A 103,660-nucleotide genomic window follows, 5' to 3' on the forward strand; every position below is an offset into this window, starting at 1 on the left:
ATGCCTAGACAGGAGCAGTGGGGTGAGATAGGAAGGAGAAGAGCCCTGGGAAGCAGCAGCTCAGTGCCTCCTCCCCCGGGCAGGTCCCTGACCTCCCGTTTGCCTGTCAAGAGCTCGCTCCGCCACCGAAACACTCCCTCCCCCCCCCTCCTCCAACCCCCCCCTTCCACCTCCCCTTGTCAAATTAGCGAGTCACAAGACGTAAGAGAGACCACCGCTGCTAATTTGTACATTAACTGGTTCTGACAGAAATATTTCACAAGTGAAAAACCAGAAAATGTGCCTCAAGACAATGTGCAAGTCGCGTTCCAGCAAACTTGTGCTTCACCGGGAGCTGCCCGAGGAGGGGGCAGCCCCCGCCCCGGCGGGAGCACAGCGCTGGCTGCAGCCCCAGGAGCTGCTCCTGGAGCCGCTGGATCAAGCCCAGAGCTGAGGGAGCACGGGCAGGCAGCCGTGGCCTTGCTCAAATTGGGGGGGATAGTGAGGGGTAGGAGATGGGTTGTCCCCTTATCCGCGGGGAAAAGGGGCTGTGGGGTGGAAGGGGTTAAGTGGCAGCCCCCTCCTCAGCCCAGGGATGGGCACCCCGCAGCACCCACCCTGCTTGTGGCAGCTCCCCGAGCTGGGGGCTGCTTCTTCTTGCCCTCCCTCGGCTCTGTGCTCAGCCACGCGTGGGACGAGCCACGGGCTGCAGCCACCCTGCTGGGAATCACCCGGCTCCCAGCCCCACCGCGCCCCGAAGGGATGCTCCGACGTGCCGGATCCTCCCCAGCACCCGCGGGAACGCCCCGGTGGCTCAGCACCATCCTGCTGCCCAGCCCGTGGCAATCACGGTGGCGGCCAAACCCTTTTGCTGAGCCGCTGAGCAACGAGAGCCCGTGTGAGACGCGGCCGGAGCGAAGGGCTGAGGGATGGGGATGCCGTGTGGTGCCTCTCCACGGGCTCCCAGCCGGCCTGGCCTCCCCTGCGCGGCCGGAGCTGAGCCGGGTCCTCGGGCCAGCAGCATCCAGCACATGATCTGTTGTGGCAGCTTCCCTGCAGCCTGGAGCCAGCCCCGAGCGAGCGCTGCTGATGGCTTTAATTGCTTTCAGATTCGATAGCCCAGCGCAGTGACAGCCCGGGCGCTGTGGCCAGCGCAGCCCCAGCCGTGCCAGCCCCGGACCCCGGCTGCCGCCGGCTGGAGAGCCCGGGCAGCAGCAGCAGCAGCAGCAGGAGGAAGGAGAGGAGCTGCCCTGGCTCGGGGTTTTCCTTTTCCAAGTCTTCCCCATGGCCATGGTCCAGGTGCCTGTGTCGCCCCCGGCAGCGCAGAGCCCGGCTGTGGGGCCATGTGCCACCGGGACCCCCCCAGGTGTGGACCCGCAGCAGCTCCCCTCATCTCTCAGAGTCCGTGGGTACCCCCATTTGGGTCGAGGGGAGATGCTGGAGGGCTCTGATCCCCCATCAGAGCTGGGGGCACATGGGGAGTCCATGATGCAGCCCAGGCTGGCCTGTTCTGGTGTCTGCATACCCCCTGTCCCCCCATCCCCCCAGTGCCTGCATGGCTATGCTGGGGGCTTGGGGGTTGTCCCCAGGGCAGTAGAAGATGCCCAGGACTGACCCAGACTTCTTGGGGGGGGTTTCTCCCCCATCTGAATGTCCCACTACCCCCAAGCATCAGGCCCTCACCTTGCTCTCTGGGGGTCCCTGTGGTGGGGGGGTTCCTGACCCACTCGTGCCTGCACCTACATTCTCCAACCTCCCCCTGTGCCCCACTGCCGGGCTCCGAGCTGCCCCAGCACAGGCAGGGTGGGCACAGACAGGGTGGGCACAGGCAGGATGGGCACAGGCAGGGTGGGGACAGGCAGGGTGGGCACAGGCCATCGAGCACACAGATGCCCAGAGATGCCTCCCCCCAGCACCCGCTGCCCTCGGAGGGCCCAGCCGGGCAGGGGGTTTCCCCACAGGCAGCCCCCTGGTCCCCAGCACCCCAAACCCCATCCCAGTGTGTGCCGCGGGTGAGGCTGAAGGCTCCTCCGGCAGCTCCATCGCACTCAGCCGAGGCTGAGGAGGGGGCTGGGGGGTCGCGGGCAGTGCCGCCGGGCGGTCCGGGGCACGGCTGCATTATTGACGAGGAGGAGGAGGAGGAGGGGGGAAGAAGGCAGAGCCCGGCAGAGGCAGGATGCGGGCAGGGACCCCCCCCCCCCGCAAGTCAGCCCCGGGCAAAGCCGCACAGCAGCGGGTCTGGCCCCGGGCAGCGGCTCCGCAGCCGCCGCTCCCTCTGCCCGGGATGCTCGGGGCACCCATCAGCACGCCCTGGCTGTGGAGGGCGCTGGGGGTGGCAGCGATGCCGTTACAAGCGCATCCCGGCGCGGCTGCTGCGGCTCTGCCCCCGTTCCCCCCCTCCACCACCCCCGTTCCAGCCCGGCGCAGCGTTGGTGCTGCGCTTTTTTAAGCTTCCCTCTGTCTCCAGGCGGAGATTTGTGGCGTAAAATGCACAATATGTTCTATCTGCCCTGTGGGAGCCATAAAATATTCACCAGCAGCTCCCATTATAGTCAGAGTGAATCACGGAGAGCGCTCGAGCCCCTGCTCCCCCCTGCCCGGGCAGCCCGGCACAGCCGGTGCCAGGCTCTGACGAGCAGCCAGCGCCCGGCTCCCACAGCAAAAGCCACGTTCCCACCCCTCCAGCGCTGGGAGATGCCCCCGGGATGAAGGGTGGTGACCAAGCTGATGCCTTCGCCTGCCCCAGCATCCTCACCCAGTGACCACCCAGGGAGGAGCAGCATCAACCCTTCGTGGGCTCCTGTGCCCACCACTCTGCCCTGCTCGATCCGGTGTCCCCGGGGCGACTTGTGCCATCGTTTGGCTTGTTTTTTGGTAGCCACAGCCTCCTGACTGGGGCACAGCCTCTCTTGTGAGCCCTTGCTCCAGCCTCTGTGCTGTTCACTCAGTGCATCACCTGCCCCCATCCCGCCGTCGGTCCTTCCATCCGTGCTGCGCTGCCCAGCTCCCAGCTCCCATCCCCACCTCCCCCTTCACACCTCTGCCTTCAGACGTGACAGACTCAGGGGATGACAAACCCACCGCCGAGGCAGCGGGCTGATGTGGCAAAGACACATTTAGCTTCTGGCACGCAAATGGATGGCACGATAAAGCTGTTAATGCCGCCCGGCCCCGGTGAATCACACACCACCCCCCTCCAGCCCCTTAGAAGCATGGAATCGTTTTGGTTGCAAAGCCCTTGGAGCTGCTGCAGTCCCAGCTCTCCCCTCACCCTGCCCAGCACAGCCCTCAGCACCTCAGCTCCACGCTTTTGGGATCCCTCCAGGGCTGGGCACTGCCCCAGCTCCCTGGGCAGCCTGGCACAGGGGCTCACACCCCTCTCAGGGAAACGGTTCGTGGACTGCAGGAGCTTTGAAGCTCTTCTACCAGCCGTAACCATTCTGTGACTGGAAGGAGGGGTGAGGGGCTGCGGGGCCGGGAGGGCTGAAGCCTCCCTCTGTTCCTCTCCTCGAACAGACTGAGGGGAGCTCGGCTGGCCCCTCCCCACCCAAATTACCTCTCCATCTGTTCGTCCCCGGCTGAGGCTGATGCCTTGTGACAGGGTCTCCTGAATGCGAACGTGTTTCGCCTGGAAAATTACAAGTTGCTGTAAGAAAGGACCCAAATCGTCACCTTCTGTCTCTGCCGACTGGTCTGACGGTGCCCACCCGGGGCGAGAGCGGGCTGGCACGCAGCCCCCACCTCAGCTCAGCCGGAGAGCTCTGCCCCGGCCCCGGGATGCTCCTTCCCCTCCCCGCCCCCTGGAGCCGGGTACCGCTGCGGGGGATGCCCGGCACTGCCGCAGCCTGTGCGGGGTGGTGCAGGTGGGGAAACTGAGGCAGGAGAGGTCCCTGCTGAGGTGGAGCCTCGCACCCGGCCGAGCTGCGGATGCCACCGGGGAGCCGGAGCCGAGCAGCGGGTGCCCTCTCCCGGCCACGCTCAGCGCCTGGGAAGCGGCTGCTGCTCGCTCACAGCAGCACAAGGGCTGGAGGGGAGCTGCAAAGCTCAGCCAGTGCAGCCCCCTGCCAGAGCAGCAGCACCTAGAGCAGGGCACACAGGGACTCATCCAGCTGGGTTGGAATGTCTCCAGAGAAGGAGCCTCCACAGCCCATCTGGGCAGCCCCTGCCAGTGCTCCCTCACCTCAACAGGGAACAACTTTGTCCTTGTGTTGCTTTGGAACCTCTTCTGTTGCAGCTTGTTGCCCCTTGTCCTGTCATTGTCCATCCCTGAGCACAGCCTGGCTCCAGCCTCCTCACACCCACCCTTGATGGATCTGGAACATGACTGAGCTCACCCCTCAGGCTCCTCCAAGCTGCCCAGCTCCTTCCCAGCTCCCTCAGCCTTCCATCACAAGGGGGATTCTCCACTCCAGCATCTCTGTGGCCCTGCACTGAACTCTCTCCAGCAGCTCCCTGTCCTCCTGCAGCTGAGGGGACACAACATTCCATTCATCACTTTGCTTTCTTTTCACCTCTTTCCACTTCCCCACGATGCTCAAGAAACCCAAAACTCCCATTCACCCTGCTTTGGGGTCTGTCCCTCCACACAAATGGCTTCAAGGCTCATTGCTTAGAGCCTCAAAAAGTGGCAGGCAGCCCCTGCCTTTGGCCTTTCCCTCCCACCAGGCAAAACCAGGCAGCTTCAGTAAAAAACAAAACTTTATTTGGTCCATCAGAACCTGAGTTTGAAAACCACCCATGGGATAATTCATATCATACAGGGAGTACTCAGGGGATTTACAGTTGATAAAATATCCTATGTTTCTGAAGAGCTGGGCAGTATTTACAGGGTTAAAAATATTCACAGCTCAGAAGGACAGAAAGAAGGGGAAGGATGGGGTGGGGGGAAGTGAAGGATATCACCCCGAGGAGGAGGAAGGAGAGGGGAAGGGAGAAAACAGATCAACAAACAGAAGTAGGGACAGAGCTTGGCTCAGCAGCCCTGGCTGGGGTTTGGGGGGTGGAAGGAGGTACCCCAGGGGTACAGAGCCCACTGGGTGCCAGCACAGGGTTTGGGGCACAGGCTGCTCCCCAGCACAGAGCTCAGCATCTCCCCCTCATCTCCCACCCCGAGCTGCAGCTCCACACAGCTTGGGCTGGTGAGGGTGACACTAGGGGATCCCCCCAAAGCACACACACAGAGACACAGACACACACACACACACACCTGCACCAGTGCCCTGAAAGTGGGGGCAGGGGGGTGTGAGCCCCCACCACAGGGCATCCCCGGGGCCAGCAGCACCCCGAGGCTCTTCAAACCTTCACCTTGTGCTCGTTGCCTTCCTGGGAGGCCTCAGGAGGTTTGGGCTCTCTGCACCCCCACACCCCTAAATCCCAACCCCCCCCAGCACATGAGACTGCTCCCCAAAGCCCAGCTCCATACCCACTGCCCTCAGCCCTGGCTGGGCACAGGGAGGGGGAGTGCCCAGGGGTGCTGAGCCCAGCTGGGGCTCATGGCTTCTCTCCAGGCTCTGCTTTCAGCGGCCGCCTTTGCATAGTAACACTTTGTGTGACGGGGGGCTGGGGGGGTTCCCCACTGCTGCAGCCCCTCCAGCATCCCCAGCCCCAATCCCCACCTCAGAGCAGCAGCACAGGAGGGCACCACCTCTGCCTTCCACCCCGGGGCTCAGGGGAAACCTCCCCCAGCAGCAGCTTCTACACCAAGCCAGCGCCCACCTCCCAAGCCCTGGCACGGTGGTGAGGGGGACAAGGGGCACACAGGGGACCCTCACCACGAGCAGGGTCACCCTGGCACCCCCTCAAGCAGGCTCCAGCACGATGGGGTGAAGGAGAGGACGGGCAGTGCCCGGGGACACACGGAGGGTCACACAGACGGACAGATGTCAGAGGTATTTTCTTCTTGTGGGAGCCGAGTCCTGAGTGTGGGGCCCGACAGCAACCTCCAGCCCCCTCCCCTCCTCTCCAGCAGCCCCCCACGGGCACGGGGCGGGATCCTGAGACAGCCCCGTGCCCCCTGAGAGCTCAGCCCGTCCCCAGGGCGCCGGGCACAGTGCTGGGGGCGGGGAGGGACAGGCGCTTCGTCATAGCGGCCGGGGGCCGTGCAGGCCGGCCACCTCGGGCGTGAGCAGCGGGTTGTGGGTGCCCTTGGTGGCCATCCAGTCGTTGAGGAAGGCCTGGGTGGCTTTGCGGTGTGCCAGGCGGTGTGTGATGGAGAAACCGGCGTTACCCTCCAGCTGGGACAGGATCACCAAGACCTGCCTGTGAATACACACACACAGACACACACAGTGGTGAGGGCTGGGAGGGCCCTGCAGAGCTGCTCCAGCCCCAGCCCCTGCTCCAGCAGCTTCCCCTGGCTCAGGGGCACAGGAACGTGTCCAGCTGGGGTTGGAAACCTCCTGAGAAGGAGCCTCCACACCCTCCCTGGGCAGCCTGGGCCAGGGCTCCCTCACCTCAGCACCAAACCAGTTTCTCCTTGGTGTTTCAGTGCAACTGTTTGTGTCCCAGCTGATGTCCATCACCCCTTGTCCTGTCCCTGGACACCATAGAACAAAGTGTCCCCCATCCTGCTGACACCCACCCTTTAGGTACTTGTCAGTGCTGCTGAGGTGCCCCTGAGCTCAGGCTTCTCCTCTCCAGGCTGAACAGCCCCAGGGCTGCAGCCTTTCCTCCTCACACACATGTTCCATCCCCTCAGCACCTTGGTGTCCCTGCACTGGCCTCTCTGCAACAGTTCCCTGTCTCTCTGCAGCTGGGGAGCCCAGAGCTGGCCACAGGACTCCAGCTGAGGCCTCAGCAGGGCAGAGCAGAGGGGCAGCAGAACCTCCCTCCCCCTGCTGCCCACACTCTTCTTCACACAGCCCAGATGCCATTGGCTTCTTGCCCACGAGGGCACGTTGCTGGCTCATGGTCAGTTTGTTCTCACCCAGCACTCCCAGATCCCTCTCCTGGAGCTGCTCTCCAGCAGCTCACCCCCAGCCTGTCCTGGGGCAGGGGGTTGTTCCTCCCCAGCTGCAGGACTCTGTCTTTGCACTCACTGAACCTCAGGAAGCTCCTCTCTGTCCAGCTCTGAAGCTGGTTGAGAGCAAGAGGGTCTCAGGACCAGGCACCCCCAGCCGCCCCAGCCCACCCCTCCCTGCCATCCCCACGCTCTGCCTGTCTCCAGGGCAGGACAGAGCCCCCAGCCCAGCCCTGCCTACCCCAGACCTGTGCAGGGGAGGGACGCTGTCCTGTGTCTTGAGGCTGCCCCGTGTGGAGACCACGTTGAAGCTGTCGGTGCAGTCGCACTGGACGTGCAGGTAGGATTTGGGGTGCCTGTTCTCCACCACCACGATGAGCCCTGCCCAGCCATGTGTCAAGTAGTAGCAGGTCATTCCCTCCCGGCCCTGGGGCGAAGAGCAAGGTCAGAGGGGTGAAGCCTGCACTCCCTCTTAATCTCAACCCTGGACCAGCATCTTCCACCTCTATCCAAGGGATGCCCAGCATGGCATCCATGGGGCTCAGTGACAGAGACGTGGCAGAGGCAGGGTCGAGGCTCCCTCTGGCAGCATCAGCCCCCTCCCACCGTGGAGGGCAGCCCCTGCCCCGTGCCCCTGGCACCCACCTCATGGCGCTCGCCCTTGTTCTCGGTCAGCAGGATGATGGCATCTGCCAGCGTGGTGGGCTGGGCCTCAACCTGCTCCACCATCACCAGGCGGGAGCTGTAGATGGCCAGGATATAGCTGGAATAGTCGGTGGCTGGTCGGCTGCTGGTGGGGCTGGAGGCTGGGGAGACACAGAGGAAGGAGGATCAGAGCTGGGGAAGGGGCTGGAGCACAAGGGGGCTGGGGAGGGGCTGAGGGAATGGGGGTGTTGAGGCTGGAGAAGAGGAGGCTGAGGGCAGCCAGCAGCACTCTCTGACACTCCCTGCCAGGAGGCTGCAGGGAGCTGGGGGTTGGGCTCTGCTCCCCAGGCAGCAATGACAGGACAAGAGGCAATGGGCTGCAGCTTCCCCAGGGGAGGCTGAGGCTGGAGCTGAGGCACAACTGTTTCCCTGAGAGGGGTGTCAGCCCCTGTGCCAGGCTGCCCAGGGAGCTGGGGCAGTGCCCAGCCCTGGAGGGATCCCAAAGTTGTGGGGCTGAGGGCTGTGGGTCAGTGCTGGGCAGGGTGAGGGGAGGGCTGGCACTGCAGCAGCTCCAAGGGCTTTGCCAACCAAAATGATTCCATGATTCTAGGCTCAACTCTCACCAAGCCCCCAGGAGCACGAGGCTGCTGTGGTGCTGCACACACAGGCAGTCTCCACCCCAAGCAAGTTCCCTGTACTGAAGATAAAAGGGTTTTGCCACTCCTGCTTCCCTCAGGGCCCTGGGCAGCACTTCCCTCACTCACCCTGGGCAGCAGGGCCCGTGGCAGCAGTGCCCCAGTGGTTGAAGGCGCAGCACACCACGGCGTACTCGCCCGGCTCCAGCATCACGTCGCAGTTGACGAACTTCTTGACGGCCCGTTTGCTGTGAGCCATCAGGCGGCCCAGGCTCAGCTTGTTGCCACTGCTGAAGGTGGCTCGGAACACCATGATGCACAGGTCCAGCAGGTGGCTGTCCACTGTGTCTGACCGCCTGTGGCCACACAGGGACAAAGGTCACCCCAGCATCACCACTGCAGCATCACCGCTGCAGCATGATCACCCCAGCATCAGCCCAGCATCATCATCCCAGCATCATCACTCCAGCACCATCATCCCAGCACCATCCCAGCATCATCACTCCAGTATCATCACCCCAGCATCACTCCAGCACCATCACCATCACTCCAGCACCATCAGCCCAGCATCATCATCCCAGCACCACCTCCCCAACACTACCACTCCAGTATCATCTCAGCACCATCACCTCAGCACCATCATCCCAGCATCACCTCAGCACCATCACCCCAGTATCACCACTCCAGCATCATCGGCCCAGCATCACCACCCCAGCACCACCTCCCCACCACCACCCCAGCATCATCACCCCAGCACCATCATCCCAACACCATCACTCCAGTATCATCACCCCAGCACCATCACCATCACTCCAGCACCATCAGCCCAGCATCATTGTCCCAGCACCACCTCCCCAACACTACCACCCCAGCATCATCTCAGCACCATCACCCCAACACCATCTCAGCACCATCACCCCAGTATCACCACCCCAGCATCATCAGCCCAGCATCACCTCAGCACCACCTCCCCACCATCACCCCAGCACCATCACTCCAGCACCATCAGCCCAGCATCATCATCCCAGCACCACCTCCCCAACACTACCACCCCAGCACCATCACCCCAGTATCACCACCCCAGCATCATCAGCCCAGCATCACCTCAGCACCACCACTCCAGCACCATCACTCTAGCATCACCCCAGCATCACCCCACAGAGCCATGAGCAGGATGGTGGGTCTGGAGGCTGAGTCCTCCCCCGATCCCAAGCAGGATTATCCCAGCATCACCCCCAGCCCCACGAGCAGGGGTTTGGTTAGAACACGAGCAGACGCTGAGAATTGGAGATACGGTGACAATGACCCATCCCTGAGCTCTGTGCCCCTGTGGGATGGCATGGGGTGAGAGGGTGATGTGTTTGGGGTTTCTCCTGGGTCCATGTCCTGCCCAGCTCACCTGCTGCCCTCCTGGAAGAGGGCAAACTCCAGGGCTGCACGTTCCAGCACCGTCAGCGAGGTCACTGTCAGCGGCCCGTTGGCCTTGTTGGGGAACATGCCCTGCACACGCACCTCGTGCCAGTCTGAATGCAGCTTGCAGATATCCACAGAGTCAAAATACCTGTGGGGAAGCTCAGCTCAGCCCTGGCAGGCTCCTCTGCCCCCATGGCCCTGGGGATGCCCCATCCTGCATGCCTCATCTTGAGCCCCACATCACCCCATTGGATCAGCGCTGGGGTGGCAGCAGGAGCAGGGCAGGGGTTGTGCCCCTGTGCTGGGCAGCTGGGGAGGCTGCAGCTCCAGGGCTGTGCTCAGTGCTGGGCCCCTCACTCACTGCCACAGGGACACTGAGGGGCTGCAGCTGGGGAAGGGGCTGGAGCACAAGGGGCTGGGGAGGGGCTGAGGGAATGGGGGTGCTGAGCCTGGAGAAGAGGAGGCTGAGGGCAGCCAGCAGCACTCTCTGACTCTCCCTGACAGGAGGCTGCAGGGAGCTGGGGGTCGGGCTCTGCTCCCCAGGCAGCAATGACAGGACAAGAGGCAATGGGCTGCAGCTGCCCCAGGGGAGGCTGAGCTTGGAGCTGTGGCAGAGCTGTTTCCCTGAGAGGGGTGTCAGCCCCTGTGCCAGGCTGCCCAGGGAGCTGGGGGAGTGCCCAGCCCTGGAGGGATCCCAAAGGCGTGGGGCTGAGGTGCTGAGGGCTGTGGGTCAGTGCTGGGCTGGGCAGGGTGAGAGGAGGGCTGGGACTGCAGCAGCTCCAAGTGCTTTCCCAACCCAAATGACTCCATGAAGCCAGGTCCTGCCCCTGCCCTCCCCCAGCCTGTGCCCCCAGGCAGGGCTGTACTTGATGAAGTCGCTGTACTCCATCCAGAAGACGCCCTCACTGCTGCCGTGGGGCATCAGCTCGTGCCGCAGGGGAGGGGGCCAGTGCGGCCACTCGTCAGACCAGCTGCCGTTCCAGGAGAAGCGGCCCCAGGGGTTCCTGAGCCGAAGCAACCTGGGGGAGGAGCAAAAAACACCATCAGAGGCCCAGGAGGAAGGAGAGAGCAAGGAAGATCTCCTCTGAGATGCTCTGCAGGGCAGAGACCATCACATCACTTGTGCCTCTGCTTTTCAAAGCCCTCCCAGCATGCTGGACCTGATTTGCCTCATTCATGTTGTGGCCTCAGACACCTTCGTCCTGCAGCTCTGGACTTGCTGCCCTCTGTCCTTCCCTGGCAAAAGGCCACCAGCCCAGCACTGTGGGGAAGGGGCTCAGAGGGGAAGAGGTTGCTGAGCTGAAAAAGGGGCTTCACACAGCACCCAGGCTGTTGGAGGCAGCACCCATCTCCTTTCCCCCACCTGCAAAGGTGAGGAGGGTGCCCTCATTGCCTCACTGGGTTGAAAGAGCTCAACTCAACCCTGTGTGTCTTGTGAGACAGTGTGATTGGAGATTAGGAAGAAGCTTTTCACCAAGAAGGTTGTTAAAGCACTGCAATGGGCTGCCCAGGGAGCTGAGGGAGTGCCCAGCCCTGGAGGGATCCCAAAGGCTGAGGTGCTGAGGGCCGTGGGGTGGGCTGGGCAGGGTGAGGGCAGGGCTGGGACTGCAGCAGCTCCAAGAGCTTTTCCACCCCAAATGATTCTATGGAGCCAGTGCCAGCCAAGAACAGCTTGTACAACAGCATGTATGTGAAACAGCCCTTGCAGGCCATGAGGATGGGACACCACAGAGTCCCTGAGGTGTCCACCCCAAACTGACCTGAAGCCTTGGACATCCCTCACGTCCAGGATGGAGTAGGCGTGCCGGGGCCGCAGCCCCATGCTCTCGTAGGCCACATCATCCACTTTCATGTTGCCTCCACCACAGGATGCTCCCATGAGGAACCTGCACAGGGCACAGCAAAAGCTGCAGTGGCTGGCCAGGCCTGGGATGGGATGGGATGGGAGGAGATGAGGGGTGGCTTGTCCACACAGCTCGACACACAGGACATATGTTCAGCCAGGAGGCTCCTGGATATCCCCTCTCTCCACACCACACCAGTGCCCCAGTCCCAGTGAGCCCCAGTAAGCTCCCTCCACCCATGCTTGAGGGTCTGTGGTTGGCTTCCCTGAGCAGTGCCCTCACCTGCAGGGCTCAGAGCTCTGCACACACACGGTGGAGCTTTGCCCACACCTCATCCTGGGGTTCCTGCCTGTCTGTGCACACAGGAAGGCAAGTGGTGTGTCTGCCTCCAGGTCTCAGGCAGCTGGTCCTGTTCTGTCAGGGTGAGGACAGGCCCTTTGAGGGGGGAGATCTGCACCAGCCATGCTTGTGGGGGGACACACACCATGTGCTGGGACCTATCAGCCTCCCATAGCAGCCTGCCAGGAGCAACCCTGTCTTTGGCCAACCAACCAAACCCCTCTCCCAGTGGAGTGACGAGCAACAGGTCCTTGCTTTTGCTTTTGGCTGGGAGACACATGCAGGGTCAAGCACTTCACCATCCCCAAAATCCTCCAAGCAAAGCAAGCAGGCTCAATGCCAGCCACCTCCAAACTGCTCCAAGACAGCAGGAAACGTGCACAGGGAACCTCCCTGGGATTTTAACCCCAGATGAAAATGAAACAAAGGAGAAACAGCTTCTTAGAGCTTAGAGGGGGAGCTCCAAGCGTGGTGGACTCTCCCCTGAGGCAATGCACTAGCCCTTCTCCTCCCAGCCTCTACAAATGAGAGTGGCACCCCTCCTTGCCTCCCTCTTTGATGCCCATGCTGCTGCCACGCTGCCCTCCTGCCTGGTCTTACCCAGCCTCCTTAGAACTCAGCATTTTGGCCCAGATGAGGTCGGTGTCAATGGGCTCCTCACGAGGGTTAGTGGAGCTGACCTGCAGCATCAGGCTCTCGCAGGGGGCACCCGTTAGTGTAGCCAGGCCTTCGATAGCACGCCCTGCCTGGAGGGCAAAGTACGAACCATGAAGCTTGGCCAGAGCCTTCTCAATGAGGGCAACCCACAGCTGCTTCCTCTGGGCCTGTGGAAAGAGGGAGAAACGTGTCAGGAGCTGCCCTGGGTAGCAGTACACAAGAGGCAAAGCCCCTCTGATCACCCCTGCCAGCCCTCCCTGCTGCTGGGGGATGGGGAGGCAGGAGCACGGAGGACAAGCCACCAGCAGCTTGAACACAGGAGGCCAAGGGTGGTCCTGTTGGCCTCCTGCTCAGTGGGTGCTTTGCAGAGTCCTGGAGTGAATGTGCAAGAGGCTTGGATGCTGACAGAGCTGCACTCCAGGCAGTCAGGCTGGCAGAGAGTGGGTGGCAACCTGGCAAGCTAACAGTCCCTCCCTTCTGCTTCCACCTGGTTTAATCATGGAAGAGGATATTGAGCACATCTGGATCTGCTGCCTGGCACTCACACACCACTGCAAACCAAAAGCAATGCACCTTTGGTGGAGGAGACCAAAGAGCACACACAGCTGTGGGGCTGACCAGAGTTCACCCCTGCAACAGAGATGCTGTTTCAAGGACAAGCCCCAAGAGCTCCCAGGCATACAGACCAAGCCCTTTACTCCAGCACAGAGACAGGGGCAAGATGTAACTACAAGGTGCAAGTTCTGCAGGGAGGAAACTTTCCTCTGGAACCACTGGAAAGCTGTGCTGCCATTCACTGAGTGCTGCACAGGCTGAGAGCTGGACAGAGGAACCTCCTGAGGTTCACCAAGGGCAAGGGCAGAGTCCTGCAGCTGGGAAGGAACAACCCCCTGCACCAGCACAGGCTGGGGGTGAGCTGCTGGAGAGCAGCTGCAGGAGAGACCTGGGAGTGCTGGGGGAGAACAAACCAACCATGAGCCAGCACCGTGCCCTCGTGGGCAAGAAGCCAATGGCATCTGGGTGTGTGAAGAAGAGTGTGGGCAGCAGGGGGAGGGAGGTTGTGCTGCCCCTCTGCTCTGCCCTGCTGAGGCCTCAGCTGGAGTCCTGTGGCCAGTTCTGGGCTCCCCAGCTGCAGAGAGACAGGGAACTGCTGCAGAGAGGCCAGTGCAGGGACACCAAGGTGCTGAGGGGATGCAACATGTGTGTGAGGAGGAAAGGCTGCAGCCCTGGGGCTGTTCAGCCTGGAGAAGAGAAGCCTGAGCTCAGGGGCACCTCAGCAGCACTGACAAGTACCTAAAGGGTGGGTGTCAGCAGGATGGGGGGACACTTTGTTCTGTGGTGCCCAGGGACAGGACAAGGGGTGATGGACATCAGCTGGGACAGAAACAGTTCCCCTGGCACAGGAGGAGAAACTGGTTTGGTGCTGAGGTGAGGGAGCCCTGGCCCAGGCTGCCCAGGGAGTGTCACGAGGCACATGAGGACAAGGAGACAATTGCTGGCCCCTGCATCCCCAGCAAATGGGGTTCAGCAGCGCTGTGCTGGGAGGGCAGCAGAGGAAAAGCACTGCTACACCGTGGCTGTGTGACTCACAGGTGGCAGCAGAGAGCTGGCAGAGGAAAGGAGGCCAGAGGAGATTCCTTTCAGATGGATGAAGAAAGCTTACAAGTGCTTTTCACTGGGTTTTGAGTCCTTCACTCAACAAAATCCACGTTGTTTCTTTCCTGCCTGAGCTGCAGCCAGGGAGCTCAGCAAAGAGCCTCATTTTCTTCTATTTTTATAAAGCCCTGGGTTTCCTTTTTTTAGCTCCCCCATCCAGCTCCGACAGCTAAATGCTCAGCAGCAAAACCTCCTCACCACTCAGATGACCCTGGAAGCAAAGGCCAGGCAAGCCCAGCCCACGGGAACAGCTTCTGTTCCTCCTTAATGGCCCTGGCTCCTCCTGGCACTGGCACTTTGATTTGTTTGGCAGATTTTGCCTCCTGAGTTTCAATAAAGACCTTCTCAGTCTCCTTCATGGATGTGATCCCAGAAAGTGCCCCTGGGCCTGGCACTCAGGGCAGGGCAGAACACACAGTGAGTGCCTGAAAGGGGCTGAGGGAGCTTCGTTGCTCCTGGCAGATGCCACTCGAGTGTGCTCAGAGCAACTGGGCACTGGCTTGAAACAGGCTGAGCTGTCACACGCTGCTCTGCTCCTCCACAGTCCCTCCCTGGCAAAGCCAAACTGCCAGAGCTCCCTGCAGAGGACAGACACAGCCCCTCACGCTGCAAAACACTCATGTTGGAACCTTTTCCTGCTGCTGTGAAGGATAAGGGTGGCTTCCCCTGCCAGTGAGGTGGCTGTGGAGCAGGAGGAGTGAGGGAAAAGCAACTGCAAGTGAAACTTCTCTAATGTAGCCTAGAAAATGCCAAAAGGGGCCTAAATAGTTGTATTATGGAGTCAATTGGGTTGGGAAAGCACTTGGAGCTGCTGCAGTCCCAGCCCTCCTCTCACCCAGCCCAGCACTGACCCACAGCCCTCAGCACCTCAGCCCCACGCCTTTGGGATCCCTCCAGGGCTGGGCACTCCCCCAGCTCCCTGGGCAGCCTGGCACAGGGGCTCACACCCCTCTCAGGGAAACAGTTCTGCCTCAGCTCCAGCCTCAGCCTCCCCTGGGGCAGCTGCAGCCCATTGCCTCTTGTCCTGTCATTGCTGCCTGGGGAGCAGAGCCCGACCCCAAGCTCCCTGCAGCCTCCTGGCAGGGAGTGTCAGAGAGTGCTGCTGGCTGCCCTCAGCCTCCTCTTCTCCAGCCTCAACACCCCCATTCCCTCAGCCCTTCCCCAGCACCCTTGTGCTCCAGCCCCTTCCCCAGCCTCATTATATTGCAGCCTCAGAGTCCAGCTGCCTTTAGCAAGGCTCCAAGCTGCCAACACCCCACATAGCACACAGCAGGGGCCTCACAAGAAGCACAGCAGTACCTCATCCCATTATCTCCCACCAACCCTCTCCTTGGAGAGCCAGGGCTCAGCCTCCCCCTACCCCCAGAGCACTTCCCACCCCCTCCCAGCCCCTGCTGACCTGTGAGAAGAGGAGGTACCCGCACTCATCACAGGGCAGCATGTCATCCACCAGCACTGTGGTCCACGTGCCATCCTTGCACAGCCGGACCTGGTAGGCACCCTCGGGGCACAGGCTCCTGGTGATCATCACCCTCTCCACCAGCTCTGGCCGCTCAGCCAGCACAGCAAGGGCACTCAGGAACCTGAGTGGGACAGGACAGGGTGGGATGTGAGTAGGGTTGATGGCTCTGAGCTGGATGAAGCAAAGTGTCCTGCTTTGGGCTGGGACAGAGTGAATGGCATCTGCCAGGGCTCTGTGTTGGGTTGAGGCTGAGCAGAACGTTGGTCCCAGCAGGACATTTGGGTGCTGCTGAGCACGGCTGCACAGCACTGAGGCCCTTTCTGCCTCTCAGCCTGTCCCCACTGGGGCTGGGGGGAGGCTGAGTGTGCACAGGGCTGGGACTGGGGAGAGGCTGAGTGTGCACAGGGCTGGGGCTTGGGGAGAGGCTGAGTGTGCACAGGGCTGGGGGGAGGCTGAGTGTGCACAGGGCTGGGGCTGGGGGGAGGCTGAGTGTGCACAGGGCTGGGGAGAGGCTGAGTGTGCACAGGGCTGGGGCTGGGGGGAGGCTGAGTGTGCACAGGGCTGGGGAGAGGCTGAGTGTGCACAGGGCTGGGGCTGGGGGGAGGCTGAGTGTGCACAGGGCTGGGGAGAGGCTGAGTGTGCACAGGGCTGGGGCTGGGGGGAGGCTGAGTGTGCACAGGGCTGGGGAGAGGCTGAGTGTGCACAGGGCTGGGGCTGGGGGGAGGCTGAGTGTGCACAGGGCTGGGGAGAGGCTGAGTGTGCACAGGGCTGGGGCTGGGGGGAGGCTGAGTGTGCACAGGGCTGGGGAGAGGCTGAGTGTGCACAGGGCTGGGGCTGGGGGGAGGCTGAGTGTGCACAGGGCTGGGGAGAGGCTGAGTGTGCACAGGGCTGGGGCTTGGGGAGAGGCTGAGTGTGCACAGGGCTGGGGGGAGGCTGAGTGTGCACAGGGCTGGGGCTGGGGAGAGGCTGAGTGTGCACAGGGCTGGGAGGAGGCTGAGTGTGCACAAGGCCATGACCAGCACAGCTGAGCCCAGCCAGCCCCAGGGCTGGGCCATGCCCTGGGCTGTCCTGCCCAGTGTAGGCACTGGGGGGGTTGGCTGGGAGGGGGGTGGCTGCTGGGTCAGGGGATGGGGAGCAGCTGCACTGGGCAGCACTTGGCTTCTCTTGGGGCTTGTTTCTCTTCATTCCTGCTATTATATTTTATTTCATATAGTTATTATACTTGTTCTTATCTTAACCCATGAGCCTTGATTGTCCTTTCTGCTTCCCCTCCCCACCCCACAGTGTGTGGAGGGCGTGAGTGGCTGTGTGGGGCTGTGTTGCTGCCTCAGCTGGAGCCACGACAAAGGGAAAGGAGGCAGAGGCACGAGGGTGTCAGCCCAGCTTGCTGCCCCTTACCAGCAGTTCCCCAGCAGCCCCTGCAGGATATCTGAGGGTCTGGGTGTCCGAAACACCGACCACTTCACCGTTCTGTCCTTGAAGATGCTGCAGTTGATCTCGTGGGGTCGCAGCCACTGCTTCACCCTCTGCTGCACGCTGTCGCCTTCCGGGAACCCCACTGACTTCGGCCCAGGGTGGAAACTGTCATCCACAAAATTGACTTTGTTCTGCGAGAGCAAAAGGCAAGGAGAGCATCAGTGTGCAGCTGAGTGGCACTCAGCTCCCCAGGGCCCCTCCTGGCATGGGGCTGGCCTGGAAAGCCTCCCAAAGCAGCCCCAGGAGTGAAAGCAGAGCCCTCGACCCTCCCGCCTGGCTCAAGCAGCTCCTTCTGTCAGTGAGCAGGTCTGGGTCTGCTGGTGATGGTACAGATGCATTTTGTGCATCAAGTCCTGTCCTGCCACGAGGCAACTCACCTCCCTGGGCCTCAGGTTCCTGTCTGCAGCTCAAATCTGCCTCTTTCTGTTTCACAGGAACCTTCCCCGGGCAGGGGCCGTCTCACACTTTGTACTGGTGCTAAAAGCTGGACCGTGGGGGGCCTTGGCTGCCTCTCTAAGTGCCAAAGCATGCCAGCAGCAAGCCTGTGAAGAGCCACCTGGCAGGCAAAAGCTCCTCAACCTGAGCCTTTAGCAAAGGGCTGAGCTGCCCCTGCTCCAGAGGGAACACGCTGGGCTTGGCAGACCCATGGCACAGCCGTGGAAGGTGGCAGGGGCACCTCTCCCAATTGGATTCAGCCCAAGCACTAAGAGGGAAGCAATTCCAGGGTGCAAGATATCCCATTTCTTAGCCCACCTGCAATAGCTGCTCACATTAAACAAAAGCAGAATGGGCTGAAGGGCAGATAACCCTGCAGGGACTGGCAGGATGGAAGCACAGAACTTCACCGTGGGGAGCAGAGCAGCTTTCTGTTTGCCAGGGGTGAAACAAGAACCAGGATTTCTTTGTTACTGTTAATGTAATGAAATTCCTTCAGCAAAAGCCACCTCTGCTTTGCATCAGCTTCTTCTGCACACCCAACAAGCAGCTGCCCTCCCTCTTTCGTTGCAATCCTGCCCGAGAGCTTTGAGTGGTGCCTCAATTAGCACTTCCAGCTTCTCCTGTGCTGAAGGGTATTTGTCAGCTAATAGATGGCACAGCTCAAATAGCAACACAGGCCAAAAAAAGGCCAAGTCCCAAGGCTTGCTGGCTTTCTCAAGAGAAGCATCTGCTCTGTGCAGCTGAGGAGCAGCCACCTCTGCTGTATCAACCAGCAAACTCATCTTGCCACTTCCTCAGGATGGTTAATTAAGTGTGAGACTGAAGGATGAGGAAGAGAGGGGACAGTAGAAGACAGGCAGGTAGTGGGAGAAGTCAGCTCTGCTCTTCTTCCAGGTGGCAGAGGAAGGGTAAAGCTAAAAGTGGGGGCAATGCACTGAGAAGTGTTGGAAAAGGCACCCCTGGGGTAGCAGATGAGGGAGTGTCCATGGCAGGAGCTGGAGCAGAAAGACCTGGGGACAGCAGGGGGAGGAGAACCTGGCCTGACACGCTGCTTCATGGAAGAGTCTGTGAAACACCGTGGGCAGAAGGAAGCTCAGAGGCTGCTTGAGCTGCCAGCCCACACAGGAGCAGTGGTGGGCACACTGAGAGCAGAGGATGGAAGCAGCACTGACCCACCAGTGCTGCCAGTCCCTCCCTCAGACCTGCTGAGCCCTTGACTTGCCACAACACAGCAGTGACTCAGTGTTAGGGGGCTTTTCAGATGGCCCATGTTGATCTAACAGCCCACTCCTGCTGGCTTAGTGAGCTGAAGGGGCTCTGACTGAGGGCTATGCTGGATGGGCTGAGGCACACTCCCCTCCTTGGCAGCAGCAAGCTGCTAATTCAACTTGGCCATGTCTCATAACTCATCCTTCAGGCCTGATACCACTGCATGTAACAGATGCTCCCAACAAAAGAGGCTACTCACTTGTCTGAAGGAGGGGATAAGCTGAATCAGGGTCTCTGACACCCAAGTCTGTTAGGATGGACACTGAGCAATGACAAAAACCTCAAAAGGGGGTTATTCTCAACAGCTTCCCTCCTGTGTAGTCTGCACAGAGGAGGCACCACAAGCCCTGTCTGTGCATCAGAACAGGACTGCAACTCCCTTCCCTTCTGGCCCAGAAGAGCTGGAAGCTTTCCCCTCAGGAGGGCAGAGAAAGAGCAGCATTCACAGGAGCATCTTATGCCACTCACGGGGGGAAATAAACCAGGGTCATCACAGTGCTGTTATGGCATTGAAACCCAGCTGATGGAACCAGATAACCCACAGTGAGAGGGGAGGGTGGCAGCACACGCTCCCATGAGCCTCACCTGGAGGGAAAGGTAGAGCTAACCTCAGCTGTGTGCCCACAAACACCAAACCCAAGAATGCCAAGGCCCAGCTCGCAGCTCTTGAGCACCTGCTGGCAGTGGCTGGAGCTGCTCTGCCTGCAGCCCTGCCTGTGCTCTGAGCCTCTGCCTGCTGCATCCCCACGCTCCCCACAGCAAACCTGGGCACGCTCTTCCCCAACCTCCCCCATCCTCACGCAGGGGACGAGCTGTCCCGATCCCTGAGAACATCCCCTGCAGCCCAAGAGCTGTTCTGTCTGCAGCCCTGCCCGTGCTCTGAGCCTCTGCCTGCTGCATCCCCACGCTCCCCACAGCAAACCTGGGCACGCTCTTCCCCAACCTTCCCCATCCTCACACAGAGGATGAGCTGTCCTGATCCCTGAGAACATCCCCTGCAGCCCAGATGCTCGCTCTCTCTCATCCATTTCAAGTATCACCAGGGTTCAGAGTTAACACTCAGGCTTCCACACCCTCACAGCAGGAGCGAGCTGCGACCTTCCCCCTTTGCACTGGCCTCAAACAGGATGAAGACAGCGACCCTCCAGCACCCCAAACCCACAGCAGGCAGCTTCCCACAGGGGAGGATGGGGGAAGCCCCTCCAAGCAAAGCCAGGAGCAAGCACTCACCTCCCTGCAGAAAGTCACGATGTTTTCCCACAGGGCTTTGGCCTCTCCCTCGTCCGTCTGCCGCCTCTTCTCCACGTGCATGCTCTCCCTCCTCTTGAGGGGCTTGAGGCCCTTGCGCTGGGCCACGTACTGCTGCGGGGTATGGCAGGCCACGCAGTGCTTGGCCTTGAGCTCGTTGAGCAAGGTGCAAGCGGGACATGCCCACTGCGCCGGCCTGTCCTGGGGCAGCGGGGACGGGAAGAGACGGGCCACCTTCCGTGCCGAGGGAGCCCTGGGGCCGCAGGGACAGGAGGCGCGGTCGCAGGCGCCGCAGTCGGGGCAGCGCGGGGCCTGCTCGCCCTGGGCGCCGTGCTCCTGGAAGCCGTGCAGCTTGGAGCAACCGCAGGCTTTGCATTTTTGGGCTAAAGTAGGGTTCTTGAGGGTACATTTGGAACAGGACCAGGTGGTGAAATCCGGGCTGGAAGGGCTGCAAGGGGTGAACCTCACCGAGTCCCCCACCAGGTCGATGGTGTCGCTGCCTTTCTGAGAGCCGCACGCTTCGCATTTGCCGGCCCCGGAGGAGTTGAGCAGGGAGCAGGAGCTGCACTTCCAGTGAGAGGGACCGACCTCCATCTCCTCCTCCAGCACGCTCAGGCGCTTGGGACACAGCAGCTCCTGGAAGCGCGCGGCCGGGGCGGCCCTGGCCTGGCCCTGGGGAGAGCCCTTCTGCCCCGCCGCGGGCTGCGAGGCGTCGGCGCCCGGCACCTGCAGCTGAGGAGGCACCTCCCGGCGGCTCCGGGGCACGGGGTTGTTCTGGAGCCCCGGGGAGAAGGGACTGAAGGCCGGCATCTTCTGGCCTTCTTGTTCCATAGCCGCCGGGCCCTGGGCGGCCACGGCGTCGCCGTCGGAGAGCTCAGCGGAGCCCGAGGGCTGCGGGGCCGAGGGGGCCACGTGGAAGCCGGCGGGGGTGACGACCTCAGGGACGACCAGCGCCTCCGGCGGGATCTTGGGCAGGGACAGCTTGCGCGGGCCGCCGCAGGCCGAGCAGGAGTTGGCCACCGGCGTGTTGTGCAGGGTACAGCGCTGGCAAGCCCAGCCGCTCTCCAGCTCCGCTTCCTCGGGGCTCTTCCCCTCCGAGTCCTCGCTGCCGCTTTCAGCCTTGGCAGCCTCCTCCTTGGACGCGCCCTTGGGCTCCACCAGCACGGCGGCTTTAGGTAAGACGCCGTTGATGACGGGCAGGGGGGAGCCGCTGGGCCCCGGCTCTGGGGTGAAGCCACACACCTCGCAGGTTTCCTTGCCCAGAAAGTTCCTGAAGGTGCAGCGGGCACAAGCCCATTTCTGTTCCTCCACGCTGAGCCTCAGGATGTGGTTGAGGTCGGGTTTCTGGCGGGGGGCTTCACAGATGGAGCACTGCCGCTGCCCCACGGGGTTCAGGAAGGTGCAGCGGGTGCAGGACCACTCGCGGACGGCAGCCATGGAGCCGGGGGAGTGGGAGTGGCTGCAAGAAAGCAGAAGGCAGCGTGAGGCCAGGGCTGCCTGGCACATTGGAGGGGATGCCACGTGTTTCCTGGGCTGGCACGGGCAGGACTTGGCTTCCAGGAAGAGAACAAGCAGCAATCCCGTCGTTGCTCTCCGGGAGCTCGTTCCTCTGGCACTGACATGCGACCAGAGCGACACGCTGGCTTGCACTCAGGGCACGAGGAACAGCCCTGCAGCCCCACTGACCCCGCTCTCGTGGCAGGGATGTGCCCTGGTGAGCGAGCACATGGCCTCCATGCCCAACCCTGAGGGTTTTATGTGCCTGCAGCTGGCTTGTGACTCCCTGCAGGTCACACCCTGCTCTGCCAGCCTGCTGTTCTCACCTTCAGCTCCTTCCTCCTTTGCCATCGCTCCACAGCATCACACAATCCCAGCATGGTGGGGGCTGGAAGGGCCCTGCAGAGCTGCTGCAGCCCCAGCCCCTGCTCCAGCAGCTTCCCCTGGCTCAGGGGGCACAGGAACGTGTCCAGCTGGGGTTGGAAACCTCCTGAGAAGGAGCCTCCACACCCTCCCTGGGCAGCCTGGGCCAGGGCTCCCTCCCCTCAGCACCAAACCAGTTTCTCCTTGTGTTCTAGTGGAACTTTTTGTGTCGCAGCTGATGTCCATCACCCCTTGTCCTGTCAATTAAGAGGAAAAAGTGCTGCCCCATCCTCTTGACAACCACCTTTTAAATGCCTGTAAGCGTTGCTGAGATCCCCCCTCAGCCTTCTCTTCTCCAGCCCACCTCTGTTTCAGTTTCTGTTCCCATCTCTCTCCTCTTGGCCCAAACAAACCACTTACCCACGCTGGCAGAACTCTGTTATCCCACACCAAGCAGAGCAAAGCAAAGCACAGCAGGTTGTGGTGTACAGTGGTGCTTTTTCCCTGGCTACAGGCTTCAGGGCAGAGGCCTGTGAGCAGGAGCTCCATGGCAGAGCCAAAGCTGGCTGCAGTGCCACGGTGCCAGGACAGCTCACCAGCAGGTTCTGGGCTCAGCAGGAGAGCATCATGTCCCAGCTCCAGCTCCTACCTCACTTACCTGGGCAGCAGGGAGGTTGTAGAGCCCTGATGTCAACACCAGTCTGCAGTTTCCACCTTCAGTGTCAGCCAGGAATGCCTGAAATCCCGTGGGGGAACAGGTCCAACACACACCAGAGACACCTCATTCCAAGACAGAAAGCTGAAGTAACGTTTTCTACATAGGTTCAACTTTCCAGAAAGCAAAATGCAGCAGCAGCAGCAGCTCCACAGGTCATGGCAACCTCTGGGCTTGCAGGGAGCAGCTCTCCCTTGCTGCAGCCCTCCTGGTACTCTCAGGAAGACAATGCCCTGCCTGCAAGCCTGCTGACGAAAGGCAGAGGAATCCTGGCCCTGCACAGTGCCCTTTGTCCCTTGCTTGGGTCATTTCCTGGAGCTCTGAGCAAAGGTGGGGCTGAAACAGAGCTTTGTGCTTCCTCCTCCCTTCACATAAGGACAAAGCAGATCTCCTTCAGGTAAATGTGCAGCATGAGCCCAGAGCCCTCCCTCCCAAATCTCACAGCCAAGTCTAAAGCTCCAACCTGGAACTCAAGCTGCAGGCAAGCTGCCCCTTTCTCCAGCTGAGATATTCCCCTTCCAACCCCATCCACCCAAAACCCTGGGCAGGGCCAACTCCACAGGAGAAGCCTCTGAATGCAGCCCATGTCATCAGCTCTTCATGGCAACAGCCAATTGAGGCCACCTCAGACCAAGGAACCAGCAGCCTAAACCATGGGAGCTGCACCCCAGCTGCACTGCTGGCTCCCTCTCTAGCATCCCTTCAACAACCAAGTTCAAGCACAAGCAAATTAGGGCAAGAAGAGATTTTAGGGCATGGAGGGCAGGCACAGAAAGCTATGAGACACTGGTGCAGTCTGCAGAGGGAACAGGGTCCTGGCTGGGCTCCAGCATCCCCAGCAGCAGCACCTGCACAACCAGCTTCCCAAGGAGGCTGGGCAGACTGCATTGCAGCAGCAGGGTCTTGAGGGGACAGAGGATGCAGCAAGAACCACCCTGGGGAGGAAGAGAATGGCCCTGTGTTTGGCTGGGTACGTGACAGGCTCTCCTGGGCATACTCCAGCAGCAAGAGCAATCCAAGCCTATTGCCAGCCCATGCTCCACTTGCCATCAGAAGAGCAGCCCTCCCTCGTGGCAGCACCATGCTCACAGCCAGCTGAAAGATCATTCCTCAGAGGGAGAAAGGGAAGGAGCTGTGTGCCCCAGCTCCAGTACAGCCAGGGAAGCAAACAGGGCCACAAAGGGCCCCGTGAACCTGTCACATCCATTTGTCTTACTGGATGAGGTTCATCAAACCCCAGGCATCAGCAAAATGCAAGGAAAGGCTGTCAACAACCTGTGCCATCCCCAGCCATCCTCCTGCAGTGGCTCACACTGTTGTGCACTGTGCTGGAGAGCACTGGCTTCAAGGAAATCCACCCCTAAATGCAGGTACCACAGTGCTCACTGCAGCTCAGGAGCCTCCGGGCCACACACAGCCCTGACCTAACCATGCAACCACAGGACCATGGGAAGAAATCACCTTGTCCCTTGAGCAACAGAGAGAAGGGGAAAAACCAGGAGATGCAGAAATGGGAGAGGATATGGGACAAGCATCTTCAGCTGGCCCCACAAGCCACTGGTTGCTTGGAGCACCAGACTTCACTGAAGGGTTCAAACACCACTGAGGGCACAAGGCTGGATCTGTCCCTACATGGCTCAATCCCAATCAACATGGTAGAAGGTTTCTGTCCTGCATCAACACCTACCTCTCTCCAAAATGATCCAACTGAAGGAGAAAGCCAACTGCAGCCTGTCCAAGCTCTGTACTTCTCCCTGCAAAGCCTGGCTGGCTCCCTTCCCTGCAGGCAACAAGCCTGAGTGAGGAATTACAGTTGTCTCCAGCATGTCTATTCCCCAGGCCCATCTGCTGTAGGATAACACATGTTCTCCAGCCCCAGAAAATGCAACTGAGATAAACATCACCTGCCACCTTCCCAGGCACCTGCACAGGACAGGAGCTCCTCTCCAAACCAATCGCTGCACAGTGACCTGGCAGTGTCACCCTCCCACAGAAAGGCTCTTCCTGGCCAGGGGACACTTCACAGGTGACACAAGCTCTCAGCAGGGACCTGCCAGAGGCTCTTGTTGGGTGCATATAGCAAGGAAAGGGCAACAGAGTACAACTCCCCACCTGCAGCAGCATCAACAGGGCTGGCCCACACGACCATGCCTCCCACCACAGCACCTCTGCCCATCCAGGACAGGGTGCACATCAGCTGGCAGGAGATCCCAGCACCTTGGCAGGCCTGCACCTACCCTGGCAAGCACAGCAGGGTCATTCTAGTACTTAAAAAAGAGCAGAGAAGGTGCTCATCCAAGCAGGCAGCTTTCAGCACGCTGATCAGGTCCAGGGAACATCACTGCTCTCTCTGCCTTGAGGAGTCAGGAGTGCCAAAGACAGCCCACTGCTGAGGTGCCAGCCTCCAGAGAGGGATGCTGGCTGGGAGGCCCAGGCAGCCTTTGCAGGCAGGATCTGGCAGCAGAGCTGAAGATGTGTGGCTGCTTCCCTCTGGACACCATTTCTGAGTGCACAGAAGTGGCAGGGGAAAGCTGACATTAGGAGGGAAGGGAGAGTCACTGCAGGCACATGCTGGCCCTTGGCTCCCCCCTGACATGCAGGAACTTTCCTCTAACTGAAGTGGGGCAGAACTGTTGGCACAAGACAGGGAAGGGATTAAGAAGGCACCAGCTGATCACCTTCCAAACCCACCCTGGGATAGTGACATCCCCCTTCTAGGGCTCTGCTGAGCTTGAGTCTGTCTTGTTGCTCCAGAGCTCTGGCTATCAAAGAAGCTGAGGTCTCCACCACCTTTGGGTGGCACTAAAGGCTTTTCTGGAGCCTCACTAGAGCAGGGCAAGACAGGAAGGAACAGGACAAGGGTGTGAGATGAAGAAGGACCCAAAACCCTGCCATCTGCATCTTTCCTGGTGGTGTGCCAAGCCTGTGTGATGTGCAGCTGAGCTCCAGAGCAAGAGATTGCAACTACCACTGGACATAAGCACCTTGGACTCCCAGAGCAAGAGATGCCAGGGTTCCACTGCAGAGCTCACACTGGCAACAGCATTACAGGACCTTGTTTCAATCACACACAGCAACAGAATCAGGCTGTTTCTCTAAACAAAACTCCCCCAGAACAGCTAAAGCCTTTAAAACCTACTGCTTGGCTTCTCTCTCCTGCAGTAAGTAAGCAAAGAAGCAGAAATCAATAGTTTTAGTCAGCAATGTGCAAACCCCAAACCCAATGTAGCAAAGTCCTCTTGCTGTGAACAAACACCAGAAAATAAGTACAAGAACTTAGTGGAAGAACAAGACCCACCCCTAAAAGAAATCCTGCCTCAGCTGTCTGTCAGCTAATTGCTCCAATCCCTTCCCCTCCTCCCCAGCCAAGCTGTTAACTCCTCCTTCCAACAGCACTGACCTAAGAGGGGGCTGCTGAGCTGTCTCCCACGCAGACCCACCACATCCCCAGGAGGTCAGGAGCCAGGCAGCATCACTCTGGCTGGAGCTGGGAGAAGGGCACGTGGCTTGGGATGGTGGCCCTGGCATGAGGAGATGCTGCTGGCTGAGCTGACTCACTCTTGCAGAGCCAGGCTGGGAGGCTGGACCAAGGGAAGGCTGCAGCAGACAGACTGGCAGAGCAACACTGAAACACTATGAACTGAGACTCCCCTTCTAATGCATTTCTATAGGAGCATGAGTGGATGGAAGAACAATCTCTGATTCACACTCCTAACCCCCCCAAAAAGGCTGCAGAAGTGAGTGGCACCAGCTCTGCACCAGCATCAAACAAACAGGGCAGGTTGCAGTTCCAAATCCTGCCTCTCCCACTCTCCTACAGTGAGGCAAGAAAATGAAACAGGCTCCAAGCCCACTGACCTTCACCCAGTCTCAGAGGCAGAAGCAAAGCACCAGAAGCAACCTGTCCCTTTGCCCTCTTCTCCCACTTTGCCCCAGCACAGGCACAGCCAGCAAAGAAAAACTTCCCCACCCTCACCTACATGTTCTTGGAGGCTCAGGTCAAAGCAACCAAGCCAGGCAGTGCCAGGCCCACTGCAGTGCCACAGATGTGCCCACAAAACAGGGGCCCTTGCTGGACCTGCCCACCTGTGAGCAGCACCTCACTTCCCCAAGAGCAGGCACAGAGCATCCCAGGTCAAGAATGGGTCTCCAGTCCAAACTCCTGCTCCAGGAGACTCCACAACCACTCTGGGCAGAGAATCCTATTGATTGTCCTCAGGGCAAAAATGCTTCTCCTTCCATCCAGTCTGGTTCTCTCCTGCTTTACCCTATGCCTGCTGGTTCCTGTCCTCCCACCACACACTGCTGTGGACAGCCTGGCTCTGCCTGCTGGATGATGTCCCTGTAGGCTCTGGCAGACCTCCCCTCAAGCTGCCTCTTCTCCAACTCCTTCATCCTTTCACTGTGTCCAGCTCTGGGCTCCCCAGCTCCAGAGAGACAGGGAACTGCTGGAGAGAGGCCAGTGCAGGGCTCCTGAGATGCTGAGGGGCTGGAACACGTGTGTGAGGAGGAAAGGCTGCAGGCCCTGGGGCTGTTGAAGCTCCCAGGAACCTGCTGGCTTCATGACCAGGAGTCAACACAAACTGATTTTTCAAGAAATCCTTGCTAGAACAACTTGGCTTTATCACCAGGTCTCACACCTCATGTTGTTCCAGGCACCATCACCACCACAACCAGCTGTCCAGCCCAGGACAGAGGTTGCTCTCCCTGGTCTTTAACATCCAGGACCTGCAGCCTCCTGTATGAAACAGGGCTGGGATCTAATCATCACACTGAGGCCAGAGGAGGATAAAAGCCCAGCAGCTCCAAAAGGCACATTGGCTTCTTCATGCAACCTCTAGCTCACACCAGGCAGCTCCTCCAGCCTCGGGCTGAGCTCCCAGCTGCACTGTTCTCTTTGCTCCTTCATTCCTGGTGGAAAGCAACCACAACAGCTACAGCTACACCAATCCCTCCTTTTGTCGAGGCAGTTGATGAAATAAAGACTCCTTGACCCTGAAACATTCATTTTTGAGGGCTCCAGAGCTTTATCATATATTTATATCTGCTCTCAGTCTTCAAGAGTCAAGCCAGGACAAACTGTGAGCTGGTTCCTAGAAACACAGCTTAGTCAGGGGAAGGAAAATCAGCTGAGGGACCAGCCCATTCCACTTCCAGTCTCCTCTGGCCAGCACACCCTTTCCTTCTGGATGTTGCCTCCTCTCAGCCCCAGCACAGCACCAGTGCTCCTGAGCATTCACTGGGGCAATGACATTTATGCAGTTTCTACTGGTGGTAACTTGCAATGAAGCAGCACAACAGGATTTGTTCTGTTTAAGAAAGCAGTGGTGGGAGACAAAAATCACTCATCAAAGCAGAAAGGAGAAGAAAACAAGGGCAATTCTGCAGCAGGAGATGGTGCAAGGGTGAGCACTTGGTGAACTGGGCCATTATTGGCCCATCACCACCACATAACCCTTCCCTGGAGCTGCTGAGAGGCTCAGACAGACATGTAAGAGTTTCCCAAGCTGCTGACACACTCCAGTTCCTGGGAATTTCTTAGTCCCATTGCACCAAACCTCAAGAGGGTTTCTGGCATGTTTCTATTTAGCTTCTGCTTTTCCCACACTGGGTACAGCTCAGCCAGCTCAGATGTGCTCCACCAGCCAGGGAGAGAGGAGGCTGAGAGCTTTAATGAGAAGTTCCCAGGGGAAAACTGAACTCTGCTGATGAGAAGCCTGAGAAGGAAAACAAAAACCCCAAACCACTGGCCCCAGCTGCATGGAGTTCATTCAGCAGCCAACCAAACCACACAACATGCTCTGCAAACGCAGCTCTCACTGCAATTTACCATCATCTACCCCAAAACAGGGCTGACCTGTCCTAAGACAGACAAATGAGGGGACATCTCGTTGTGGGACAGGGAATGGGCTTCCAAGGCAATGCTCTGCAAGAACAACTCCTTGGAAAGGAGGCAAGTGGAAGAGAGACCATGCTCCTCTACCCTTTCTTGCCATGAAGAGGCACCAAGAACCTGTCAAGAGCAGAGTGGGGAATGGGAGGAGGGCAGAGACCCAGCTGGGACAGGAGCATCTCGAAAGCTCCCATAACATGCATCAAAGTCTGGCTTTGACAAAGGAAGGATGTTGGAGAGACCATCATCCCTTGGAGAATCCTCTTCATGGCTGGGATCCCTGGCTGGGTTTGGCCCAGGAAAAGGAGAGAAGGAGCAGAGTCTGAAGGGATGTGCCCATGTGAATACGTGCTCAGTGCAGTTGCAGGCTCATTGCTGCTGCTAGAATACAGAGAGACACAGGTCTGGGAGGAGCAGGCCTCCCACTAGCTATCCTCCAAGGCTAAGGATACACAGGCAGCACTATCCTGGACTGGAGACAAGAGGCTTTTATGGTTCTTCATGCAGAATCATCAAAGCAGAACCAGCATGTGGAATGTTTGCCTTGGGAGCAAAACAGGCTGGGCAACGTCAGCCTCTCAGGGACTTTAATTGCCTGGATGTTGTAAGATGCTGGAGCTCAGAAGGAAACCAGTTTGGCTGGCAGAGCACTGTGCAGTACAGGCATGCTGAGACAACACCAAAGTCTGGTTCATGGCTAATGAACAGGTTACCCAAATCTCTGACAGGGTAACAAGAAGAATGCCTAGGGATATGAAAGGAAGAGACAGAGTATTTCAAGGAGGCCAGCAAAGGCTGAGCTCCAGCTGTGCTCAAGTGTTGTGAGGTTTTGCAAGCTCTGGGTTCTGATGGGAGAGCAGGGGTCTCACCCTAAAGAAACATCTCCTGTGCCTGTCCAAGGCTACTGTGATGTGGGGCCCAAAAGAGCTGCCCAACAGCAACGAGATGGCTTCAGAACTCAGGATGAAGGTGTGGGGAATGTGCTACACTGGCACTCAGGCCCAGGGGATCATCATGGGACAGGTTTTGCTGTAGCAATGTTGGAAGGACTCACAGAATCATTTGGGTAGAAAAGTCCTGCTGCAGTCCCAGCCCTCCCCTCACCCTGCCCAGCCCAGCACTGACCCACAGCCCTCAGCACCTCAGCCCCACGCCTTTGGGATCCCTCCAGGGCTGGGCACTCCCCCAGCTCCCTGGGCAGCCTGGCACAGGGGCTGACACCCCTCTCAGGGAAACAGTTGTGCCTCAGCTCCAAGCTCAGCCTCCCCTGAGGCAGCTGCAGCCCATTGCCTCTTGTCCTGTCATTGCTGCCTGGGGAGCAGAGCCCGACCCCCAGCTCACTACACCCTCATTTCAGAGAGAACAGCCCAGGAAGGTCTCTTTGGAGCCCCAGCCCTGGGGACAGGCACCGGCACAGCCTCAGCTCCTCTCAAGCTTTGCTGTTTCTCATTAAGATAAATTCCAACCTGTTGTTATAATTAATAACCTCACCTTGCCTCCCTGCATGCAAGCCTGGGAAATCCCTGCAGCTGCAATCACAGTTCACTTCAAAGAAACCAATCTGGTGGAGCAGTGCTGCTGCCATCATTCCTGTCCTCAGCCACATCCCTCACAGCCACATCCCTCACCTCCTCTCTACCTCATTTCCCTGGTCTTTTGGGTATCTGGGGAAATTAAGAGCAAACAATATCGAGCTGCAATTGCACCCAGGTATTATACTGTGTGTCAGTAACTGAGGCCAGCACCGTACTCTGCACATGCTGAAACAGGTTCAGTAACGTCTCAAGGCATTGATCTGGCTCAAGGTGCTGATGAACTGAACAGCTTCTATCCATACCTTGCTTTACTTTGACTAAAATCCATATCCAGTGGATATATGAACCCACTTGAGAGCAAATACACAAGGGAGGTACCTGAAGTGGGGGTCACTTGGGTGTAGAATGAGCAAAGGATCTCTGCAGGCACCCTGCTTCTGCTGTAACGTTTAGGAGTGCCTCAGCATGCCTGCAGCTCCCACAGAAGCTGCTCTGTCAGGGGAAAAAGGTCCCCAGTCCTCCAGCAAATGCTACACAAGAATTCAAAGCTATTTGTTGTTGCTGCTGCTGTTAAATCCCATCAGCCCAGAGAGACCTGCAGCAACCCAGGAGGCTGAGAGACACAAGTTATGTTGTAGCTTCAGCTTCTTGCAGTCTCTGAGCAAGGGAGCACTTAGAGAACAGCAATTTTCTTCTTCACAAAGCCTGGTAAAGATTGTTTGTGCTGCCTTGTATGGTTTTTAGAGTTACACTCCATCTTTGGCCTGAGCAGTGTCCCACAAAGCTTCCTGTGTAAAACAGAGTTGTCCAGCAAACTTAACAGCACCTAAAATGAAGGTTCAGGCTCCACTGCAACCCCACAGACCAGGGTGATGCACCTGACCCATCTGCTGCTGAATAAAACCATCCTCTGTTTGCAAGGTGCCTTATCTAGAAAAGCTCAGAAGGGCCCAGGCTTTCACACCCAGCCACCACTGAGAAACTGATCCACAACCCAACCTGGGTGAGGGGCTTGCCAACATTGTGTGGATACAGGAGGATTATGAGAGCTGCCCTAACTCAGATTCATGCCCTTCAGACTCAGCTTTTAAACAAGGCCAAGGGAAAGGGTGGCAATGCCCATGAACCAAACCAACCTCCTCAACCTTCTACTGTCCAGGACCTGACATCAGCCACCAAGGAAGAAGGTTGATACCACAATCACAGCACCTCAAGGGATGGAGGGGACCTGCAGAGCTCACCCAGTGCAACCCCCCTGCCACAGCAGCAGCACCTAGAGCAGGGCACACAGGGACTCATCCAGCTGGGTTGGAATGTCTCCAGAGAAGGAGCCTCCACAGCCCATCTGGGCAGCCCCTGCCAGTGCTCCCTCACCTCAACAGAGAACAACTTTGTCCTTGTGTTGCTTTGGAACCTCTTGTGTTTATATCTATTGCCCCTTGTCCTGTCACTGGCCATCCCTGAGCACAGCCTGGCTCCAGCCTCCTCACACCCACCCTTGATGGATCTGTAACATGACTGAGCTCACCCCTCAGGCTCCTCCAAGCTGCAGAGCCCCAGCTCCCTCAGCCTTTCAGCACAAGGCAGATGCTCCACTCCAGCATTTCTGTGGCCCTGCACTGAACTCTCTCCAGCAGCTCCCTGTCCTTCTGCAACTGGACACAATATTCAGTGACAAGACTCCAAAGACCTGCAGCAGGGCTGCTCCTGGCTGTGCACATGTGCCAGCTGATGCACACCCACTGATGGAGACAACAGATTTAGTACAAATGTGCATTGCAGTTTCACTTCAACCTCCTCAGCAGGAGGGAGTTTGCAATTATCCACATGTAGAGAAGCCTGAACACTCCTGAGGGAAAGAACAACAGGTTTCAAACTGTGAGAAGGGAGGGTAAGACTTTGAAGGAAGGGCAGGGGCTCCAAAAAATGTATTTAATCTTTCCCTGACTGGCCCATAAACCCTTCCCTCTGCTTGTAAAACTTCAAAAGCCTATGAAGGGTCAGCTGTGGTAGACACCTCCCCTGGTTGGTAATATAGATGAAGTGAGAAAAACATGAATGAGGGTGAGAGGAGAAGCAATTCAACTGCCAGGCAGAGAGACAGGCTCCAGTCAAAGGCCAAACTGGTTCAGGTCTGGCAGAGGAGGAGCAATGCCTGCTGACCTGGCTGCAGTGTTCAGCCTCAAATCTCAGCCCAAAAAACTCTGTCTCTTTGAACACAGCAGAAGAGATTCTTACAGAGCAAACAGAGCCCAGGCATGTCAAGTAGCAGCACATCAAGGATTGACAGGGTAGCACTGATCTGACCACGCACCCAGCACAGACTGAATCCTCTGGGATCAGCTGTAGCACAACCCCTCCGTGCAGCAACGTCCTTCACACCCCAAGGTGTGCAAGGAAGAAGGTGGGAGACACCAGAGGCACCTAATGGCCTCCTGTGCCCACAGGAATGGAGAACAAACATACCTGGAGTGACATGAAGCCAAATCACACCCTAGAGGCAGCTGCCCCTCTTGGGGTCAGTCACGAGGGCTCCCTGTTGATCTGGTGAGCAGCTCAACACTGACCATGTGAGCAGGACACACCATCCAGGTGCCACTGCTGACAGGAACACAGATATCCTCAAGATATCCTCTGATTTCTCTACAGCAAGAATAGGGAGAGGATTTATGGCCAATGTGCTAAGAGGACTAGCAGGATGCTGGGGAGGAACAGCTGGGAAGATGATGCTCTTTACTACTGCCATGGCATCAATTCATCTGAAATGGTGGCAGGGTTTTGTTTAAAAGCCAACAGAACAGAGCACAAAAAATGGGAACAGCAATGAAGCAGGAGAAGAGCCCAGGGAGGAGCAGCACATGGCCAATGCCTCTCTGGGAGCATTAACAGTGGCATTAAACAGTACCCAGGGAGGCCACAGAATGTGCTCATCATCATGGCTTTGGCCCAGAGAGGAAGAAGGGAAAGACTTTGCTGTCTTCAACACATAGAGGAGACCTAAACAAGGCTGACATACCAAGGAGACATTTCCTTTTGTGCTCCATCAAGGATGAGTGTCACTCCCTCACATGCCATGGCTGAGAGGTCTTCCTCTGAGCTCTCTGTTAGTGCCTCTTAACTCTCCCCTGCAGAGTTGCTGGGCTGGTTCTGCCATCAACCCTTCTCAGCAAGCCCTTTCTCACCTGCTATCTACACCTGGAGACTGCCAGGGGAATGCCAGCCTGCCCAGGCACACCAGGATGGGGCAGCAGCCTAGCAATGACCATCTGTGATGCTTGGGTTGGGAAAGTGGGAGGGATGCTCAGAAGAGCTCAAGTGGAAGCATTTCAGATGAAAGGTGGGATGGGATGGGATGGGATGGGATGGGATGGGATGGGATGGGATGGGATGGGATGGGATGGGATGGGATGGATTAGAGGACATCTCTCAGAACATCTCATCTCTGGTGAGCATGGCACAGGACAGGATGGAGGAGCTGAGGGTGATGCTGTGTGAGTGAACTCCACACTCCCACCTTCCTCTCACAGCCAGTCCTACCAGCTCAGCTCCAAAACACCAGCCTGTACTTTCAGAGAGAAAATTCAATCCTTTCTTCCCAGGATGAAAAGGAAATTCAAAGCTATTTGCTGCCTGTGAGGCCTGAAAGGCAAAATGCTGCTGTTGGAGGATGCCATGTAAGTCTGGGGAGGGCTGCCTGCCCCCTCACATGGCCCTGCAGGGCTTGTGGGGCAGTGGCTGTGCAACACAGCCATGGGGAAGGAGGTGGGAGGACCCTGCTGAGCTCCTCTCTCTCCTTTTGTCTCCCCAGTTCCCAGCCCTGCCCACAACCAGCTGCACAGGGCAGGCTGCTATTGCCTTCACAAACAACCTTTTTTCCACCCCCCTTAAATTCTCCTTGAAGAAAAAAGACATGAAGGCATAGCTCCAAGGTGTGATTAAGACAAAACCAACAGCAATCAAGAACTCAGTACCACTTGGGATGGAGGGAAAGGGTTGTGTTTCCAGGAGGTCTGAGCTGAAGGAGAATGGAGCTGCAGCCTGGCAGAGGTGGGAAGCAGAGCCTCCTCCTCCTCCTCTCCTGGGGCTTTAACTTGGCCATCAGCCCAGCTCCTGGCAGTGCTGCTGGGCATTGTTCCTGAGGAAACTTCTCAGGGCCACTCTGCCAAGTTGTGCAGCAGCACTGTCCCACGCCAGAACACGAGCATCCTCCCTGCAGCTGCCAACCCCCGCGGGCAGCGCCAGCGGAGCCTCACACCTCGGGGCACTGCGGCCAGGGCCAGGGCCTGCCAGGCTCAACTCAGCATGATTAACAGGCCTTAATGAAAACCTGAGCCAGTCCTGTGCCTGGGGAGAGCAGCTCATGCTTAATGACCCAGCCAACAAGCTTTGCACTGATCTGCAGAATGGAGGAATCACAGAATCGTTTGTGCTGGCAAAGCCCTTGGAGCTGCTGCAGTCCCAGCCCTGCCCTCACCCTGCCCAGCCCAGCACTGACCCTCAGCACCTCTGCTGCAGGGCTTTGGGATCCCTCTAGGGCTGGGCACTCCCCCAGCTCCCTGGGCAGCCTGGCACAGGGGCTGACACCCCTCTCAGGGAAACAGTTGTGCCTCAGCTCCAAGCTCAGCCTCCCCTGGGGCAGCTGCAGCCCATTGCCTCTTGTCCTGTCATTGCTGCCTGGGGAGCAGAGCCCGACCCCCAGCTCCCTGCAGCCTCCTGGCAGGGAGTGTCAGAGAGTGCTGCTGGCTGCCCTCAGCCTCCTCTTCTCCAGGCTCAACACCCCCATTCCCTCAGCCCCTCCCCAGCCCCCTTGTGCTCCAGCCCTGTCTGGCCATGCTGCAGCCCCTCAGTGTAGTGACAGAAAGATTGCCAAGGGACAGAGAAAGTGAGAGGGACTCTGGCAAGTCCAAACATCCCTGGAGTCCAGCCTATGGTTGGATCAGGGCACAGCAGTAAAGCCACCACAGCTACACTACAAATGTCACCTGGCAGCAAGGGAAACGGTGAAGATGGAGGTTCCTCCCAGAGCCAATGCCACCAACTAACAAGTCCTGCTGCCTTTCAACATGCTTGAGCAGCTCCTTTCTGACAAGAGACCAGAGGGCAATTCTGCATGTTCTCTCTTCTATTCCAGGAACCACACCTGCAGCCCCTCCAAAGAACACTGATCCCAGAGGAGAAGCTCCATGCACAGAGCAGGAGCCCAGGGCACTGTCCCAGATGAACTGGGCACTGCATTTTACACACACATGCACCCACTTGCTCTTCCCACCAAGTCCTTGGCTCCTCATCCAACTTTCAAGTGCACTCACATTGAGTGCCAGGTGCTGGGAAACACATGCAGGAAGGCTTGCTGCAGCCTGCTGCACTGCAGCCACATCCCTCCACACTCTACTGACCTGGGGCTGAGGGCTTGCTCAGTCAGCCTGGGCTAGAGCAAGCAGCAGAGGCTTTAACAACAGCAAACCCCACCAACCTCTCAAAAGGCTCCCAACTTTCCAGCTCCTCTGCACCTTCTCCAGCTCCTTTCTCCTTCCCAGGTTATGGCAGGTCAAGCAGATGAATGCAAGACTGCACAAAAACTGTTGCAGCATCAGCTGTGTGTTTGGGAGCCCGTTGCAATGCTGCAGCCTGCAGGCTCTGCTCTCCTTCCAGGCTCATGCAGAGCAAGAACAAGGGAGGAGAAGCTGCCTCAGGTGCTGTTCAGGCTCAAGGCAAACAAACCAGCATCTCCTCCACGTACTAGGAGGAAGAAGCAATTTATTGTGACAAAGGGTGAAAGCCTGCAGCAGGGTTGGCCCTTTCTGTCAAAGCTGGTGTACCACACAGAGGCTTATGTGCTGGAGCAGGGAGGGGAGGCTACTGGCAGTCAAACCATATATGCATCACTCACAGAGTAGAAATGATCAGCAACTCAGAAGAACCAGGCTGCAAAAAGATACCTGCCCACCCACGTGGGATCCTGGTGGGATGTGTGGGATTGCTGCTTGCCAGGGAGCAGCAGGGCCCTAGCACAGCACTCATACAGCCTGGCACCTCTCTAACAGGGCTCATCTCTCAACCCTTCAGCCTCAAAAGGGGTTCAAGTGGCAGCTTGGCACAGGTGGGATGTTTGCATTTGCATCTTGAGGTTCTAAGTGAGGTTCTAAGTGAGGTTCTAAGTGAGGTTCTAAGTGAGGTTCTAAGTGAGGTTCAAGTTGGCTGTGGAGAGCCCACAGTTGAGGAGGTCTGGAAATAAAGGCTCTTAAGTTGTGAGAGGACCTGTACCAATAAGGATCTGGGATGCTGGGGGTCTGGCTTAGCCAAGAGAGCAGAGGCAGCAGCACAGAAATCCCTCCTTGACACAATTCCAGCATCCATTTGGTCTCCAGTGAATGCACAGATATAGCTGCACCCTCTTCCTCCTTGCAACACCTGCCTGGCTGCCAGAGTTCCTCTTCCCACAAAGCAACTGGAGAGGTTCTGGACAGAACTGGGAATGACTTTCCCACTGCTGCTAGCACCTGGAAACACCAAGCCCTGTGCCTGCACACACTTCTGTGTATGCATGTGTGCAGCCCTGGGCCTGCAGCACACAGCAGCATTTGGGAGAGTGTTGAGTTCTCCTTCCATGAGGCTCATCACCCAAACAGCAACCAAGGCACTGACACACCCCAACCACTAAACTCAAGCTGAGTCCAGAAACCAAACACAAATTTGTGAAGTCCTGGCAATGCTCTTTCACCATTCTTTAACTTGTTGCTCCTTACCAGCATAATCCTTTCCAAATCTCAGGTCAATGCAGACCTGGCTCTCTGCAAGCACTAACACCAAGCGTGGGAGCACACACTTGCCTGCATCCCAGGATGGAAAGCAGCTGGAGTTGCATCTGAGCTCTGCCAATGGGAAGATGAAAGACTTGCCAACAATCCTTTTTTCTGCTGACACTGTCTTTATGGGCTCTTCTCCCTTCTCTCCTTTCCACTACACATCCAGCTCCTTTAACTGCTCAGTTTCCACAGGTGGGGAACTTCCAGGTGTTCCTGGGAGGCTTTTCCAGCTTCATCTGCTGTGTTTAAATAACAGGGGCATGTGGTTTCTTACAGCTGTTGAAGGGTTTCTGCAAGTATGTGGGGGAAACCTGTGAGAACAAAACATACACCTGAGCCTGGGATTTAGGGAGGGGGAAGGTTGGTCTCTTCTCCCTCTTTAGTGCTTGCAGGGAGCAGGTCTGCAGGTACAAGCAACAGGACAAGAGGCAATGGGCTGCAGTTGGCCCAGGGGAGAGTGAGGCTGGAGCTGAGGCAGAACTGTTTCCCTGAGAGGGGTGTGAGCCCCTGTGCCAGGCTGCCCAGGGAGCTGGGGGAGTGCCCAGCCCTGGAGGGATCCCAAAGGCGTGGGGCTGAGGTGCTGAGGGCTGTGGGTGAATGTGGCAGAGCCCAGCACAGGGGGACAATCCCTATGTCCTGGGCCTGCTGAAGCCAGGATGCCCTTGGCTTTCTTGGCCACCTGGGCACACTGCTGGCTCCTGTTCAACCAAATCCTTTGCATGAACTAAATGGCCACAGTTTTGTCCTTCACACACCACTTGGGGCTTTTTCTTCCATTCCCCATAGCACAGCCCCAGACAGACACATTCTGCATCAGAAAGCAAAAGCTCCTGCATGGGCAGGGTAGCTGGGAAGTACAGGTCCATCAGCCCAGAGGAAGAGCACCTTCAACTACCTTTAAGAACAAGGAACCACTTCAGATGTCACACACTCCAACAGCAGCACTTGCCATTTATGCTGGCATCCCTCTCACCCTGTCTGAGGCTGTTTCACAAGCTTTTCCAAGGTGCCAAGTGGCTGGGGGAGAATTTCCCTCCTTCCCAGGACTAGAGAGATGTGGGACTAAGGTTAAACTGGAATGAGCCAGGAAAACCTGATGGGACTGTAAATCAGGCACACTCAGGGCTGCCCCAGAGCCCTACTCCCAGTGCAGCTTCTCTGTCATGAGGGGAGGCTGGAAGAGCAGATTTACTGGTGGCCATCAACTCAGACTGCTGCTCAGCTGAGATTTATGCTGCAATTTGTAATGTTGTTAAAATAAAGCTGGGAAAGTGGTGGGGGGAGAGAAAGAGAGAGGAGGGAGGGGAAATGGATCAGGAGCAAAAGCACATTTACAAGCTGTCTGCTCCCATCTCTCCCATCTCCATTGAATAAACCACCCTGCTCTGCTCCAGCCTTCAGTTGTTGCAATGCTAATACCTGGGCTCAGTTCACAGAGAGGCTCATACAAGGTAAAGAGAAACCCATCCATCTCCACAGCAGCTTAAGCATTAGGCTCAATAAACACAGCAGGCAGAGAATGGCTTGAAATGTGCTGGGGAGGAACAACCCCCTGCAGCAGGACAGGCTGGGGGTGAGCTGCTGGAGAGCAGCTCCAGGAGAGACCTGGGAGTGCTGGGGGAGAACAAACTGAGCCAGCAACATGCCCTCATGGGCAAGAAGCCAACAGCATCTGGGTGTGTGAAGAAGAGTGTGGGCAGCAGGGGAAGGGAGGTTCTGCTGCCTCTGCTCTGCCCTGCTGAGGCCTCAGCTGGAGTCCTGTGGCCAGTTCTGGGCTCCCCAGCTCCAGAGAGACAGGGAACTGCTGCAGAGAGGCCAGTGCAGGGACACCAAGGTGCTGAGGGGATGGAACATGTGTGTGAGGAGGAAAGGCTGCAGCCCTGGGGCTGTTCAGCCTGGAGAAGAGAAGCCTGAGCTCAGGGGCACCTCAGCAGCACTGACAAGTACCTAAAGGCTGGGTGTCAGCAGGATGGGGGGACACTTTGTTCTGTGGTGCCCAGGGCCAGGACAAGGGGTGATGGACATCAGCTGGGACACAAACAGTTCCATTCAAACACAAGGACACAAACTGGTTTGGTGCTGAGGTGAGGGAGCCCTGGCCCAGGCTGCCCAGGGAGGGTGTGGAGGCTCCTGCTCAGGAGGTTTCCAACCCCAGCTGGATTCACAGCAAGGAGCATTGGATGGGTTATGTGGAGCTGGAAGAGCCAGGAGCAGGCAGAACAATGCTGTGCTTGATGCAGGCTGAGCCACACAACCACCCAGCATTCCAACTTGCTCCTCCTGTTCATCCCCTGTGCTCTAGAGCTACATTGACACCTTGACTGGGCCCAAACCACATCTGGCTGACTCCTCAGGCAGTCAGGCAGGTAGTAATTGCCAGGGAAGCCCCTACAAGTTATACTGTACCCAGCAGGACTCTGTAATTCAGACCACAGCAGTGTTTACTGCCTTGTAAAGATGACACATGGTCCAGTCAGTGCTTTGAGAGCTGGAAGCCAGAGGATGCTCCTGGCTCCAGGACATGCACTTCACTCTCACATGAGCACAGAGAAGTATCCTGCCATGGCAGCAACACAGCAGAGGCCACACTGAGGCTCCTCTATCAGCTCAGCAGCCCTTCCCTGCAGCAGGACACAGCACATCCTACCAAGGTGTGCAGCTCCTGCTCTTGTTTCAAGCTCCTGAACCTCCTCGAGTCACATGGAGGCTCACAAACAGCTCTTGGGTACCCTCAGCACACTGTGCTCCTCAAGGACAGCCTGAAGGACAGCACTGCCAACCTGACAGCCACAGGACAGAGAGGAAAGCAGGAGCACACGTGCCCTGCCTGCAGCAGACAGGAATGCTGCACAAGACAGATGGGTGCTGTCAGCTGCTGTGCCCTCCCCACCCCATCAGCAGTCCCTCAACAGCCACTCACACACGTGCTGAGCGAGCCAGGGGCTGCTGCTCCACACCAGCATGCCTACAGGACACAAAGCAGCTAAATGTTTGCTGTTGGGAAAGCATAACCCACAGGATGGGCAGCTTTGCTGGGAGATCCTCCAGGGGTGGTGTGTGGAGCAATGCTGTACCCAATGCATGTCAGGACACGGGCCACAGCAGCAATGCTCAGTCCACTCTGTGTCAGGGGTTGCAACCATGCAGCTCCTGCAGAAAACCCTCTTTTCCACACTTCAGAAGCACCAAATGTTTCCACACTTGTCCCTTCCCACAGCTGGACACAGCAGCTGTGGGGTAAAGCAGCAGCAGCCTCAGCTCCTCAGCAGGGAAGGTTAAAGAGGGCTCGAATTGCTACAGCTGGTGGCAGAGATCCCATGGGAGGTCCCAGGGCTGCATGTGTCAGCAGGGCTCTGAACTAAAGGGTCTTCTCCTCGGTGTCCCAAGGAATCAGGAGGGAAGATACACAGCAAGGAAGCAGCAGGAGCAGGGCAGGGGTTGTGCCCCTGTGCTGGGCCCTGGGGAGGCTGCAGCTCCAGGGCTGTGTCAGTGCTGGGCCCCTCACTCACTGCCACAGGGACACTGAGGGGCTGCAGCTGGGGAAGGGGCTGGAGCACAAGGGTGCTGGGGAGGGGCTGAGGGAATGGGGGTGCTGAGGCTGGAGAAGAGGAGGCTGAGGGCAGCCAGCAGCACTCTCTGACACTCCCTGCCAGGAGGCTGCAGGGAGCTGGGGGTCGGGCTCTGCTCCCCAGGCAGCAATGACAGGACAAGAGGCAATGGGCTGCAGCTGCCCCAGGGGAGGCTGAGGCTGGAGCTGAGGCACAACTGTTTCCCTGAGAGGGGTGTGAGCCCCTGTGCCAGGCTGCCCAGGGAGCTGGGGCAGTGCCCAGCCCTGGAGGGATCCCAAAGGCGTGGGGCTGAGGTGCTGAGGGCTGTGGGTCAGTGCTGGGCTGGGCAGGGTGAGGGCAGGGCTGGGACTGCAGCAGCTTCAGGGGCTTTGCCAACCCAAATGACTCTGTGATTCTATGATCCAACTAGTGCTTATCTTTTCTCTCTGTGTCCCTTGAACAACTGCCCTTCTGTTGGCTGTGGCCTGGCATCAGGGGGGCTGTTTCATCCGAGGGAACAAAGGCCTGCAGAGGCTTCATTCAGCACACACTCCCCTCCATCTCCTCCATGCACCAGCAGCAGCCTCCAGCCCCCATGGGATCAAGGCAGCCTTTCAGTGCCAGGGCCTTTCAGCACTTGCAGTGGGGGATGGAGGAGGGGGGCTGCAGCTCTGTGTGTCTTCCCCTCTCCACTTCAGAACCACTGTGGCCAGAGATCCCAGCCCAGAGGCACCAGTGTCAAACCAGACTGAGTTACTGGTCAGAGAAAGCCAGCCTGTGCCTTTTGCAGCAAGCAGGACCTGATCATTGTGGAGGAAAGCAATGAATGCTGAAAGGAATCCAGGAAACACCTGGGCACTGAACAGCTCAGAGGGGAAGAGACCTCCCTGCCTGCCCCAGGGGTAGAAAGCAGGAGGCTGTTTCTACCTTCATCCCCTCTCTGACAAGCCCACAACAGCAGGAGCCTGAGGTTCATGCAGATCCACCTTCCTCCAGGACAGATGCTGCACAATGTCAGGTGCCTGGGCTTGTAGTTTCCACCCCAGCTGTGCTGTGTGACCCTAAGAACACCACACACACACTTTCCCACAGTGTCTCCTTCCTTGCAGCAGCTCAGCCAGGCTCCTGAGTTTCCTGCTGTCATCACATCCATCCATCAGCTCCTTCTGGAGGACTGAGACTGCGTCACAGCTCCAGGTGTGACACCTCTCAGAGGGGCAAGTGATTAGCCATCAAACACTAGACCAAGCTCCTGGCTCTGCAGCCAAGAAAAGGCAAAGGAGCAAAAAAAAGAGATCTCTACTCCTAAGAAACAATAAACCTCAAGCAATTCACCACCTACCAATCCCTCTCCCACCCCACCTGCACCTGGAAACATGCCTGCTCCAAACAGAGTACCAGAGGGCTCTACCAGGCCCCTCCAGCCACACACTGCTGCAGCACAGAGCTTGAGAGGCCAGCTGCCTTCACAGCAAAACTGCACCTCCAGGACCTCTTCCCAAAAAGAGATGAAGAGGAGAAGGACCACAGATCTGTGCACAGCTGGATGCCAACCTCCTCCAGGCACTGCAGCACCCCGAGAGCACCACGGCAAAAATCACCCAACACCTGCAGAAGGACTTGAACTTACTTCCCTGGAGCAGGATTGCTCAGCTGCCACAGTCAGGAGCAGCCCAAAAGAGAGGGTAAGCAGGCAGGACAGCTTTAGCTGCACTTGTGGGAAATGGAAATGGGGAAGATTGGGAGGGCAGATGGGGAGCAAAGGGAGAGTTTGTTTGGGTACCTGTTGAGAACTTGGGTCTCTGCTGTTCTGTGCTTTTCTTCATGGCTCCAGAGCTAAAAGTAACATCAAATGAAACAACTGAAAGGCTTTGGGAGTGAGTGGACTGCTGGAGCAGCCAGCATGGAAAGTGGACAGGCAGGACTGGAAGCCTGAGGCAGATGAAAGTGTCCCATGCTGCCAACTCCCTGGCACCTTCAGCAAGACACTCTTCCAGGCCCTTTGCTGAGAACTCACAAGCAGTTACAAGCCCAATGTTCCCATCAAGCAGGTTTCCACCATAACTTCATTAGATGGTCATTAGAGCATCCCCAGCCACCCAAATCCCAGCTGAACTTCCATGCCACAGCAACTTCCAGGGGGAGCACAACCCACACAGGGAGGCACCCACCTCACTGCAGCACCTGGGCAACACAAGCTTCCCTCTGCTGTCAACAGGCATGTCCTAAGTACCAGAGCTCATGGCAGCACCCTTGTGGTTTGGAACAGTGGCCTCTTTTTCCCTCCTTATCTATCCTCTGTGGAGAGGCAGAGCAGATTTTGGTTATGCCCAGCTCTTCCCCAGCCACACAGGTCTCTGTTCTTTGCATGGAGGCTTGGGAGGGGAGCTGGACCAGCTCGAGGCCCCTTCCAAACTCAATCAGCCTGTGATTCTTGCAAGGTGCAAAATCAGCTCTCTGGGAACACCCAAATCCACCCAAGATTGCTGATGAAAAGCCAGGGAACCTGTGCCTGCCCCAACCCCAGCTCTGTCAGGGTACCTGTGCTCCATGGACTCAGGCCCACTGGGGCTGTCAGACCTCCTGAGCTCCAATGACAGAAACCAGAGGCAGGGAAACCCTGTACAGTCATCTCTTGCTTTACCAGTTGCTTTTCTGCCCAGACATGCCACATTTCCCCTGGGCCTTGGTTTCTCCAACAAGAAACACATCTTCCACACACCATTACAGCACAAGGGGATGAGAAAGAGCTGCACACAACCACATTCCCCCTCCATATGGCTCCCTGCCTCTTACTGGGATGCTGGTGTCCTGTTACTAACATCTCCTCCAGCCTCAACACAGCCCAAAGTCCCTGAGACAGGGCTCTGTGGAGCTCCCCAGCAGCTCTGACTTGCTGCTCCTCATGCATTTAGAGGTGCCAGGTGCTTTGCTCTGGGCTTCTCTCCAGAGGTAAGTGGTGCTTCTGGAAGAGCAGGGAGGGTGGTACTGCAAGTGCCCTCCCACCAGCTGCCACCAACAAAGGCAGCTCTCCTCACTTCTGCCTAAATGCAGAGGGATTGATATATTTTTAGCATATATACAAAGCCAGAAGAGCCTGTTCCTCCCTCCACACTCATCGAGGCCCAGAGGTGGTTCATTCTCAAGAGGCTTTTAGAGAAAAATACCAAGCTTTTGCAGAATGCCATGGGAAACCCCAGAAAATGCCTATTCTCTGCAACAGGAAGGAGCTCTGAGAGCTTCAATGAAACCAAGTGGTGGGCAGATTAGATTCAGCAACACAGATCCTGCAACATGTTCCCTACAAAGCCTCTCCTGAGCGGGGTGAACTCCAGCAGTTCTCAGCTCTCCACAGGACCCTGTTGTCCTTCTGCACAAGTCCTGGGGAATGATGAGGAGGTGAACAGAAACACTCCCTTAAATCTCATCTGGGAGACAGTGCAGTGCCTCAGTTGCTGCTGAACACCCATGTTTAGATGTGGAAGGATGCACACTGAGAGGTGCCACTGCCACCTCCAGTAGCAGCAGGAGAAGCCACTGCAAGTCCACAGCTCACAAACCATTCACAATTCACAGCATGGTGGGGGCTGGAAGGGCCCTGCAGAGCTGCTGCAGCCCCAGCCCCTGCTCAGGCAGCTTCCCCTGGCTCAGGGGGCACAGGAACGTGTCCAGGTGGGGTTGGAAACCTCCTGAGAAGGAGCCTCCACACCCTCCCTGGGCAGCCTGGGCCAGGGCTCCCTCACCTCAGCACCAAACCAGTTTGGTACCTCGTGTGTTTAAGCAGCTGTGTCCTCCTGGCACAGCAGGGAAGGCAGAGACATGCTCCTGTTTAAAAGGTGAGACATTAGCACATAGAGAATGCAGCCTGGTTCAGAAGAGAGCAGGGACTCAAACCTGGATGTCACAAGTCTACTCCTATCGAGGCCATTCCTTTTCTCTCTCCTGACCAGTTTTCAGCAAAGAACTCCAGAACACCAGCCTCATCCAGGCAGCAGAAGACAAGGCAACCTCCTGCCAGCTTCTACAGTCTTGAGAGCCACACAGCACTGATTTCTTCCCTTATTCCCACTCCATCCTGGGGGAAGCTTTCCCCTATTCCCTCAGCAAGCACAGAGTCACTCGTGATGTGCCTGCATCCCTGCATCCCTGCCCAGGAAGGTCTGTGTTCATTCCTGACACAGGTCAGAGCAGACTTGGCCCTGTGCCTCTCTATAGCAGCCAAAGTGTTATCAGCTCCAAAGGCAGCCACATGCAGGGACACAAAGTCAGCAGGAAAAGCCAAGTCTATCCCAGAACCCTTGTCCAGCCTCAGATTGACTCCCCCAGTACTCCACATCCTTCCTGCACTGCAGGAGTCCAGGGATGAGGCCATTCAGAGGCAGGGCCACCTACCCTGACTTACTCTAGTGACTGAGTTCTCATCTGTTCCTCTCTGGAACACAATCACCTGCTGCTTCTTCAGCCTGCCTCACCCTTTTCTCCATGGGAACAGCGGTGATCTCAGCAGCTCTTTTGAACCCGCTTCCCTAATCGCGTCCTTCCCACGCCATGTGCTGCTCAGGGAGCCAGGGCCACTGGCTTCCTTGTCTCTAGGATCCCAGCAGCATTAAGCCTGGATGAGTTTTCTTCTCCCTTTAGCAAGGGGGAAGTACATAATTAGCAGGGAAAAAGCAGCACTCCTGATAGGACCCTGACTTCATCTGCACCCAGCCCGGCGGTTCCTGTCCTTGTCCCGGCATCCGCTGCAGCACCGAGGCTGGTTCTTCAGGAAACTGATTCCCAGCTGTCAAGAGTTCATTTAGTTCCTCAAACTCCTCCAAGCTACAGCCTCCAGGAGCTGGCTCACACCAAGCTGCACACACACAACCTTTCCAGCCTTGCACTGGAAGCTGCTGAGTCTCAGCACTGGCTGTGCACGGGCGTGTTCACCTGCGAGCTCTTGACACCATCCTCAACTCTTCAAGGAAAGAACCAGCAGTCCAGAAGGAATAATCCTGCAGGAAGGACCCAGCTCTGCTCAAAGGAGAGGGGACAAACCTACAGAGCACAGATGAGGGCCCAGAAGCTCAGCCCAGCCACCAAGGATGGTACACGCAGCGATAGGTGTTAGGAGCTGCTCAAAACGGCCTTTTGAGCGTTGCTGGGAGCTCATGCCCACGACTGAGCACAAAGACAACAGCTCATTAGCCCAAGACAGGGCTAGAAAGGAGCAAGGCATGATGCTGTTTGCCTCAGAGCCTCCCAGAGTCATGCACCAGACCCCCAGGACTCACAGGAGCAGAAAGGCAAGAAAACAAGGACTACACGACAGATACTACGTGACCATCACAGCAAATGCCTCCAGTGGAAAGCCACAGCTTGGGGACACTCAGAAGCAAGCAGCTATTCCTAAAGACTAGAAGCTCCAAAACAGAGACTCAAACAAGTACAAACACCCACCCAGGCTGGAATCTACACAAAGAAGGCATGAGGCAAAGGCTTGGCTATTATTAGCACAAAACACGCCAGCTTCTGTAGCCAAGGGCCCGGGCAGAGGGTTTTTAGATGGCTTTTGACATCCCTCTCAACCTGTCAGAGACTGAATGCAGAACAGCAGCCCTCCAACAGCCAAGGAAAATGCCTCACTGCAAGTGGCTGATGGGGAAGGACTCAGAGATACGTTTGAGGTGCTGATTTCATGGAGGAGGGAGAGAAAGTAAGGGTTGGAAACACTGAGCTCTCTCTTTCAGAGTTGTTTTGGTGTGTTTCTTCCCCCTGGGTCTGATATTCAAAAGCATTTCACTGCTTTTTGCATGGAAACAGCTGTTCCTGCTCTTTTGGGTTTAGAAACTCTTGTGACATACCTCCAGCTCAACCTGGAGTCACAACTGTCCAACCAACTACAGTGTAGGTGAGAGCTCAGGAAGAAGAGGAGCCACAAGAACGTGGCAAACTCGTGACAGATCCCATTCCCAGGCAGCCACCTTCAGCACTGAGGTGAGTGAGGGAGAGCTGGGATATGCCCTGGGATCTATTCAGCAGGAGACATCAGCAACCCCAAGCAAAGAATCCCAGCGTGGTGGGGGTTGGAAGGGACCTTTAGAGATCATCCAGTCCAACCCCCCTGCAGAAGCAGCTCCCACCTAGGTCCACAAAGGAATGTGTGCAGGTGGGTGTTGAATTGCTCCAAGGAAGGAGCCTCCACTGCTCCTGTGCAGCCTGAGCATCACTCAGATCCCTGCCGATTTACATCCAGCTTTGAGGAGGAACCAACCCAAGCACCCGACAGCCAAGGGGATGGCAAAGCCAGCTGGCCCTCAAATGCCCTGCCTCAGATTCAAGCTGAGAGGTAAGCAGGTAAGCAGCAGGCTCCTTCCCCTCCCCCTTACCTTCTCACCCGATGGTGTAAGTGCTGATGCTGCCTCGTTATAAGGGCACTTTCCCAAACGGGGCCACCGTGACTACTCCTATACCAGCTCACGGCTGGGTGCCCCGGGTACGGGGAGCTACTGAAGCCGTGGTCCGACTCGGTCTCTGCTGCCAGGGATGAAGCAGAGCTCCCCATGGTTCCCCCCACCAGCCCTGCCAAGCTGGGATTTAATCCTAGGTTAGCTCCAAGGCAGTGGCACGGCTGGCTCGGGCGGAACAGGCGAGGCGCTGCGGCATGGGCTGCTGCAGAGATCCCCACACGCTGCACGAGGGAAGGTCGGTTCTGATCAAGGGTTGGAAACAGAGAGAGAGAGAGAGAGAAAGGGAGAAAAAAAAAGGGAAGAGAAAGGTAAGGTTTGGTTTAAGCAACAATCCTCCACTTTCAGAAGCCTGTTAATGCATGCTCTGAGCAGGATCCTCATCCCAGACACCGGCATGACTGCTGATGCCTGGATCCGGCTGCTTCAACAGATCCACCTTTGGCTGCCTGGAGATGGGGAGTAGAGGGGCTCTAGAAGAGGCTCTCCCCAGTTAAGCAGCAGGAGGAAAGCACAGCAGAGCCCAGCAGAAAGCCCTCAGCAGTGTGGTAAAGCAGCAGCAAAGGGGGCAAGCAAGCGTCACCCAGAGCCCAAACCACAGCCCTCAGCAACCACACACAGAGGTTATTCTGATACCTCTGGGCTCTGACTTGCACATCACAGCATCTCAAGGGCTGGAAGGGAGCTGCAAAGCTCATCCAGTGCAACCCCCCTGCCAGAGCAGCACCACCTAGAGCAGGGCACACAGGGACTCATCCAGCTGGGTTGGAATGTCTCCAGAGAAGGAGACACATGAGGATTTCCTTATCAGCTATTGATGGCTTTTATGTGGAGATTTGCTTTTGCTGGGATGTAAAATAAAACACCTCAGCTTTCCTGTCCCCCACTAACACTGAGAGGCTGAAAACAGACAGGCCAGCTATCTGAACAAGTATTTTTTTCCCTCTGTTTCACACAGTGCAATGAAATTCTTTCAGCTCCAGCCACCTTGTAGCTGATCCTGAGCCTGCCCCTACCCACAGAAGCAGGTTTGGGGGGGGCTTTGCCTGTTCTTCCTTTTCTCTTTCTCCCTTTCCCACTTTGTAGAATTTATTCTTTGAGAAGCTTCACAGTTCAACTACAGGAACATTTGGAGACCTCTAGTATTCAAAGTTTGGACATGCACAAGTGTCCTTAAAGGCAAGCTGAGTGTGTGTCAGAAGGGATGGATCAAGGGAACATTTAAGAGAGCGAAAGAGAAGGAACGAGGAAGAAGAAAAACATTAGCACAGCTGAGCTTATTCAATTACCCACCAGGATTTAGAGAGATGAATCAACTACAGCAAGACCTTTTACTTTGTGCCATCAAAAGGCTGAAATGAAGACTCTTAAAATACAGTTTTGCAGTCCCAGGATTGATGGAAGTGATGAAGAAAGGCCTTGACAGATAACAGACTCTCGAACACGGCGGCTCAAGGAGCAGCTGCAGTTGAGCTACAAGCTTAATACTGTGATGTGCCTGCATCAGCCTGGACTAACAACACTTGGTGGAGGGGGGAGGAGGGAAAAAGCCCAAGAACATCATTTTCCCTGCCTCAATGGCCTTGTTTGAATTGGTGTGTGCATCAGCCAACACATGTCCACGCTTCGCTTCCCGCTACCTGCCCCACTGAAAGAGCGAAGGGGATCCCTGGTGCTTCACCCTCTCATTTCCTGCTATTCAAGCAGTTAATTGGTAACAGATCTGATTTTCTAGCTAAATGAAAATCCACCTGGTGTGAGAGGAAGAGTGTTTCCAAGTACCAGCAGCTCAAGAGACACGGGAGACGTTGGTTGTCCTGTCTGCCCTGGCAGCCATGGATGTAACTAAGAGACCTGCTTAGAAGGACAAACTCAAATCTCTCACCTCAGAGCTCAGGTTCTGCCATGATGAAGTCAATAAGTAAAGGCAGGATGGGTAGAAGCACAGCCCTGCACAGCCCACAGCAGGCTGAGCAACACAGACAGCAGGATGCTCAGCCATGGCACAGCCTCCCCCCAGCCTTGAGCGCAGCTAAACTGCCAAACGAAGCAATTCCACGTAGAGACCGCTTCCTCAGCTGGCTCTCAGGCTGGAAAAGCAGAACCTTTTGCTTCCTCCTCCTCCTCTCCCTGTGGAAATGGCAGTTTTAGCTCACCACAAGGGGTGAGAGACATGCCTGCTGCCCGCATTCCCGCTGCCTCCCGACGCGCTGCTCGTGTCCCGGCCCGTCCTCCTCCGCCTGGGCTGCGACCAGCAGCTCCACGCCAACGCTCTGCAGGGAGAGGAGAGGCTGGGAGTCCTGCTTTAAAACCCCACAGAGGGTGGAGCTGGGGAGAGGAAAGGGAGCTATAAATAGGCAGAGGATAACCTCGCTAAGTCGGAGTGATCTCCAAGAGTGTCTGCTCTAAGTGGGCTGCTGGGCTGCGAGAGCTGCGTGAAATCGGATTTCTCCAGGCAAAGCACTAAATCCTTTCCTTCAGGGTCACCCCTCAGAGCAGGTGAGGGCAGCCAATGAGCAATATTGAGGAGGGAAATGTTGGGGTAGAGGGAAAACCTGTTCAAAACCAGGAGGAGGAGCAGCTCAATGCAAAGCGTGTGCACGCTCAGCACGGCGAGCCCAGAGAATGCCTTTGGTCATCAGTGAGACAATGAAGAGCCTGCCAGAAGTAAAGGTGAGGATGAAAAGTACACTCTAGCAAAGGAAGAGGTCCATGAAAGAAGTCTACAAAGCAAGCAAGCCTCTCTGGAAACACTCAGCCTGACTTTTGAGGGTGTTCTCCCACCGTGCAGGGAGATACCCCAGGAGGAGCCCCTGCCACACGTTGCCTGTGCCAGACAGGGGAGGCTGCAGCTGCCCAAGGGGAGCAAACTGCCAAGAGCTCCTCTGCCTTGGCAGGACAGAGCAGGATTTTCCTCCTTGTTACTAAAGCACTGCTTCCACCTATCAAATCAGGAGAGGAAGAGGCAGTGTGAACAGACTGAAGTGTCTGGAGCAGGGTGGAGCTGGCTCACGGAAATGAACAGTTAAGCACCTTAGCAAGATGCTGAGTCTGTGTTCTGGGTTTTTTGCCCCTTGCAGCTGCAATAATTGCTGGGTTTCGACTCACACTACTTAACTGCTCCCAAAATACTGCTCCCAAAATAAAACCAGATTGGATTTTTCCACCTCCAAAGCGCTCACACCCACTTTTACCCCTGCTGTTGTTGCACAGGCAGACCTCTCCTCAAACTGTTCCCCTCAGCACTTTGAGCAGGAGGCACTTAGAGCTCTGAGTTCAGGATGGCACAGCTTTCCCATAGAAGTTCTTCCTGCTGCCAGGACAGCAGAGCAGCTGTCTGGATGCTTCCAGATAAATCCTGCTCCTCCCTACCAGTCAGCAGTGCTGATCCTTTGGGCCTCAGCTCTCCTGTCACACCACCCAAAGCCAAGGAGGCAGGAAGGGTGGGGATCTGGGTCTGCTCAACCCCCTTTTCCTGCCACAGAGCATGAGGATTGAAGCTGCAAGTACCAGCCCTTCTCCTCCCTCTGCTGTGTGAACTTCCCTGCCTGGGTGCTGGCTAAGATGGGCTAGGACCTGGTCTTACCCTCAAGAGCAAAGGAGGAGCTCTGCACCTGCTGCTTGCAGGGAGAAATAAGGGTTGCTGAAGAGTCCAGTCCCCACACACAGCCCTGTCAGAAGGAGCCTCCTCTCTGGGGACTGCAGGACACATCTTTAAACACAAAGTGGTTGAAGGGTAGATGAGTGCATCTGGAGAAGCTGTGGCTGACTTGGGACATCAAGCTGGAGGAGATCACTTCATACATCACAAAGACATGGCCAAACCATGGCTCTCTTCCAGTCTTGCCACCATGCACAGCACAAGACCTCCCCAGCCACCCCCGCAGGAGACACATGCTGACAGGGGCTGGGGGAACAGTGTGCAGGGCTGGGTGAGGTACACAGCATGAGACATGTCAGCCTAAGAAGGTTTAAAGTCACAGAGGAGGTCAGGCACAGGGTAACTAAAGGAGGATGCAGGGTGTCGTGCCAACCAAGCAAGGAGAAGAAGCTCAAGTGTCTGTGTGCACAGCAAGTGATAGCCAGCCAGGACCCAGCTCCACGAGGCAGGGTGGCAAAACCTGAGGATGTGCAAAGCCAGGTCCCAGCACCAAGCAGAGTGTGACCTGTATTCACCAGGCTGAGCTGACCCTGGTAAGTAGCTCCAGGGGAGGAAGGGTGAGCAATCTCTCCACAAGGGAGAGGGGAAAGAGAAGACAAGCAACAAGACATCCACCTCAGACAGACACAGGGCTGACTGAAATCCAAGGTGCTAAACCCAACGAAAGCAGCAAGAGCTCCTGTGGTCACCCTGTTGCAAAGCAGCCAAGTAAACTGGAATGCTCCTTGCTCAGCAGGTGTCCTGCACAAACCTGGTGTCTTGGTGACAGGAGACAAAGTTTTGTCACTCTTTCTTCCTGCCCTCACCTGCCAAGCTGGCAACACAAAGCAGCCTGACCGCTGCAGTCTTGGCAGGAAATTAAGGTGTCAGCAAGCTCCAGTACCTTGCAAAGCTACTGGCTGGGAGGGGTGGGAAGGTACCTCCAAGGTCAGTGTGAGGCATAGGTATGACAGGAAGGATGGGCCAGCAGTTGGCACGCTCAGCTGGGGCATGGGAGGCGTTTTCAGCCCTCACACTCTGCTGCAGAGCTTCCCTGCCTGTCTCAGGGCAGAGTCCTGTGACTCAGAAAGCACTGCCTTCCCTTCCAGGGCCAAGAAGTCTTCAGGTTCACAAGGTACTGAGATGACAGGCAGCACACAAGCACTGCAAATGGGAGGACAGGGGAAACAGAGAGAAGGGTTAAATCTTACCCACCCAAAGGTTTGTTATGGGGCAGCAGGGCTGGGAGAAGAGAGGCCAGTCAGATGTTCTGACCTTTGAGGTAATCTAAGGGGCTGGAAGCTGCAGATGAGCCATTTACCCAAACCATGGTGAGAAGCAAGATTGCTACACTACTTGCAGAGGTATTATTAGATTAAATTGGCTGCTTGGAAACAGATTTCCAGATGGGCAATTAATGAGGTAAGGAGATAATTTAACCTGGAGTCCTAGACCAGCACAGAACCAGACCTCACGCTTCATGCTACGCTTTAGCAAAGGCCAGAACAGCAGCACACCTTTCTGGCCACAGACATGAACATGCAAAGGCAAGTGTGAGCATCTTTACCTTCTTTCAGCTGCCTTGAAACTGGTTCTGGCCCAGCTTTAACACAGAAGGAACTCATACACGGCAGCTGAGTTGGGCTGAGCTGCATTTAATGCCCAGCACTGACTCTTCATAAGTATGCAGGCAGAGAAAGAGGTGTCCAAAGCCTGAAGCAAAAGATTGATAGGAAAAGTAGATTTATTGTAGAGCCAGCTTAGCCACAAAGCAACCAGCATCAAAGCCTGGAAAGAGTTTCCTCCTCTCCTTTACACGGGGGGCTCTGCAAATCAGTGACAGATTATCCAGTGAGCTACTGGAAATCTATCCCAGTCACTTGGAGAGAAAGGATTAGACACATTTAAAAGGACAATCAACATCTTAATTACAAGCAGCAGGGAGGGAGAGGAGAAAAAAAAGAGGGAGAAGCAGTGGAAAGGAAGGTTTCTTCAAGATAAGGGTTAACTTCAAACCCCATCTCCTGAAGAGGAGGAAGGTCCCTTTCTGAACGAGTGTGAAAACAGCAACGAAGCCCCTGTGGAAGCAGGCTCTGAATGTACAGAGATTTCAAAGAAAAACAAACCTCCCAGCAAGCCACAACCAAGTGTCTGAAAGCCCACTGCTCTGTGAAGTCAATTAACATCGCTTCAGTGAAGTGCAACGAGCCACTTGTGTCCTGCAGCTCGCCACTGCCAATTGTGGGTGACTCCCGAGGAAAGCGCGTGTGGGCTGGCACGGTTCAGCTCGTTAGCAACATCACAGTGATGCCACAGAAAGACACACAAGGGGAAGAAACAAAACAAGGCAAGCCACAGCATCTAATCCTGGGAAGCTTTAGCAGATCTCATTTCCAGCTCCTTTATTTCCCCTTCCCTTGTGTTTATAAGCCTCGTAGCAGGGCTGTGGCATCCCGCTCAACCCAGACTGCCACAGCAGTGACAAAACATGCCAGGCTGGTCCAAAGAAAAACCCCCCCTCACCTCACCAGAGAGCCTGCTGAGACCAGTTGCATTATAAAAACAGGAAGCTTTTACTTGTGTGCTGCCAATCTGCTGTAGATGTAATGGGAAGCAGCATAAGCAGCAATGCTTTGCAGGAAGAACACACACACACGGGACTCTTGCCAGGAAAAATGCATCTTGAGTAACACATGTGCTCTTCATTTCCTCTTTTTTTTTCTCCCCCAGAAAGGTTTAACTACACTCTGGGTTACCCAGCAGCAATAAAACATTTCAACCCCCCCCCTCCTTCCCTTTCTCACTTACAGCAGAGTGTTGATTGGTAAACAGCAGATCTTCCTGTCTGAGGCTGTGCCAGCCTGTGCAGAACAGAACTGTTGTTATTGCACATTCACAGCTAGAGATAAACATGAATAAGAGCCAGGCACTGGCTCTTCAATACATTTCTTTATCAGATTCACCTTGATTCAACTGTTTCTGACAACATCTCTCTCTCCTGAAGGGGCAAGATGGCACGAGGAGCGAGGACAAACATTACACAAAGAAGACAGAAGTGACTGTAGCTCAAAAAGCACTCTGCTGTCCTCTCTGACATTCACAAACTGTGCAGCCCACAACTCCACCTGCACTCCAAACACTCAAAAAGCACAACAGGGAAAGAAATGGGCCAGGCCAGAACAAGCTCCCCAAAAGGAGCAATGGAAAAAAAAAGAAGGTAGGTTTTAACACATCTCTTGGGATTAATGTGCATCGAGGGGCAGGGCTGGAGCAGGACACAAAGGTTACAGCAACCCAAGGAAGGGAGAAAATTTGCAAGTCATCTCTCATCTGCAAGATGACACTCTGCAATGGCACAAGGACAAGAAAGCAGCCCAGGAAAACTGGATACTGGAAGACAGAGGAGGGCTTCTAACCTTTCAAAGAGCAGATCTCTGGACCAGCCGCTCCAGAGGTGCTGGAGGAAAAAAGCACAGAGTTAGTTCTGACAGTTCCTGGACAAGTTCATGACCTGCACAAGGTGAATGCCTTCAGCAGTGAGGAGCTGGGCTTGGCAACACATGAGGTCCCTCTCAGTTACTCAGCAAGCTGAGTGAGGCCAGAGGTGGCCAGGTACGGCACAAACACGAGGTCACAGGCAGAAGGACGTCAGGGATAGTATCTGCAGATCATGCTAAGCTGACAGATAAGCAGATGAAGAGCTGGCCACTGCAGAAGGGAGGGGAACACAGTTGCAGTAAGAAGAATCTCACAGCCAGTGAAAACCCAGGGCATGGACTTGGAAAGCAAAGTCTCAGAGACAGGAGGTGGAGATGGCTCCTGAGCACACTGTCCCTAGACACTCCAGTCACAGCTTTAACTCTAACACAGATTAGACAGGTGGGATATACATGATTTGCCCAAGCCACATCCAGCTGCAGCCCTGGCTAGAGACATCTCCCAGGCTTCACCATGCTGACACAGGCTCTTTTCACAGAGGCAGCAGTGCCTTGGTATGCAACTTGGACTTGGCCACGCCACTGTTTCTGGTAGGAGGTGATACTGTAATTGAAATGACATGCCTGGAGTAACAACTGAAGTGACAGAGATATAACAGTGGCTGACACCACCACAACACTCCCCTCTCCTCACTGGAGCAGCTACAGCAGCTTACTGTGTCACAGGCAGCTCCTCTTCAGCTACACCAATGCAGCTGAAAGTGTAGGATGTGTTCACTTACACAATGCCTTCAGCAATATTTGCCCATGAGAGCAGTTACTTGAACAAATATAACAGTCACATGAGGAAAATGCTGTACTCTCTGAGAGGGCTGAAACATAATGCAGATGCTTTGAGTAAGGAGCTGCCACGGCAACACCAGCCCTAACACAGCTCCAAACCTCCTCCTCTTCACCAAGGCCAGCTGGCTGCATCCTGAGCCCACATCAGCCCAAAGAGACAGGAGGAGAGATCACATTACAGGAGTCACTCTTGAATGCCTTGCAAGACATATCCAGCTGCCTTAGGTGCGTGCTACAGACCCCCAACCTTCCCTCCACCAGGCTCTGCTTGCAGAGGCATCCCAGCACCACAAGGTCAGGTAACAGGAACAAGGGCTTTGCACACCTGCAGTTGCATTCACAAGACACTCCAAGGCTTCACCAAAACTGATCCAAAAGCAGGAACATTATTCCATCCCTCTCACAGCTTGAGAGCTAGGCATGGCCTGGATCTGACACCTGCCTGGTGACAGTCACCACTCAAAGACCAGAGTGCTCACAGGCTTAACTTCATCAGCCCCAAAGGGTAAGAGATTCCTGCAGACCTTCTGCTGAGGCTGCTCACATGGAGACCTCAGGCAGCCGTAAGCATCCAGGCAGATCAGGCTGGCCACCACACAGCAGGCTAATGCCCATTAATCCAAAGCCCTGGCCACCACAGCCTGGCTCAGTGGAATGCAGGGACAGCACCATCAGATGCTCTCCCCCAGCACACACTGTGAGTGTACCCTGGCTATACACTCTCAGACTGGCTTCCCACCAGAGCAGCCTCTGAATCAGCAGGCTGAAAGCAGCCCTTGCCACATCAGGTACAACACCATCATCTCTGCCCCACTCCTGTGGCTATTGCACACAAAGCAACACAGAGTTCCTTACATTCATTTATGTCCCTTCCCTTGCACTGCCTCAAACACACCCTGGGACAGTCAGGCAGCTGCCACAGCTTAGGGTTGTGAGGTCCTCTAAGACCCCACGTTTTCTCTTCTACTCTTACAGTTCCTTCTTCACCATGAGGAAACCAGAGGACACCAATATCCTCACCCAGAGAGCACGTGGCCTTCACACAGATGGCAAGGACAGAGCAACACTCAAGGAAGGAATCAAAACAAGGAAGAAAGACAACAATGAGAGGTGTGGGACACGAGAAGTGGGGTAACCACGCTTACAAACCAGAGGAGAAAAGGTGTTTTTCCTTCCAGCCCCACCTCCCCCCAGCCCAGCACAGAGCTGACTGCAGTCAGAAAAGCCTCTCACCCAACACAGTTTGTGCTCTGAGGGTCCAATGCCCAGCTGGTGGGCAGTCAGCCTGGCATCCCTGGAAACAAACGGCTGCTGTTGGCACCAGCGGAGTGGCCTGGGTGGAGGAGCATGCTAGATGGTCTCTGTGCAGAGCTGCCAGTAGCACTCCCAGCTTGCTAGCAAAGGTGACTGCTGCACCAAGCTGTGAAGGGAGAGGAGAGAATGGCAGGTAAGAATAAATGACTGCTGAGACTGTGAACTGATCAGCAGGACAGCAGCACACACAACCAACCTCACACTGCAGGTTGCTCAGTTGAAATCCACTGGAACTCCAGCTCAGGGAAGGCCCCGTGCTCCCCAGGGCATCTGTCTGGCAACGGGCTGCAGCTCAGTCTTGCCTGGAGAGAGGAACCACTCTGCTTTTGGGTCAGCTCAGGTCCTTCCCTCGTGGTTTCAGCACTTTTCCATGGTTCTGCTCCCACCACCAGCCTCACTCCCTCTGCCAGCTGCTTTGCATTCCGCTGAGAGCCGTGGTTGTACCAGGAAGAGCAACACCTCAGGAGCACAGCAGGATCTTAATTGATAAGGATTCTGGACAGCTCTCCACAATTAGCAACAGGGCAGGATGTCCCAGAGGGGCTGGCTGTGAAGGCAGGGATGTCTTGGAGGGGCACACTGCCTGAATGTTCAAATACAGAAACAGATGTTAATTACTGGGCCATCGTCAGCACTTCCAGCTACTGCAAACTCACAAGTACAAACCCCTGTGGCTTCTGTCAAACCTGCCCATCCCACCCCCAGAAGGCACAAGGTCTCAATACCTGCCTGGCTGAATCTCCTCCCTCCAAGGTATTTCCCCTTTCCCCTTCACATTCTCTGCTCTCCAAACAAGCTGCTCTAATGCCATTTGTACTTGGTTGAAAGCGCTGTCTCCTTTGAGATGGGCTTTTATCAAACTGGGGCAACAAGAAGCCTTGTCCAGAATGGTTTGGCTCACCAGCACACTCTGACTTCCTCAGTTTTAGATTGAGGAGAGAGCAAGAGAGCAAGTAAGGGTTCAGCCAGAACAATGTAATCATTGAACCTCTGTGGGAGTATGGCAGAAGCAGGCAAGAGCAAGAGACCCAGTTTTGCCCCCAGTGCCCTGCTTGCTCTCCCCACAGCCACACCATCAGGTGCAGCATGAGGCCCCTGGGGCAGGTGATGGTGAATTCACAAAGAGCTTTTCTCCTCCAGCACTCTGAGATGTCCAGGCAGTGGGGAAAAGTCCCCTGGTGGGCACTGGGACGTGTGCTGTGAATGGAATCCAACAGCAAATGATGGAGCAGGCAAGACACACCACTCAGGGACCAGTAAGAAGTAAATGAGGGGCTGATTAAGGTTCAAAGGACCACCTGATCCTTTTAGCCTGAGGGTCTGTACAGTGCTGCCTACATGGGGAGCTCCAGGCCCATGGCATCTCTGTGGCACTGGCAGCTGAGCCACTCGTGCTCACTGTAAGGCTTACAGGGAGGTGACCCACACAGACAGGCTGAAGAACAAGACCTTGATCACGAGTGCTGCAGCCTCTGTGGAGAGCAGAGCTGCCATGGCAGGGAGGACACAGCCCAGCACACACAGGGTCCTGCATGCTGTGTTCTCACTCCCACAGAGCAGCACAAATACAGGGGAGTCAACTTGTTACCCAGCAAAGCTGTCTGAGAGCAAGCTCCTCTGCAAACCTTTGAGCTACAGGAGCAGAGAGGACCTTCTGCTCTCAGAGGAACACAAACCAACACAAGCTGGGAAGCTGCCTGTGATATCCTCAGTCCTCAGCAAACCAAAATCATCTGGCAACAAGATGCTGAAGGGGAACCTTTGGCACCAGGGGAAGCACCACGTTAGAAACACAGCAGAGTGGTATCACCACAGAGGGACAACAGCCTTTTGTGAGAGCTCTGCATTCTACCAAAGCAAATGTGTGTTGATAATCCTGCAGCTTTGATAAGGGCCACTGATCCCAGGACTGGAGCCTCCCTGTGCAATCCTCACCCTCCTCCAAGGCTGATGCTGTCCAGCCCCACAGCGTTAGGGCTGAACTTCGGGCTGTGCTGCAGGGATGGAAGAGCTGTTGCTTGGAAATGGAATTTACAGCACTGGTAAAGCACAGAGATGTGCATTTGGAGAGGAACTGAGATACAGTTCCAATACTGGGTTTAATGTTCAAGCCCAGAGACTCAGTTTTCAGAAAGCAAACCTGATCATCTCAAGCTGGCAAAAAAATAGCCCCACGTTCCCTCAAGTTATTTCCTTTTCAACCAGGCAGGGTGCAGCACAATAGGAAAACATCAGCACTTATGTACTCAACCTCCAGAAAGCCAAAGGGCCCGTTGCAGCAACCCACAGCAGCTTTCCAATCCTCCCTCATCTATTTGCTGGAGTCAGACTCAACCTGGCGCTGCCCCCGAGCTACTCAGCAAACTCCACGGCCCACTAATTACAGCAATAGAAATGTATCCTCTTGGCTGTCAAACATGGGCTGCCTGAACAGGACCAAGCTCTGCCATGTCAATGCAGGGGAAACAATTGCTCTTTCTGCTGGTGACACATTTCTTTGGATGTCGTTTCCTTTGCAGGACTTTCGCCCCCCTCCCCCAGCCTCCTCCTTCCTCCTGCCCAGGCAGCAGGGCGGCAGCTTTTATTTAGCAGAGCAAGAGGAAATGGCACACAAAACCCTTCCTCAGCTTTTAAAGCAACTGAACACGAGCAACTTTTGGGAACAGCACCAGAATTTCCTGTTGAACCGTGCTGAGAGCTGCCAACACATGGGGAAGCTGCAAAGCCAAGAGTTAAATCTTCCCCATGAGCAGGCAACAGCCCTTCTGCCTCTCTGGCCTTCCTCAGCTGCCATTGCTCAACACAAGGCAAGTGTCAACACTCCAAACAGCACTGAGAGCAGGACACAAATCGGTGGTAGCCTGCTCCTCCCTGCCCAGCTCAGGGACAGTGGCCTGGAAAGGGCTGTATGCTCAGGCTGAGGTGCATGCAGGCAGCTCCAGGAGGCTTGCAGAGAGCAGGCAGCCAGCACATCTCACTCTGAAGAGTGATTATGATGGAAAAGGAGGAGGAAGGCACTGACTCACCTGTCCCACCTGCATAAGCAGCTTTCCCAAGGCTGCACTGCACATGACCCTTCTCAGAGCCCCAGGTTTGCAGCACACCACAAGCTGTTGACAGGTCTCCTCCTGGCACTGTGTGCCAGGACAGCAGCATCTCAGCAGAACACTGGGCTCTGACACCTCTTTCCAACTCAGCCTCCCCTCTCCCTGTCCCCATGTCCCACCTCCACCCTGTGAGCACGTGAGGCTGTCACAGCCCTTCACTCCAGCCTCTCCCTGCTTCACAAAGCCCCTTGCTTGGAGAAACACCAGGGGATCTGTTCCTTCTCAGACCCAGAAAGAGTCAGAATGAAGGCAAAAACACCAAAAGCCTGGCTTGAGGTGAAGCAGGAAGATGGGAGGGGAAAAGAAAGGTGTTTCTCCCAGTTGCATCTGACCTGAGTTCAGACAATACCCCAGCAGCAGAGAGGAGCACAGCCTGGACACTGGCTGGGGCTCTCTACATCTGGCAAGCTCCCACAAAACCTCTGGGATGGAGGAAAGCAGCCTATTTTCCACCAAATGTAGCAAATCATGCTCAGCTGGCTGAGGCAACACCAGGCCATTTCCCTTCTGCAAAGTCAGTGGTATTCAGAGCAAAGAGAAAAGAGTTCAAAGAGGTGGGGTGCCCCGTGGACAGCCCAGGAGAGCAGCGGGGTAATTAGTGCATCTCATGAGAGCATCCCAGGCCCCTCCATGGGAGTCACCCAGCCCTTCTGCTACCCTGACACAGCTCTGAGCCTGGGCAGGAGCCCTGACCTTTTTTATGTGCCACTTCAGCAGTTTTCACACAATCTCAGCATGGTGGGGGCTGGAAGGGCCCTGCAGAGCTGCTGCAGCCCCTGCTCCTGCTCCAGCAGCTTCCCCTGGCTCAGGGGGCACAGGAACGTGTCCAGCTGGGGTTGGAAACCTCCTGAGAAGGAGCCTCCACACCCTCCCTGGGCAGCCTGGGCCAGGGCTCCCTCACCTCAGCACCAAAGGAGCTTCTCCTCCTGTGCCAGGGGAACTGTTTGTGTCCCAGCTGATGTCCATCACCCCTTGTCCTGTCCCTGGGCACCACAGAACAAAGTGTCCCCCATCCTGCTGACACCCAGCCTTTAGGTACTTGTCAGTGCTGCTGAGGTGCCCCTGAGCTCAGGCTTCTCTTCTCCAGGCTGAACAGCCCCAGGGCTGCAGCCTTTCCTCCTCACACACACGTTCCATCCCCTCAGCACCTTGGTGTCCCTGCACTGGCCTCTCTGCAGCAGTTCCCTGTCTCTCTGGAGCTGGGGAGCCCAGAGCTGGCCACAGGACTCCAGCTGAGGCCTCAGCAGGGCAGAGCAGAGGGGCAGCACAACCTCCCTCCCCCTGCTGCCCACACTCTTCTTCACACACCCAGATGCCACTGGCTTCTTGCCCACAAGGGCACGGTGCTGGCTCATGGTCAGTTTGTTCTCACTCAGCACTCCCAGGTCCTTCTCCTGGAGCTGCTCTCCAGCAGCTCACCCCCAGCCTGTCCTGCTGCAGGAGGTTGATCCCTCCCAGCTGCAGGACTCTGAGGTGGGAACCTCAGGAGGTTCCTCTCTCCGTTTTGCTTTGCTTTTCAATATGGTTCAAAAGACACTTTCCCTGCCCCAGGCCTCAGGTTCCCTTACACACCGAGTCATCAGGCCTGAGCAGGCTGCTCCCCTTCCTGCCAAAGCAACGTGGCTTTAGCAAACACAGCAAGTCCCATCACACCTTCAAAGGCCTCTCTCTGCAGCCCTCCAACCCCACCCGGGGAAGAGAGAAACGTTGGGTCTTGCCTGCTGCCTTCAACTGCTAAAGCCTTGGACACAGACAGGAGCTGATGCAACTTCCCAGTAGTTAATATCCCCACGTACATAAAAACCATGGTAATTTGAATCATGCCTCTCTGACACATGGTGTGCTGCCACAGCTCATTCCTCAGGCAGCTCTCAGCCCCGCTCTGTTCACCCACAGCCCTAAGGCAGTGTGTTTGGCAGAAGGTCCCAAGAAACAGCCACCCAAACGCAGACTGGCAGCACTGCAGGAGGCTGCTGTGCCACTGGGCCACTCTCCCACCTCAGGCTGCTCCAGTTTAGGGAGCTGACACAGAGCAGAGCCCTGTAGCACGAGTCCCTGCGAGTGACAACGTGCAAAGTACAGCAAGGTCTCTGTGCTGAGACGGACACGGGCTCTGCAGCCTGTCTCCATCAGCGATCCACACCGCTCCTCAGCTCCCTCTAAAAGCACCTCCTGGTCTCCATTTCCCTCCTGACCCACCCTCAGCTCTGCACCAACACCCCAAGTCACAGGGACAAGTAAAAGCCCTTCTCAGACAACCTTCTGCCAGACCACGAGAACCCAGCCCCAAGGCCCAGGGGGAGCTGAGCACCAGCCCACACTCCCCGCTTGGAGGAAGCAACGTGACATTTCAAACACAACGTGCACATTATTCGGGATCTGCACCACACAAGCACCCCAAAGCATCCGTGTCTCGATGCCTGGGAGGGATCACGGAGGGGAGGAAGGAGCTGGCTCAGAAAATGGAGAGGCCAGCCAGCACATTGAGCCTTTTTTATCCGCTGTGACAGACTTCTGCATCCAGGATCTGGAGGCTGATGTGCTTCCAGCTGCAGCTCAGCTGCCGTGCAGGAAAATCCAGAGGTCTCGATGAGGCCTGAAGCTTTGAGAGGCTTCAAAGAGCCGAGCTAACAGCCACACAACCGATTCTAAAGGGCAAACTCGCAAACGCTTTAGAAACTCCGCACAAAGCCCCGCTCAGCACCCAGCAGACGGGTTTGTAGCCTGGAGGTTAGAGTGCAGAGCTGAAGGACAGGCATCCCTGCCGTTGAGCTCCGCCGCGGTCCAGCCCCGGCAGCGCCGTCCCTGCCAGCCGCCTGCCCGAGAGCAGAGCCAGCAGCCCGGGTCTCCCGGTGCCGAGCCCAGCGCGCCCAGCGAGGCTCGGCAGGGGCCGTTCAGGTCACGAAGCCTCCCCCGTCCCCCCACGGCTGCCGAGTTGCTTCGAACCCCGCCGGGAGCGCGGGCGGCCCGAGGCAGCGGGAGGAGGGCGGCCGCGACCCTGGGCTCGCCTCACGGCCCCCCGGGGAAGGCAGCACCCCACCGGCCGCAGAGCCCCCACCCCGAGGCGGGACTCGGCCGGCAGCGGGACCCCGAGCGCGGCCCCCCGCGGCCCCCGGCCGGGCTCGGGCCCACCGGCAACAGGTGGTGCGGGGCGGCCCGGGGGAACAGGCCGTGGCCCAGCCCCAGGCGCCGGCCGCCACGACGCCGGCCCGGCGGTGGGAAGCCGCGGCCCCGCGGCGAGAGGCCCCGGGCGCCCCGTCCCCGCCGCCCCCGCGCTCCCGGAGGCCCCGGCCGTTCCCCGCCGCCGCTTACCTGGCGATGGAGGCGGCCGCGCTGCCGCTCGCGTCCCCTCTCGGCCCCGCGCTTTCCCCCCCGCCCCGGGCGCAGCAACTTCCACCGCGTCCCTTCCCGCCGGCCCGCCGCGGCGCCCGGCAGCTCCGCCGGCGCCTTCCTCCCGCTCCGCCGCCGGCCCGGCCTGCCCCGGAGTCCCCGAGCCCGCCCTTACGCCGCCGCCGTGGCGTAGCGCCTCATCCCGGCCTCCGGCCGCTACGCCGCGCAAACGGCGCAGAGCCCGTCGTGAATAGCGGCGCAGGACTACACGCCCCGAGGGGCAGCGCGCGGGAGGGAGGAAGCGGAAGGCGGCGGCCGAGCGGGGCCGGGGGCGGGCGGGGGCCGGCGGGGCTGCGGCGGCGGCCGAGGCCGAGGCGCGGCTGGCAGCGGGGCCCTGCGGGTACAGCCGCTCGGAGGCCGCGGGGTCAGCGCGCCCTCGCCCGGCCGGGGGTCGGAACCGGCGGCGGCGCTGCCTCCGGAGGCTCCGGGGGGCCCGGCCCGGCGCGGCCTCGGCGGGCCCCGGGGTGCAGGCGCTCAGGGCCCTGAGGGCGGAAGGCGCCTCGCCAAGGGAGAGCACCCTGAGAGGCTCCGCGGGCCCCTGCGCCCGTCCCGACGCCGCGGTCCCGTCCGGGTGTGAGGAGGCTGCAGCCAGGCTGTGCTCAGGGATGGACAATGACAGGACAAGGGGCAACAAGCTGCAACACAAGAGGTTCCAAAGCAACACAAGGACAAAGTTGTTCCCTGTTGAGGTGAGGGAGCACTGGCAGGGGCTGCCCAGATGGGCTGTGGAGGCTCCTTCTCTGGAGACATCCTACCCCAGCTGGATGAGTCCCTGTGTGCCCTGCTCTAGGTGCTGCTGCTCTGGCAGGGGGTTGCACTGGCTGAGCTTTGCAGCTCCCTTCCAGCCCTTGTGACTCTGTGATCTGCTCCTCCAGGGCAGACGCTGGCGATGGATGATGCAGGGTTTACAGCCCAGGTGTTCCCGCTGCAGAGATCAGGAGCCCGAGGCTGAGCAAAGCCCAGACGCCTGGGAAGGAGCCGCTGAACCCTGGCTAATTACAGCTCTTAATGACCTGGCAGCACATGAAGCGAACCTGGAACTACTGGGGAGTTGCCTCAGGCCTCGGGGCCACGTGCAGCCACGCTGCAGCTCCAGAGCTGGCAGGAGGTGGAGGGCACAGATGCAGGAGCTTCAGTGGCCGTCCTAAAAGCCTTTGCCCCAGCCAGGCACATCCAGGTAGGGCCTGTTCTTCCATCCAGCTTCAAATCTACATCCCTCACTTGGAGTTCACAGATGTCTCAGCCCAGTCCCCTGTTTAAGCAGCACCTTCAAAGCCTCCTGCCCCATTGAGACATGGGGGCAGTTCATGCAGCACCTGCTGAGCTCCCTGCTTGGAGTCACAGGGGAAAACAACGAGAGGGATCCCAGTGGTGAGTTGGCCAAACCAGCCCAGCACACACAGATGTGAAGGAAGTGGCCATTTTTCCAGCAAAAGCAGAATCCTTCATGCCACCACACTTGGAGAGGGCACTAATGGTTGCTGAGTGAAAAGGGACAGATGCTTAATAGGGAAAAGGTTCTCTTTAGGCTGTTGGATCCTCCCCAGAGGGGATCCAAGGCTTTCTGTGTGAGAGCAGTTGTGAGAGTAACACGTTTGGGAGACCTGGCTGCCTTCTGTAATAACAACACAGGCATCAAAAGCCAAGTGGACAGTTTGCTTCAGTTCATCTGTCTCTACAATGTAACTGTCAGACATATCAATGTATTTGTCTGCAGACAGATCTTTTCCACAGGCTGCAGAAGCAGCTCTCCCTTTGGACCAGGGGATGAGGATCCCCCACTGCCCTGACTCACAGGGGGATTCCCAGACAAGGGGATTGGCAGGGCTCAGGCACAGGACACTGCAGAAACAGCCCCTGCCCTGCCCACTGTAAGGCAAAACCTGTTGGGATCCCCTAAGGAGAGGGTAAAGTTGGGCTTAGAAACTGCTGGATATACCCACTGTGGCTAATTTTGAGTAAGACCTATCAGCACCTAAACAATTGAGGCTTAGCTGCAGCATGAGCTTGGTCTCCAAGCTCCCAGGGAGCCATTTGGACACCGCTCAGGGCTTTGCACATGGCATGTGGTGGGATGTGAGGTGCCCACAATGTCCACACCAACCTGCCCCATGTCACAGGACCTTCAACCTTCACCAGGAGCACTTGGAGAGGAGGAAGCGTGTCTCAGCACGCTTCTGTGTGGGCAACTGAATTAAGCCCCTTTTGTTATGCAAAGGCTTATGAATTGAGCTGTGAGGAGTGTGACTGCACAGATCTGAGAAAGAAGGAGTGGTGGAGTCACTGCATCTTCTCTGTGGGCTTCAACACAGAACCTACACAGAGTGAAGGCAGCAGCTGCTGCCATCCAGCCCTGCTGGTGTGAGGGAGGAGGGAGTTCTGGGCTGAAATCAGCCTCTGTATTTGGAGAAGGAAGGTAAAAACACTGACATTTTGCAGTTACAAAATGACTTCAAGCAGTGGATGAACACCAGTGTGTTCTGTGAGGACGTCACACGAGCTGGGACAAACGTCACACGAGCATAAACCGAGGGGTGGAAGTTGTCCTGCCCATCACACCTTCACCTATGAGCAAGGAAGACAGATGGGAGCTGGGCTCCAGTTACTCCAGGTAAGTTCCTGTGTCTGTCATTGATTACACATCACCCCCACCACTCATCCCATGGGGTTTTTCCCGTGGGCTTGCACAGTTGAGATCCAACAGTGTGGATCCTCATGGGTTCCACCATGAGTCAGTGCAGATGCAACTGCTGAGGTGGCACCACGTCCTCAGTGGCTCCTTGTCTGGTAAACAAGCTGGCCTGGCACTGCCCATGAGCTGTGCACAAAGGGATACCCTGGAAGGAATGGCATGCCCAGGGTTGATGAGGGCTGGAGGACACCCAGGGAGACGAGTTCTTGCAGGCAGTGCTGGAACCAGCAGCTTGGGGCACATCAGGTGTGAGGTGGGGAAGGGCTGGTGTGCTCAGCCACCCCAGGATCTTTCAGTCCTTGTTTCTCTGCCTCCACTTCTCACTAGCTTGAGACTGGCAAGTGGCTCTTTCCTGTTAGCTGCCCTCAACCACCTCAGGAAGGAGGTTCCTGATGGTTCTCTGAAGGCCTGCACAGAAGGTCCTGCCCCAGAGTCTAAGGTGCATCACCTATGCAGGAGGAAGGCTCCCTCTTGCTGTCCTTGGGAGATCTTGCTCCCCCTGTCCTGGAGCTGTTGCAATGGAAGGCTTTTTGCATCAAGGTGCAAAGACATTTAACTCTTGGCTCAGTAGATGGATGTGCATCTGTCACTGATCAGTGACAGTTTGTAGCTGGCAGGGACCTCAGAGCCACTGAGGAGCTGCACTGCTGTGTGCACACGTGTGTGAGGTGAATGTGTGCACGTGACACAGGGCACTTAAGGCCACAATCCTGTGCAAACCCAGAGGGGCTCCCATTTCCTTCTCAAAGTAACATTATCACCCACATTTAGCATGAGAGGCACTCAAAGAACTGAGACAGAGCTGAGGTCCAGAGCCCAGAGGAATGAGCCCCGGTGTATTTGTTGAGGAACAGGTTCACTGCAGAGGTCAGCAGGCTGACAGGAGCACGGGGTGAGTCCTCCTCCTCCTCCTCCTGTCCAGTGCCACTGCTGCCTCCTTCAGTGGGACGGGGAAGGCGACAGTGCTGGGTTCTCCTGCTGTAACTGGGCCAGGACAGGTTCCATGTTCTGGGTTGTCTTTTTGGTGAGGGTGGGACACTCAAACCCCTCCATGTTTGAGGGGCAGGTATCCATCCCCTCTACTCAGGCAGGGTTATCTGTGCCAAAATGACCCTGGGGTCCCCACAAGCTGACCCACACTAGTCTGTGGCCCATTGGAGGATCAGGGGGTGCTCTGGGGGTGGGACTCTGGGGGTACTATGAATCCCTTGTGATCCTGGGGTAGTGGGGACTCATAGAGGAGAGGTGTCAGGGATTCCTTGAGGGTAGCCCTGTGGGTGTAGGGTGCCCTCAGGAGATGTCACAGTCCCCAGTTCCTCCCAAACACTGCAGAAGCGTGCAGGGGGACCTTGCAGACGTGGGGCACCCCCCTCTCAGTGTCTCATTAGCAGGCTCCCAGGGCAGTGGGGCAGCCCCAGTGGCCACTCACCAGGTTGGCACCGGGCTCAGCGCTGTCCTCAGGGCTCGGTGTGTGGCGGGGGGAGCTGGGGGCTGCCTCCTGCTCCCTGGAGCCAGCGTGCTTGGGCTGTCTCAGCAGCATGATGTTGGTGCAGCCAAAGGTCCGTTTCAGTCTGTAGGGGCCGGTGGCACTCCCAGGCAACTCTGCGTCGGGGTCCCTGGCACAGCGCGGGGCACAGGCACTGAGCGGGACCCCGGGGCTGTGGGGCAGTGCCACACGGGTCTCAGCCCCTCTGCAGCCCCCACAGCCCCTCTGTTAACCCCATCACCTCCCTACTGCACTTAATAACCCTCTATAGCCCCCACCAACCCATCCCTCCCTTGACTCTCCATGTCTCCAGTGGCCCCAAACCTCCACCTCCCCTCAAGACCCTCAAACTTGCCCAGTGCCCCCCTCGAGCCTCCCAGTGCTGACCCACAGGACCCCTCCTGCCCCCTCACAGCCCTCCACTGCCCCATCCCTTTATTCCCCGCTTGCAGTGCCACCCTGAGCTGCCTTTTACCTGAGGAAGGCCGTGGGGGCTGCGGGCTGCGAGTGGCTGTCTGCCGTGGGCTCCACAACCTCCGTCACCTTCACCTTCGTGTTGGCCATGGCTCTCTTGGGCCAAGTTCCTCACCTCGGGGTTAGGAGTGGCACCAGGCACGGCAGAGAAGCTCCTGCCACTCACCTTGAGGTCACCCGCTGCCTACATTGCTCCCACAGGGTTCTGTGAGGTCATAAGGAGCTTCTGTCCCAGCCCCTCCCCTCAGGTAGCTCAGGTTACCCCTTGTATTGCTGGTTTAACCCTTTCTACCCCTAAAGCAGCCACCAAAACGCTTCAAAACAGTATCTCAAGTTGGAAGGGAACCCTAAGAACCATCATCCCCCATGTCCCTGCTCCTCTAGAGGCCACTCTTCCCCAGCACAGAGCAGCCTGAGCACCTGGGGCCAGGGAGGGTGGGAAGATCCAACTCACAAAGGGCTGAGGACAGAGATGGAAGTGCTACAGGGTAAAGAAGGGAGAAACTTTGGCAGCAGAAGCATTTCTGTTGCCTTCTCTTGGCAGGATGCCACAGGTGGAAGCTTAATTTTCACTGGAAGTCTCTGTCAGAAGTGCTTCCTGGAGAAGGGCTTGTGGGACTAGGAGAGCTGTGCTGTGTGCCTGCAGGAGCTCACCCTTCCCAGAGCAGGCTGCTCCTCAGTCCCCTGGCACCTGCAGCCTCTCTCCTGTGGCTCTGAGTCCCACATTGTCCTGCTGCCACATGTCCTCTGAGGAAGAAGGGGGCAGAGATGAGCAGGACCAGCAGTGAAGTTCCTCATGAAACCCCTGTGTGAGTGTAGGAACTGAATTAGCCTGCAAGGAAATGACAGAGAAGCTGAGGCCATGCAGAATAGAGACTCCTTTATATGAGAGAGAAACCAGCTGCAGTTCTGGCCTCGTTGGCCACAGGAGGAGGTGAGCTTTTGGCCATCAGTGGTGCCCATCAGCTTCATCTTTCAGGGGTGGCATAATTTCTCCTGTCTCCAGAATTCTGTCACCCTGATGGAATGAGAGAGAGGGTGAGCATCTGCCCCCAGCCTCTGCCTTCACACAGCACTCTGGCAAAAAGCTGCAACTGTCCCCACTTCCACATGTTAAACACTTACTACAAGGTCCTCAGAACACTCCCAGTCACCCAACAAACTGAAACAGCACCACAGCCCCATCACCTGGAAGCTGCCCTTGCTTTACCCCTTCTTTTCAGCCTCAGAGCTGCAGCCAGACATTTTGAGACCACAGCTGTGAATTGAGTCTCCAAAGCCAGGGACAAGTTAGAGGCCCACAGCTTGGCCTTCAGCTGCTATGTGGTTGTCAGGGATGGAGCTGCAGTTTGGATAAAGCACAATTAGAGAGGTGTTATGCAAAAAAAGGAGGTGCAACTGTCAGAAACAGGAGAGAGAAGCTTGTGTGAGAGCATCTGCCCACCAACACACTGCCCCAAGCAATGAGTAACAGTGCACAGCAGCCTGAAAGCAGTAGAGGCCAAACAACCTGATCCTCTGCACTTCATAAAACTTGTCTTGAGCTGAGGTGATGTGAGTTTTATCTTTGTGGGGACACCTGAGCAAGGGAGATGCTCCAGGACACCTGAGAGCAAGCTTGACCCAACCAACTGACACAGCCCAACTCCTCCTGACAGTTGCCACTCTGGTCAGGGAGGAGAAGCAGAACCCCTCTGCCATTCCACGTGTTACAATCACACTTTCACAGAGGCTGTAAATGCCCAAAGCCCTTCACAGAGATGCTGTTGCTGCCTTGTGACTTTGCATTCACAGAATCCCAACTCCAGAGCTGCTGCAGCCCCAGCCCCTGCTCCAGCAGCTTCCCCTGGCTCAGGGGCACAGGAACATGTCCAGCTGGGGTTGGAAACCTCCTGAGCAGGAGCCTCCACACCCTCCCTGGGCAGCCTGGGCCAGGGCTCCCTCACCTCAGCACCAAACCAGCTTCTCCTCCTGCACCAGTGCAACTTTGTGTTCATTGGGGACTACAGAACAAAGTGTCCCCCATCCTGCTGACACCCAGCCTTTAGGTACTTGTCAGTGCTGCTGAGGTGCCCCTGAGCTCAGGCTTCTCTTCTCCAGGCTGAACAGCCCCAGGGCTGCAGCCTTTCCTCCTCACACACATGTTGCATCCCCTCAGCACCTTGGTGTCCCTGCACTGGCCTCTCTGCAGCAGTTCCCTGTCTCTCTGCAGCTGGGGAGCCCAGAGCTGGCCACAGGACTCCAGCTGAGGCCTCAGCAGGGCAGAGCAGAGGGGCAGCAGAACCTCCCTCCCCCTGCTGCCCACACTCTTCTTCACACAGCCCAGATGCCATTGGCTTCTTGCCCACGAGGGCACGTTGCTGCTCATGGTCAGTTTGTTCTCACCCAGCACTCCCAGGTCCCTCTCCCGGAGCTGCTCTCCAGCAGCTCACCCCCAGCCTGTCCTGGGGCAGGGGGTTGTTCCTCCCCAGCTGCAGGACTCTGCCCTTAGTGACCCTAATGAGGTTCCTCTGCCCAACTCTCAAGCTGGTCAAGATCTTGCTGATAAACAAGACCAACATTCCCCACAAGGCAATGTCTTTATTTGCCACCCAGCACAGGCAGTGCCAGCAGCTACTGCTGAGAGTGCCCCAGCAAAACAGGGACTGTCTGCTCAAGGACAAGATGCAAACTGCTCCAAAACACTGTAACTGTGCTGCTCCAGTGCATCCTGCCCACAGTAGCAAGCTCATTCTTCTAGAAACCCTCCCTGCTCTGCTGCTGCACTTCCCAAGTCACCCTTTTGCTGCCTCTTTTACCAAGCTGGCAGATAAACCAAGTAGGAATAGACTTACTGGGAAAATCCTTGGGTTTGACAAAACGATGCCATGTGGTTTTTTCTGGAAGGAGGTGAGGGAAAGAAGAGAGGGAAAAGGGGGAAAGAAAAAACACTGTTACCCAGATGAAGTACAAAGGACATCAAGAATGAAAACTACCCTCCTAAACACAAGCTCTGCTGAGTACAAGGCTCCTGAAGCCAGAGTATTTTCCTTAGTTAAATAAATACCTGAAACTAGTAAATATGACACCTCCCAAGCAAGACCAGCCTGGAGAAGTGGAAGGTTTGTCCCACTGTCAGTGCATTGGCCATTTTCCTTCCTCACACCAGCAGCTGCTGTCTGGTTGCCCCTGGGGTCACCATTCCTTCAAGGAAGCAATAATTAAGACACAGCTTTCTGGCTCACAGGAGGCAGCAGGGCCAAAGCTGGGCACTACCATGACAGAACACAAAAAATACATCTGTGCCACCCAAACAAGGGAAAATGAGGAGTGAACAGACCATGGGAAGTGATTTTGATCTGCTGCACAGATGATACAGTTGCTTGTTGTTAATCCCCCTTCTATGACAGGGCTTACAGTCCCAGAACAGTGGGGTTGGCAGGGCCCTGCAGAGCTGCTGCAGCCCCTGCTCCAGCAGCTTCCCCTGGCTCAGGGGCACAGGAACGTGTCCAGCTGGGGTTGGAAACCTCCTGAGCAGGAGCCTCCACACCCTCCCTGGGCAGCCTGGGCCAGGGCTCCCTCACCTCAGCACCAAACCAGCTTCTCCTCCTGTGCCAGGGGAACTGTTTGTGTCCCAGCTGATGTCCATCACCCCTTGTCCTGTCCCTGGGCACCACAGAACAAAGTGTCCCCCATCCTGCTGACACCCACCCTTTAGGCACTTGTCAGTGCTGCTGAGGTGCCCCTGAGCTCAGGCTTCTCTTCTCCAGGCTGAACAGCCCCAGGGCTGCAGCCTTTCCTCCTCACACACACGTCCCATCCCCTCAGCACCGTGGGAGCCCTGCCCAGACTCCCCCGCACCTCCCAGGGCTGCGGCTGAACGCGCCCCGCGCCGCACGCACCATGATGTGGTACTTCACGTAGTAGTGGACGAGCCAGGCGGGGATGAGCACCCGCAGCAGGATGAAGCCGCCGGTCTGGTAGGCCTTGTAGACCTGCGGGGCAGAGGAAGGGGCGTGAGGCGCTGCGCGGCGGGGCCCGGTGCGTGTCCGCGGCCGCCGCTCACCTGCTGCCTCCAGAGCGCCCCGGGCCGCAGGAAGCGCTCCCAGAACGCGGCCACCGGGCCCAGCTTCCGCGGCGGCAGCACGGGCTCCCGCTCGCTCAGCTCCTGGTCCCGCAGCCAGCGGCGCCGCAGCGCGCGGAGCTGCTGCAGCCGCAGCTTCTCGTCCTGGCTGTAGCCGCTCATGGCGCTGCCGGCTGCGGCGCTGCCCCGGGCCCGGTCTGTGCGCGGCGGCGGCGGCGGCAGCGGGCGCCGTGTCCTTCGGCGCGGCGCGCGGCGCTGACGTCCCTGCGCGGGTGTGGCCAGCCAGCCCGTCGCTCTGAGGCCGGGGGTTCGAGACCCCGTTCCGCCGAGACCGTGCCACCGCCTTTGCTCGGTGGCCCCTCCTCCGCGGCGACGATCCGGCGAGCCCCGGGGCTCCTGAGCGGCCTGCAGGGCTATGGCCGGCCCAGATCTGGCCGCCCGCTTCCAGCGCGGCTTCCTGGCAGGGCGGCCGCTGCGCTCCTTGCCCTGGGCGGTACGGCGGCAGCGGCGGGCGCGGGGCAGCCTCAGCTCCCTTTCCTCCCTTGCAGGGGCGCGGGGCAGCCTCGGCTCCCTTTCCTCCCTTGCAGGGGCTCGGGGCAGCCTCAGCTCCCTTTCCTCCCTTGCAGGGGCTCGGGGCAGCCTCAGCTCCCTTTCCTCTCCTGCAGGGGCTCAGGGCAGCCTCAGCTCCCTTTCCTCTCCTGCAGGGGCGCGGGGCAGCCTCAGCTCCCTTTCCTCTCCTGCAGGGGCTCAGGGCAGCCTCAGCTCCCTTTCCTCCCTTGCAGGGGCTCGGGGCAGCCTCAGCTCCCTTTCCTCTCCTGCAGGGGCGCGGGGCAGCCTCGGCTCCCTTTCCTCTCCTGCAGGGGCTCAGGGCAGCCTCAGCTCCCTTTCCTCCCTTGCAGGGGCTCGGGGCAGCCTCAGCTCCCTTTCCTCTCCTGCAGGGGCGCGGGGCAGCCTCGGCTCCCTTTCCTCTCCTGCAGGGGCTCAGGGCAGCCTCAGCTCCCTTTCCTCTCCTGCAGGGGCGCGGGGCAGCCTCAGCTCCCTTTCCTCTCCTGCAGGGGCTCAGGGCAGCCTCAGCTCCCTTTCCTCCCTTGCAGGGGCTCGGGGCAGCCTCAGCTCCCTTTCCTCTCCTGCAGGGGCGCGGGGCAGCCTCAGCTCCGTTGCCTCCCTTGCAGGGGCTCAGGGCAGCCTCAGCTCCCTTTCCTCCCTTGCAGGGGCTCAGGGCAGCCTCAGCTCCCTTTCCTCTCTTGCAGGGGCTCAGGGCAGCCTCAGCTCCCTTTCCTCTCTTGCAGGGGCTCAGGGCAGCCTCAGCTCCCTTTCCTCTCCTGCAGGGGCGCGGGGCAGCCTCAGCTCCGTTGCCTCCCTTGCAGGGGCTCAGGGCAGCCTCAGCTCCCTTTCCTCCCTTGCAGGGGCTCAGGGCAGCCTCAGCTCCCTTTCCTCTCTTGCAGGGGCTCGGGGCAGCCTCAGCTCCCTTTCCTCTCTTGCAGGGGCTCAGGGCAGCCTCAGCTCCGTTGCCTCTCTTGCAGGGGCTCAGGGCAGCCTCAGCTCCGTTTTCTCTGTTGCAGGAACTAGAACAAAACCTGCAGACCTCGGCGGGTTCCTCGCTGCTCTCGGATATTCTGCACAAGGTAGGGTACAAGGGTGGCCCGGGCTGCACTGAACGCACCAGGAGACCTCCTGGGACTTAAAGCAATTGCTGCTTTTCACTCACATTTCCAAAGATAAAGGACTTGGGGTCACTGGGCCCAGTAGAACAGGACATTTCCAGCTCTCCCTCTTATTTAGCTGTTCTTCTCCCAAGGCACAAGCAACCTCGAAAGAGCCTCAAGTTGCCCCAGGGGAGGTTGAGGTTGGAGCTGAGGCAGAGCTTTTTCCCTCCCCTGGCAAAAGGCCACCAGCCCAGCACTGTGGGGAAGGGGCTCAGAGAGGAAGAGGTTGCTGAGCTGAAAAAGGGGCTTCACACAGCACCCAGGCTGTTGGAGGCAGCACCCATCTCCTTTCCCCCACCTGCAAAGGTGAGGAGGGTGCCCTCATTGCCTCACTGGGTTGAAAGAGCAAAACTCAACCCTGTGTGTCTTGTGAGACAGTGTGATTGGAGATTAGGAAGAAGCTTTTCACCAAGAGGGTTGTTAAGCATTGCAATGGGCTGCCCAGGGAGCTGAGGGAGTGCCCAGCCCTGGAGGGATCCCAAAGGTGTGGAGCTGAGGTGCTGAGGGCCGTGGGGTGGGCTGGGACTGCAGCAGCTTCAAGGACTTTAACAATCCAAATGACTCTGATCTGTAAACTAGCAAACTGAGCAGAAAGCACATTTTATTTCCTGGCTCAGCATCAGTTCTTGGGTTTCATAGGACTAAGAGCCAATGAGTGGCTCCCATGACTTCCTCTGACCCCTTACTGCTTTTCATAACATCTCCACTGGCTCCAACTGCAGCTGTTGTTCTGTTGTTTTAGACCATTCTCCACCCTCTTGGTGTAAAATATCCCCCTTCTATCAAGTACAGAAGATGCTTTCTCACCCAGCTCATCAAAAAGGTAACACTTGCAACTCTGTTGTTGTTGAAAATAGGCCAGATTTACATTTTGGGCCAAGCTGAATTATTTGCATTGACAAAAAAAGTAACATCCAGTGTAAAATATTATGGCCAATGGTGTATTAAAGTGAGACCTGATGCGTGTACAGCTGCTGTTTCCCAACAAATGGTCTGATCCCCACGTGTTCTCTTTTGCACAGCACGAATCCACAGCAGCTGAGCCCCTGGATGAGCTGTATGAGCTGCTGGCAGGTATCTTAAATGGAGAGGAATGTACTCACTGTTACAAAAACTACTTGCTGGTAAGAATTAATGCTGCAGTTTTAGAAATCACCTGGAATCATTGGAACTAAGCAATAATTGGCTTTAAAATTACCTCCCCCCCAGCAACCTGGCGTGCTTCCCTACCTTTTTCCAGTTGATACTGCTGTAAGTTGTGATACACTGTGAGTGCTGATCCACCTTTGGCTTTGGTGTGTCCTCCAGCCCACAGGAGACTCTGTCACCCTGTCTGAGAGCCTGGCTATTGTGTCTGGAGGAACCACGGGGCTCGTCACGTGGGACGCTGCTCTGCATCTCGCTGAATGGGCACTGGAGAACAACACCATTTTCACCAGCAGGTAACAACAGCAGCACAGGCAGAAAGAGGTTTTCATTCTTACTGTGAGCTCCACAAGTGTAATAACATCCAGTGTTTGCCCCCAAAATAACTGAAGTGACTATACTCCTAGCTAACTGCTAGCCCCTGGGTTGCTCCTACCTAAGTGCTGCTCTCAGCTGTTCTGCAACAGTCCAACTCTCATCCAGGAGAGGATCACCTAATGATTTTAAGACAGGTTTGAAGGTCTAAACTACATCTCAGCTACTGCACTGCCCAGCCAGTAACTCTTAACTCCTGCACTTTGCTCCATGATGGGATTGATCTCTCCCAGCTTCAGGTGATCAACGTGCAGCTGTGCACGGCTGCTCTTGTCTCAGCTTTGTCTATGGGCAGTGGAGAGGAACAAGCACTTTTGAGGAAAGACTCCAAGTTAGTTTCAAATATGGAGTTCAGAAGCAAAGGAGCTGTGCTGCTGAAGAATGTTTCTCTCCCCTGACTATGAAAAGGGCTGGACAACCTGACTAGCTGGAGAGAAGCCATGCTGCAGGAGCCTAAAGGCAGGTGGGATATCTCTCAGCCCAGGGGTGGAAATGCTTTAACCACACACAAAGGCAGTAGTTCAAGTACTTCATTTTTATGCCTATAAAATTACCAACTCTACCAGTTATTTGAAGCAAAGATTAGCTTGGAGATGGTTTACCCAAAAATGACTGAAATAAGCTGTAATTGATTCTACCTTTCGATATACTGAAGAATGTTTTCATTTCCTATCTCAGTTTAGAGTCCTCTAAGAACTTCTTTACTCTGTTACTCTTCAGGACAGTCTTGGAACTGGGAAGTGGGATTGGCTTCACTGGCATTGCCATCTGTAAAAGCTGCAAGCCCAGGACATACATCTTCAGTGACTATCACCCCAGCGTTCTCAAGCAGCTGACACAAAACATCCACTTGAACAGCTTTGTCCCAGAGCCTGGAACCACTCACTGTACCCCCCTGGAGTCCCAAGGGCTGGAAGGAGAAGCAATGAATGACCAAAATCCAAAAGTAGTTGTTGCAGAACTTGACTGGGGCTGTGTTCCAGAGAAACAACTCTTGGATCTTCAAGCTGACGTTGTCATTGCAGCAGGTGCTTTTACACTTCTGGTCGTGTGGGGAGAAGCGGGTTAGAGAGAGAAACACAAAGGTGTTTGGGTGCCCTACTCCACTCACCCCATCTCAAAGGGCATGACAGATCCTCCCCCACTTCATTTCACTGTTCTGCCTTTCTCAGGTGCTCAGCAGCTGGTTACTTACAACTGGAAAGTGAATGATTCTTCCCTTGTGTAGTTTTGTGGGGGTTTTTACTCCAGATGATAAATCTGCCACTTAGGAAGCTCATCAAGAGGAGGCTTAGGAAGCTCATCAATAGCTGGCAGCCTTGGCATTCTCTTGAAGGATAACACATATCCTAAAGGAAACAACCTTTTTTAAAGTTGCCTCTGTATACATCTGGAGGGAGTTGGTTAAAAATACCCCAAGAGTGGAAAGTGTAGGAAGGGTAACATTTCCTAGCAGCAGCCACAGGATTTTCCTCCCTGATTTGGGGCTTTGCAAAGCTACTTCAGAATTCAGATGAAAAAGATGATGCCTTTGATGACAAAAGGCAATGAGTTGTGTCACATGATGCACTGAATGGTTGAGGTCTGGGAAGGGAAGTCTCTGGGAAGGGTGTTTCCCACTGCCCACCACACCATTCAGACACACACACACCAGCCCAAGCTGGACTCAGGAAGGCAAGACAACTCAAAACTGAAAGCAATTTCTATGTAGCTACTGTTTGCTGTTACTAATTACTGCAGGACATCCCCTTAGTATAACACATCAGGAGTAAGCAGGACATGTGTCATGGACAAATGCCTTTGCCATGATGTTTGTGTGTCAAACAGGCAGCTCCTGAGGATGGGTCCTGAACACAAGCCTGGCACCTTTACTAAGCACAGTGCTGATGAGCAAGGCTGATGTTTCATACCCTAGTGATCAGTCTTCATCACTGGCTCTGTTCTCAAGGAAGGGATTCGAGATGAAAACAGCTGCAGTTCAAAACCAAGTCCTTTGCAATCAGCCTCTAACATAAGGTGTGATTGAGGAAGAGAGGAACCACGCTCAGTGGTTTTGCTGCCTGCCTTAAGATAGGCTTCAATACAGCATCTGCCAACCCAGCACTGATTTAGAATGATGCTGGACTGCTACTAGAGATGAGGGCAATTTGACACAGCACAACCTCTTCCTGGGCATTTTTAACTCCCTGAATACAAACCAATCACCTTCTCCAGCGAGATGAACATTCTGTGTTGTTGCTTTGCAGTTCTCATTCTCCTTACTCGCCACAAATACCAAGTGATTTCTTCTTTGTGCAGATGTGGTGTATGACCCTGAGATCATTTCAGCCCTTATTGGCATGCTACAAAAACTCAGAGCAGGCAGAAAACCTCCTGAGGTCTTCATTGCCTCCACCATTCGTAACCCAGACACGTATCAGCTCTTCCAGGCTCAACTTGGTAGGTGCCTTTGGCATGAAGCTTATCTATAGTTTTGGCTTCTTTCCCCCTTAATCTCGAGTAGTCCCATTTTCTTTTGGTGATGGGTATTGTCCCAAGAGTGGGATTCTTATTCTAAAGCTGTATTTAAGAGCAGGGACTTTTCCCCAGGGATGTGGGCAAGAGATTGGAACTTCAGCTTATTTTCCCCCATCCTTCCTATCACAACTTGCAGCTGTTAGTGCCAGCTGGAGATGAATTGCAAGTGTGGTGGCAACAGGAAGGTAAAGAAGGGTTCATCTTCAAGGAGGAAACCCACCCATGCTGCACTGTCACAGTGATAAAATGCGAGGTGCAGCCTAAAACCTTAACTGTTAAAAACCTCCCCAAACAGATAAGAGATAGAGTACAGAGGGATTTGGGATTCTTCTCTGTGCCCTCAAAAGCCTGTCTCATGCAGCCTGATGGCTCTACAGCAACAGGTTGAAGCACAAAATGATGCTGACTGTGTGGCAGAAGCATTCCTGTTTGTTTTTGAAGAGGTACTCACAAGCATGTGCCTGGAGCTGGCTCTGACAGCACACTCAGGATCTCTTCCAGAGCTTGACATGCAACTTGTGCTCTTTGTTTCATTAAGCAGAAATATGATTCCTAATGTTTCTCTTCACAGGTAAAGCTGGGATCAGGTGGCAGATTATTCCAGCCCCTACCACCAGGATTTTTCCCTGTGACATGCAGCCAAATGTGTCTCTTCTGCAGCTATTTATATAGACTGGGCAGATACCCTTCAGCTTTTCAAACCAACAGGAGCTGTCTCACCCTTGCAATGGGATTAGCTTGAATTCCACAGTTGCACATGAGAGGCACTGAGGATACAACTACATGCATGGTCTGCTGTCAGTGAGTGAATTGGCAGCATGTATGCCACTAAGCTGCTGCCCCTCACTAAAAGCTGAAGCAATAGAGACAAAAGCCCAACCCATGCTGCACCTTCATTCTGTAGAGGACAACAGAATTGAACTGTGGGTTTTGTTTCCAGCTGTATTTTGACATGTAAGCAATGGCAGCAGGTCTGCAGGCTCACAGGATGAGTACCTCACACCAACAAGGGAATTAAACCCAGGAATAAATGCTTCTTAATATTAAAACCAGCTCTAATTGTTTTTTGTACTAGTGTGTATATACCTGCAGTTATGGGTCACCTTACAAATGAGTCATACCTGCACTGAATGTGATAGAGAGTGTCACAAGCTCCTGTGAGGCTGTAAGAGGAGGTAACAGACTCTGCTGTAAGTCAGGTGCACCTTTACTCTGCAGTGGGGACAAAAACCAGAAGTTGATTTACATTTCTCTCACCTAAGAACTGGCAACTTGACACAACTAGCCCTTGGGAAGCCAATTCCAAAAGGAACTGTACTCTCTAGCAATGCTGTGTGTATGCTGCAAGGAGAAGGAACTGAGCTCACCTCAAACTTCCTGTGATCCATTAATCAGCTCCCTGTTGGACAGTGTTGGTCTTGAAGCAGAAAGTCAAATATGAAGCACTTTCCCCTCTGTTGACTTCTGCACCTTGTTTTAAAAGCTTAAAAGAAAATGAACAAATACTCCTCTAGTGAGGAGAAAATGGATATGTAACTTGAAGAGTCATCTCACTCTTGAGGCTGAAGGAGGCTACAGCTGCATTACATTAGATATACAGAAGGAACCTCAGAGAGCAAGCACATGCTAGCAGCCCAGACAGGAGCTCCTTTATCTCCCCTCACACAAAACTGTCACTCAAAAGTTCTGTACAGATGGCTCATTGAGGAGCTAAAGAAAAAACTGTAGGAAGGTGAAGCTTCTCTGCAGCTTTCAGTCTTACTGTTTAACTACAGAAGTGCCTCAGTTATCTGTGTGTGCACATCAGTGGGTATAAAGGGGAATGGCCAAAGCACCTGACAGGATACTCCTTGTGAACAGCAGTATAGAACAACATTGCAGCAAATAAATCTTTATGGATCATCCTTCAGGCAATAAACCAGTGAAACTGCCAAACTCCTGCAGTGAGCAACATGGGCTCTTATTTCCACCTTCCCACCAGTGGATCCTAATCACTGTCAACAGCCTTTTTGCACCAGGGAGAGTGTCTGCTGTCACCAGGGTGCAGAAGGGGAAAGGCAAGAGGAGCAAAAGGCTGCTCAGCTCAACAAAAGCTGCTATTAGATGATTACTCAGTAAGTGTAGGTGCAGATCCCATTATCATCTACCATCACTGAACCAGGAACTCCAAAGAGCTGTAAGCACATGATAAAACCCAACATGTTTCTTCCTTAGATCACTCATCTCTTTTATCATCAAGCTGATGAAAAAGCATCTTGCAAGCATTATGTCTGCACACAACTACTGACATTAACAGTGAAGAGATGAAGGGTTTACTTGAGTGAGCAGGCAGAAAGTGCCCTTTTATCAGGTTATTGATGCTTCCACAACACATGATGGGTTTATTTTTTCCTTTCCCATTTATCTGTTTAATAAGGGATACATTTTATGTTCTTTCTTAAGGTAAATGGGCACACTCATTTCACTGTACAAGGACAGCACTCACTGCAGGGTCTATTTTCCCCCCAAAGTGTTCCACAGAACTGTTAGATTCCAGTGGCTGTGCTTTTGCATTCTTGCTGCACACTGTAAGAAGGAAAACAACTTTGAACCAAAGTGGTTCTGTCTCATTAAAACCCTACAAGAGGATATTCAGCACTTGGCCAGGGAAGACAAGCCAAGAGAATGAACTGGGTGAAGAAATTAAAACCCCACTGCCCCTCAGTTCAAAGAAAATGCAATTAAAAAGCATCTCCCATTTGCAAGGAAACATACCCAAATCACCCACTGAGGCAGTTACTGTACAAGGGGTGTAACTGGGAAGCTTTATGTATGTATTCAAGTGTCTTCAGCAAAAACCTGACCTTTAAGCAGCACAGGTTTTGCACATAAGAGTTGCCAGAGTAACTAAACCTCCCTCCCACTTCCTAAAGATTCTCAGGAACACAGAAAAGAAGATCATTGAGTCCAACCATTAACCCAGCACTGCCACAGCCACCACTAAATCATGGCCCTCAGCACCACATCTACACAGCCTCGGAATCCCTCCAGGGATGGGGACTCCCCCACTGCCCTGGGCGGCCTGGGCCAGGGCTTAACAACCCTTTCAAGGAAGAAACTGTTCCCAGTCTCCAATCTAAACCTCTCCTGATGCAACTTGAGGGCATTTCCTCTCATCCTGTCACTTGTGACACTCCCCCTCACCTGGCCACAGCCTCCTGTGAGGGAGTTGTAGAGTGATGATATCTGCCCTCAGCCTCCTCCAGACTGAACACCCCTGAGTGATAAGGAAGAAAAGGCAGTCCAGGTGGGATGGCTCAAGTTCTGCAACACAGGGACCACACCTTCCCTCAAAAACTTAAGCTATACCCTCACTGCACCTCCAGCACTCTTCTCACTCACACGAGAGGCTCAAATTGTCATGGAAGAGGCGAGTCCAAGCACTTGTTCCAAGATGAAGTAGTTAAAAACCGCAACTATAGACAAAGTGTTTATTCACTACTTATCAATCTCTGCAGCTCCAGGAATGTGTCAGCTTTTAGATACTGTCCTGGCCCACAAAAGGTCATTCATTCTGCCCAAGCAAAGGCAGAACAGTCTGGTCCCAGCTCTCATCCCAGCGCAGCTGCTTGGCTGTTCGGAGGTTTCTCCTGAAGCTCTGAAGTTTGCCTTCCAGTGTGGGAAAGCCCATCAAAAGCATCTGTAAGTTAAAAACACAGAACAATACTATCACACTACATTTCAGGCTCATTCTAGCCTCCCACTGTTAACCCCCAGCCACAATGTTACAGTAAGAGAGCTCTAGAAGTAGTAAACAGTGACATTGTTGGAACTGTTCTTGATGGTTTCAGATTCAAGTATACACCAGGCAAAGCAATGTAAGCTGACAATGCTGCCAGATGACAGCCAGACAGGAAAAGGTGGCACTCAGAGCTAGTGGGAAAGAAAAACCAGTCAAGCCTTTACCTTTAGCTGTTCTGCAAGTTGATTTGAGTCCCTGAATATCAAACCATTTTCATCGTGTCTCACGAGTTCATGTAAGCTGTGAACAAAAGGCACAGCAGCAAACTGAGACAAAAAGCAGCAGGAGGGAAACCACAGAATCATACAATGGTAGGGCTTGGAAGGGACTTTCAGAGATGAAGCTGGACAACAATATCCAAAAAGATAATGCTGGGCTATCTGTAACATAATGATCCTGGATATTTAGAGATCAGCTTCATACAAAACAGACACATGCAGTAGCTGCTGGGCTCTGGCTTTCTAAGAACATTGTTTTATCCCATCCACTTGAGCTGCATCAGAAGCAGCAAGCTCTTACCATTCAAAATATATTGCACACACTGGTAAACAACAGCCAAACATATCAACCACCTTCATGGGTAAATCCAGACCACTGGATGACTTATGGAGACACACCCCCAGGTCTGCTGAGCCTGGAAAGCAAACAAAACAGAGGCTGAGTTCTCTGGAAGCAGCAACTCTGGTCTCCCTGCAAATCTTCCTGTTTATGTACCCCTTGGGGTGGTGCAAGCTGAACACCAGCCACCTTCAACACCATCCAGACTGACTCTGTTTTGTGCACTCAGGGGAAGAACAAAGAAGCACAATGTATTTTGTGACTAAAATTAAGTCAGGCATTACAAACACATCAGGGAAGTGCTTGTCCAGTTTCACATATCTTTAAACAGCCTTTCTGCCTCTTCATCACAGAATCTCAAGGGCTGGAAGGGAGCTGCAAAGCTCAGCCAGTGCAACCCCCCAGCCAGAGCAGCAGCACCTAGAGCAGGGCACACAGGGACTCATCCAGCTGGGGTGGGATGTCTGCAGAGAAGGAGCCTCCACAGCCCATCTGGGCAGCCCCTGCCAGTGCTCCCTCACCTCAACAGGGAAGAAATTCTTCCTTGTGTTTCTTTGGAGCCTCTTATCACCCAAGAATGAGTAAGTAAACAGAAAGCTCCCTCACAATCCAGAGGGGATATGCTGCCTGGCTCACCAGTAAGCTCTTCCAGTTCCACTGATTTCAAGCTAGAGAACTTAGAGGGTGGTTTTATAGACATGATATTCACTACTTCAAAAAAACACCAAACAAGGTGTTTTACAGCCATATAAATGTGCAGGCTCTGACCCTGCAGAACACAGATCATGTTGACTATGTATTTTGCTGCTTTATTAAGCTTACTCACAACTTTATGCTACCACAATGAATGTGACTGAGGGATATTATTCTAAGGACATGTTCATTTACAATTTCAGCTACTTCTGGCTTCTGAGCAAAAACCTTTATGTTTTCATTTACTGAAGTGACTAAGAATGTAAACTGGAAGATGCACAAGCACACTGTACTTCAGCACAGAATACAAACAAGCTAAAGTAGCAACACTTGTCCTAAGCCTAATTCTTGGCTTAACAGTGAACAACTGTACTAAAACTTGGCAATTTTGCTGGCACGAATCACAGCCACCAACTTAATGTCATTAACAATCCACTTCATTCCCTTACTGTACCCCACCAGCTCCTGTGCACAACTTCTCTCAGCTCTCTGCAACTGTGCCAAGGTGGTTTTTCACACATTCTCAAGTCTATTTCATAACCCACTACGTACCAAGCAGAAGTGGGTAATCCTCAGCTTCGAGCCACGGTGTGCAGATCTGGATATGTTTGAAGTGTAGTTTATCTATCAATCTGTTGTAGTAGTCTTTTAGAGGTCCTTTACCTGTTTAAAACAGAAGAAAAAAGGGTGTCATTTTTGGGAGGGCTGATGACTGAACCTAGTGTGGTCTGGGCATCTTCCTGTGGAGCTGACAAACTCCTGCTGAATCAGGCACATCACAAAGGTCGCCACACACGTTGCCCCAAAAGGCATGGAAAAGTCCACTTGAAAACAAAGTGAATCCAGCCTTTCACTCAGTATTCAGGAGAGTCTGCCATCAATATAGAATCACAGAACTGTTTAGGTTGGAAAAGGCCTTTAAGATCATTGAGTCCAACCATTAGCCCAGCACTGCCCTGGCACCACTAAACCATGGCCCTCAGCAACACATCTGCATCGCTTTGGAATCCCTCCAGGGATGGGGACTCCTCCACTGCCCTGTGCAGCCTGGGATAGGGCTTGACAACCCTTTCAGGGAAGAAATTGTTCCCAATCTCCAATCTAAACCTCCCCTGGTACAACTTGAGGCTGTTTCCTCTCATCCTGTCACTTGTGACTTGGGAGAAGAGACTGACACCCACTCCGTGGCCACAACCTCCTTGTGAGGGAGTGTCAGAGAGTGCTGCTGTCTCCCCTCAGCCTCCTCTTCTCCAGGCTGAACATCTCCATTCCCTCAGCTGCTCCCCATTACACTTGTGCTCCAGCCCCTTCCCCACCTCCAGCCCCTCAGTGTCCCTGTGGCAGTGAGTGAGGGGCCCAGCACTGAGCACAGCCCTGGAGCTGCAGCCTCCCCAGTGCCCAGCACAGGGGCACAATCCCTGCCCTGCTCCTGCTGCCACCCCACTGCTGATCCCAGCCAAGATGCCCTTGCCCACCTGGGCACACTGCAGGCTCATGCTCAGCTGCTATCAACCAACAACCCCAGGTCCTTTTCTGCCAGGCAGATTCCAGCCCCTCTGCCCCAGCCTGCTGTGAGTCCTGGGGCTGTTGTGATCCAAGTGCAGCATCTGTCAACAAGCTCTGTTAAATGTCATGCAATTGGCCTCAGCCCATCAATACCCCCAAGTCTTAACCTGCATTTGCCTACAGCCACAAGATAACCACATTGCTCATGAGAAATGTCAACAGCAGAATTGTCCCTTCAGAAAATCACATTAAGTTTTAGTTCACCCTTAAAGAGAAAGTGAAGGAAACAACACCCATTCTGTGTACACAACTGTGTGGCACAACCTTCTTTAATGCTCACCTTTTCCATCATGACATAAAAATCTCTCTGCTCAACACTCCAAACACCAGATCTTACATTTCTTTTGCAGCATCCCCACAACACTGAGCTTTTGAATGTGGAGTAATGCACAGATGTAGCAGATGGGGGAAGCTGAGAGCTTCTCCTCTTTAAAGATGTTTCATGATCACATGGCTTTAACAGTCCCAACTCTAAATCACAACACTTATAACTAGACATAAAGAGAACACTCCCTTCACCATCACCAGAAGAGTCAGCAGAGAACAGAAGTGGAAATGAAGTGTTCAGTATTAGCACTGAAAGAAGTGTAATGTGAATCAACTCTCACCTGTTATCACACAGACTAAAGGTGGCAGCTTGGCTCCCTCATTGATAAACTGCTCATAATCTGGAGGAGAGAAAGAACTGGTTAGAGCTGACAAATACATGGATGCTTGGTGTGAGAATGGGCCCAGTGTGTTAACTGTTGGGCCTCCTCATTCAAAGAAGTTACACACCTAGGAAAACAGTGGTATTCTTAGCAATGTTAGAACTGACAAAGTGCTATAGAAACCATTTATGCTCTGTTGAAGATGAAAGTGTTTGTTTGACTACACCACAGAAGCTGTTTCAATACATCAATTCATCAATTCAATACATCAATGTAGATGCAACTGCAGCTGCACAGTCTACAAATAAGATCTAGTGTGTGCATTCCCTTCCTTTCTGTTAGCAGATGCCTCTGGAGAGCACATGTAACAGCTCAGAATTGCAACTCACAAGCTACTTAGAATTATAACTCTCCCTGAGAATTACTCTACTTGAACCCAGATGTTGCACTTTTGGATTTCAACTGTTACCCTGAAACCACAGCTAATTAATCAAATGCTTTTCCACTTGGGTATGGAAGTGGTGCTCTTTAGCAAAACCCTTCCTAACAGAATACAACAACTCCCCTTTGAATTCTTTCACACTCACCTTCTAAAGCTTTTAGAAGGACTGAAAAGTCTTCATCCTCTGAAAGAGAAGGCTTGATTAGTGACATTAGTAAAGACAATAAATCATTGCCTTTAAATAACAACAATCACCTTCACCTACACAATTTCAGTGTGGACCATGCCATGAAAAATCTGCTCTAACTGGTCTCACAAATGGAAGTCTATAACCACATACAGTGCTTATTTCCTCCCCTCATTGCCAACACAGGAGACAAACAAGCCACAAATACTGCACACATCCTCAGGTGAAACTTTTCCAGTGTCTAAACCTAGAGGATGAAGTACAGAAATCACCCTGGTATTCAAAGGCAGAGACAGTTCTGCCTGTGGCAGATCCATTCTCTGTTCTCTTTTTCATCCACAGGGAAAAAACAGGTGAGGAAAACCATGTAATACACACCATCAGAAATAAAAGAGTAAATATTTCTTCTTTCATTGTACACCAGCATGCAAGATAGTGAGCCTAAAATGAAAGTTAAGTAGGAAATCCCCTTTAATCACTCTTGAAGCTGAGCCTCTAGACTGCAGCTCTATAACCACACACAACTCTTCCAGCCCAATGCAGGAGACCTGTAACTTCACCACTGATGGTGTAAAGCTGCCTCTGCAGCATGTCAAGTGTCAGGAAGTGTAAGCAGCCCTAGTTTTACCTTTTGTTAAGCACTACTTCAAAATGAAACTGTTTGTTTCCAAACCTGTCCAGCTTGTGCTGCTGATGAGGAGAGCTGGTCGTCCTCTGCTTTTCACCACCTGCCCATTTCTCTCATCCATTTCTGTAAAGGCAGACCTCTCTGCATTCCAGCTGGCAGACTCTGTACTATGGAAACAGAATTTTCTGAGTGTGGGCTACACTGATGGAAATACTCTGCTTAACTGGCACTATTCAGATTTAGAGCTCAACTTCTCTAGAAACAGCCATTACAGTACTAAGCTGCAGAGAGAGAGACCTGATTTCATCTTTCCCACTGCTACCAAGACACTACTGCTATAGGCACATTCCATCTTCTAAGTGTTCTCTTTAACAAGTGGAGAAAAGCAGTCAGACTCTCCTTCCAGCTCTGTCTCAGATCTATAGTAGTGAATGAAGGCCAACAGAACATCAGTTCAGCTCCAAACCTGTGCATTCTGTGGTGGGCATTTCTATAAAGAAACCACCACACACAAGAGCTTTCACAGAATCTCAAGGGTTGGAATGGACCTGGAATGATCATCCAGTGCAACCCCCCTGCCAGAGCAGCAGCACCTAGAGCAGGGCACACAGGGACTCACCCAGCTAGGTTGGAATGTCTCCAGAAAAGGAGCCTCCACAGCCCATCTGGGCAGCCCCTGCCAGTGCTCCCTCACCTCAACAGGGAACAACTTTGTCCTGGTGTTGCTTTGGAACCTCTTCTGTTGCAGCTTGTTGCCCCTTGTCCTGTCATTGTCCATCCCTGAGCACAGCCTGGCTCCAGCCTCCTCACACCCACCCTGATGGATCTGGAACATGACTGAGCTCACCCCTCAGGCTCCTCCAAGCTGCAGAGCCCCAGCTCCCTCAGCCTTTCAGCACAAGGGAGATGCTCCACTCCAGCATCTCTGTGGCCCTGCACTGAACTCTCTGCAGCAGCTCCCTGTCCCTCTGCAACTGAGGGGCCCAGCACTGGACACAAGATCCCAGATGCAATCTCATGAGGCCTTTCACTTCTTTTTCAAGCATTAGCTTGGTAAAATAACTCCCTATAAAGTTTACATCCTGTACTTAGCTGGAGGGGAAGGTTTAACACTCACACCTTGAAAGCTCTCCATAGTCAAAAGAAGGGATGCTCTTAAAGCATTCAACCACTAACATCTAGTTCAGTGGGAATTAGCCAACTGCTGAGTTCCACCCCAGAGATACTCTGTTACAGGCTACCTCAGTACTTAATGCCAACTTCTTTAGACATAAACCACCTCTGTTATTTCACACACCAAGCACTGTGTTAACACACTTCAATGGTTTCACTCACTCTGGCCTTTCCCGGTGACATTTAAACTAAGCTGCAGAGCATCAGCTGCTGGCTGAGAGCACACAGAGGCCACTCTGCCCTGCTGATGTCGAGTCACTTGTGACCCCATGCACAAGTATTTCTGGTAAGTAAGTGCACCAGCTTTGTGCTGTTTGCTCAGGGACCATAACTGCAAGCTTTACTTACGTGTGCCTTGCTTTAAAAGGCTCATAGTCTCTGGCAAGTTTCATGTACAAACGGTGTTGAAGTTCTAATGGTGTCTCCTTAAAATAAGCAGCTGGCTTGTCATACAGTGTCACTGCCCTGTAGTGAAACCAATTCACAAGCTGAATCAAAACCAGATGTAGCACAGAGCATGACAGGCCATGACAATGTAATGCAGAAAGCAGCTAATTCTTTTGACCCTTACACCTGGAGTTTGCTGGAATGCCCCAAGGTGGACAACACTTATCCTGTAATGTTCTTGTGTGCACATTGTAACACAAGTGTAAAAACTGCAGACATCATTGTCCTCACCCTTAAACCCACTTTGTAACTCTTCTTAAGCAACTTTGATCTCAAAGCTCTCCAACTGCAAAGGAAGAATTTGCAAAGTAGACTTAACTGTCACAAAACTCAGCCACATCTGCCTCATTCTGATGCTACAGGCAGCTTGGAAGCAAGCTTCTGCAGCACCTGAACTGCTACTTTCTAGTCAATGGGGTGTTAATTATGAAGGGTAATGAAGGTTCTTGATGCCCACACTCCACTAGCTCATTGCAAAACTGAGCTAAGGTGTTTTGGTGGTGCTGGATGGGCTGGGGGAAGTTGCTTTTGTAAGATCCCTCTTGAATCCAGAATCATCAGGGAATATGCTCTTTCATTTGACTTCACACACACACACATACTCATTTGTTAAAGGTCTTTGACTTACTTGATGTTGCAATTCACCCACAGATCTTCCTTCATTGCATTAGTAACACACAAGTTGTAGTCAGACAGACGTCCAAAGAGCTTCTCATACCTGCCCAAAACGAGAGCTCAGTCAGGAACCACAGGCAGGCAAGCACAACACCTGCCCACCAGTGCCCATGCTAACCCAAAGCCAAACAAAAACCAAAAGAAACCAATTGCCTCCACTAATTGAGATTTAATTAACAATTACTGATTGACTCTTTATGCTGAAGCAGTTTATGAGAAGGGATGCAACATGATTCCCTTATCCTCCAAGGCCTTAAGAACACCTTCCCTCAAAAGCCTTTATCTACACCACTAAGATTCAGAAAGAAGCAGATCTTTAAAGGTGAGTTGGGAGTGTAAAGCAGCATCAGAGACTTAAAAACCCTGTACATAAAAAGCTCATTTTAGTAACAAGATCAAAGTTGGCACATGCACGTAAAAGCAACCTGCCCACTGTTTCAGCTGCCCTCCCACAAGTCTGACAAAGGCATTTCACAAAACCTGCTTTCTGACACACAACACACACAGCAAAATCCAGACATCCCTCATGGAACCAGCCCTCCACTAGTTATATTCATAGAATCATAGAATGGTAGGGTTGGAAGGGACCTCCAGAGATCATCCAGTCCAACCCCCTGCAGAAGCAGGGTCACCTACATCAGGTCAGATAGGAACATGTCCAGGGGGTCTTGAAGACCTCCAAGGAAGGAGCCTCCACAACCCCTCTGGGCAGCCTGGGCCAGGGCTCCCTCACTCAAACACTGAAAGAGTTTGTTCTTATGTTTAAGTGGAACTGTTTGTGTTCCAGCTTCATCCCATCACCCTTGTCCTGTTACTATCTACTACAGAAAAGAGGGATGTCCCAACCTCCTGACACCCACCCTTTAGATATTTATAAATGTTAATGAGATCCCCCCTCAATCTCCTCTTCTCCAGACTAAACAGCCCCAGCTCCTGCAGCCTTTCCTTGTACGAAAGATATTCCAGTCCCCTGATCATCTTGGTGGCCCTGCACTGGCCTCTCTCCAGCACTTCCCTGTCCCTCTGGAGCTGAGGAGCCCAGAGCTGGACACAGGACTCCAGATGAGGCCTCACCAGGGCAGAGTAGAGGGGGAGCAGAACCTCCCTCGACCTGCTGCCCACACTCTTCTTGATGCCCCCAGGCTGCCATTGGCCTCTTGCCCACAAGGGCACGTTGCTGGCTCATGTTTAGTTTATTATCCATCAGCACTCCCAGGTCTCTCTCTGCAGAGCTGCTCTTCAGTGGTTCGACCCCCAGCCTGTCCTGGTGCAGGGGGTTGTTCCTTCTCAGCTGCAGGACTCTGCCCTTGTCCTTGTTGAACCTCAGGAGGTTCCTCTGTGCCCAACTCTCCAGACGGTCGAGATGCCGCTGACTGGCAGCACAGCCTCTGGGGAATCAGCCAGTGCTCCCAGTTTGGTGCCATCAGGGCACTTGCTGAGGGTCCCTCTGTCCCCTCATCCAGGTGGTTGATGAAGATGTTGCACAAGACTGACCCCAGAACTGATCCTTGTGAGACCCCACTGGCCACAGGCCTCCAACTCGACTCTGTGCCATTGATCCCCACCCTCTGGGCTCTGTCATTCAGCCAACTCTTGACCCACCTCACCATCCACCCCACTGCTTTCCATTCTGACTTCTATAAAGGTACATCACTTGTAAAGAGGAGAAGAAATTACTGTACAAACCATTTTGCAACGTGTACCAGCGGATGGTTTCTTCCATGGCTCAGGCTCATTATGGTGTATCCATAGTTGTGCCAATCTATTATCATCTTGCTTCTCCAGAATAGACATGCTACCCAGGCAACAGCTATACCAGGCAAGCCTGGAGGATTCTGCTTCATAATAAACCAAATAAAAATAGCCTGTGATCAAGTGACAAACATTTAACAACCACCAGAAAATCAAACAACTGAAATTAAGTCACTTTAAAGGACCTTGATGAACAATTTCATACTCCCCAACCACAGAACTTTCAGTCTCCCCTCATGAAGGCACTTCAGATGTATTGTTGGAACAGGATCCAAACTGCCCTCCAATAAACACACACATATCTCTGCCTTGAATGCCTTCTTGACTTTAGTAAGACATTTGACACTGTTTCCCACAGTGTTCTCTTAGAACTGGCTGTTCTTGGCTTGACTGGGCACACACTTCCCTGGGTGAAAAGCTGGTGTGGGCTACCAAGTTAGGAAAGGATTTGGAGCACATCTCCTATGAGGAAGGGCTGAGGGATCTGGGGCTGTTGAGCCTGGAGAAGAGAAGGCTCAGGGGAGAGCTTCTCACTCTCTACAGCTACCTGAAAAGCTGGAGTGAGGTGGAGATGGGTCTGTTCTCTAGTAACAAGCAATAGAGCAAGGAGAAATGGCCTCAAGTTGCACCAGGGGAGGTTCAGGCTGAGTATGAGGAGGAGTTCCTTTCTTGACAGAGTTGTCAGGCATTGGAACAGCTGCCCAGGGAGGGGCTGGAGTCACCATCCCTGGAGGGGTTTCAGAGCTGGGTGGGTGTTGCACTGAGGGCAATGGGCTGGTGGGTGATGGGGCTGGGACAGAGGCTGCACTCCATGGGCTGAGAGGTCTCTTCCAGCTGAAGCCATTCTGTGATTTGTTCTTTACTGCTATCAATGAAGTTCAAAAGCTCAACAATTAACAGGAAGAATAATTAACAGAAAAAATCAAAGTTTAGAGCCAAATAAGTAGCTTGACACGGGTTTACACCACTGATTAGTACTCAAACAATCAGAACAATGTCTGAGAGTGCCTAAAACACTCCTTCATACAGCATTACTTACCTTTATTAGTATCAGTCTCAACACAAAACATACCTGAAGAAGAATATAGGATGGCTGATCTATCTTCAGCATTGTGTACAGCAATTGTATTGCCTGCACAATGACTTTTAGGACATACTGGAAAAGCTTTGGGCCAACTGCAAAAACAACAGAAAGCCTGGTGAGAATATTCCCACTGCCCTGAAACATGCAGCTCATAGAGAACTGGCCATGTCTGCACAGGAAGGTCTGAAACAACACTGCACCATGAAAATGGAAATGTGGTTTTAAACATCTCCCAGTCCCTACAAACGCCTCTTCTTTTCCTGGGCATTTCAGAAGGTCCTAAGGAAAGTTTTCAGCCAGCACAGGCTGAAATTCCCTGGAAACAAAGTGGAGTAGATGTGGATAAATGGACACACACAAGGTGATAATTACGTGTCCCTGTTTCAGCCCATCTCAGGACTGCATTAATGTGCTCCAGCAGCAGAGAGGCAAGTGTTTAACACAGGCCAGAGGGCACCAAGGATGGGCTGCCCCTGAGTGCAGTCATTTGTGGTTACAGATCCATCAAGGGTGGGTGTGGGGAGGCTAGAGCCAGGCTGAGCTCAGGGATGGACAGTGACAGGACAAGGGGCAATAGAGGTTCCAAAGCAACACCAGGACAAAGTTGTTCCCTGCTGAGGTGAGGGAGCACTGGCAGGGGCTGCCCAGATGGGCTGTGGAGGCTCCTTCTCTGCAGACATTCCAACCCAGCTGGATGAGTCCCTGTGTGCCCTGCTCTAGGTGCTGCTGCTCTGGCAGAGGGGGATGCACTGGCTGAGCTTTGCAGCTCCCTCCCAGCCCTTGCGACTCTGTGATGCTGAGTGCAGCTGCGCTGAGCCCTCGCAGCCACCTGGAGGCCACGAACCGCTTCGGGTTGTTTCTTTTCCCACACACACCCGTTTCCCCGCTGCCCCCGCACACAAACGCCCGCCGCAGCCGCCCCCCGGCCCGGCCCACAGCGACCCGCCCGCCGCAGCCCCGCGCCGAGGCCGTCCCGCACCCACCTCGCAGCCACCGCGGCTCCGCCACGGGCACCAGCCGAATCCTGCCGCTGCGCAGCACATCTCCGTGCGGCCTGCTCTCTACCGGAGGGGAGAGGCCGGTCAGAGGAGCGGCCCCCGCACGGCCCCGGCCCCGCCGCCGCCACCCGCGCGTCCCGCAGACGCGCTCCCTCACTCACGCAGGTAACCCAGCAGCGACACGTCGCGGCCGTGCCGGGCCAGCGCCAACGCGTGGTACTGCATCCGCGGGCTGCGGCCCAGGTCGCCCAGCACCGCCACGCACACGCGGCCCGAGCCGCCCGCCGCCGCCCGCCGTCGCCACAGCAGCAGCAGCAGCGCCGCGCCCGCCGCCAGCCACAGCGCCGCGCCCGCCGCCATCTTGCGGGAGGGAGGGGAGGGCGGGCGCCCCCTGGCGGGCAGCGGCTGAGGGCTCGCTGCTGCAGCGGGCCGTGGAGGCAGACGGCCGGCGGTACAGGCTGCTGGGGCTTTAAACAGACTGAGAGGCGGGGGGAACACACCGTAACGCTGGTGGTAGTCGTGTCTGGTGCTTGCTTAAAGGAGCGCCGGGGAAGAGGCTGAGGGCAGCCAGCAGCACTGACACTCCCTGACAGGAGTGTGGCTCGGAGAGAACGGGAGGCGAAACACCATAACCCACAGAGCTCAGGGAGGGGCGGAGGTTGGAGCCTCTCCTGAAGCTGTGTGCCCATCCTTCCTGACACCAAGCTGGGACACAGGCAGGGGGAGCTGCAGGGACACACCGGGTGGCTCCACAGCAGCTGGAGCTTTGGCAGTGACCGACTTCCCTGTGATCTGTTCCCCAGAGTGTCCCCTGGGCTGGCATGGGCCAAACTGCCAGCAGCCTTGTGCCTGTGAGCACTCGTGTCCCTGCGACCCTGCCACGGGCAGCTGCAACATCAGCCACGACTCAGCAACACAGGAGCTGTTGCACAGAGGTACCTCTGCTCCATGCAGCCTGAGGAGCAGCTGCCAGGGGGACACTGAGGGGCTGCAGCTGGGGAAGGGGCTGGAGCACAAGGGTTCTGGGGAGGGGCTGAGGGAATGGGGGTGCTGAGGCTGGAGAAGAGGAGGCTGAGGGCAGCCAGCAGCACTCTCTGACACTCCCTGCCAGGAGGCTGCAGGGAGCTGGGGGTCGGGCTCTGCTCCCCAGGCACCAATGACAGGACAAGAGGCAATGGGCTGCAGCTGCCCCAGGGGAGGCTGAGGTTGGAGCTGAGGCACAACTGTTTCCCTGAGAGGGGTGTGAGCCCCTGTGCCAGGCTGCCCAGGGAGCTGGGGGAGTGCCCAGCCCTGGAGGGATCCCAAAGGTGTGGAGCTGAGGTGCTGAGGGCTGTGGGTCAGTGCTGGGCTGGGCAGGGTGAGGGCTTTGCCAACCCAAATGACTTTGTGATTCTGAGCAAGCACATATTCTCCTGTCATCTTGGTTGCCATGAAATAACTCTGGCTACACGTCTGACACAGGTACGAGACACAGCAGCTTCACACAAACAGAATGAAGGCTTCAGCTCTCCATTCTGTGATTACTCACATCATTAGCCACGCTGCCTTTGCTCAATTTGCTGCCCCAGACACCTTTGATTAGAGCAGTTCTTCCTTGATGGAATTAGCAATGCTCTTTCCTCTCGAATGCTGCCACCCTGGCCTCCTTCTTCCACCCTGTTCTTCAGGTTTCCAGAGCCACATGCAGATGGGTTTTGGAAGATCTGCACATCTGGCCATGCTCCTGTGTGGCCTGATCTAGGTGGGAGCTGCTTCTGCAGGGGGGTTGGACTGGATGAGCTCTGCAGGTCCCTTCCAACCCCACCATTCTGTCTGATTCTATGATCTCTCCTTTGAACCCTCTTTGGGAGGCGACTGAGGAGCCAGCAGCACCCTGCAGACCCCAGCCAGCCCAGCTCTCCTGTGTTCTGTCCCCATCACTTGCACACACTCGGAATGAATCCACGGTGAGGATGAAGCACTCCAGCAGCTGAATGTCAGCAAGGCAATCAGAGAAGCTGCAGTTTTAATGACATGGAAGGAGTCACTTGTTTAGAGCCTGATTCGTGATGCTCTATTACCCGTGACAGCTTAGGCTGGGACTGAAGTCGCTTCTGCTCTCACACTCCAGGGGCTCTATGATGCGAACAAGGGGCTTTAACGCCTTTCTCGCCGCGGGCGCTGGGGCCGCGCCGCCGCCGGACGACAGAGGGCGCCGTCCCGGGGAGCGCCCCGTCCCCCGCACAGCCCCGCCAAGATGGCGGCCGCGAGCGCCCGGGCGGCGGGGCCGGGCCCGGCGGGGCGGGCGGCGGGGCCGGGGCCGGGCCCGGCGGGGCGGGTGGCGGTGGCCGCCGCGCTGGCGGCGCTCGGGTGGCTGCAGGCGGTGCGCGGCGCCGGGTGAGTGCGTGCGCGGGGCAGGGCCGGCGCCGCCGGGTCCCGGGGAGGAGGGGGCGGCCGGCGGTAACCCCCTCGTGTCCCCCGCAGGAGCCCCGCCGCAGACCCTCTGCTGCAGCCCTATTTCCCGGCGCGGCACGGCCCTCGGCACCACCACAGACACGTCAGGGACTGTCAGCCCCGCAAGTACGGCAACGTAACGCACGAAGCGTGGCCGAGCGACGGCGGCACGGGCAGCCCCGTGGCCACCACCAGGACGTTCGTTTCTTACATCCCCCCGGACGGCGAGGACCGCAAGGCTGTCTACGGCCACTTCACTTTCGTGAGGAACCCGCTGAGGACGCTGTCCGTGCTGGAGCCCGGGGGCACCGGAGGCTGCCAGGCTCAACGCAGAGCCACGGTGGAAGAGACTGCCAAGCTGGGCAAGTGTCTGGTGGCCCAGAACGGCGGCTACTTCAACATGGAAACAGGAGAGTGCCTTGGGAACGTGGTGAGCGATGGGAGGCTGGTGAGGAACTCCGGAGGCCTGCAAAACGCTCAGTTTGGCATCCGCAGGGATGGCACCATGGTGTTTGGGTAAGAGCCTGGGGGCTGCTTGGAGAGCAGTCTCCTCACTGCTTGGCATCGCTGAGGCAGGAGGTGCTGCCCAGGCACTGCCTCCTTGGCCTCTCCCACTTCATAGAAGCATCCTTTGAATGCTGCAGCTAGGGATGTCCTGCCCATCCCCCACTGAACCATTGGCTCTCTTGCCCTTGGCTTTAAGTTGGATAAGTTACTCTAATGATCTCTGGCTGCTCAGGTTCCTGTGTCTCCTTTCCCACTGAATCATTGGCTCTTTTGCCATTGGCTTTAAGTTGGATAAGTTACTCTGATGATCTCTGGCTGCTCAGGTTCCTGTGTCTCCTCTCCCAACATGCAACAGGTACATTATAGTAGAAGAGGGAGAGGTCTCAGTCCTCCCCACAGAGGGAAGGCAGAGTGCACTGTATCACTGCTCTGGCTGCAGCAAGGAAACACTGGGTTAAGGTGTTACTGAACTCTGCAGCAGGAAAGCACTGTCCAAACCAGGTTTGATAGTTTAGAAAGCCAACATCCCTTCATTGCAGCACCCAGTGCACAGGAGATCACTCCACCTAACCTGAAACATGAAAGAACACTCCTTATGCCCCCTAGAGAGAAATGAAGCCATGAGCTCACTTTGGGCACTGTGGCCTTGCAGCAACTGTTGTGAAATTGTTTGTCCACTCAGTGCCTCAGTTTATAGCCAAAGCAGGAATGTTTTGGTGTCATCAGGCTCCCTCCCTGGGCTGCTTCTCAGGCTGACTCCAAAGGCCTCCTGCTCCCAGGTGTCTGCACAACAGAGAAGCAGCACTGGCACTGCTCAACACTTTTAACCCCTTGCTTGCAGTTCATCATTCACTCAGCTAAGTCCAAATCATGCTTGTGTGAAGTAGGAAAAGAGGAGAGAGACCTGGGGTCCATAAATGAGGAGGGGTGGAGCTCTAAGGAATCTGAGGAGAGGTCTGCAAAGGAGCACTCTCTGCAGCCTGCTGTCAGTAAGTTAGTTACAGCAGGAAGCACAGTGCCACACACCACCTGATGATGGCAACGGGCACTGAACAGGCCCTGTGCTGCCCATCTGTTCAGGGAAAGCTTTTTGCTGTCTGGGAGAGCAAAGGCAGCTCGTTCCCAGATGGAGGAAGGGGAGCAGGTAGGAAGCCAGCAGTGCCTTCCCCTCAGTGCACCTGCAGGCAGGCTGGATGCTGTTGCTGAAAAGCCTCTCAAAAGCGGTTGGGTGTCACTGTCCTGCAGGATGGAAGCTGACAGCAAGATGTTACAGCTGCTTCCACAGATCTCCAAGTATGTGGCAATGGCTCTGCCCTCATGTTCTGCGAGCTGCTTTCTGCCCTTGTGATCCTGGCTCAGGCCCACTGGCCACATTACTGCCAGGAGTCATTTCATGCACAGTGGCCTGAGCCTACCAGTAACAGTGCTTTTGTGCAGAAGAGTAGAGAACAGGGTCCCCTCTTGCTGCCAAAGTGATGTTTTGCACTACTTGGCCTCTAGTTTTGGATGTAACTGGCCTTCATTCAGCCACCTTCCCCCCTTCCCCCTGCTCCTGGAGCTTGCTTGCAGCAGGAGAGGCTTTCCATGACACTGCTGGGACTGTGGGGAACCTCTCCTGCTCTCTCTTTCCTAGATACCTGTCTGAGGAAGATGTCTTGGATCAAGCCAACCCTTTTGTGCAGCTTGTGAGTGGGGTGGTTTGGCTGCTGAGGGATGGAGAGGTATACATCAATCAGAGCCGAGTGGCTGAGTGTGATCAAGTTCAAACCACAGGTAAATACTCTAAAGCCTGGGGATAGATTCTTCTCCTGATGGGGCAGTTGAAAAGGAAGGGTAGCAATGGAAATGATGGTACACTTTGTCAAGTTGCAGTTTGCTACTCACTTAAGAGGTCCAGATTTCTTCTGTGCTGCTTTACTCTGAGTCTGCTTCAAGTGCAGAGCAAGAAACAGGCTGCCTGCAAAATGAGGCTGTGCTGGCCTCTTCAGGGGTGTAGAACAGAATGTGCTGAGCACTGTAAATAGCAGTGGCAGGGCTGGTATCAGTGTTTGTTCAGGGAAACTCAAACCAGGTGCCTCTTACAGCTGAGGGTTGGTGAATCCCCTTCTTTGTCCCTGTGCCAGACAAAAACCCAACAAGGGTGCTTCTGGAAATGTTATTCCTAAGACAGGCTTGGATGAAGAAGAGGAACCTGTTCTCATTCCCTTTCAGCTTAGATGGGCTCCCTGCTGGGAGCTGTTTTGCAGAAAGATGTGTCTAAACAGCCAGTTCTGTCCCCCAGCTGCTGAGTGAATTATTCCCTCTCCTGCACAGGAACCTTTGACAAGTTCATCAATGTGATATCAGCCAGGACTGCAGTTGGACACGACAGCCAGGGCCAGCTGGTCTTGGTTCATGTGGATGGACAGACAGAATCCAGAGGGTAAGGCCAGGGCTGTGGTAAGGTTTTGGGGCAGGTACAAGATGGGGCTTTAAATTGTGTCTCTGGAACTGGAGGGACTCTGGCTGCCAGGGATATGGTGTAAGGCAGAGCCTTGCAGAGCTCAGGAGGGTGGCTGAAGTCACTGCTGTTTGGTGTCTTTCTGGCAGAGCCAGCAAGGGAGAGCTTCCCCCCTCCCACTGAGGAGAGGGACCAGCCTTCCAGTCTAGCAGTGTCATAGAGTCACAGAATGGTGGGGGTTGGAAGGGACCTTTAGAGGTCATCTGGTCCAATCCCCCTACCAAAGCAGCTCACCTGGATCAGGTCACACAGGAAGGTGTCCAGGTGGGTTTTGAAGCCCTCCAGAGAAGGAGCCTCCACACCCTCCCTGGGCAGCCTGGGCCAGTGTCACTGAAGTCAAATAACATGAGTGAGAATGAACTACTGGCTCTTGCAGGGTCAACCTCTGGGAAATGGCTGAATTCCTGAAGCAGCAGGGAATCATCAATGCTATCAACCTGGATGGTGGAGGCTCTGCAACACTGGTCTTAAATGGGACCCTGGCAAGCTACCCCTCTGAGCACTGGTAGGTGCTGCTGGCTGCACGGGAACCCTGAGGCTCCCATGGCCTGTAGAGATCAGTCTCTGCTGTGTGAGTGAGTCCCTCTGTGTTCCTGTGGGATCATAATGTAAAGACAAGGGACAGGTTTGGAGAGAGGCTCTTAGATTCAAAGCCATTTTCTGGGTGTATTTGCCACTTAATCATCTGGAGTAAAGTTTAGCTGTTCTCAGACCTGCAGCAAAGCTGCTGGACATGAGTGAATGGCCTGATGTGGGAATGAGACAAGGAAACAGCTCCTAGCCTGGGAGGTTCAGAGCTGCACATTCTCAGGAGTTAGCAGAGATCTGTCAGCAGCTTTTCATTATGGGAGAGAAACACTGAGGTGGAGACTCTGCCCTGCATGGGGATTGCTCCATCTCACATGCACCCCAAGAAAGGACACTCCTTATACACCTGACAGAGAAGTGAAGCAATGATCTCACCTTGGGACCTGTGGCCTTGCTGAAACTGTTTTGGAGCTGTTTTGCTGTCATCAGGCTCCCTCCCTCAGCTGCTTCTCAGGCTGACTCCAAAGGCCTCCTGCTCCCAGGTGTCTGCACAACAGAGAAGCAGCACTGTTAAACAATTTTAACCCCTTGTTTGCAATTCATCATTCATCACTCAGCTAAGTCCAAATCATGCTTGTGTGAAGTAGGAAAAGAGGAGAGAGACCTGGGGTCCATAAATGAGGAGGGGTGGAGCTCTAAGGCATCTGAGGAGAGGTTTACAGAGGAGCACTCTCTGCAGCCTGCTGTCAGTAAGTTAGTTAAAACATTGACTTAAAAGCTATGCATTGTATCAGCTGGTTTCACATAGGGCTGGGAGCAGCACAGTGCTTGCACAGCTTATGGGACCCATCTTCTGCCCCCAGCTCCTTTGACAGCATGTGGCGTTGCCCTCGGAGCATCTCGACCGTCCTGTGCATCCACGAGCCCTCCTGTGAGCCTGCAGCCTGCAGTGGCCACGGGCACTGCTCTGGCCTCTTCTGGACAGGCCCTGCCTGTGACACCTTGGACTGTGGCCCATCTGCTCCTGGCCCCCACAGCCTGTGCACTGGTGAGTCCTGGCCTGGGCAAAGGCCTCTGCCACACAGGGGGCCCTGGGCACTCTACACTGGGGATGGACATAGATATGGGAGTCCCAGGCTGCCCAGGGAGGGTGTGGAGGCTCCTTCTCAGGAGGTTTCCAAACCTGCCTGGACACATTCCTGTGCCCCCTGAGCCAGGGGAAGCTGCTTTAGCAGGGGCTGGGGCAGCTCTGCAGGGCCCTTCCAGCCCCCACCACTCTGGGCTTCTCTAATACATATATGCCCATCCCTTACTGCTGGGGGTCCTCCAAAGCCTCAGTGCCTCACCTCTGTGGTGCTGGCTGCCTTGTAGAGTCCTTTCCCACTCCAGTAGTGGAGTGCAGCAAACATGAGCCAGCACTCAACACTGCCATTGCCACAGAGCAGCACTCCTCAGAGAGGTTTCCCAGCCCCAGGGGCACAGACTTGTAGGGCCACAGGTGCTGGGTGCAGGGCCAGCCCTTCCTGAGCCTTGAAGTGAGATGGTGCTCAGCCCTTGTCTTACCTTCTGGGTGTATGGAGCTGCTTTCCCCTTCCCTGCAGCATCTGAAGCAGCAGCAGAGATGGTCAGAACACGTTGCCTTTAGTAGACAGCAGCAGGGCTGGGCCTGTAATAGAACTTGACTTCCAACTCTGTGTCTCAGTTTCCCTTTTCTGCCCTCAGGGGCTGTGCTCCTGGTTTGTAAATCTGAAGGGCAGGGCAGTGTATTACCCACAGAGCAGCTGAGCTCTTCATCAACTGCTCTTTCATCCACTCCTTTTGAAGCTGGGCACTGCCATCACACCCCAGCTGCTCTGTTTCTGTGTCTCCTCCCTGGCTCAGCCAGCCTGGCCCCACTGAAGGCACTGGGCAGAGCTCAGTGGGTGCAGGTGCTGCTGCCAGTTGCCCCCAGAGTTAATCTCTGGCGGTGCAATCAGCAGGAGAGCCTGCCGTGTTTGGCAGCTGCAGTTGGAACCCAGCCTGTGCTTGAGCTCAGGGTTCCTCTCCTGCGGGTGGGATGGGGGCAGAGGCTCCTGAGCGTGAGCTGCCGCTGTTTCGGAGCCTTTCTGTGTTGTGGCTCACGCCCGTTTGTGTGTTTACACAGCTCGGTGCGTGTGTGACGCCGGCTGGATGGGCAGCAACTGCAGTGAAGGTAACGCCGACCTCCCCTCCCCTTCCCGCCCCCCAGGCGGCCCTCGGGCGGCTGCGGACAGGCTGCCTGCGGCGGTGGGAGGCTCCCAGGCTGGGCTGCGATGGGAAGTGCGATTGGCTGCTTGTCAGCCTGAGTTTCATCGCTGCCCGAGCAGATGGAGCTCGGGGCAAAGCTCCTTAAGCTCCTTGTTCAAAGCTTCTGTTCTCTGAGCAGCCATCGGGCCAGGGAATACACAGTGGGGTGGGATTGTTGCTTGTCCTTGTAGCCAGGGCCCTGATGAGATCTGTGCTTGTCTCCTGCAGCTTGTCCTCCGGGTTTCTATGGAGACTCTTGCACCCAGAAGTGCCAGTGCCAGAATGGGGGCTCGTGTGACCCTGTGCAGGGAGCCTGCTCCTGCCCTGCTGGCTACCATGGCACCAACTGTGAGCAAGGTGAGGGCTGCTCTGAGTTCTGCCCTGGGCTGGGCAGAGGCTTTTGTGCCACTTCTTGGAGGCAAAGCAAGTGTGAGGTCTGCCAGGCAGGCTCAGGCCTGAGCTTCCCAGCTGGAGCACAGCTCCCAGCTTGCCTGTCCTGCCCAAACTGGCTGAAAATGAGGGAGCAGAGAGGAAGGAGGAGTTTCCTTCATCAGCAGAAGATTGCAGATGGCTGTTTAGTCTCTGCCCCATGGAGCTGTGTTGCTTTCCCAAGCTCATGAGTGTAGAACAGCCCTTGCTGCAGTACCACAGCATTTCCTGGAGCTATCACAGTAATTTTGCATGTGGCCTGGGTCTCCCAGGGGCTTCCACAGGGGTCTCTGATGGACTCTGGCTGTGCCTTGTGGTTATTGAAGAGGTGTCTTGCAGATTTCTCTCAGTTCCTTCTTCCATGTGTGGTCCATGTCTTAGCTCAGCACTCTGCAGAGTTCTCAGGTTTCTTATCTTGTCCTTGCTGGGTTATCTGCACCCCCTGGAGCCATCCCAGGCACAGCCTTATCTGAGACTCCCTGGGACAGTTGCAGTCAACCCACGTGGCTCATTTCTTTGTGGTTAACTGGCTTGGGTTGGCTCTGATAGCAAAGCTCAAGGACTCTGAAGTTTCTTATCCATACAAAAAGCCTCAAAGCTGTCCAAGCAAGCACAACAAAACCACCACAAAGGACCTAGCAGCAGATTTGTCCATCTTTCAGTCTCAGTTCAGGGTATCAAGGTCAAGGAGGTGCTCTCAAGGGCCCCTGTGGCTTGTGCCCTTTGAGCAGCAAAGCCTCTGGGACAGAGCTGATGCTGTTCCCCATGTGCAGCCAGCCCAGCTCTGCCAGAGGGCTCCAGGCCCTGGGTATGGCAGGAACAGGCTGCTGTGGTGACAGGGCAGGTTACTCACGGGTCAGTGATGCTCTGTGCTCAGCCTGGGAATGCTCCCCCAGCCTCACTGGACAGAATCCTCTCTGGGAAGTAAACAAAAGAACAGCAGTGAGCCAAACAGCAGGAGTGTGGCTCAGAGAGAACGGGAGGTGAAACACCATAACCCACAGAGCTCAGGGAGGGGCAGGTGAGGTTGGAGCCTCTCCTGCAGCTCTGAGTGTGCCCATCCTTCCTGACACCAAGCTGGGACACAGGCAGGGGGAGCTGCAGGGACACACCGGGTGGCTTCACAGCAGCTGGAGCTTTGACAGTGACCAACTTCCTTGTGATCTGTTCCCCAGAGTGTCCCCTGGGCTGGCATGGGCCAAACTGCCAGCAGCCTTGTGCCTGTGAGCACTCGTGTCCCTGCGACCCTGCCACGGGCAGCTGCAACATCAGCCACGACTCAGCAACACAGGAGCTGTTGCACAGAGGTACCTCTGCTCCATGCAGCCTGAGGAGCAGCTGCCAGGGGGACACTGAGGGGCTGCAGCTGGGGAAGGGGCTGGAGCACAAGGGTGCTAGGGAGGGGTTGAGGGAATGGGGGTGTTGAGCTGGGGCAGTGCCCAGCCCTGGAGGGATCCCAAAGGCGTGGGGCTGAGGTGCTGAGGGCTGTGAGTCAGTGCTGGACTGGGCAGGGTGAGGGGAGAGCTGGGACTGCAGCAGCTTCAGGGGCTTTTCCAGCCAAGGTGACTCTGTGATTCCCTGCTGCTGTTGTGTTTGCTCAGGCAGCAGCTCTGGGTCACTGGCACCTTCCTGCAGTTTGCTCACCCTTCCCTCCTTTGCTGCCCTTCTTTGTTTTCCAGCTGGGCAGTGCTGGGCTTCCCAGAGCAAGGGAAGGAGCAAGGACAACTCCTCTCTGTCAGAGTAAGTGTGTAAAGCCCAGGGTAAGGTGCAGTGCTCACTGTGTCCAGACACACTGGCTCCACAGGGCCAGGAGGGAGCCCTGTCCCTCCTGCTGGAGGAGCTCTGCAGGGCCCTTCCACCCCCCACCCCTCTGGCTTCTCTGAAATCCTTTGCACTCTGGGAACAGCTGAAAGCAGGTCAAGAGATGTTGCTAATGTGGCTGTTTCTCCTGCCTGGCAGGAACTGGTGGATGTCCCTGAGCTCTGTCTTGGCTCTGCTGCTGGTGCTGAGTGCTGTGGGGAACGCTGGGCTGCTGCTCAAGGCCAGGGCACAGAGGCACTACCTCTACCACCCCCTGAGGGAGCTGAATGGGGAAGCCAACCACACCTCCCCCTCTGCTGCCTGTGAGGTGGAAGATGCTCAGGACCAAAGCCAGGCTCTGCTGTAGAGCCCCTGTGGGGAGAGAGGAGCTGTTCTACGCTGGGGCTCGTGCTGCTGCTCGGCCCCACAGCATCAAACCTCTGCCTGAGCCAGGAGCAGCACCAACATACCTCAGTCCAAGGAGAACCCCTCTGCTCCTGGCCCAGCCCTGCTGAGGATGTGGGCAGCTTCCCTCCCTGCTGCTCCTGCTCTGCTGGAGCACACAGGGCTATGGCTTTAGCTGCCACAAGCCCTGGGACCAGCTTCCACCATCCAGGGGGAGGAGGGACTCCTCAGCAGCAAAGGGGCTGGTTCCCTCTGATACCTGAGGGAAGGGGGTGAGGAATGCAAGCCATAAAAGCCCCTTCTCACCCTGAGCAGTGGTCCGGGGCGGGGGGGGGTTAAGATGTAAGATAAATCGCCTCTAACATAAAGCTGAGCTTAAGGAAGCTGGTTTAAGGATGAGATAGTCTCTAACTGCCTGCCTTCCCTGCCAAACTCAGCCTTCTATCATAGATCAGGCAAAAAAGGTGTTTTAAAGTGTTACAGGTGGTGCAGCAGAGCCAGAGCATTTGCTTACTGACCCCTGAGGCAGCAGCAGGCCAAGGAGCCTGTGCTGAGCACTGCCCTTTTGCTAGGGCCTTGCAGTTCAACATGAAAAGCCTCCTCACTTCAACCCAAGCCCCTCCTTCTGGCTTCCTCTGGTACCTGGTGCCCTGCCTGGCTGTGTGGGAGGGCACACAAGCCCTGGCTCAGGGGGTTGTAACTCCTGCCTCAGCCCCACTGGGACCATTTGTGTGCCCTCCCCTTTCTCATCTCTCCAGCTAAAGGGACATGGACATTTTGTTCTGCTCTTGGCATCAAATCAACCTGTACATTGGGAGATTCTATTTTTCTATGAGTCACAGGACACTGTTTAAAGCTTGAATAAAGAAAAGCCTCCTGGCCCTCTCTGCCTGCCCCTGGAGCCTTTCTGCCCTTCCACCCAGGGGCCTTTTTCATTCCATTTCCATGCAGGTGTGGTACCAGCTACTCTAGGAGGGGTGAAAACAAACAAAACACTGGTTCTACAGCAAAATAAACCCCACTTGAGTTCAAAATCACACTTAACTGACTCCAAGCAAGACTCCCCTCTGCTTCTGTGGGTAAAGGAGAGCAGCACACGCTGATCTGTTCAGTTTCCCTCACTTTTGAAGAGTTGCCAGGCGTGTTC

At 55.4% G+C, this 103,660-nt stretch overlaps 5 protein-coding genes across 30 annotated transcripts; 2 read left to right on the forward strand and 3 right to left on the reverse strand.

Moving 5' to 3' along the window:
• Nucleotides 1-4,659: 4,659 nt before the first annotated feature.
• Nucleotides 4,660-62,836, reverse strand: CAPN15 (calpain 15). Of its 19 annotated transcripts, none has more exons than XM_061991836.1 (18): nucleotides 62,476-62,834; nucleotides 56,253-56,639; nucleotides 55,976-56,162; nucleotides 53,879-53,919; nucleotides 53,271-53,323; nucleotides 52,030-52,175; nucleotides 46,745-47,067; nucleotides 20,002-21,478; nucleotides 16,987-17,195; nucleotides 15,526-15,709; nucleotides 12,414-12,637; nucleotides 11,391-11,516; nucleotides 10,497-10,649; nucleotides 9,617-9,778; nucleotides 8,347-8,573; nucleotides 7,583-7,743; nucleotides 7,186-7,364; nucleotides 4,660-6,237 (listed from the first exon to the last, which is right to left on the reverse strand). In XM_061991836.1, the coding sequence occupies exons 7-18, from the start codon at nucleotides 46,918-46,920 to the stop codon at nucleotides 6,060-6,062; spliced, it is 3,456 nt and encodes a 1,151-aa protein (XP_061847820.1). In that variant the 5' UTR covers nucleotides 46,921-47,067; nucleotides 52,030-52,175; nucleotides 53,271-53,323; nucleotides 53,879-53,919; nucleotides 55,976-56,162; nucleotides 56,253-56,639; nucleotides 62,476-62,834; the 3' UTR covers nucleotides 4,660-6,059. The 19 variants fall into 19 exon arrangements, with proteins under 19 accessions (XP_061847820.1, XP_061847822.1, XP_061847824.1 ...); XM_061991838.1 differs by lacking the exon at nucleotides 52,030-52,175 and adding an exon at nucleotides 53,426-53,460; XM_061991840.1 differs by lacking the exon at nucleotides 52,030-52,175 and having other exon boundaries at nucleotides 62,669-62,834.
• Nucleotides 62,837-63,016: 180 nt separating this feature from the next.
• EEF2KMT (eukaryotic elongation factor 2 lysine methyltransferase) lies at nucleotides 63,017-78,171 on the forward strand. Of its 3 annotated transcripts, XM_061992608.1 has the most exons (11): nucleotides 63,017-63,242; nucleotides 63,429-63,730; nucleotides 63,818-63,924; nucleotides 64,993-65,164; nucleotides 72,831-72,893; nucleotides 73,717-73,797; nucleotides 73,997-74,098; nucleotides 74,283-74,416; nucleotides 75,216-75,523; nucleotides 76,794-76,934; nucleotides 77,584-78,170. In XM_061992608.1, the coding sequence occupies exons 4-11, from the start codon at nucleotides 65,138-65,140 to the stop codon at nucleotides 77,682-77,684; spliced, it is 957 nt and encodes a 318-aa protein (XP_061848592.1). In that variant the 5' UTR covers nucleotides 63,017-63,242; nucleotides 63,429-63,730; nucleotides 63,818-63,924; nucleotides 64,993-65,137; the 3' UTR covers nucleotides 77,685-78,170. The 3 variants fall into 3 exon arrangements, with proteins under 3 accessions (XP_061848592.1, XP_061848591.1, XP_061848590.1); XM_061992607.1 differs by lacking the exon at nucleotides 63,818-63,924; XM_061992606.1 differs by lacking the exons at nucleotides 63,017-63,242; nucleotides 63,429-63,730; nucleotides 63,818-63,924; nucleotides 64,993-65,164 and adding an exon at nucleotides 71,559-71,761 and having other exon boundaries at nucleotides 77,584-78,171.
• NDUFB6 (NADH:ubiquinone oxidoreductase subunit B6) lies at nucleotides 68,071-71,523 on the reverse strand. 2 transcript variants are annotated; one of them, XM_061992610.1, is made up of 4 exons: nucleotides 71,251-71,523; nucleotides 71,087-71,179; nucleotides 70,040-70,084; nucleotides 68,071-68,223 (listed from the first exon to the last, which is right to left on the reverse strand). In XM_061992610.1, exons 1-4 carry the CDS (start codon nucleotides 71,428-71,430, stop codon nucleotides 68,155-68,157), a joined length of 387 nt encoding a protein of 128 aa, XP_061848594.1. In that variant the 5' UTR covers nucleotides 71,431-71,523; the 3' UTR covers nucleotides 68,071-68,154. The 2 variants fall into 2 exon arrangements, with proteins under 2 accessions (XP_061848594.1, XP_061848593.1); XM_061992609.1 differs by lacking the exon at nucleotides 68,071-68,223 and adding an exon at nucleotides 68,236-68,547 and having other exon boundaries at nucleotides 71,251-71,510.
• A 2,024-nt stretch (nucleotides 78,172-80,195) lies between the features above and the next one.
• ALG1 (ALG1 chitobiosyldiphosphodolichol beta-mannosyltransferase) lies at nucleotides 80,196-99,820 on the reverse strand. 5 transcript variants are annotated; one of them, XM_061992601.1, is made up of 15 exons: nucleotides 99,389-99,820; nucleotides 99,178-99,280; nucleotides 98,050-98,160; nucleotides 91,632-91,709; nucleotides 90,637-90,740; nucleotides 89,499-89,647; nucleotides 87,766-87,855; nucleotides 87,039-87,155; nucleotides 85,563-85,684; nucleotides 84,848-84,886; nucleotides 84,219-84,278; nucleotides 82,597-82,707; nucleotides 81,313-81,427; nucleotides 80,958-81,033; nucleotides 80,196-80,691 (listed from the first exon to the last, which is right to left on the reverse strand). In XM_061992601.1, exons 5-15 carry the CDS (start codon nucleotides 90,673-90,675, stop codon nucleotides 80,557-80,559), a joined length of 1,053 nt encoding a protein of 350 aa, XP_061848585.1. In that variant the 5' UTR covers nucleotides 90,676-90,740; nucleotides 91,632-91,709; nucleotides 98,050-98,160; nucleotides 99,178-99,280; nucleotides 99,389-99,820; the 3' UTR covers nucleotides 80,196-80,556. The 5 variants fall into 5 exon arrangements, with proteins under 5 accessions (XP_061848585.1, XP_061848588.1, XP_061848586.1 ...); XM_061992604.1 differs by lacking the exon at nucleotides 91,632-91,709 and having other exon boundaries at nucleotides 99,178-99,820; XM_061992602.1 differs by lacking the exons at nucleotides 99,178-99,280; nucleotides 99,389-99,820 and having other exon boundaries at nucleotides 98,050-98,180.
• NAGPA (N-acetylglucosamine-1-phosphodiester alpha-N-acetylglucosaminidase) lies at nucleotides 93,943-103,400 on the forward strand (the record flags this gene model as incomplete). The annotated part of the gene is made up of 11 exons (XM_061991936.1): nucleotides 93,943-94,022; nucleotides 94,110-94,595; nucleotides 96,220-96,359; nucleotides 96,900-97,008; nucleotides 97,463-97,591; nucleotides 98,478-98,662; nucleotides 99,758-99,805; nucleotides 100,108-100,236; nucleotides 101,484-101,615; nucleotides 101,988-102,048; nucleotides 102,268-103,400. Coding segments are annotated over 11 exons (1,707 nt in total), but the record flags the coding sequence as incomplete, so codon positions are not given.
• Between the last annotated feature and the right edge of the window lie 260 nt (nucleotides 103,401-103,660).

This window comes from Colius striatus, chromosome 3, assembly GCF_028858725.1.
Source record: "Colius striatus isolate bColStr4 chromosome 3, bColStr4.1.hap1, whole genome shotgun sequence".
NCBI lineage: Eukaryota > Metazoa > Chordata > Aves > Coliiformes > Coliidae > Colius > Colius striatus.

What these genes read in the sequence shown, in the direction of transcription:
- ALG1 (XM_061992601.1), bottom strand. Translation starts at nt 90,675, where the DNA reads ATGCTGAAGATAGATCAGCCATCCTATATTCTTCTTCAG. An exon ending in CCTTTTAAAGCAAGGCACAC is followed by an intron (nt 85,685 to 87,038) that starts GTAAGTAAAGCT and finishes CTGTTTCCATAG; the next exon opens with TACAGAGTCTGCCAGCTGGA. An exon ending in GGATTACCCACTTCTGCTTG is followed by an intron (nt 81,428 to 82,596) that starts GTACGTAGTGGG and finishes TTTGCTTTCCAG; the next exon opens with GCTCAGCAGACCTGGGGGTG.
- CAPN15 (XM_061991840.1), bottom strand. Translation starts at nt 46,920, where the DNA reads ATGGGGAGCTCTGCTTCATCCCTGGCAGCAGAGACCGAGTCGGACCAC. An exon ending in CTCTTCCAGGAGGGCAGCAG is followed by an intron (nt 8,574 to 9,616) that starts GTGAGCTGGGCA and finishes GTGTGGCCACAG; the next exon opens with GCGGTCAGACACAGTGGACA. An exon ending in AGCGTCCCTCCCCTGCACAG is followed by an intron (nt 6,238 to 7,185) that starts GTCTGGGGTAGG and finishes GTGTATTCACAG; the next exon opens with GCAGGTCTTGGTGATCCTGT.
- NDUFB6 (XM_061992610.1), bottom strand. Translation starts at nt 71,430, where the DNA reads ATGAGCGGCTACAGCCAGGACGAGAAGCTGCGGCTGCAGCAGCTCCGC. An exon ending in GGGCGCTCTGGAGGCAGCAG is followed by an intron (nt 71,180 to 71,250) that starts GTGAGCGGCGGC and finishes TCTGCCCCGCAG; the next exon opens with GTCTACAAGGCCTACCAGAC. An exon ending in CAAACCCAAGGATTTTCCCA is followed by an intron (nt 68,224 to 70,039) that starts GTAAGTCTATTC and finishes TCATTCCATCAG; the next exon opens with GGTGACAGAATTCTGGAGAC.
- EEF2KMT (XM_061992606.1), top strand. Translation starts at nt 71,684, where the DNA reads ATGGCCGGCCCAGATCTGGCCGCCCGCTTCCAGCGCGGCTTCCTGGCA. An exon ending in GTTACAAAAACTACTTGCTG is followed by an intron (nt 74,099 to 74,282) that starts GTAAGAATTAAT and finishes TGTGTCCTCCAG; the next exon opens with CCCACAGGAGACTCTGTCAC. An exon ending in AACACCATTTTCACCAGCAG is followed by an intron (nt 74,417 to 75,215) that starts GTAACAACAGCA and finishes GTTACTCTTCAG; the next exon opens with GACAGTCTTGGAACTGGGAA.